The 117,284-nt window shown below is 42.7% G+C and overlaps 9 protein-coding genes and 3 long non-coding RNA genes across 18 annotated transcripts; 7 read left to right on the plus strand and 5 right to left on the minus strand.

Moving 5' to 3' along the window:
* Positions 1-3,139: 3,139 nt before the first annotated feature.
* On the plus strand, positions 3,140-5,235 carry rxfp3 (relaxin family peptide receptor 3). Its single transcript, XM_076158447.1, has one exon. It carries the CDS (start codon positions 3,747-3,749, stop codon positions 4,971-4,973), a length of 1,227 nt encoding a protein of 408 aa, XP_076014562.1. The 5' UTR covers positions 3,140-3,746; the 3' UTR covers positions 4,974-5,235.
* A 761-nt stretch (positions 5,236-5,996) lies between these two features.
* Positions 5,997-14,300, minus strand: slc45a2 (solute carrier family 45 member 2). The gene is made up of 7 exons (XM_076158468.1): positions 13,829-14,300; positions 12,666-12,842; positions 10,177-10,547; positions 8,962-9,105; positions 8,369-8,492; positions 7,279-7,484; positions 5,997-6,218 (listed from the first exon to the last, which is right to left on the minus strand). The coding sequence occupies exons 1-7, from the start codon at positions 14,298-14,300 to the stop codon at positions 5,997-5,999; spliced, it is 1,716 nt and encodes a 571-aa protein (XP_076014583.1).
* A 6,441-nt stretch (positions 14,301-20,741) lies between these two features.
* On the minus strand, positions 20,742-23,849 carry amacr (alpha-methylacyl-CoA racemase). The gene is made up of 6 exons (XM_076158470.1): positions 23,751-23,849; positions 23,193-23,465; positions 22,254-22,397; positions 21,957-22,117; positions 21,380-21,566; positions 20,742-21,282 (listed from the first exon to the last, which is right to left on the minus strand). Exons 2-6 carry the CDS (start codon positions 23,437-23,439, stop codon positions 20,873-20,875), a joined length of 1,149 nt encoding a protein of 382 aa, XP_076014585.1. The 5' UTR covers positions 23,440-23,465; positions 23,751-23,849; the 3' UTR covers positions 20,742-20,872.
* A 10,678-nt stretch (positions 23,850-34,527) lies between these two features.
* On the plus strand, positions 34,528-61,502 carry LOC143007069 (lysosome membrane protein 2-like). Of its 3 annotated transcripts, XM_076158457.1 has the most exons (13): positions 34,529-35,000; positions 44,004-44,161; positions 44,918-45,065; positions 45,156-45,347; positions 45,554-45,645; positions 46,198-46,317; positions 48,393-48,571; positions 50,749-50,867; positions 51,097-51,170; positions 51,272-51,323; positions 51,488-51,640; positions 51,962-52,003; positions 52,350-54,641. In XM_076158457.1, exons 1-13 carry the CDS (start codon positions 34,878-34,880, stop codon positions 52,449-52,451), a joined length of 1,554 nt encoding a protein of 517 aa, XP_076014572.1. In that variant the 5' UTR covers positions 34,529-34,877; the 3' UTR covers positions 52,452-54,641. The 3 variants fall into 3 exon arrangements, with proteins under 3 accessions (XP_076014574.1, XP_076014572.1, XP_076014573.1); XM_076158458.1 differs by lacking the exon at positions 51,962-52,003 and having other exon boundaries at positions 34,530-35,000; XM_076158459.1 differs by lacking the exons at positions 51,272-51,323; positions 51,488-51,640; positions 51,962-52,003; positions 52,350-54,641 and adding an exon at positions 61,430-61,502 and having other exon boundaries at positions 34,528-35,000.
* nup54 (nucleoporin 54) lies at positions 55,486-60,858 on the plus strand. 4 transcript variants are annotated; one of them, XM_076158453.1, is made up of 14 exons: positions 55,486-55,594; positions 55,902-56,009; positions 56,171-56,260; positions 57,198-57,284; positions 57,377-57,535; positions 57,956-58,182; positions 58,299-58,486; positions 58,573-58,769; positions 58,852-58,906; positions 59,004-59,097; positions 59,313-59,420; positions 59,536-59,655; positions 59,788-59,898; positions 60,415-60,858. In XM_076158453.1, the coding sequence occupies exons 1-14, from the start codon at positions 55,552-55,554 to the stop codon at positions 60,541-60,543; spliced, it is 1,716 nt and encodes a 571-aa protein (XP_076014568.1). In that variant the 5' UTR covers positions 55,486-55,551; the 3' UTR covers positions 60,544-60,858. The 4 variants fall into 4 exon arrangements, with proteins under 4 accessions (XP_076014568.1, XP_076014569.1, XP_076014570.1 ...); XM_076158454.1 differs by lacking the exon at positions 57,198-57,284; XM_076158455.1 differs by lacking the exon at positions 55,902-56,009 and having other exon boundaries at positions 55,537-55,594.
* Positions 61,503-61,505: 3 nt separating the features above from the next.
* LOC143007070 (uncharacterized) lies at positions 61,506-63,443 on the minus strand. The gene is made up of 2 exons (XR_012964351.1): positions 62,923-63,443; positions 61,506-62,761 (listed from the first exon to the last, which is right to left on the minus strand). It is a non-coding gene; the product is annotated as an uncharacterized LOC143007070 (long non-coding RNA).
* Positions 63,444-63,631: 188 nt separating this feature from the next.
* gsdf (gonadal somatic cell derived factor) lies at positions 63,632-66,088 on the minus strand. Its single transcript, XM_076158431.1, has 5 exons — positions 65,878-66,088; positions 65,521-65,678; positions 65,324-65,407; positions 65,096-65,223; positions 63,632-64,753 (listed from the first exon to the last, which is right to left on the minus strand). The coding sequence occupies exons 1-5, from the start codon at positions 65,991-65,993 to the stop codon at positions 64,610-64,612; spliced, it is 630 nt and encodes a 209-aa protein (XP_076014546.1). The 5' UTR covers positions 65,994-66,088; the 3' UTR covers positions 63,632-64,609.
* Positions 66,089-68,408: 2,320 nt separating this feature from the next.
* Positions 68,409-69,094, plus strand: LOC143007058 (uncharacterized). Its single transcript, XR_012964350.1, has 3 exons — positions 68,409-68,586; positions 68,768-68,841; positions 68,940-69,094. It is a non-coding gene; the product is annotated as an uncharacterized LOC143007058 (long non-coding RNA).
* A 1,048-nt stretch (positions 69,095-70,142) lies between these two features.
* On the plus strand, positions 70,143-74,721 carry ppef2b (protein phosphatase with EF-hand domain 2b). The gene is given in 16 exon segments (XM_076158423.1): positions 70,143-70,155; positions 70,345-70,472; positions 70,764-70,818; positions 70,935-71,110; positions 71,231-71,348; positions 71,439-71,485; positions 71,561-71,727; positions 71,812-71,848; positions 71,962-72,111; positions 72,204-72,536; positions 72,642-72,827; positions 72,921-73,063; positions 73,366-73,472; positions 73,728-73,891; positions 73,985-74,072; positions 74,233-74,721. Coding segments are annotated over 16 exon segments (2,097 nt in total). The 3' UTR covers positions 74,418-74,721.
* A 7,740-nt stretch (positions 74,722-82,461) lies between these two features.
* On the plus strand, positions 82,462-84,427 carry LOC143007036 (uncharacterized). Its single transcript, XR_012964347.1, has 2 exons — positions 82,462-82,955; positions 83,111-84,427. It is a non-coding gene; the product is annotated as an uncharacterized LOC143007036 (long non-coding RNA).
* A 1,499-nt stretch (positions 84,428-85,926) lies between these two features.
* aff1 (AF4/FMR2 family, member 1) lies at positions 85,927-98,540 on the plus strand. 2 transcript variants are annotated; one of them, XM_076158445.1, is made up of 20 exons: positions 85,927-86,391; positions 89,607-89,721; positions 90,127-90,978; positions 92,716-92,751; positions 93,521-93,607; positions 93,787-93,897; positions 94,163-94,187; positions 94,638-94,680; positions 94,901-95,042; positions 95,136-96,134; positions 96,221-96,315; positions 96,416-96,629; positions 96,745-96,830; positions 96,934-96,997; positions 97,099-97,235; positions 97,331-97,402; positions 97,494-97,599; positions 97,704-97,735; positions 97,858-98,048; positions 98,144-98,540. In XM_076158445.1, exons 1-20 carry the CDS (start codon positions 86,375-86,377, stop codon positions 98,266-98,268), a joined length of 3,549 nt encoding a protein of 1,182 aa, XP_076014560.1. In that variant the 5' UTR covers positions 85,927-86,374; the 3' UTR covers positions 98,269-98,540. The 2 variants fall into 2 exon arrangements, with proteins under 2 accessions (XP_076014560.1, XP_076014561.1); XM_076158446.1 differs by having other exon boundaries at positions 96,748-96,830.
* Positions 98,541-101,301: 2,761 nt separating this feature from the next.
* On the minus strand, positions 101,302-115,637 carry LOC143007034 (uncharacterized). The gene is made up of 49 exons (XM_076158403.1): positions 115,444-115,637; positions 115,229-115,341; positions 115,009-115,139; positions 114,226-114,449; positions 114,045-114,151; positions 113,851-113,969; positions 113,630-113,765; positions 113,416-113,498; positions 113,020-113,142; positions 112,825-112,926; positions 112,586-112,744; positions 112,420-112,505; positions 112,131-112,275; positions 111,993-112,037; positions 111,734-111,901; positions 110,603-110,722; positions 110,400-110,510; positions 110,287-110,319; positions 110,059-110,196; positions 109,538-109,684; positions 109,267-109,401; positions 108,986-109,140; positions 108,764-108,908; positions 108,612-108,666; positions 108,469-108,535; positions 108,236-108,369; positions 108,101-108,144; positions 107,827-108,000; positions 107,461-107,615; positions 107,122-107,235; positions 106,918-107,033; positions 106,660-106,817; positions 106,369-106,574; positions 106,093-106,270; positions 105,769-105,993; positions 105,510-105,679; positions 105,334-105,404; positions 105,136-105,236; positions 104,931-105,050; positions 104,628-104,765; positions 104,384-104,538; positions 104,197-104,296; positions 103,863-104,098; positions 103,382-103,565; positions 102,877-103,125; positions 102,171-102,353; positions 101,888-101,935; positions 101,626-101,777; positions 101,302-101,544 (listed from the first exon to the last, which is right to left on the minus strand). The coding sequence occupies exons 1-49, from the start codon at positions 115,612-115,614 to the stop codon at positions 101,500-101,502; spliced, it is 6,474 nt and encodes a 2,157-aa protein (XP_076014518.1). The 5' UTR covers positions 115,615-115,637; the 3' UTR covers positions 101,302-101,499.
* Between the last annotated feature and the right edge of the window lie 1,647 nt (positions 115,638-117,284).

A 117,284-nucleotide genomic window follows, 5' to 3' on the forward strand; every position in this document is an offset into this window, starting at 1 on the left:
AATTTCTTTTTTTCCTTACAAAGACGCAAGAATTACCACTTCAATTTGAACAAACATAGCGAAACATGATTGAATGTAAACATGTAGTAACACAGTCTAACATGAAAGTTACTGTAACTATTCTGTCCATCCAGCTGTAAACTCTTGCGTCATTTGTCAGTGTTTCAGTATTGAGTCATGCGTACTTGACAGTTTTTAAAGATGGAGTTTGCCATATTTGTCTTTTTGGTGTGTTGCTTGTGGTTATTTGCAAGTTTGTTACAAGAAGAAAACCTCTCGCGTTCCAGGCAGAACCATGCTGAAATGACAAATCACCTTTGGAATGAATGTTGTTGAATGTTTGGAGGTGCTGAGCGATTTTTACGAGTTGTATTATCTGATTTAACAAAGTACTTCATTTTAATGATTGATGCTAAACTAGACACCCAGAGCAATATGTAATTAGCAAATCTAACTTTACTCCCAAATCAATTATTTCACTGTGAATGTCTGTGTTGCCTTCTGGAGGCCGAGTATGCCAGGTTGCATCTTTGGTAAAACCTATTCTGTGCTGTGTTTACGGTGAAGGTGTTCAGCCCTGTGGCCTAATTCCAGGTGGCCTGCCTGTCTGGCTGACTTCAAAGGAGTGACAGCTGCGGAATGTCCGAGTTTCTGTATGAGGGGTGTGACTGCAGCTGATAAGAGAGACAGATACCGGCCAGACTGTTGTGACTGTTTGATTTGGAATGTCAGACGACAGGGAAATATCCTTCTTAAACCCAATAACACTTTTGAAGCGCCTGGAGCTGCATTGGGCAGTGGATCTTAAATCTTAGATAAGTGTGGACATGACCACAGGGCTTCATTTGATAGACTCACACTGCTCCATCTGTCCTCCTCTGGTATTTTTGTGGCTCCAGCAGCTGTCCAATGACCACCAAACTGTTTTACTCAAACATTTCACACCACAGTGTGTCAGATAGATCAGTGCTGGAAGGGAACGTTGAAATTGCTTGGGCAATGCTCAACTTGTACCACAGGGGGTCAGTATAACACCTACAGATGCTGGGCTTGTTTGAAAGGGCTCATTACATTCACAATATTATGATTCACAAAAGTTATTACTGTGGATCAATCTTGAAGTAGAAACCCTGTGGTGAGACACACACGCACGCACGCACGCGCGCACGCAAGCACACATAGACGCTGTTTGACATTTTAAGCTGTATGGCATAAGAGAAGAAATGTCAGTTGTGAATTTTGCAGCATCGGTCTCATTTTGCGGAGAAGCAGAAGCCACTTTGATCTTCCAGCATGAGTCATATAGTATGCTCATAAAGCATAGAGCGCACTGGTGGATGAAATATAGGATATTCCACTATAGAAGCTCCAGGTTGCTTTCAAATATGGATTATGTCCCTTTAGCAAAGAAAGTGCCTTGATGACTCTATATGACTCCATCGATATATTTTTTCCAGGAATTAATACGCGTTAAAATGAATTGACAGATCAGATTTTCCAAATGTGGTTGTACAAAGCAGCTAGGTTAAATTATTGATGTGCATTCGCCGTACAATAATGTCTGCTTTAAGACAAAACTCACAAACAATTGAGAGAATGTCATCAATCTCTATGGTCTGAAGAATTGGTCCCAGTACGGAGCCTTGCGGGACACCTTTTGTCATCGGTAAGAAGTCAGATAAAACACTTTACTGTTGATAGCAGAGTGGCTGACTTTATCAAAGGATCAACACACTAGAGCAGAAACAGCATTTAAAGTAAGTGATGTGGGTGGTATATTTAAAGTCTACAGCTTTGGGCCAAAATCAATGTGATAGATTTATTTCTGAACTCCTTTGTGAAAAATTTGAGCACTTTGGGGAATCATGCAACAAAGTGTATTTTATTTGCTCCAATGGCTTTTATTTTGTAATAGCATAGCAGAAAATCTATATCCAGTTTCATCAAATGTATTCAGGCAAGGGGAGCATTTCAGGGTAGCATTTAGAATGAAAGGCTGTGCAGATGGATGCGTGTGATATCCATCCTGCAGCTGTCATGGCACCATCCTATAGTGTACTGTTTAACTCTAATGTCCTCCAACGCTACAAGGAGGGGCACACCATTTCTGGAGTGGTAGAAAACTATGTGATTGGAACCGAGCTGGATGATTCTTGTCACAACCCGTTATCTTTTTCCCACAGGTGACATTCACAGAGCCGGACGTGGGGGGGAAACTCCTCTAATCTCACAACCTCACACAGGACAAAAGGTGAAAGCCGACGTTTCCAAGGCGCCACATATGACATCTGCACACCTAATGAGCAAAGCAGACTCAGATATTTTTGGGAGCTGTCAGACCAAAGTGAGGACAACAGTCATCAGGTGCCTGGAAAGAGGAATGTATGTCATCTTGGACATCTTATGTGTGGTTTTGAAGACCGTAGATAAGGTGTTAACATTTCATAACCACAGGATTGTTACTATGAGTCTTTTTGCCCTCTAGTGGCCAAACGGGTACAATGCAGCTTATATAATCTTAATGCTTCTTACGTATTGTTAACCTTTAAAAACATGTACACTTGTAGCAGTTTAAGAGGAAATTATCCTCAACTAAAACACAAAAACAATTATGCTATATGAGAACAGTATCCATGGAAAAATATGAACGATTTTCCTCATTTCAAGTCAAAATCTCCATTCACTGAAACCATTCCTACCTTTTTAATGTGAGCCGCTGTTGTAATGTTGACGTAATTTAACCCAACCAACATATTATTACCCGAGAACGCAAACGTGTGTTATTTAAATTTGACCGCTATAACAGCCAATACTTTAAAAAAACGTTCGACCAAACAAGACAGCAATGAATATAACATTTCATTGTACTTTACTTGTTTAAAATGCAGGTGAGCAATTTTCGTCAAAGATAATGTGTATTATCTGCCCTGCATGATTTGAATTGCCTTCCTCTGCATGAGATCCGTCCTCTTGTTCAACTCTTTTCCAATTTAATGCTTGTTAGTTTGTTTTGGTATGGAGAAAACAATGGAAACTCTCAGAAAGAAACTGAAAATAACTTAAGAATTCAAAACGAAGAATTCTGTCCAATTCTGAAGTGGAATTGGTGTGTCAGGGTCTTTTGCTTTATACAGTTTTGACTCAGTGGAACTTTTCTGTCCCCTTACATTTAGATCGTGCTTACTTTCTGATCCGTCCTAAAGTCAAGCAGTCAGCTTCTGGTTCTGAGGGAAGGAAACCTTGACAGTCAAGGTGAATCAGTCAACCGAATATAATTAAAATGAATGGGAGGGGGGCTATTTGTGTTTTTACCCTGGGCTCATTTGTCCCTGTCAACTCGTGAAATCATGTAACGTTTAGGAACCATGTCCTTAACCTTCATCGCATATGTATTACTTATGAAGTTTATGCTAATTTGCACATTCAGTGACTTGCCTGATGGATTTGCCCCCCAGTGTGACTCAAATCAGGACCAAGGACAGCACCAGATCGCGCCAGGACGTTGCGTCAGAGACGCTGTTTCTCATTCTGAAGGAGCTGAGACGATCAGAGGAAAAACCTCAGAGCATCATTACAGCTTGAGGACTTCAAGAGTCTCAGACATGTTACTTTCGACTCATTGTACATTTAAGTCAGTCTGTGAGAAAATCCTCAGATGTTGGAACATGCTCAGCCTCTCCACAGGCGAAGCTGTTTGCATGTGGACACTTCAGTGAGCAACATCGAGCTCCTGGACTGAAGTTGACATGTCTGGAGAAGTGACCGACACCTATGAAGGCTCGGGAGGAACCTTTTATGGGTCACCCTACAATTTAAGCTTTATTCTCAACGGAACCAACCGCACGTTCCTGTTACCAGACTTTGACAAGAATGATATCGGTTTGATTGGCGATGTCTCCGCCGTGTTGAGGATCATCATCTCCGTTGTATACTCTCTGGTTTGCGCGCTTGGACTGGTCGGAAACGTCCTAGTGTTGTACCTGATGAAATCAAAACACGCGTGGAAGAAATCCTCCATTAACCTGTTCGTCACTAGTTTGGCAGTGACCGACTTCCAGTTCGTCCTGACTCTGCCGTTCTGGGCTGTGGAGAACGCGTTGGACTTTACGTGGCTTTTCGGCAACGCCATGTGTAAGATCGTGTCTTATGTGACCGCTATGAACATGTACGCCAGTGTGTTCTTCCTCACGGCCATGAGCGTCACTCGGTACGGGTCCCTCGCCTCTGCGCTCAAGGGAAAGCGGCGTCGGGCGAGCTGTTGCTCCGCACGCTGCGCCAGCGGCTTCATCTGGTTCGCCGCCGTGTGCGCCGCTCTGCCGCACGCCGTCTTCTCCACTACCGCCACGGTTTCCGGCGAGGAGCTTTGCCTGGTGAAGTTCCCCGACACCCACAGGAAGGCGCAGTTCTGGCTGGGGTTGTATCACTCGCAGAAAGTGCTCTTGGGCTTCGTGGTGCCGCTGGGGATAATCTCCGCTTGTTATCTGCTCCTCTTGCGCTTCGTCGCCGCCAACAACAGCAACACCTCCAGCGCTAAAAGACGCTCTAAGGTCACCAAGTCGGTCACCATCGTGGTGCTGTCCTTCTTCCTCTGCTGGCTGCCCAACCAGGCACTGACCGCCTGGGGGATCCTCATCAAACTCAACGTGGTTCATTTTAGTTATGAATACTACACCACGCAGGTTTACGTTTTCCCGGTTTCCGTGTGTCTGGCGCACTCCAACAGCTGCCTCAACCCGATTCTGTACTGCCTGATGAGACGAGAGTTCAGGAAAGCGTTGAAAAAGCTCTTCTGGAGCATGACTCCGAGTGGAAACGCCATGAGGCCGATGACAGCCAGCACAAAGCCCGAGGGGGACGAGCAGGTCCGCGCCCTGGTCCCCATCTGCGCCCCCGGAGAGCCTGCGGTGGTGTTCCACCCGCCCGGGGCTGCAGTTTACAACGACTTGCATGAACTCCCACAAAACAGCGCCTAGTGACTTTATTCTTCATGAATTCATTGATTTAAATGGCGGATCGTGATAGTTGGAGTTCAGGCGAATTAATTCAGGCAGAACTGTCTTACCAATAGAGAGTTTGGACACTGGTGAATAAAGATCGAACTGCATATCGATTCTCTACACTGATCAGTGTGTGTCAGTGATCTGACATGACTGTACTTGTCTGGCTGACCTAGTAAATGATGTCAAATGCATGGATGAGTTTGACTGTGAACTGGCATCTGTGCTTTTGTGTTTTGTGGTTAGAAAATAAAAAATAAAAATGTGTTTGTGAAAATGTTTTCCAAAATGTTATTCCAATAATCTGCTCATATGCACTTTACAACTTTATTAATACTTGTTGCCAATGGTGTGAAGATGTAGCGTTGTAGACATCCAGGAGTTTGTCGGCACTAAACCACTATACTTGTACATAACACCTCAGATTATGATCATCAAATGATTTATCTATAAAAGTATGTGAATCATCAGTCTCGTAGAATCCATCATCCTTATTTATGCTTAACACATTGATGTTAATTCCCCTACATCATACATACTGTACAGACAAAGCAGAGACAAACAAACACAATCAGTATGTTTGTCTCTGCTTTGTCTCCTCTGGAGGGACAAATAGACAAGTGCACTTTAAATTAGCTTATTGGAATTGGACTGAATTTTAATCAAACATTACCAAGACTGTGTCTAAACAGTCTAAACTAGTATTGTGAGTTTGCTCAATTAGAAATAAAGGAAATTGGAGTATTCGGTGAATTTCTCATGGGAACTATTACCTTCATTGATCTCTCAGTGTGTTTAATCAAGAAACTCTGGTGTGTGTTCCAAGTCTGGTAAACATTTGGATTAGCAGATTTAAAATGTCAAACCCCACAAAGAGTTCGATATCTCAATTAAAAATCTCACAAATGTAGGTAGAATAATTACAAATACAAACATTAAAGGATATAATAAAGAGTCTGTTTAATAAAACAACATCAGTAAATAACATTATGGTCACACTCATTCCACATATCTGATACAGAAAGCGATGAAGATGCAGCCGAACAGGGCCATGGTAGAAGCCGAGAGCACCACTACGATCACACTCCCCACCATGTTGACCAGAGCACCCAGTCCTGCACCCACGATGATCTGAGCCAGCTGGACCATGCAGGTGAGGGCGGCACAGTCCAGCCCGATGCCACGCGGACTCCCGATGCTTCCACGCAGCTTTTGTTGTTCCTGGACGCACAACAGGTCAGTGTATAGAGGGGCAGAAGGAGAGGGAAGAAAGGGAGAAGGATATGATGTCATGGATTTCTGCAGGATCCAAAATGTCCACAGACATAATGGTGCTCCAAAAGGCAGTTTGACTTGCATTTTGACTTTGCTCATGTTTTTATGACTTTAAGTTGACCATTCCACTGATATCTGGGTAAATAGTTTTTAGGATCCAGCTGCAGAACTCCACAGCACTGGAAACTATGTCATTCCTTCCGGTATGGGTGCTTTTCCTCCTACACGTCGCCTTGAGCTATTCCTTTACACAGCAGATGAGGCCCTGATTGAGCTCAGGTATTGATTCATTGAGGTTCACAGTTTACATCTGTGGTTTCTAGCTTACAGGCATTATGTTATGTCCTTGTTGGTCGGTGCCGACGGCAATGAGCAAGCACATGTTGTGAATGCGATGATTGATTGAAATTCCAGAAACATTTTGTTGACGACTGTGAATAGTTAATTTGAATAATTTCAAAGCTTTCAAGGAGACAAATGCAACTATTCAGTCTCTCTCTTTCATTATTTTGGCCCGGTGCTGAAACATGTCATCATTCTAGCACTTTATAAAGTACAGTCTCCTAAATGCATGAAATGATAAATATGGAAAAAGCTTTTAGACAGACTGATTTGTCTATTTATATTGAAACCATAACTTGCGAGAGCTATAATTCTGGGACAAAGAACAGAAACGACCCTGCAGCCGAAGTGAGTGACACCCTGTTATCTTGTCGAGCCGCCAACAAGCTTGTTATCAGAAGCGGTAGCTACCGGATACAAAGAAGAGAAAGGTTAGTAGCGGAAGAACATGCACGTATGCGTTCAGCGGGCCAGAGTGAGTGGGTGGTTTGATTCACTCGGGCTCAGATTGCGCAATAGTCAAGTGACAGCTTAACAAACCTGCAGTTAACAAAGTATAATTGGCATTTGTAATTGTCAAACACAGCAGGAGCTTGTGTGTAGGCACGTGTGTGTGTGTGTGTGTGTGTGTGTGTGTGTGTGTGTGTGTGTGTGTGAGCGTTACCTCCTCCTCTCGCTGATACTCTGCGATCAGGTTGAAGGGGATGGTGTAGAGCGTGCTGGACATGACCCCGAACACAGTGCAGAGGATCAGAGTGGCGATGATGTTGGGGAAGAGGCCAATCAGGCTGGTGCCCATGCCGAACACAAAGTAGCCCATGAAGTATAAACCCTTCAGACCGATGTAAGGCAACAGGATTCGCTGCACATCTGAACACACACACACACACACACACACACACACACACACACACACACAAAATTCAGTTGAAAACACCACATTGATTTCAAACAGCTGAAATTTACTATCAGACTGAAGCAGATCTTTATTTTTGTGCTGCAGTAAAGCCACAGGAAACTCTGGAAGAGGCCAATAAAGGGCATTTATAAAAGAGGGAGCAAGGCCGCGTGAAGCTTTTGCTCTTAAATCTGTGTTGCATTTTGTTTCATCAATCTGGACAAAGGTCCACAGCTGTGCCCCATGAATAGATTCAAACATTCCATTTTGTTCCATTTTTCGCACAAAAACATAATTCTGGCTAAAAATGAGTTTGCTCAAAGCTCATCTCTTGTTTGTAAAAAGCCAGAGTCTGCATGCCTTTCAGGCTTTGTGTTCCTCCTTCTACATGCTGGGAGTTCTGGGACTTGTTATTGAAAGCTGGACCACTCTGGCTGCAGTTGATTGCTTCATTTGTGCGCTGAAAGAAGTGGGAGAAATGTTGTATTTCCTGGTAACAAATGGAGACAATTCTGCACACAGTGTGCACGTGGGCCGTGCGTGAAACCTATATTTACTTTCCATGCCATTTATTGTAATGACACTGCAAACACACTATTAGCAGTTTGCTGCGAATGTCTATTGAACCATTCTGAGCGTGGTCACTGAGGAGGGATTAGTGCTTTTCCTTCACGCGGAGCCCAGATGATGCACGACTGCCACAAGGGGACGCGTGTAATCCCATTCAGAGGAGAGCCCTGCCCTGCCAAGTTAGAGTGGCATTAAATGATGGGAACTGGCAATGCAGGGATGTGATAAAGATGCAGCATGAAGACACCGGCACTCTCACAAACACACGCTCGCCCGAGTTACTTACAGGAGTAGAGAGCGGAGGATACGGCGTTTATGCAGAGGCCCCAGCAGCCCACTTCCACTCCTCTCTCATATGTGACATAGGCTGTGGAGTTATGGTCTGCGTACGGGTTTCCTTTGTAAACAATCTGACACAGGAACAGAAGAGAAGAGAAAAGGGACTTATGTGAGGAAACGTCACAGAATTCACACCATGTCCTGTGGAAAAGCATTCATGTCAGTTTGTAATTTGTTAAGCCCACTTAGTCTGCACTTGTCAGCGAATCTATCAGATGACAGACTTCACGTTTCATTTCCGCTTTTGTGCTTTTCTCCCCCTTTAAAAATAGAATCTCCTGGAGGCACCACAGATCACAGCCTGCTGACATGTTTCAGCACGGATAAAAGCAGCTGTGATTTTTGGATGATGTCTCTCTCACCCCATGGAGCGCCATGGAGTGTGTGAGTTTGTCCTTTGATGGGGTTACAGGCACACACACGCACGCACGCACGCACGCACGCACGCACGCACGCACGCACGCACGCACGCACGCACGCACGCACGCACGCACGCACGCACGCACACACACACACACACACACACACACATGCTCATACCTGTCCCATAAAATCAGTGAAGAAGAGCATGTTGCAGAGGAAAGCTGTCCATCCTAGCAGGTGACTGATGCACAAACAGCGATAGTGGTTTGGCATGTGGATGAAAGCTTTCAGCAGCAGTCTCAGTGTCATCTTCTTCTGGGCCTGTGTATGCACACACACACACACACACACAATCAGAGAAACGCACAAGCTCAGCAGAGATGGCAGCCCTTTCCATTAATAGTGCTCATTAGTTTGCGATTCCTTCATCGCTCCCAGTGCAGAAGCCAGTGACTGCTGCAAGTTCAAAAGCTTCCACGACACAAACCCATCATCTACCCGCTCCATGCATGAATTTATTAGGACCACATGGGGGCTTTAACATTCTGAGCTCAACCAACATACACACGCCAGCAACTCTCATTATCAGGCAGGGACTGGAGATGAAAGCAGGGTGAAACTGTGAGGCTCTACAGTGAAAAAGATTCTGAACCTAATAACATAATAAACATAATAAAGGATCCAGTGGAGACAGTGGCAGTGTTCATCCATTCTCTCAATGTAATGTAAAGAATATAATGTAAGGCTATAGAAATGTAAGTATGATGTCCATGTAAACAATCTGCAGCATGACTGACTGATGCATAACGAGTGCTCATGTGTCAGAGGCTGATCGGGAGAGAGAAGGAGATGTTCTGTATTCTGTATTCTAGTTGGATTCAATTGATTTGTAATTGACTTCGGACAGGTTGATATGAATATGACTCTTGCTATTGAAGACCCAAGGCTCACTTTTAGTGTGTGATGACATGTAGCAGATAACATTACTGCATTACTACAGCACTGCTGCAGATATAGAGCGAATGTTAATGGGTTTCTCACACAAAGCCGCTTACTTCTTTACAGAACCAGAGACTGGAGATGATTAACCAAATGGAATCAAACATTTCATCAAGATCCAGATTGCTATACAACTTTGAATTGTGTTCTGCAGGCGTCATCTTAGCTTGGCACAGTGTCACTTTGCACTAGAACTTCACCTTGGGGACACTGCATAAAGAACACAGAAGAACACAGAAGACGAAGAGAAGGTCTCTGAATTGCCTCTCAAGCCTTGAAAAACCGATGCGACAATCTATTATAAATGTGGAAGAACAAAAACAAGAACAAGCCTCCGTTTCTTGATTCTGAGGCACATTTCAACAAAAGAGCTGAGTATCATATCAACCTCACCTCTTTGTTTGGCTGCTTGGCGCTGGAGGTGACTGAGTTGGCCTCGCTCAGAGCCGAGAACGACCTGGGCCTGAGGTCCGGAGCTGACATGAGGGCGGCGGGAGGGGCAGTTTCTTTAGGCAGAGCCCCGTAACCGTTGCTATGGCATGAGGTCAGCGGGCGGAGGGCGCTGGCAGGCGAGGGGTCGGAGGTCACCCCGTCCTTGGCCAGAGGTTGCTCGGGAATGCTGAAGAGGTGCACAGTGAGGAAGATACCCCAGGTCAGAGCTGAGAAGAAGTAGATGACTTGGTACTCGGAGCCCAGCAGCTGACCCATCACAGAGTGACCCCAGTCCATCGCTCCCACCAGGTAGCCGAACGCCCCGCCCAGACCTACAATTAAAAGAGCAAAGTTTATGAAAAAGGTAAATGTCTGTTTAAACTGCTTATTAGACTTCACAGATCAACATGAAAGCCTCTGGATGACAACTCCTGATCGAGACGGACATGGTTATTATTTTCATTCTGACCAGTCCGATCTAGTCAACCTAGTGTGAGGTTTCAAAGGAAAGTTTCTTTCTTTCTGCGCCTACAATGTCAAATATCAATCGCTTTATTAACAGAACACATAGCTCTGCTCCAAAGGAAAAGAATCAAGAAAAGAGAGACATTGATTTTTGAGTTCAAGCAAATGGAGTCTAACTGCACACATTCATTCTTAGAGGTTACCTTGGGTGACGACCACAGTGTTCTTCAGAAGTCACCACCTACGTCAGACGACGTATGTCTCCCTATACAACCAGTGGGAAGGAAATCGAACGCACCTCTGCACCACCTCTGCGCCACCTCGATCCTTTCGCCCACTCAAGATTCTATGTATCGCCGATATAAGCTTCTTAGTCTAAGTCTAACCTTCTGTCCCAAACGAAATGAGGAAGTTATTGGATGGAAGTGGAATATGGCTGCACAGATATCAGAGCAGCAGAGGCTCAGGGGTAGAGAGGGGGGAGAGGGGTAGGGTGGATAGGGGGAGAGGGGGAGAGGGGCTTTCATATCAAGGCCTTTATGCTAACCAGGGGCTTTGCAAATCACAAATGATTTTCTACTACGCCGCACAAAGTCACGGGTGGTTAGCGAGAGTGAGCCAAGAAAAATATCACGCTGTTAAAAATGCTTTCCTTGACGGCAGCCATGGCGATTACCTACTGTTTGTGTCTTATTTTGTGTGATTACAGTGAAGCACAAAGAGAAGAAGTGGAGAGAAAGTCAAAGTGAAATGGTCAGGTAACACAGTCTATGCACACACACACACACACACACACACACACACACACACACACACACAGAGTAATGGGTTATAATATATCATTGTTGTATGTGTAATGTACAGTTCTTGTTTGCCCTGTGCAGTTTTATTTTGTACATTAATGTCATAATTTCGGTTTCGCCATTTTCAGTGCTTTGCATCATCCAGAAATGCAACAAATAGCCTTAAAGAACGATCAAAAGGTTGTACCAAATCACACAACAAATCTGTACATTCTCCGTCTACTACACGTGCAAAGCTCCTCTAAGAAAGTCATGTGCCTGGCCTCGCTCTCTCTCAGCCCAGACCCATGACTGCAGCACATGACTAGCTCAGGGCTGGATTACTGCTCACACCAGCCTGTGCCTGCTGACAAGTCGGCACAGCGTGAACGATCACACTGAAAACATCATACTGCCCCACAAAACAAGGAATATTTGCCTCTGTTTGGGTTTAGTCACAAGGAATTTCCTCCGGTGTGGCCTGTGTAAGATCACCATGGATGTGATCTTGGTTGGTTTTATTTATCATGCATGCAATTTGGCCCAGAGTCTTTCACAACCCTGATTCATTCAAAGGAAAGTGAAATCATCCTCTCTCTATCAGCCTATAAAAGGTCCCAAACTACTGTATTTACAGTTTCTACCCCCAAAACATTTTTTTCTACCCCCAAACCTGTCTTGTCTTTGCTTGAATCTTGTTTTACCTGGTATTCAGTTAAAAGTTTGTATAGGAAGCTAAGTTTGGTCTGCTTAAGAAGTCTGTAATGTAAATTACAATCTGGAAGAAAAGTGCTTGGAAACTAGGGAAAATATTGGTGGCTTTACAAATAAACCATGAGATCTGATTTGTTTTGGCAAAATTAAGCGCACAAATTTAATTTAATATGAGGAGGAGAAAGAGACAGATGTGGGCGACGCTTTGCATTTATCCTACTTCATTAAATCCAAGACACACACGAGAGGTGTGTGGGGGGAAGAACAGCAGATATACTGCCTCTGACAGCAGAATCTCTACTGAGTGTGGATGAAATGATGAAAATTTTGATGGCTTAACCTGCTCATACTGTACATGGACAAAAATACATCTTGGCAAACAGGTTCGTCACAGCAATCCACTTGAAATGTAATTATTGTTATTTTATCCCATACAATGCAAGTATCAACAAATCATCAGGTAATAAAATGTTGAGTGGTATGAGGTACCTGTGAGCAAGGCATGGTAGTGCAGGCCTCTGTCCTTGTCTTGATGTGAGCACACGTCAAACAGATAAGCTTTGATGGGCCCGTCGATGAAGTCAGCGGCAAAGTCAAACAGCACAACTCCAACCATCACCACCACGATGGCCCATGTACTCTTCAATGACCTGTCAGTGATAAGTGCTGCAGAACAACAAACATCCATTCACTCACCGCTCCTGCTTTCTTTGTTCATTTCATCTAATTGCTTTGTAGAGAAACGCAGCATCTATTCATGGCTAGAGGAAGAAAAATACACAGTATGGAAATTCTAATAGGTTTTTTCACAGAATGGTGGAACGAATTCAACCTTTATGTCAGGAGATCCCTGTGGAATTTACTACAGCCCCTGAGAGACACAGAAAGATAATCAGCTTATCCGGCGTACATTATGAAGGCAGGAAAATGATGTAGTAATGATGATACCAAGCCGTGATCCCGCCTTGTAAATGGAAATCAACCAACATTTACTGCATTCAACATGGGAATTAACCAATTACTGATTGATAGAAGTTCTAAAACCCTAGAATTGGAATGCACAAAGCACTTTACAAGACTTTTACACTGGGGGTTTTGTAAGAGGAACTGGTATTAAAAAATGCTGAGAAAATAACTGGGAAAAAGCTAAAGATTAATAGATGCTGAGCAGATAATAATGCAACAGGGCTTCTCTCAGCTGTGTGTGAGTGCAGTTTTTTTTAACCTGAATATTGCTTAAACATACAGTAGGTATAAGTATACAGTCTCTTGTGGCTGCCTGGAGCCCCAAAATCTAAAGAAACCATCATCACGGCATATTTTTGTTTTGGTGTCCCTCCACAGTCGCAGCTCATCCTCCCTCTGTGCCAGTGGACATGTGTATCTGAGGCAACTCATTCAATTTGACAATGTGCAAATGTAATCTCTTGGAGGACAGACAGTAATGATGGTGATTAAAATACTTAAAGTTTGTGTTGCTTGCTGGATATGCCCCTAAAAACTTTAAAAGAGGTAACAGAGGTAACAGATCTAAAGTTCACGGTGAACATAATACACGATAAAGCGACATTCAGGGCTCAGGCAGATTGTATTGTTTGATGCCTGGGAAGAGCTAATCCTCTTCCCTCTATCAGTTCCTCGCCATGCCTCACCTGAGATGACAGCATCCCCATTAAGAAAGAGAGTGAGTCCCACCAGCATGAGGATGCCCAGGGCCAGAATGTAAGGCCTCCGTCTGCCCCAGGCGGAGCGGCAGTGGTCACTTGCCGAGCCGATGATGGGCTGCAGCAGAAAACCCAGCAGGGGGCTGATCAACCACACCAAGCTGTACAAGCTCTGCGGGAGGCCGACGCTCAGAAGCACTGGTGTGACAAACGCAGCCTCCACCGCGTAGCAGAATTCCCTTCCAAACATAACCAGGCCGTGGAGGATAAGTCTTCCCCGCGAACGCCTGGGAGGCTCCACCGCTTTGAACACGGGGCCGTCCACACTGTCCATATAGTCCTCTTTAGAGCCAGGATGGTCAGTGGAATACTGGTGCAAAGAAGTCCTGATGTGTTGGCCAGGCTCTGGTACCCGGCAAGGTTGGGGCCTCACAGACTGGTCCTCCGATAAGAGGGTCATGGTCGAGTTAGGAAAAAAGGGGTAGAGGGAGAGAATGAAAGACCGAGAGAGTAAGAGAGAGCGACTCGTGTATGGTAGCTTCTCTCTCTGTCCGGTGATGGATAGATGTCGAGGTCCCGCACCGGTGCTCAGCTCGGGCTAATTCGTCCCTCTAATGCATAGCTGAGCAATGAGTCCAACGAGCTGTGTGTGTGTGTGTGTGTGTGAGACTGCCTGTTCTGATGGAGGCGAGAGTGGGACACCAAGAAGAACTGAGTGAGAGGGGAGGAGAGAAGGAAGGGGCTGTATTCAAGTGATTCCCTTTCTTAGTTCATCAAGTAGTAGTAGTCAAGTCCTGAGGCAGTTCATAGAAGTATGTGTTGTGTGTGTGTGTGTGTGTGTGTGAGGGATTATAAGCATGTGAGTGAGTGTGTAAGGGGGTGGGCGGGGGTGTTGCTTTTGTTGCACTAGTCACTAAAAGTCAGACAGAGCCTCTTATTCTGGGGTGATAAGTTGCCTTTTTTCCAGTAAAGCTACTTTAATGCTCTGCAGTGATTAAGCCGTATATAATCATTATGGAACTCTTGTATTATTTGATCACGTTAATGATGGATGTAACAGTAATCTATTACTTTTTCTGTCTGGTACTTGTCAAAGGTGGACTGCTGATGTGTGATGTCATCTGCTGCTGTGATCTGCAGAGACATGTTGGTGGCTGGTGTTTTTTTTTTGCTATTTGTTTTTATTGAAGCAAACATTGTTCATGACATTGTGCATACAGTTGAAGGATATTTTGGAGATCATTTTTTATATAGAAAGAGGGGAAAGAGGAGAAAGAGAGGTAGGGAGAAGGAAGGAAGGTTGTATTATAACTACTATTGTTGTTAAACATTATACATAGACTCTGAGGTAGAGTACAAGTAGATTGGATTTGCAATGATGTTATAGGGTACATACAGTTCCTACAGGATGATCATGATGGTGGCTGGTGTTTACTGTGTAGGTGCCTGTGAAAGGTCAGACTGTGGCTGTCTCAGAATCACCAGACTGTGCCAGTGAATCACAAGAACATCATTAGGACTCCACCAAACACACAGCAACACCGTCTTCTTTGTGTCTCTGTCTCTAGAACTGAATAGACATTTTTTAAGTTTTTAATGCTACAGCAACTTATAATGACTTGACTTATAAGTGTGGCCATTTTAGAAAGGCCAGGTCCCACCGTAGAGGCCAAACACTAGTTCAAACTGAAATTGCATGTGTACGATCCATTGTGGCTTTGAAATTATGAAATCAATCACCCCCTCTCATTGGCTCACCTTGGGGTGCTATAGCTCCGTCTGGCCACACCAAAAGGATCAGCCAGGTGTCTTGTTTGGACTCACTTCTTCCCACACAAAAGGTACTCCTTCCCTCTTCACACACTGATAAAGACAAAGCTTTATTAAACACTACTAACTCACTAATGTAAACATACTGAGCGACATGAATACACCGGAGCTGCTCCATTGTCCCACCAAGGTCAAAGCAAATGAAATGCAAGCAGGGGAACCTCAGACTCAAATGCAAGCCTGATATCCCCTGTTCCAGTTTGATGTTCCACTGCATGTCCCAGATGTTACTGTTGGCTCTATATGATTGATCTCCAATAATTTTGCAACCCAAATTCTGTCCACCCATAAGTGCAACAGAGGCTGGTAATATTAAGCTTGCAGCAGAGATGTTTCACGCTCGCACAATCCTCAACCCCTTCATAAAGTAAAGCTTTGTGTGATGAATCTAATGTTTACAATATTAGAAAACACATAGACCCTCATCCACTGAAATGTCAATCTGTGAAACAACTGCTTTCTTGAAACCATGCAGTAGGTCTCAAGCTTTGTCATTTTCTGAAAACTATACAATCTTTCTTATGCAGAAGAACAATAGGCTTCTCCTCTCATCCGCTGATGAATGCTCTTGTATCATTTGCGTGATGCGATCTTCACAGGTGAATCACTTCAACTCTCTGTCCTCAATTAAAAGATGGAGACGTTGAAGCCTTTCAGTTGATGAGTCACTATTTAAATGAAGTTCTGATCTGATCTCACATATTAAACCTCACTTGTCTCAAACAAAGCGATTGATGTTTGAAATGCTCTTTAAATTACATTTAAATCACATCACAGTAGTCCCAATAGCATAAATACAATAATTGATAATTAGATTTACTTGTTATCCCCTTGCAAATGCAAATCTAAAGTAAAAAATGGTATGAACACTTTCAAATTAACCATTTATCTGTTTTTGTGGATAAAATCAAATCACTCATTGCCTTAAGTAGAACACTGGCTGTTCTGTAATTAATTGGTTAGACAGCCATCAACCCTCTTCTCCTTATGTCTGTGTGTGTGTGTGTGTGTGTGTGTGTGCTTGGTTATTGGTGATTGCTGCTGTTCGCCCTTGCCTGCTAGTCACATGACTCCCATCAGCCAGTCAGCTTCCTTACCCAGCTCCCAGCTCCACACACCTGATCCTAATTCCATTGTTAAGTCTCAATCGTCAGTGTCACAGTTACAATCGTCAGCTCGGATGGTATTCAACATTTGTGTTTATCACTAACTTCACTTCACGTAAATGTACATATGTTGAATTGTACACATTAGTATCCCTCCGCCCACAGTATTTTAATAGACAGACTTGCTATCAATAGTTTGTATCTATCAGCGAGTGCCCTGCCTCTTCTTCCACTAATGTCCGAGCCTCATCAGCCTCCAGATTGAGTCTGTCCAAAGCTGTAAGTACCTGTGTACTCTTGATCACCGTCCATGATTGAAATCCCACCTAAAGTGAAATGAGGTTTGTTATTTAGAAGCGATTCCTGTTTCTCTTTTAATGAAAGCAAACAATGTCTTGTCTTAACAATCGGTATCAGTGTAGCATGAGTTATGTGCCCTACATTTTTTATCAAAGGGTGTAATTATTCCACTCACTCACATGTTGTCTTTGCTGTGATTGCCTCATCAGTACAATACCAAGAACTTAACTCCCCCCAAACCGTTTATTACGATTTGCAAATTCTTCCCCCCAAAACCATGAAATCACATGGTTCTCTCTTGAGGTCTGCTGCAGCAGCACTTGAAGCCAATCCAGTGTTAATGCATGTGATCCCTAAGGTGGATTGTAATCAGACAGCCAGGAGAGGATGAGAGCGGAAGGAAAAGGTTACGATCTGTTCCCCAGATGACAGAATAGTAGTTTGTGAGCAATGCAAGCATGGTTTAATTACCATACAGATATTACACATGCACACAGCTACACACAGCTGCCCTCCTCCATGCTCATTCATAACAGCTAATCGAACAGAACAACCATGATCATGTTATTGGGCTTAAATAGTTTAATCAGTCAACTGAAGTAACCATGACGGTCTCTACATACAACTGATTATGGAAACTTGTGCTCCATACGTTGGATTCATTTGTTAACATTGAGTTTGTTGAAGGTTGAAGGCAGTGAATCACATTGCTGCTTAACTAGAAAGGCTATGCACCATTTTACACACGCCGAACACACACACACGCACGCACGCACGCACGCACGCACACACACACACACACACCACAGTGCTATGGTATGCTATTGAGAAATGTTATGTTAATGTTGGCATATCTTTAATTGTTCTAATTAAGACACAATATACTATGTGTATAGATGCAACATTCAAAATCCTCGTGCTCTCTCCTTACATTTTATTACACTGTGTTTGACCTGGGATGGTGAGAGTCAGATGTTTGGAGTCACACCACACACATTCCAAGCATATCTGGTGTTCCTGATGCTGGTGCTCTGTGGAAGTGCCTCCAGAAATGGAGAAATGGATGTCTGGCTGGAAAGAAAATGTGAAAGTAGGACATGGGGAGCACATTATTCATGATGTAACCTTTGTCAAAGAGTGTTACACGATGTTGTCAAGAGAATGATAGAGAACACTGTCACCATTTTTAGACTTGAAGCTCTTCACCACTATCTGTGATCACTGTAACTGGAAATGCTTGTGATTCTGGGTATATTCTTTAGAAATGTTACATATTCTGCTCATTTCAAACTGAAGAAAACTCCTGAAATTCCTGCCATGACCCCTTTACCCCATAATGTTTAGCCCAGTGTTCACGTCTTACACAGCTTATGAAACATTGACTCATGCACACCGGATTAACCTTTGAACTGCATCTCTCTTAACTTAAATCCATTTATGATCTGACTTCTACCAGAGTAGAATATGGATCACAAGACTGTCACTCAAAATCAGCCAAGTAAGAACTATTTTTTATTAGAAATATGAAACATAATGGACACATTTGTAGTGAAAGGTGCTACAATATGTGAGCTGTGCGCAACAATACTGTGAATCTGTCACCCCTGTCTGCTAGACAGTGTCTGTATAATTATGTTTGTTGCCGCGTTTCTTCCACACAGTGCTGCCTACAGTGTGCGTTTCCCATATCTCATGCATACTAAATTATATCTCAAGGTGCTGCACTCCTTTTGAAACCCAGCTCAAATTTTGAACACCTAATCTAAGGGCATGTTGATTCTAGGCTTATTCTGAAACAATACAAAGGCCATCTATCAAGGTTAACCACACAGATTTAAAGTTGGTGTTCTGGAGTGCTTTGTCGACTTTTCAAATACCTCTGGGTGTTGTTCAAGTGTGCGGCAGGTTTATGAAGTCAGCTGGAATCCAGAATCCCTCAAAATCAAGGTAAGGGCACACACACAACATGGTCTTTGTTAAACTAAATGTTCACAGCGCCTGATGTGCGTAAAGCAACTGCAGATGATCTGTCTCACTGAGTGCACAAGTTTCCCTTTTGGGCCTGGAAGCAAAGAACTCCATTTATCCATTGTGTGCAAGCACTTGACTAAATCCCTCACCAATATCCTCTAGTGTGCGATGCCCTGCGTACATTTAGAGGGACTCCTGACTCCTACACACACACACACACACACACACACACACACACACACACACACACACACACACACACACACACACACACACACACACACACACACACACACACACACACAGAGCTTCATTATGTGCAGGCCAAAAATCTTATTCCTATGCTGAGATTCAGAACTTGCTCTCTCTGCAAATTCTGATAAATGCGACCTGACACCGGGTCGGAGAATTTACCACATCTGGTCACATTAATGCATTTTAATGAGTGGAAGTCTCTCTTGGGTCATTTGCTGTATTTCCTTACACTCTTCAGCTCATCAGTAGAGATCATTTTCCTTTTGAGTCCATCTTCTTCTTAACTGACTGTCAATATGTATTAGTGCATCTATCATTATCGACAGTTTAATTAAAATGTAAATCAGGTGCTTAGGTATAAACACACTTACACACTCACTGTTTACCTTGCTCTTCGTGCCGTATTATTGTAAAAAAACAAAAACAAAACCTTTTTCCAATAAAGAGTTTAAGGAGAGGTTTTGGAGCTGCTGATATTAATACAAACTTAACTGAAAGGTTTGAAAGGGACAATCTGATTAAATGAGAGGATATAGTAAACATGGCCTGAGATAAGCCTGTTAATCTATCAAAATGACAATATCAGACTAATCTCAATTTAGGCAAAAAGCATACACGTTGGAATTTCCAATAATTAGTTTTCTGTAGATTCTTTCAAGGTTTGTGACCATGAAATGCTCTTTTCACTCTTTTCACCTGGATGCAGGGCATTAATTAGACAATTATAATGGAAAAAGAATTACCAGCGGCATTGAAAAGGGAGAGGTGTGTAAATTGGTGCATCGTAGCTATAATGTTGCACTCCTGCCATGACAAATATGTCACTTTCAGGCTGTTCTTACATGGACTTTCTGTCAGGGAAGCTGTCAGTACCTGTAGCAGCGCCTCAAGCTCGCCCGCACCATCTTTCATTTCTTAGCTTGTCCCTGGTTTTGCCTCTCCCGCCTGCCACTTGCTTCCCTGGGCTTCTGTTCTGCTTCTGGACACTGAGTTAAAGTGTTTTCCTATCTGCCTGGGTTCACAGTTCAATCTTCTCATCCATTGTGTGCCTCTTGTCTAAGCTCCATGGCAACACTTATTCATTTGAAGTATTGCGCTTGCTCCTACAGTGCCTTTTGTTCCAACTGATCATTATTCTGGCACACTCTGGACTCACTATCCCTCTCTGCTCTGTGTGACCTCAGGGCAGTTCCAATCACACACATGCTACTTTTCTTCTCCTGGCCGTGCAACAATGGCCATTCAAGTGTGTGACAGTGGTGCTGGGGAAGATGAGTTCCTGACAAGCCTGCTGATGCATTGATGGCTTTGGCACAAGGAATACAAGGTGTGTGAAGTTCTCCTGGCCTGGACGTATCACGGTTGTCGCTTGGTGTATTTGTCCTTTACTGCGGTCACTCTGCAATAGTCTCCAACTTTTTGCAGGAATAACAATTCAATCACAATATAATAATAATCTTTATTTATAGTTGTTGTAATGTTACTACATTGTATTTCCAATGTCACGTCCAAATTGTTTTGTTACAAAGAAAAGGTTGCCTCAACGCTTCAAAGCAGAGTCCATCGTCCTCTACAACTTTGCCTTGGCAGCGTTGCACTCTATGACTCCAGCTGCCACCATCTGGTCCAAGTCTGCTGGTGTGAAACCGTACTCCTCTAGGACAACACGGGTGTGTTCTCCAATATCGGGGTCCCTGGCGAGGCAAGGGTCTGCCGGGGTCCTGGACAGGACCGGAGCTGGCCGGGGGCTCTCCTCCCCGCGAGAGTCTTTGATGAACGATCCTCTTTCTCGGTTGTGTGGGTGGGAGCTCACCTGGTCGAAAGACAGCACTGGTGTGACGCAGGCGTCCGTCTCGTCAAAAACACGCTGCCACTCTGCCTGGGTCTTTGAGGCAAAACGCTCGGTGAAGATGCGTCTGAGCTCCGGCCAGTCGCTGGAATCCATCTGTGGCGGCAAATCTCCGGCATCCAATTCTAAACCTTGAGAGACAACAAAGAATCTTGTAATCCAATTGAGAAATCTGTGTGTGTGTGTGTGTGTGTGCGTGAGGGCCATCTGTTTTTGTGTACAACAAACCTTTGACTAACTGTGTGTAGAACTGTGGTTCTAAGGCTCCCACAGCCATGTATTTTCCATCAGATGTTTGGTACGTATCATAGAAAGGTGCTCCACCGTCCAACATGTTCTGCCCTCTGGGACGGTCCCACATGCCAGCGCTGCCAAACTTCCACACGAATGAACCCAGATATGCTGCTCCCTCCACCTAAAGAGAACCACATAAGAGGGAGAGAAACAAAGAAGGCCCCGGGAGAACGTCTTTATTGAGGTAATACTCTCAACAAATTCAGGTGTTTCTAGATATCTTAGTTTCTTGTAGCTGATTTATTGTTCTTATCTCCTTAGCAGAAGAAGAAAATCACAGGTGTGGCTGCACTTTGCACTTACAGACAATAAGAAAACTACCAGAGCAGAAAATGAAAACACCCCCAGCCTATAATAATGTCCTGCTTTTGTTTGTTGCTCACTGCACAAAAGTAACATGGTAAATACATCTTTGCATATTAATATTTCAAATCTTTCAAACGTCCAATTGCAGAGTTGCCATGATGGACCGGGTTAGATATGTTAAATGGAGTTTAATGATAAGCTTTACCATGCTGGCGTCGATGATCTGGCCTCTCCCTGACCTCGTCCTCTCCAGCAGCGCCAGAACGATCCCCAGGGCGCAGCTGAGACCGCCGCCTGCAAAGTCTGCCAACAGGTTCAGCGGTGCGTGCGGCTTCCCTTCACTGCGACCCAGCCGGGATAAAAGGCCTGCGAGAGGACGACATCAAAGCGGATCAAACAGAGACACGGCTTTATGCGACATCATGTGGCGTCGCAAGCCAGATAAGGTTGTGACTCGACTCCTAATCCAAAGCGAAACAGAAGAAAATGTGTGTGTTGTTACCTGATGTGGCGAGGTAGTTGATGTCATGCCCGGCTCTCGTGGCATAAGATCCTCTCTGTCCATAGCCGGTCAGCCGAGCGTAGATTAGACCAGGGTTTTCCTTTAAAAGCTCGTCTGGACCGAGACCCAGCTTCTCCATCACACCTGTGTGGGCAGAGGAGAGTTCATCCACGAGCTCGGTCCTAGCAGTTAATGAACATTTATCAGTGGGATGTTTAAATGGAACAGATTCATCATTTTGCTCTGCCCGTGATCAGTCAAGGAAACCACTATTTTGTTTAAAATGACGATTTGGTTCTATTTGCATGACTGATATCTGCCTATTTGACCCATATGAGCTAGTAACAGCCCCTCTCTAACACATTTATCTGTAAGTTGTTTCTTGTTCCAGTCTGCTAAACCTGATTCATCTATCTTTATCAAGGTCTCTACCTAAGTCCCTAATGGCTGTGTTCCTGAGTAAACATGTACCTGTATATAGGCCTAACATACACTTGTTTAAGTACCAAAATGCTTGCTGTCTACAGTAAAAGCATTTAATCTATATATGAATATCATTTTGGATCTTCTGGGATGTTAAAGCCCTGAGCACCTGCACAGCTATTTGCATCTGTTTGATCATGTTGGTTGAGTGCCTTAAGCTTGTCTGAGTGCTGAGGTTAGAAAGGTTCCAATCCCTTAAGAGTGTAAGTGGTCTCTTCCCAGTAGGTGCAGCAACAGGAAGGTCAGGGAGATGTCATCCATTTATCATCCACTTATCTTCCATTCATCATCTAGTGCTCCATTCAAACTTAACAATTGTCATTATTGCACAGATGGACTGCAGTACTTTGAAAGACATGTATACAATATTATAAATATGGATTGCAGTGCTTTGAAAGACATTTATACAGTATTATAGGTAAGACATGTCCGTGTACCCTGTTTCTTGTGACTGACCTTTGCGGTAAGGCTCCAGGAGCACATCTGACTGAGCGCAGAGCCTCCTGAGGACAGACACGCCTTCAGGGGTCTTCAGGTTGATGGCCACGGATCGTTTCCCCCGGGCCTGCGTGTCCACGGTCCCGGCGATCCGAGTCCGGTCCACGCGGATCACTTTAGCGCCGAAGTCTGCCAGAATCATCCCGCAGAACGGCGCCGGAGCCAGGCCGGCCAGCTCGACCACTCGCACCCCAGCCAGAGCCATGGAGGGACGGGAAGACGAGAGCCCACCTGAGGAGAGATGACGGAGCGTGTTTACACCTGCTGGAGCCGCGGAGCTCTGGACTGTGAGTCATCCCTGCCCTTGTACTTGGACTACAACAAAGTTCAACTATAAAGGTTAAGTACAGAGGTTAACTTTGCAATCTGGACGCGTGTAACTATTATTATATAATTTCATGTACCGCTCCACTGAGCGACAACACAACGCGACTGTTTCAACTTAGCACCATTGACTTAAGTTCAATTCCAATAGGAGTTGGTTGAATTGTACAACCACTTATAATGTTGACTTACAAATTACGAAGACAAGAATCGGGACATCGGGGTCTGTCTGTTTACAACGCCGCTTCCTGGTGACGTCACAGCTGTGAACAACACTTCTGGGTATTGTAGTTTTCTCCCCGAAACATGTTCCTATAGTTTACACACGTGTTTGTGCGAGTTGTTTAGTTGCTACATGTAAGATTCGAGAGTTATTTGACCTTTTATGATTAGCTCTGCTCTAGTGCAGCCTAAACGAAATACATGCTATATTCAGACAGGCATTCAGTCCAAACTCTTTGTCTAGTGGTATGTCCCTCCTATTTCACCTTTTACCTTGTACTTCAAGCTGCTCTGTCGGGGTCCAAAGTTCAAAACTATTTCTTGATGAAAACTTGGTGTCTCACAGCTCTTTGACAAGATTTTCAGACTTCTTCTAAAAATCACAGCATGACTCACAATCTTACATTATAGGCATCTTTCATCACATTGCTTACTTTTTTTAAATGTCATCACCGTTTGCACAATATTACAGATAACAACAGAGAACCATTTCCCCTCATGCCACCTTATGTGCTCCAGACATGGCTGATGTTTTTGTACTAGAGAGCATTTCTGAGGTGCAATACAGCACCACCTCCAAGGTGATAGCCCTTTTATACAGCCTTTATACAGCCTTTTATGTATCTGATGTGTGTGTGGCCTAGTGAGTTAATGTTGTGTCTTGTTTCTGATTGTCAGATAAAGCCATGTTGCTATTCACAGAGTAAAGCAATATAGTCAGACTTTATCCAACATCAAAGTCCACAGGGAAACTCTGTAGTCCATCTACATTTTGATAGAAAATGGACAATTCTAATGCTAATGTGGCATATTTGCTGCCAGTTCCGTGTTAAGCCACGTGGCTATTTAAACCTTAGAGTTTAAGTTTTAGGTCATCAACTTAATGTTATTGTTTATGAATAATGGGTGCTCCCTGCATTCCCCTGTGATTTGTTTTATAATAGATTACGTACAATGTATTGTATGAAGGACGCTATGTTCAGTTCAGGCAGAGATCTTTAATTTTTTGATTTGACACTTACTATACTGGTGAACTGAACCAATGTTCAATTTTCACCCTCCTACACTACGACTGCTTTAAAAATTAAATCTTCAAATATAGGCCAGTGTGACAGACACGCCATTTGTTATTTTCCCTATAGCTTGAAGCCTCTTCCAAATATGATTTACTGCCTTGACAGTTTTAAACCACACAAGAAAATAACGTCATTCAGACACACAGCTTCTACATGTTCCTTTCTGTAAAACAGAATGAGGCCCCACATGCCCAAAGCTATTACAGAAGCAAGGGAGAAGAGTAATTACCACTGAAACTCCTCCAGATGCTCCTAACGTGTCATGTTTGTTATTTTTCACACATTGAAAGGATGTTGTTGTCTCCTTATATAAAGTATTTGATTCTGTAAGATTGTGGAGTGGATGGAATCATAGAGAATAATCAAACTCCTCTTATCTTGACAGTTCCCTCCACCCGACAACAAGAGACGGTGACAACTGAGGAAACGAATGCCCTTGTGCTTTTACAGAGACAGATTTTTATTAGATGTTTCAAAGAGCACTCAAATGATGGATTTCTATCATAATAAATGGAGATTACAAGTGTAACTCTTGTAGCTTTAAAGAGAGATCCTGCTGATATTTTTCTGGTCAAATCCAAAGTAGGAGAGAAGCTTTACTTTGTAACTTGTATTCTAGATGCCAGTGCATCACTGGCAGCCACTAGAGCTATACAACATTGAAATAGATAAGAATCTAAATGCCAAATTACACTGAAGGTCAGAGATCATATGCAATAAGTCGTTATTACTAAGATTTAATTTTACAGCAACAAAAGAGAAAAAACGGCAATGCGAACACCACAGAAAATGGTTTTGTGTTGTCATGACCTAATGTCTTTAAAGGGGAAATTATTTCTTCGCTTATTCAGCAGCATGAACCTATAGCTAAATTCCCTCCCATGAGTCTCAGCTATGGCAAAAAGCTTTAAATCCCCTCGCTCTGCTCTGCGAGATAATAAGACTCATTTATGAACAAATGAACAAACCAAGACCAAGAGTTATGCTATATCATAGTAATAGCCTAGTATAGAAGCGATCCTATACACACACACACACAGCAGAGAGTCCATGAACAGTCCTTTGGGAGAGTTTGGGTCGACATGGGGATTGCATGGGTTTGGGGGGGGTTGCCATTCTTTGATATTTAATCAAATCCCCCCTCTCTGTGGTCAATTGCATTTTAATTGGCCACAGAGAGGGGGGAAAAGTAAAGAGTAGAGAGGACAGGAAGACTGTGGTCCATTCTTGATTGTGTTAGTTGAGTCATGTGTATTGCTTTGTGTCACTCCTTCCAATGCATCTGACCCTTTAGTTCAATTCTATCTGACCGTCTCCTTATTATTCAGCCAGCGCTTCTTGATGTGGTGCAAGGCCTTGAATGACAATGTAAGTGAGATTCGATCACTTGTTACTGCACTGCATGATAGTGTTCAACTGAAAACAGCCTCTTTATATTTACACAATAGATATGGTTGAACATGGTTGATAAAAATGAAGGGTCTCACAAAAAAGTAATTACAATGAAAGGCTCTGATCATAATTCCTCTCATTGCGGAAAGGTACCTTGTGCCTGTTATCAACTACAACATGGGGGATTTGTCCATGTGTACAGTGTGATTGCCATCGCCATCTGTGTGCTGCATTTACAGTCCATGTGCTAACGCCGTCTGTGTGCCATTTATCCCCTCCAATCCATATGTGTGTTGACAGATGTTTCATCTCAGAGTTTCACCCAGGAATTCCACCTATACCCCTGGCATCTCTTTGAACAGGTGACTGACAACAACACGTGTTGCAACTTTCACACCTGGGAACGCTACCAAGTCTATAGTGTGAAACATGCATGCAACCAGCTGGCAAGCACAGCAAGTGTGGCTTGAATGTTTGGGGGCAGCAACTCCCCATGTAATAACATTCATACCCCGAGAAGACCTTGTCAGACATTATTATACAGTTCCAACAAAGCTGTTTTCACTGGTTAGAGTATTCCAAATGAAAATACATTACCAGTGAACCAGTGAAATCCGCTGCTTAGATGAGAGAGGAGGGCGCGTTAGAGGAGATGAGCGATGCTGCGGATCTTTAGTGCCCCCTGTTGGCCATAACATGCTATGTTTTATGTCACATGAGCAAAAGTAAAGATACAGTATTACTTTTGGACACGTTGGATTAGGGCCCTATACCCTCTAATCCCAATATTTTGGATTCCATTTGTTACAACTACATAATATTACTGGAAGGGAGCTTTAGAGCTTTTAACCATCAAGGCTGAACAATCCTTGTCACCTAATAAAAGATTAAAGCAAAAGAAACAACTATTTAAAACATTAAACATTTCTAGTTCTTTCTCTGTAATGGTTTATGATCCTTTAAAACAGCTTGCCTTCTAATGAATCTGCAGCATCATTGCAGCTTTATTTTATTTTATTTTATTTTATTTTAATGCTTACAGAATGTTTCAGTGGGATTCAAAATGGCTGTAATAGATCTCACTCTTTCACAATAGATGTCTCTTCTATAATACACAAAAGAGATCACTGCTTTACTATCCTACCCGTCAACGTGGACTTTGGACAGAGAGGGCAGGAAATGAATCTTACACACACAATGAATCTTTGTTTGCTTGCAGTTCATGTGGCCGGGCATTTGATGGAATCGTGTACCAAATAACATTGACGGTTTGATTATCTCTTCATACAGTGACTCCATGGCAAACTTCAGGGAAATCTTGTTTGGTGCTGCAAGGGGAAACTTCAATTTGGAGAAAGCACTAAACACCAAAATAATTTGATATCCATGGACCTCCTAGCTTTTCCCCTTACAGAGGTAAATAATTTTTATTTAATTTTATATAACGCAGGTGGCCATATACCCCACAGCCTGTGTAAATACATCACACCCAATTAGACCACATAGGCTCACTACCAGCAAGGCTGTTTTTTTCCATTCAGCACAGTATTTTGGATTGTCAGCTGTGAGTAAAACCACTTCTTGTGCACAACGAAAGTGTCTACAAATGATGATCAGTGTAAACCTGTTGGTGATAATGAATCAGTAGGTTTAGAACAAAGCCCTGTATGCGGCCAAACCAGAATTGTAGTCTTCATTGGTCTGTGCACTTCCCTTGGTGATTGTCTTTACATGACCCCTCCTGTAACACCGGAGATTTAAAAGCAAACAACTAACCTGCATGTGTAAATGGTGTGATGTACCTTTAACACATAACCTCAGGTCAGAGTCTGGCTCCTCAACTCACAACATGGGCAGCACAAGTTCAGGGGAAAAGATCACACACAAATCAATTAGTTCAGCCAATAAGGTCAGCCAAGAAAATCATTTGCATTTTCAACACTAATGTAAAAACGAAGCAATTTCTTAACATACTATTTTATTTTAAACTCTATTCTAACCATCAAACCTTGTTTCTAAACGTGTCACTTGTTGCTCACTTGACAGCCAAGCAATCTGAGTGGATTATTTCACAAATATATTGTCAAATGAGGGTCATCCCATTGACTGACTACTTTGCAGTATTTCATACTTCTTCACCAGCTAAAGTTACATAAAAGCACAAACAATTGAGTCATATTAGGAAATGAGCATAGAATCAGGTGTGTTTGTGCCACCTGTGAGCCAAACAAATCATCCAACTACCCAGCAGTTAAGAAAGGAAACACCTGTAACTAAAACTTAAGCCACATGTTTTTTCTTTGCCCCAGGCTCCTCAACTACTGGGCGGGTTACTTCAACATACTGTCCACCATATTGGGAATACAAATTCCCCTTATATTGCCATCTTCGGTACTCTATATTACCTACACTGTTTTAACACCCCACAAAAGGAAACCATCATGTTCACCTCTTTGCTTGCCAGACGACGCCTGCTCTTACATTGAAAATCCCTCACCCCGCCTTCTATTTCGCAATGGCTTAAGGCAGTGTTTCTCAAATAGGGGGGCGATAGTAGGGATAACACAACTGTCCTCCATCTCTCTATCTCTCTCTCTCTCTCTCTCTCCTCTTTCCCCTCTTTCTATATAAAAAAATGTCTCCAAAATAGCTTTCACCTGTATGCACAATGTCATGTACAATGTCTGCTTCAATAAAAACAAATTGCAAGAAAGGAAACACCCGAAATCAATTTGGAATATTCTGACATTTCCCACAAACTAAATGAAACGAGATCAAGGATTACAACATTGAGTCAGAAGTTCTACACTATTCACCTCATGACTTCACTAACCACAGGCATTTCAGACATGTGCAGTTCAACCGTGTCAAGAGAATCCCACAGTCACTGCCAAACATTGGCATCCACAGTTTACAGGCTGCAGCAATAATGAATTAATGCATAATCCAGGTCATTAGTTTGCATGAGCGATTCCGCAATTCAAAATGAATAATTTGTAGCTGCAAGCACTTCTCTGTCTTCCTGTCACATTATTATTCTTTTTGTTCATATTGAGATATGTTGTTCTTCTCCACAAGATATATCTTATATCAAATAAATAAGATATAATCTAACGGTAACTATTGCTTTGTGCATTGGGTACACATACGGATTTTAAAGGTTTGCTCGATTTCACTCACATTTCACACAGTTTAATTAAAGTTGTGGTCCTCAAACTTTTTTAACGATTATATTGTGGAAATTTCCAGTGTTATATCATGTTCCACCAGGGAGCAGTAGTACGCATGCCACAATGAAGAGGCTAAGTAACATTCTTTCTGTCAGTGCTATTTGACTGACTGCATCATTCATCCTCATACTGGATCAGCACCCAGTCACTGTATTATACTGTATATTTTCCTGTATTGTTTCATCTCTGTTTTGGTCTTTTTGTATTTTTCCTGCTTCTTGCTGCACACCTGACCGTTGTGATGTGAGGAGATCTTGCTTTGAATTGCCTTTGCTGATGGTTTTTTCAAGAAAGTGGTTCTTTGTCTTCTTAGAGATCATGGGTTGGGCAGGAAATGTTAAAGTGTGGGCCTTTGCAGCCCGTTGAGACATTGTTTGTGATATTGTGCTATACAAATAAACTTGACCTGAACTGACATAGCTTGTGCATGTTGTGATAGAGTTTGCCGATTTATAAATGAGCAACGATATAAAAGCAAAAGGAAACAAAAACATCCGGGAAATGGTTCTTGTTAAAACAGAATGTTTATACAAACAATAGAATAGAATCTGGTGGTTTATTAATACGCCTGCTAGCTGTTTTCATGTATTTGTCGTTTTTGCAGAACATTCTTGCAGAAGTTCACCTGTGTGGCCCTGGCAGGGAGTGCAGGACGTGCTTCAAGTGCCATGCATCACTTACACAAACATTGGCTTTATACACCAAAAAGGAAAAATAATTGGCCCATCGCTATCTAAAGTTAGGACAATGGTTTGGGCCAGAAATATTTTTTTCCCTTTTATTCTGCTTGCTATTGATTTAAGACCTGTCAACACAAATCCTGAATTATACGTGGAGGTTTGAAAATCACTTTGTATGGGGCTTTGCCTTTGGCCCACATTGAATACTGTACAGTACATTCAGTTTTTATATTCACAACAAAATCTGTTGCATATACCAGTAACATTAGCATATTCAAATAGGCCTCCAACCATGTCACTGTACAATATATCTAACTGTTAAAACCCCTAAATCTTTAAATCACTAACTTTCTGTACTATGCATTGTGTCACATGACTTGTTGCTATTATTACAAGTAGTCATGTTGACATGCCATTGAGATGAGAACTTTGATAATCACATCCTTGTTCTGATAAGATGCAAACAATAGTTGTTGTCCAACCAATAAACACAACCATGAACACGGTAATTGGAAATACAGCCTGCTTCTTTCTAACAATGGTTACAACTGATTAGATGTGCTGGTATCTCCATTTCCAAGTCGATGGAAAGGTCACCGACAAGAAATCCTTTACATCCTCACTGCATTGGTGGCCTGAAATATAAATTGATTTCTATGAGAAAACAAGTCAAGGATAAGTGAACATAAACACGCAGATTTTTTTTGCCCAAATCTATATAAAGACAGCAGACGTGCCACCAGACAGTGTCAATCTGTTTAACAGCTGGGTCCTTTGTTTATAATGGGTGTGAGTATATTTCCTAAAGACATGGCCTGCCTGTGTATGTTTGAGTAAAGGCGGCTCATGATCACAAAACATCCTGTCACTGTTACGTTTGACAGATGTGATGTTGTGATGAAGATCATTAAAAATACAAAGAGTAAGAGGAACACATTTTCTGATCAAATGCAAATCACAGAATCAGGGTCTTCTCAGGGTCACGTCCACTGTTTTGATTACTGACCTTGTGTACTGCTACTAGTGCTATACACTGTAAGCGTCTTCCAAGTTGCCTGCAACCTCACTAATCTTGGATGCTGAGCCTGACTACATGTTTCATCCTCTTACTAGATCAGGGCTCAATAATTTGTATTCTACTCTATATTTTCCTGTATTGTTACATCTCTGTTTTTGTCTCTTTGTATTTTTCCTCCATCGCCTACACACCAGTAGTCCCAGGTCATATGAACTTTGCAGTTATGATATAAAGTTCTGATATAAAGCTCATGAATGTACAGATAATCATACATAGTCTCAATGTAAGAAGGGAGTACAAGTCCAGCTGGAGAAATTAATAATTTTAAATTAAAAATGTGTTAATTGTAGGTGATTGTAATGTACTGTATGTATGTAGAATGAAGATCACTGGTGTCAATAATGAGATTTCCAGACTTTCAATCTCTGAATAGCTTGTGGTTGTTAGTTGTATAATTCTGTAGAAATCTATTAAGCGGATTCTTGGCTTTATCTCAAAAGTGACTTCAGTTTGTGTAAGAGAGAAAAACAATCCTGCATTAAACCTTGGAAGGACACTCTCTCCCTTCGAGTACCTCACGCAACCTCCTCTGATTCATCTTGCTCAGGAAACATATGGTTGGTGCTCCCACAGCTTTCTGGGTTGATACGGACACATGATGGATTGACTAGTGTCTAATTCTACACTGATGGGAAGCGGGAACACTACATCCTCTCTGAAGGTAAATAACCGCTTTATTTCATGTTCATGCAGATTAAGCAGATGCTCACCACAGTCACAGTGGGGAGGCAGTAGCTCAGTGGGTAGAGCTTCAGCTTGGGAACCGGAGGGTCGCCGGTTTGAGTCCCTGCCGAGGTGCCCCTGAGCAATACACCGAACACTCAATTGCTCCCCCCTTTGCGAAGGGTGGTAATGTAAGTCGCTTTGGATAAAAGCGTCTGCCAAATGATCGTAATGTAACACAAGAAGAAGAGGGACTGGGCAGGATTCTAAGTATTCAGTATCCCTATATGAGAGTTCAACATGTGTTTCTTACATCAATTACAATTATACTTTAAAACAGTGGATAAGATAAGAGGAATGCACTGCACAGCACCACTCAGGAAATGCAGCATCAGTGCTATCTGAGCTTCTTCTGTTCTAATCTTTTAAGAAGGAAATAAAACAGAACAGAATCCAAGGTCAGGTTCAACAATTCATTCAGCGAAACAATATTATCTAACCCTTTGGATTAGTTTCTATTTTAAAATAGAAACTGTAAATACTGTGAATTTCATATAAATTGAAGGAAAACTGAGTGGGAAAGAGTCCTTCATAATATCAAACTCACAACTGACCCTGATTCATCACAACAGAAAATATGTATGTATCTTCATATGAGAGTTTAGATTACTACATACAACACTATTAACTACAGTTTCAGCTGGTATTGCCGATGCAACGTGTGAAAATGAATACTACAACTTTTTTGATAAGAGGACCGCTCAGCTTCTTATTCATTGTAAATATATTGGACCAAAATAAACACAAATATGTGCATAATAGCACGACAAGTTATTCTACATTTCTGCACCCATTGTTGTGCTGTCTAAGGTCAGATGAGGGCATCAGTTTTCCTGGAATGTTAATGTAAAACACTGAGTGCAGAGAGAGAGTGTGTGTGTGTGTGTGTGTGTGTGTGTGTGTGTGTGTGTGTGTGTGTGTGTGTAGCTATGTATAATTTGAAACTTCAAGGCATGTTTGACCTCCGGTGGTCTCAAAGCGGGACAGTCCTGTTGGGCTCTTTGATCTCTATATTTATCTATCTGGGGCCAAAACAAATTGATTAATTCATATCACTTGCCTCCAATCAATACATCAAGTTTTGTTATACGGTAAGACAAAACATCATCACACAGTGGCTATTGCATCATTTTATATATCCCAAGAAAATCAGCCATCATAAAGACAATGAAGGCCTACTGACCTAACTAATGCAGTGACTGCAGTCCAGGAGACGACCTGTACTCTGTATTTACACAGAATGAGTCTGTTGCCTCCATCATTGTTCCTCATACAATGACAAATCAAAGCAACAACAGCCCATTGAACCTGAACACACTATGGTGATTTCATCCTCCTTCCTGGTCTGTGCAACTCTAAGTTTGATGTTCACACTGTTTCTGGGCTACTGTTGCCTATACAATACAAACTATACTGGGTGCCCGAGACAATAGATATTTCCCATGCTACGTTTAGAAAAACAGGAACACGCCTCCTGATTTTCTTTGAGGTTACAGAATATTTAGTCTGTAACAGGTTGACATTTGCACCTGTTTGTCTGCTACAGTCTTTGTATTCTTACGTTAATGCCTCCAAACACTTTCTGAGTCCACAGGACATTCATAGCCTTAAGGTGAGAGAAAGTTTGTGTGACATTGTGTGGCTTTAGAAAGCAAAGAAGTAGCTCTCCAAGATGCCCCCTATTTTTCACATGTTTGACCCCCAAAACAAACAAGTAGTATTATCTTCTGTTACTTTATGCATATAGTAACTGTATCAATGTAAATGTGGGGCAGGTCAGCGTTGAAAAAGTATGTGTACTCAGCTGATGTTTTTCCCAAACCTATTGCCTCTGCATTCATCTCAATATATTTTCAGAAATTGTATTACATTTTATAGAGGGACAAGAAATTGAATATTTTTTTTAGTTTTTTGTGATGACGACCCTGAAGCCCAAAATGTCTTCAGTCAGAGAATGCCTCTATATACACAATATGCTCAGATTTTCTGTCTGTGCCATCGCCAAAAAGAGCAGTAAGACAATCACATGGGGAGAATTGACTCATAAGGAGTAGAACAGCAGATGAGATTACTGTCTTCTTTTTGAGAGAGAGAGAAAGAGAGAGAGAGGGAGAGAGAGAGAGAGAGAGACTGAGAGAGAGAGAGAGAGAGAGAGAGATCTGTATCCGTTGCGTGTGTGCCTCTGTGTACATGTGTCGAGTACTGTAATGTGTTAGATTTGGTGGAGCCCGTTACTCCTTGCTAAATTGTTAACAGTTCAGATAAATAAACACAAAAAACCTGCGACCAATATGACCTCCCAGCCATGCATGGGAGCAAATCAAAATTATACAGTGTTAACAACTTGTCTCTTGACGGTAAATATAAACCTCTGAGAAAAGGAAGTTGCAAGTTCTTTAAAAGTTGTGCGCGCACTCAGATCTATCCGGACGTCCTTGAAGTAAACCCCGGATGACGCGCACCCTCGTCTCACCCGTAAAGACTCGCAAACTGCCGCTACGTTTCGGACCAATCAGTGTCGGTCTGTCGAGGAAGGAGGGAGGGAGGGAGGGAGAGAGAGTGAGTCTACAGCCCGCTACAAAAGCCCCGTGGCTGTGTTTACTGCGGCTTTCACTTCTCTAAGTTACTCTACAGATCTACGAAAACCCTTCGTGGTTGTCAGAGAGAACCGCTTCGCTATTGCCCACCAAGCCGGGTTACACTTCACTTACTCTGCTTGGGTTTTGGTCACTCGGAGAGACCAAAACACAGATCTCCAAAAACTTTTCTTCAACTTTTCTTCCCCCACGCTAAAGAGGGGAAGCGGCAGAACGTGGGGACATCAGATCGGAACCCCTCAGTAGCGCTTTGGACAGACCCGCCCCATTCATTCTCTTCTCCAGGGTGCTGGGCGCTGTCTGCTCCGCCACGCCGTCAAAATGACACGAAGATCCTGCGCGATTTACGCGGTGGGGATCATCTGCGCACACCTGCTCGTCATCGGCATTGGCTTAGTTGTGGCTCAAGTTTTCCGCAATTTAATGCATAATCGACTGAAGAAGGTAAATATAATCATTTCTAACCCTCGCACAAAAACACATGCGTGGTATTTAAATGACCAATTTCTGAAATAACAGACCAAAGCTCACATTCTCTCTCTATTTGTTTTGAATGCTCACACTGTGCTCTGATAGTAAATGGACGCAGCCTTCATAATACAATGATGGGACTGTGCCTGTTTGTTTGTGCTTTGCTGGAGACACTGTACACACACACACAGCTCTGTGTAAAGCCCTGTTGATCAGATCGAGATAGTTTGTTTTGCAGATGGTCATTAACATTCATTAGATCTCGTGTCATAAATGATAAGGACGCATTCACAACAAACCCTGGGAAGGAAGCATGGATGGAAACACTCCCTCCCTTCATTTATCACCGTGAGATGTTCTGACATGGTTGTTATTATGACTATGTAACTGTTATGGCTCGTCAGTTGTTGAGGTGGACAATGATGGGCTGTGTGTAGCCCCCTCCCAAACACTGACAGCTTATGTATAATAAGCAGCAACACTCACTGAGGATGGGTTATTATAGGTTTATATGGGCCAATGCAACGCAAACAGCATTTGCAGTCTCCCACAGTTAGTTAGAGTCTGCTCGTATTAGTTTAGTCATACCAGTTCCACTTCTGACATCATAAACTTTTTCCTGAAAAAAGAAGAAGGTCTTTGGACACACAGCACAGGACCAAAGGGTTTAATATTTTAATTCTGAAGTTACATCTCACCTGACTTATCACTCCATAGTTGTTTACTCCATTAACTGACTTTTTGGATGAAATGGTCAGCAGACTACTCACCTAGTTGATGGTTCCCTCCACTTTGAACCTTCTTCAGGTCCAACAGTGAACATTTGTGTGGCCCCATTTAAGTCAGAAATCTAAATAGATAATTTTAATAAACTTAGAATAATATGAATCGTCACCACCTCTGTACTCTCCTAGCAAAGTAAGAAGTAATTGTTGTACCTTCTTTCCTCCCTCCATAGACTGTTATTGTTGTAATTCTGCAGTTATTACTGCAGAATGTTTATACTGCAGGATAAAGTCCAGCGTTCACCCAGATAACTGGTGACTGGCATAATCTACACTACATGTTTCTGGAAATGAAACTTTTTGGAAATGCTGACATCACATGACCACACAATTCACACCCTGGGTGTCACTCAATAACAATGCTGTCCCGTTAACCTGAATGCAAATTTGTGTTCCTTTAAGTTGGTCGCACAAATCCTAGGATGAAGATTGGTAACATGTGTACGACTCAAAACTGAGCTTCGTTTACGAGACTTCAGTTGGAGAGATTTCCATTCATGTTCTATTGTTTCTGGGAAAATAAGTGGGGGTTTAAGAGAAAATCCTCTTAAAAGAGTGGGAGGAGTGTCTTTGTAGGGTCTGTTAAGGAAATCAAATATTAAGTGACTGAAAGTTGATGAATTAGTTGAATTCAATTGTTTAAGGGTTGTGCCCCTGTTTGCATGATCTATCACTTAACATCCCCAATGAAGACAGTCCTTTGTCTTTTATTGTCAAGGAATAACAATGGTCAGTGATGATGATGAGGATGATGGTATGTGTGCTATTGGATCACAATGCATTCGTTAATGAGAAACAAAAGCATGAAGACAGTAAAAGAGTAGTGCTTTCTCAATGCTTCCTTGCTGCCAGGACATTCCTGGCAGATCCTTTAGCTTTACTGTGGTGCTTGGTCAGATTTAGGCTGATCTGTGGGAGTAAGAGGGTGGGAGCAGGAGCGTGGGGCTTTGTCAGTGACATTTAGCAGATGGGAACCTGTCATTCATCTTACATAGACATCAGTCATCTCATCATCTCATCTCATGTACTCCTGTCATTCAAGTCTCATTTAAGACTCATTCAGTTACCAAACTCTGAAACCTTTAATCTTGAATCCCACATCTGGAGTCGTTGGGCCACAAACACATTGATTGCAAAGTAATAAATACACATCTGTCGTGTTTTCAAATTCGTTGTTTTGCTCGTTTACAGGAGTCATTGCCTTTTTTGTGTTGTATATTTTTATCCAAGAAAGCATTTATTTATTTTTTTGCTATTTGTTTTTATTAAAGCAAACATTTTACATGACATTGCGCATACAATTGGAGACCATTTTTTATACAGAAAGAGGGGGAAGAGGAGAGAGAGAGATAGAGAGAAAGAAGGTAGGTTGTATTAATAATACTATTGTTGTTGTTAAACTTTATATGTAGACCCTGAGGTAGAATACAAGTAGATTGAAATTGTAATGATGTCATAGGGTAAATACAGTGTTTACAGGATGATGTCAAACAGCAATCTAGGGTAGTACAAATCGCATCATCGGCTGTGGTAAAGAGAAGGAGAGAAGAGAGAAACAAAAAAAAGAGGACATCCCACCCTGAAACCCATCCGAACCCCGCATCCATACAACCCCATCCTGGCCCGCCTGGGATGTAAAATAAAATGAAAAAATAAAAAGGAACATTTCGGTGTTCTGGTATTCAGTCACTGGTCTGGCATAGCCTGTAGATCTGTGAAGAAAGAAAGCATTTGACATGACAGTGAGCATACAGTTATGGGACATTTTGGAGATTGTTTTTGATGCAGAAAGAGGGGGGGAAAGAGAGAAATTCATCTTCCAATACATGCTTTTTACATTTCATGCAGTACATACATGCTACACATACATGTTTCGCACAATGCCAGTTACACAGATGCAAATCGCACATGGAAAGTTTTCGCCCCGCTCCGCCCCTACACACACATGCACCGGAGGGGGCACTGCAGGCAGCCAGCAGCCGGTGCCAGTGGAGCAGGTTGGGGTTCGGTGCCTTGCTCAAGGGCATAGAGGCAAACTGGCAACTCTTTGGCTTTTTGGCTGCCAGTCCACAGGGGACTTGAACCAGCCACCCTCCGCTTCCCCTATCAACACGATCCCCCTATCAACTGCGCCACTGCTAGGAAGATAGAGATGGTAAAAGGAGGGAGAGAGGAGATCAACAAAAATGGAAGATATCCCCGCCCTGGCCCGCCCAAGATAAGGAAACGGGTGTTCATGTATTCAGTCATTGGTACAGGAGTCATTGACACTTAAAGCACTCTGTAGCTTTAAGGTTAAAGCATGGATTCTTTTTATTTCCTCTTTTTTAGGGTTGAGGTTTTGTCTGTAAAGTTCAAAACGCTCCCAGAGAGTTCATTTTACTCTCATAACAGTGCAGGTGTGATAAGACAGTTGGATCTCAGTCATTGTTGGGATAGGACACACCTTCATTCTTAGTTTGAGATGGAGACTTCTGGGTGGTTTTTAGCAACATGAAACCAGGAAGCTCCATATTATTAGAGCTCATACAGCATACATTTTAATATTCCTCCAAGACATGTTAGCTCTCTCACTTGTGGATCACATATTTACAATGTGATTATGCAACTGACTCAAGGATCAAGGGAACTTTCAGGAGTTTCTGTGGCTTATTGCCTCGTAATCACCACTTGTATACAAAGTGGCAGCCACCAAGCAAAGGTTTCATAGGTTTTCATTTATTGGCCTATAAAATTAGGCTAATTTCTCTCAATTCTCTAGTGTTTAGTGTTTGAAGAGAGCGTGTTACCTAACAATGGGGTCACCTTGTCTCTGTGCGCCTGACAACTCTCTTAAATCAACAGGACTCTTTGTGAGGTGGTTTATCAGGGGAAAGTAACAAGCTCTTCTGAGAGTCATTTATTAAGACCCACCAGGAAAGGCCATGAGTTGAGCTGTCAGCCCTTTTAGCACAAAAGACATGTGACAGGAGATAAACAGGAAATAAAAGTATAATCATGGGATATGACCCTGGGATTCCAACTGACACGCCATAAAATGCTGTGCCTTGGTTATTGCAGTGTATAGGTTATTGCAGTGTATTGTGTTTGAGTAGTTTAGTTTTTTTTTGGTCTTTTTACATCTCTTTACTAAAGCATTCAAAAGTGATTATTATGAGAAATGTTGTTGATTAAATTCCTTCCAAGACAAAGGTTGGTAAGGCTATAAGCATGTTTTCACCACTGAAAATGTAACCCTGTCAAAAATATGTATGCGTAGCGTTGAATGCGTTCGATTTATGGTTACAACTCAGACAACAAGGTCACATGACGTCACAGCATCAGTATTTACACCTGTTTGCAATGAGGTCGGAGTAACTAACAAAGCACTTATTACACGAGCTGAGAGAAGACCAATATAATAAGATCATTCTGCTTAGATAACGCAAAGTTATTAAAAGAACTCATCTAGTTATCTCTGGACAATGATGTTATCTCGAGAAAACTTGTTATGATATTGCATGTCCTCTCTCAGCTTCAGTCCTTTACAATGCTGCTCAACACTGTTGGACATCATAGGTGTCCATTGTTTCCATTCTATCGTGGTTGTGATTTCTATTTACAGGTCAATGATGGTACGCAGGAGTTTGGTAGGACAAATACGCTGGCGTTATCCCAGACTTGTCATCGCAGAGACCAAAAATATCATGGCAATTTGGACGCGGCCATGTTTGACAGGCTCTTCTCCATATAAATGCAAAGGTTGCGTGTGACTAAAAGGTGTGTGGGTGTGTGAGCTAGGGCTCACCCACACATGCTGACACGCCTACTCTCCGCCTGGCTCTGGCGGTATGATTTATGTCAGCCAGATCAAGTTACTGTTTTACCCCAGTCGCACCAGTGTGGAATAAATCATTCCATGGATATTTTCCCAGCAGTAGTCCCTCTTTGTGTGCCAAGCTTCCTTCACACTGCTGGGTTTATTGGGAAATGGGGCAGGTCATGCTTGCATGTGAGTTATACAGCGATGAGGTGATGATGGAAAATGTAAAAATTCATCCCTGAATAAGAATAAGGGGTTTCGACATAGATTTCATGACTAGTTGCACCTTAATATACATACTTTCATGTTCTTACTTTCAATCTTAGGTTTATTTGACACATTGATCCATTCAACAGGCCATAATCCTTTTAGTCCTGATGGCTAAAAGGGTTATCCAAAGCGACTTACATTACATACCACCCATTACAGAGGGGGGAGCAATTGAGGGTTCGGTGCCTTGCTCAGGGTCACCTCGGCAGGGACTGAAACCGGCGACCCTCCGGTTCCCAAGCGGAAGCTCTACCCACTGAGCTACAGCCTCCCTATTTCTTGGGGGTACCTTCTTTCGTAAGCTACACTTCTCCGTCACTGAATCATTTGTGCAATTTGCTGACTTCAGGGCAGTTACGAGAAATCTCTTATCTCTCTTGCGAAAGCTTTATTTCTCAGTGATACCTTCTTTCGTAGGCTACACTTCTCTGTTATTCCTTCTTGTGTAAGCTACACTTCTCTGTTATTCCTTCTTGTGTAAGCTACACTTCTCTGTTATTCCTTCTTGTGTAAGCTACACTTCTTGGTTATTCTTTCCCTACATCCTCACACAGGATGCAGGTGTTATTACGTTTGAGTACATGCAATCATCAACATCAACACAATTGTCTTGCTTTTGGCCTTTTTACCACTATCTCTTTTCTCACGGTACACAGTCTTATCTGTGTTTGTGATTCTTATTGACATGTTTTTTACTTCTTATAAATGCTTTAGATTTCAAAAATACTTGACACCCCTCCATGAAATCTGAAGCTACTCATTAGTCCCCCAAGAGAACTTTGGCCAGATTATCTCCGTTGGATCTGGGGATGGGTGAATAGTTGAGGCCTTTCCGTCATTGTGGTCATCCGGCAGAGGCGTTGTGGGGGAGTAAACGTGTGCTGGGCTTCCACCCAGGGAGAGCTGAAGCATCTTAGCCAGGTCATCACTGATGATAGTGATGGCGGGAGAGAGTTGTAGCACATCCGGCTTGGCCTCACTGATGTCTGAGATGGCTGGTGGATGGTTCTGGTCTGTGGGCTGGGGAGTGGCTACCCTTGCAGCCTTGGAGCCAGGGAGTGGCAAAATGCCTGCCCTGCGCCAGTCTTCTGGCGTGATGGTGAATATGCCGGTTTTTGCCCTGCTGACTGCAGCTGCATCTCCCCATGCATCCAGGCCGGTGGTGGTGTACCACAGGCTGGTGTTGCGGCCCCCTTACCCCTTCGGTACCGGGGGAAGCACTTCCAGAGGGATGTTGGGGTCCCGAGCGACGCAGATAATCAGGTCCTTCCAAGTTGTCAGCCCCCATGGCCCACACCAGCCTTCGGCCTGGGCTTTCTCCCTCAGGTCGTCTGGCTGGTCGGGCAGGTAAGTAGAATAATTTGGATCCTCAGGGTCCCGGAAAACCCTGATCACTGTCCATGCACATGGTGAGCATAGGTGGAGGTCGGTGCCATCCCATTCACAGGAACAGTCACGGTTGTCTGACGGATCCCCCCGCAGATCCCATTGGGTGAGGATGCGGAGCCGCGGCAGATGGTCAGTCCGGCAAATCCCACAAATGAAACAGTCCATCACATTAACTGGGGTGTAGTACCGACCTTTGAATTCATGTCTGTTTCCCTCATGCTGAGCGGGCTTCTCAGCACCTGGGCCACTCCAGGTGACTGAGAGCGTGGTTGGTCTCAGGTACACCATGCAGCTGACCCCCGGCCGAATAACCCGTGTGGGCCGGTGACCGTAGCTGGTCGTGTTCGTTCACGGCAGCTCTCCTCTAAATGAATCGGTGGACTTGGTAAATTGCTAGGTTAGGTTTTAGTGACTCATGTCTGAGGGAACCCCAAGGGTCCGTTTAATTTCGCCTTTGGCTAGAGTTAACTGGTTAGAACCTATTCCTACCTCATTTCCTGTCAGCTCATCCTTGCGCCTTTACTGGTCGCAGAAGTGTGTATGTATGTAAACAATTTTGTAATTTGATTTGATTTGATCAGGTTTTTATTAGCAGGGGCAAAGCTCACAGCATTGTAGCCAATCACACATCACATATATCCCTATGCTAATCATAAACTATTAAGAGTACACAGACTATAATTAAAACTACAAGAAGACATTCCACTGCTAATTTAACTACCTGTTCTGATCTGATTTAAGTTGTTATTTAATCATCAATAACCTTTTATCAAGTTTCCTAATCTGATCTTAATGTAATTTAATTATTAAGATTCTTCCATTTAGCTTAAACCTCTGATTCTAGTATAAACTAGTTATTAATATACTTCTATTAAGTTCTCTAATCCCATTCTAGTGTGAACTAACCATTAACATTCAGTTATAGACATTTCTTTTTAAGACCCAACCCCTGATGCGCTCGCTCTGCTCTCATTGGCCAGCTGCCTCGGGCCTCTGTTGACAACACCCACAGACAATGAAACCCAGATGGTTGTGGCGTGGGTCAATTAAGGACTCATTGCACAGAGGCATTCAGGGCAGCTCAGGACCGCTGGGTTTGGCTCTCTGAATTTTCCTCTGTAGGCACAAATCTTACATTTGCAACACATTCAGCACTCTCAACTACTGCATATTACAGTGTAGGTATGTACAAATGTTATGAAAACAATGCCCCCAGCTGATCTTTGAGTGTGCACATGCAAATTACAATGAAATATATTTCTTGTTCAGCGTGCGTTTCTGAAATTCTGGTGCAATTTTCTTACTTTCATATCTGATTAACTGCACCAATATTTTTCAGTCATAGCAAACCTGGAATCTGCTACGCTGCTGCTTACGTGTTTGTAGGAATTATCATCCATGTAAAACCACTGAATGAAACCTTAATATGGCTTTGATGGTTTTCATTCATAATAAGGGTGAGCTAATGACAGAACTACTGTGTGCAAATCTATGCATAAAGACTTCTGTGAAAAGCCAGTTGACATGCCCAGTGTTACTCACTTCCATGTGTTTGCCTCTCAACATCAAAGCTCCCGCTGTATGTGTATTCACCTGCTCCTTGTGTTTTCGTATAGGGAGTGGTGTTAGGGTCATTGGGGTAAAAGCTGAGATAAGAGGGCTTCTCTGTTCATGTTTTCCATGCAGCATTTCATGTAACATGCTGGGAGGGTTACTATATTGATTGTTCGAAGCATGAAAGAAGGACACAGAAGGACCATGCGCTCCCTTCCTCAATCCAAGGTGACAGCTTTATTGTCCTTGGCTAGTCAGCTAAACTTTTGTCTCTGAGCAAGTAGAAGGTACCCCAGAGGAGGCGGGGGCCCGTCGGCCCCTGAAATAATGGAACACGCCTGCATGTTCTGCTTTTTTGTCTATGTAGTAAATAGAAGTCAAAGTTAAACACCAATTAGACATAATTAGGCCAAAGCCCAGTTTGCCTTAGATGTGTTATTGCATCAACTAGGATCATCTTCTAGCATATTGTGCATCTAAACAGGACGGTATATGTTGCTGTGCCGCATTACCGGGCCTCCTAGGGCCCAGTCCTGAGGAATGTGGATCAGATCATTAAGGTCGGAGTCCTGAGCAACCAGTGGGCATCCAGCTCCATGCATCACATGATCTGTCAGCGACTCTCCCAGAATGCTTGTTGTCATTGGTAACCATTGACAATGGAGCCATGGAAGGGTCTCCCCTAATACCATTCATGTGCAGAGGCAACGCTCTAGCCTGACGCGCAGACAACAGCTTCCCTCAACGACCCCCCGAGGATGTTTTGTTCTCGGGACTGTTTTTCTTGAGAGCAGCTTGTAGAAACATCAAGTTCAAAATATGGATTAGCTGTTGCAGATTCATCAGAAAGTGACAGACAGCAAAACATGCAACTGCTTGTCTGAAAATATGCTGTATTAAATGTGATTTTTATTCTGAATATATTAATATGTGTCATCTAGGTCACAGTCGATACATTTATAAGCCTGTTGATAATGTGTCTCCACTGTGATTGAGAGATTAAATCAATCTCATTGTGTAAAGACACAAATTAAATCGGAATAAATGACGGTTCATATTAGCAAGCAACGTGGTGTAAATTGAAAACTGAGTGAAGTCTGCATGTCAGAATGAATCAAATTAGTCTCAATCATTGTGGGCTTGTCACTGAGATGTGTGTGCCTGATGTCTCCACAGGAGATTGTTTTGAAAGAGGGCAGCCGAGTGTTTGAGTCATGGAAGAGCCCCCCTCCCCCCGTCTTCATGGAGTTCTTCTTCTTCAACGTGACCAATGCTGACGAGTTCCTGGCCGGGGCCAAGCCGGCGGTCACGCAGGTCGGACCCTACACATATAGGTATGGTGATAGTGCTTTGGAGTACTCACACACATGCTCTGAAGTTGCTTTATATGTGGCAGGAAGTTGCATTAGCAGCACTTCATTTTTCACCACCAACATAAACCCACAGAAGAGTAGCGGTTGATCCTGTACATGTTTCTGCTTTACAGAGTGTATTTCAAGTATAATGCAGACATTGTATAATTAAAAAAACAATAACGCTCAACCTCAGGCTGCAGAGTGAAGCTAGTTATTGGGTTTGTTTTGCTTTACGTTTTCTAATTCAGTATTATTGAACCGTTCCTTTTTTGCATAGCAAAGATAATAATCTGCATAAGCGAACCACAAAGACAAAAGAGGCTGCGTATGCAAACATAAATGTTAATGTAACTGGTGATGCCCAAAAGTTATTTATATATATATGCAGTATGTAGTCGGCTGCTCTCATTTTATTCACTTTGTTTGAATAATGCGGCTACTAAAACCCTTAAATAAATATCAAGGCTCTCTTGCAAACTACAAAAATGTTACAGCCGCCACAGTGTGTCACAGTATGTCGACACAGTCTGTTACCATGACCTAGTCCTAGCCTATATTTGTCTGTTTCATTGACCTCATCTCAACTGGATGTTTGTGGTTAGACGCCGCGTGTTGAAATTGTCTGGACCGTTTTCCCTCTGCAGTCGTTTCTTTGACTCCCACTATGACAAAAAGTTATATTCTGCATGAAATCATACAATGCAAACTGTCTATATATTGCCGTGTTTTGGACAGAGAGTACAGGAAAAAGACCAATGTGACCATGGTGAACAATGGCACACGGGTGTCAGCATACAACACAAAAAGCTTTGTGTTTCTGAGAAACAAATCAGTGGGAGACCCAGCTGTCGATGCCATCACCACTGTCAACATACCTGCCTGGGTGAGTGAAAGAAGAACAAAGTGGAAACAGGTTGTGTTTTTAACTGATTTTCTATGCTTCTTCTCACACATTTCCTCCTTGCTTGTCTAGGCTGTAATGAACAAAGCGAAAGGGAGTTTCTTGAGGTCGACCATGGCGGCTATCTGGATGAAGTCCATAGGTAGCGGCATGTTCACTACCCGCACTGTGGATGAACTGCTGTGGGGCTACGAAGACCCCTTGCTGGCCCGCATCGCCTCCACAAATCCTGACGTGGAGAAGGTTTTCGGCCTCATGTACAAGGCATGAAAATTACGCTTAATATGTTTCTCAACATATTAGGAGAACAAATGATCAATCAGTCGATCAATGGTTATTTTTCCCTGCTCCTGCAAAAGGATAATATTATATTAAGCAGGGATTAGGTGCAATGCTGATAAGAATGTTGGGTAGGTTTGGACACACACACACACAAACTTAATGCCGAAAAACATTCTGGATCCTTTTAGAAAAACGGGAGCAATGACGGCGAATTTATCTTCCACACCGGGGAGGAGAACTACCTGGATTATGGAAAGATCCAAACTTGGAAAGGTCAAAGGTCAGCATTCATCCTGTCACACACACAGTGATCGGCTTATTCCCTCGCTGGGTGATATAAGGCTAAAATGTGTCTCAAATCCACAACTTTTTGCCAGTAGTCGGCTGTATGTCTGTCAGTCTTCGGGGACAGGACATCCTGATATTGGGGGACATGGAATGTCTCGCAGTAATGGTGCCATTTAGTGGATTTCTTCGTCCCTTTTTCTCCTGCCAAGTGTCGCGTTAACGGCTACTCCCAGAGAAGTCCATTTCCCCCCCCATTAAGAGCTTGAGACAAGGAACAGCTTTGATTTTCAAAACATTTGACAGTCATTTACAGCTCTCTGATGGAGATGATAATGATGCTGATAGGACGCTTAGTGCATGTTTTGTTAAAAGACAAAAATCTAAGACAAAAACACAGATTGTTTTGGTCCTTGCTCAGTGAAATACATTACAGGCATGCAGCTTGTTATATCAATGGATTTACTCTCAACAATTTTAAATGATTGCAGAAAAACACAATTGTATGACTTCTTCCCTTTTAAACTATTTATTCACATTTAAACAGCCAGTTGACATTCTGGACATCTAACCAGAGCAACTGCATCAATGGATCGGATGGGAGCGCCTTCCACCCCCTGCTGTCCAAGGACGAGCGCATTTACGTCTTCACCCCAGACCTCTGCAGGTACTGTTCTATATATTCACCCTGAATATTGTTAACCAATGCTGGGATTGTAATTAGGTAAGGGGCTACCTTTACCACCTACAGAAATAGACACAACTTTCACCATCCATGTATCTATTGCAGCCACTCATGTATACGTCCTCTACCGATGTACCATGTTTTACCTGTTGCTTATGATATCTGAGCCAAAGTCTATTAGCGGCCCATGACCTGGACTGAACTCGCCGCACAGGCTGTTCGGGACTTTAAGGTCTGGTATGGAAGTAATGTTCACCAGCCTTGGATCCCACGAATTGTTAACATAACATCCTGATTACATACAAACAGCGCAGCAAGTGTTGTTTTTTTAAAGGGCTTTACTGCCTGTAATGCAAGAGCTTTTTTGGAAGACTAACATGCACGTTTCCAAGAAACACTATCTGGAAAGGCTTATTTGAAGAAGAATGTCTGACAAGAGTATAAAAGGGAGGAAAGGGGTTTGAGCTTGGAAGGGGAAGTGTAATGCTGAGAGGGAGACTACAGAGAGAGAGACTACAGAGAGAGAGAGCGAGAGAGAGAGAGAGAGAGAGAAAGAGGCACCGTTTACTTTTTGCGTTTTTTGGATTAATATTGATTCCTGTTCACGGCAGCTTGATATTGGGTGTTTGCAACGGTCTGGCTGTTTTGTTGTGATTTGTTAGGACTTCCACAATCATCAGCCAGACATGTCCACAACCGGCACTTAGGTCGACATGAGAATTCGGAAAATGCTCCCCAACAGGGTGACCTCAGTCAAACACTTTCTCCTGTGGCAGCTTATCGGCAGGGAAGTTCTTCAATCAGCTATGGAATTGTAGACTAGCTGTTCCAACGGGGGTCATTGTCCCTGCTGATGTTGGAGACCCTCCAATTTGGAGCATAACCTTGACCTGGAAAAGCACAATCTGCTGCATGCTTCTTCCACCTTTTGTTAGGCATTGAAAGTCGGAGTAGCGGGGGTTGGACCTGACACTGATTGGATGTGTATGAAACCCCTGTCTGTAATGTTTACACAACACTTTCACCTACTTACGCATTGTCAAGTAGCCACATCATGGCCGTCTGTGTTGTTGTGACATACAGGAGGCTGTTTTCATGTGCTATTTTGGATTAATTTAAAGAGGAAATGTTCCCGTATGACGTATTCACTAACCTTTCACACAATTCGGCTCACTTTTCTTGACACAACAGTAGTCACGCTCTACTTTATGACATCAGGGTTTGAGCAATAATGCCTGTCTGACATTGTCGCTCGTGACCCCCTTGAAACTGTAAAAGACAGCCGAGTTGCATGAAAAGGTAAAATTCAGGTCATCATCCTTCCTCTGACTACGATTTGTCTATTTTTTCCAGAGCTCTAGCTCTCTGTGAATAAACCATTTTAGGGTAGGAACACTTCAGGCGCTCTTTACTTGACTTCTTTGGTGGAGGTCAAGGGAGAGGTCAGCACAGTATTGTTGCACAGTTGGTGGGCTGTGTAGCAAAGGGCCACATCCTCCCGTCCAGCTGGCAGGCACTGTAAGCACTCCTTTGTTCTCAGAAAAGACCCATCAGGATTCCCTATGAAGGACATAACTGCAGACGCAAAGATCCGTGATGAGCCGCTGATAGACGTATGACTCTCCTGTCGGTTGTAAAATCTTGAGACATCCAAATCTAATTTAGGATGAACGGCGTATCTGCTATCTGGAAGGGAAGGTCGCAACAATGCAGCAATGTTTGCAGTGCATGTTTCAAATTAAAGACGTACTCCAGTGTGAATTGTTTTCTCAAATGTTCTTGTTACCTTTAACCGTCATGTTTTTGTTCGTCTTTTGGGCTCAATCACACAAGTCTTATTCCAAATGACGCAGAATCAATTTAGTTTTAAATTGGCCTCTAGTTAAGTTGACTTCATTTTAAAGTTTAAAGAAAATTACAGTTTGTATCGTGTCAGGTTAGCTTTAATAGGAAGTATATTAAGTTGGAATTGGGGTCATAAAGTCAAAGTTGCAGAATCGATATGACAGTTAGGCTGCATAAAAGGTGATGTAATAAATGGGCGTTTTACCCTCCAGGTCAATCTACATGGAGTTTGAGAAGGACGTGGATGTGAAAGGAATACCGGCGTACCGCTTCACACCGCCGCGCTCTGTTCTGGCCAGCAAAGAGGAGAACCCGGCCAACGAGGGCTTCTGCAACAGCCCACAAGAGTGCCTGGGAACGGGCGTTCTCAAAGTCAGCCCCTGTCGAAAAGGTAAATGTCAGCGCGTACCCGTACAGTATGCCAGTCATTCTCTCACCCACACTCTGAAACCTTTCTCAGCCTCTGGCCCGCACTGGGGAACACTTGAACTATTCTATTCTCTCTTTCTGTACTCCAGATCTCGCCTGCCTTGAATTTTGAGGAAAGGCTTAATAATGTTTGTATCAGCCATGTCCTACATTTCTGGCATTATTTACCCTCTTTGTATCATTAGCACTACTTAATACCCCTAAATACCCATGTGACACAGCCCCCTAACCCTCTCCACACATCAGGCGCCATCTGACCATGACTGGCCCAGTAGTGCAGTGAGCTGTAAGCTCTGTCACCTGACTGGCCTTGAACATGACCAGCTCTTATCTCGCTGCCTGTGTCAACAGCTCAAGTGTCTCTTGCTCCTGTTACTCCTGTAAAAGTTTATCATCCCCTGTTAAAGGATAATAATAATTATATTCCATTATTTTACCATTACATACTATTACTGTTAGTATTATCAACTATTTTGGCTGAGCACAAGCACTGGAGTTATTCTGTTAAACATACACACACAATCCGGGAACCTGCCCTGTTCAAATACTCTTATCTGCTGTACCAGTGAGTAGCTTCCCCAGAGTAGAGGTTGTTTAAATTTCTTATTCAAGGGCACCTCAGCAGTGGTGATGACTCAGCGGCAAGAACCTTTCCCTCAGTTCTGCTTGTCTGAGGCTAAATCTGGTGACTGTCTGATGGCGGGGTCACTTTTCGAACCCATATGTAGGTCACCAGTGCCCTCACATTTCTGGATAAAGTGATTAGAAAGGTGCCCACTGCATAAACACATAACAACAATGCAACTTTCACAAAAACAAAAGCAGGCGTAATGGTAACTAGGTTGGATTACTCTACTCTACAAAGTTTTGTGTCACTGCAAAAACATTTTGTCACTAAGAAATGAATAGAAAATGCCCTAAATATCAAAAAATTATGTTTGGAAAATTGTCAGAACTTCTGTTAAAATGTCTGATTTGGCTCTAACTTAAAAAAACACAGGTATGGTTGTTCAAGGTTTTCATATTAAAAGCATTGTCTGTCAAAATTCCTTGTTGTTCTCGGGTTAAGGATGAGAAGTATGTGAGTTCAAGTTTAGGTGTTGAGTCTTTGACGGGTATGACCACACCAGTACAAATCACACACAGTCACGTGTTTAAGTGACCTTGTGGGTCGTCACGGGAACAACCTCTCAGGTGACTGTGGGTCCAATGTTTTCGTCAAACGTCCGCTGCCAAACACAAGGGGAGGAAAACTCTCACCTCTGCTCCACTTCATCGGCACTTCATGTTCTGCCACTGTGCTGAATTTATAAACAACTCCTATATCTGACTTGTCACCACCTGCTGACTCACATTTGGTTAAAGTTGAGACCACATTTGCTGTATTGACCCAACATTTCTACATTCAATTTAATGTTGGACATTAAACAAGCCATGTTTACGTGACTACCCACCCCCCACCCCCCCACCCTTCCCACCCCATCACTTCCATATGGCTTACAGTGTAGGAGCACAAAGTCTCCTGTTGACAATGTGAGGAAGGAACTCAGCACGACTAAGGCAAATCTGTATGTGGATCTCAGTTCCACCCTGTGACTTGTTGTATAGATGAGGCTGTGATATATGTGTGCACATATTGTTTGTGTTTTGTGAGGCACAGACCAACATGCTGTGTGTCCTGTGGAGGTGATCAGATTACATCCTCCTCTATACATCATTATGAGACTCTGATTGCATCAAGTGTGATGCAAATTTGTCTATTTCCGTCCTTTTCCTCTTCTTCATTGGGACAAAATAAAGTCATACGAATACAAAGTTAGCTTTCAGTTCAACTCCTGCAGATCAATTTGTTGATACCCCATCTGTGCTGTGTGAAGAAATGCAAGCTGACTTAGAAATCACTTGTATTTAATGCATGGATTAGCAAAATTAATGAGTGTGGCTTGTATGGGACATGAGGCGACCCTGTTATGATTCTGTGTCAAGTCTCATGAAACCAAAATTAGATAGTTGTAAGGGTGAAACACTACCAGACTGATGTTGACATGTTTAATTAAGTGGGGGAAAAGAGTTCAGCCGTTTTTGAGTAGAGATAAAGGATACAGCTTGATGCTCCACTCCTCTCCTCTCCTCTCCTAGGGGCCCCTGTGGTGGCCTCCTTTCCTCATTTCTACCTAGGAGACTCTGAATATGTCAACGCTATTGAAGGACTGAACCCAAAGAGAGAGCATCACCAAACATTCCTCGACCTGAACCCGGTAGGCCACAGGACTTTTCCATCAGAATTGTGACTTTTTTACAATTTTACAATCAATCCTTCCTATGGCGCATCATCCATCACACACATATCGGAGCAGCTTAGCGTGCAAAGGAATGTCATGCTGTTTTAAGGGACGTACAGCTGCACCATCTAGTGGTACATACGAAGAAGTACAGGGGTTTGTCAGCCTCAGTTTTATTGCATTATGAGTGGATCTATGCTTTCAGACTGTTGGAGTGATTGTACGTGCCAGCAAAAGGGCTCAGGTCAACATCTTGATGAACAGAGTCACTGGATTCCCGTGAGTGTCTGCATCCAAACACACATTTAAACACTAAACGTCTAATTGATGTATTATTCTGAACTGAGTATGGCATGTGTCTGTCATTGTTTTAATAACAGGACGACTAGAGGCCTCAATGCCACAATCTTCCCTGTAATGTTTCTCAATGAGGTAGGAAACATGAAATTACATCCAGGTTAAAACAGCATAATGTGGTTGATGATAGTCAATTACCGGTACACTATTTTATGGGACAATACAGCATCACATGACAAAATGCTAACCATTTACTCCCCATATTGACCCTTTGTGATGCATTCTGCCCTAATACACAGACTGTGGTGATCGATGATGCATCTGCGGCCAGAGTGAAGAAGCTGCTGCTGATCACAACCCTGGTGTCCAACTTCCCGCTCATTATTGTGGGTCTGGGTGCTATTATGCTCATCGTCTTCATCCTCCTTCTGGTCCGTATGCGCCAAAAGAAGGTATGACATGAAATTTCACTGTTAAGAGTTCCTGGCAATTAGGGTCTTGATGAATTTTTGCCAATTGACAACAAACAAGTGTCTTCAGAAGGAGGAATGACCCCTTAGTCAGGAATCACTGTATTCTAAACTCACATTGACACGAGTAGCTTTCTATTTGCTTTCTATGTCGTTATTGGTGTGTGAATGTGTATATTTTGCCTAACATGTTCAGTTGTCTAACCGCACACTAATGGTGCTGTGCATGATTGCATTGCTACTACTGCATTACATCATCATATGTCTCTAAGCACGTATTAATCCCTGTGTGTCTCTATGCAGAATGAAGTTAAGCGTGTTGTATTTACCAAGGCGCTCTATGCTGTAAGTCTACGTGGTTCTTTTGCTGCTTTATTCACAACTGCTCTGTGGCCTCTTTGATTGACTATCTGAGCCTTACATAGAACCTACTGTGCATATTCTACATCTCCAATTCTTTATTTCAGTATGAAGTATGACTTTTACCTTTGCTAAAATAATCATGTTACATAAGGTTTAAAATAATGTCAGTTTTTTACACATTAACACTTTGTAACATCATAATAATGTTGACGATGGCAAAGTTAGGTAATATAAGATCCAAGTTTAAATAATTAAGAACTGTGCAGAATCAAAAGCAACCATGTCACATCCGTTCCAAATGAAAAGGTTTTGCTCTCTTGCACTACAGACGACTGCTGAGGAGGAAACTTCTTACAAGCCGGTCAGTGACAAGGAAAAGGAAGATGTCCAGAATGGAACCAACATCGGAATGACAGAGGCACAGTCCTGAGGATGAGTGCACCAAATAGATGGTGGGAGGTGTTTGGTGTGTCATTAAATGCAAGAGGGGATGGATGGGGCGGGGGGGGGGGGGCTATAAGACATTTTTTGTAGACTACAGCATTTTTACAGACTGAAGATCAGATCTCGACTAAATTGACGTGTCAGTCAAGGGCTCTGTTTGACATTGACCCTCATCAGTGGCTGATGGTGTGTGAAATGTAAAAAGTGCAGGCAGCAGCTCTCTGTGGGTAGGGAGGTAGAATGGAAGTCGTATTTCACTGTGCCAAAATAGATATTTAAGTCTTGACTCAAGACGTGGCGATGCAGGTTGTGTCAGTGTTCTTCGTGCAGGGCCACCATGGTGAACCTTTGGGTCTGTCTACCCCCTGCTACCTCCACCTGCCTGTAAGTGGTCCCAATGTCACCTGGCGGGTTGCGTCAGAGGAGGAGCCATGTGACATTTGGTCCAATCACAGCCAGGGGGACGCTACCAGAAGTAGAAAAGACAAAAGACAGTTCTGAAGGACTTGTACTGTGCACTGTGTTCACTGGCCTGTTATGTCGTCATTTCGTCTTAGGTATTGTAAAATATACAGGGGCCTATGGGAGTGATTTGGGACCGGGGTGATGAGTCTTTTAGCAATTCAGTATTACTACGATCTGGTTCAATTTCATCCTCAAATAATTGAAACAAAATCTTGTCCCGGCTCATTATCTTTTTTCTACTCATGCACTGTATTTTTAGGGATGTCTGTGCACGTCATGGTCACCATATTTTTGTACAAACAGTGCCAGATGTGTTGAACCGCTTACATTCCTCTCAGTGTATGACGGGGATGAATGTCACAGGAACGCTGTATATTTTGGATACTTTTAATTTTGTAACATAAGAGGTCATTTGCATTTTTTGTGTAAATGTAATGTAGATTTGTTATCACGATGGACATATGTAGTTTTTATTGCCATTGTCACTTTTATCGGTCACCTGAAGCCATGCAAATTGTAACTTTCTCAGATTGATTCATACAGGACTGAATGTAAACAGAATCAGTATTTTGCTCTAATGTTACTGACTTACATTTCTATGTCAAAAAAATGCCCAAGCATCGAATTAACTTTTGCTAATGTTTAAGGTTTATTGTGTTATTGTTAAAAGCCACGCCAGCATCAAAGGTGCTAACATTTATATTCAACAGGCTATTTTTCCTTTATTTGTGGGCTCAAAAATCAACATCATTACTTTGCAGTTTCGGAGTGTGAGAATTGGAACGGAGTAGAAATTTTAAAACACTGTAGTTGCGAGTTTAACGGAACTGCTGTTACTGGACTTTTTCTGTCATTTATAGTTTTCATAGTTTTTGTCATAGGGATCCATCATCAAATGATGATATTCCTCTGAAGTGTGAACAGTTTTCTTCCAGCTGCCAAACTGAAACAGAAAGTGTGCATTAGTTTTAACATAGCTGGCAGCATCCTAGTGTTCTCTTAAAGAGATCTGTGTCAGTCATTTATGTTCAGTTACATCTCATGTTACAGCAGCGTTTTCAACAGAACTAAACTCATTATACTGTTTAGAAAACGCTGCAGAATCACAAAATGTGTACTTGGCTGAGTCTAGCTCCCAATGTTAAGCCAGAGTGAGAGAATGGTGTCATTTCAACCTCTTCCTCACATGCACTATAATATCCAATACTGAATGTTTTTGGAAAATTGTACATTTTGAAGATATCACCAATCATTTCATTTGTGTTTGACATTTAACATTCAGTTGTGTGCATCAGTAGGATTGTAAAATGGTTATAGTTTATACCAAGGGCATCATTCAGTTGTTGAGTTGTTGACAAATGGGTTAGATAACGTGTATGGTAAAAACTACTCAAGTGTGAGAATATAATTGAATAGTGAAATGGCTAAATAAAACATTTTAATGCAAAAAACTGGCAACGCAGTATTGGATAAGATTAGCAACACGTTTCAGATAGAACCATAGAAAGATGGCTGTTCGGGTCATAAAACAAAAACAAAAAAATAGAATAGATTGTGTGATTTTGGCTACTTTGTGCCATACTTTGATTACAATTTGTACCTTTTGAAATATTCTGTATTGCTATAAGCTGTCTACATCCACCTCTGCTGTTTTGGAATGTTGACTGAAACTAGTTACTCTGTACACACAAATAAAAGCAGTTTAAATAAGGATGTATTTTCCTCATTTAAGTGTTTCCTGTAGTGGTAAAATAATGATTACACTTTATGTTGATGGACAGAAACATTCAGAAATACACAAGAGAGATAGCATGTCGGAGAAGAACATAAGTGCTGCGCTGCAATAATTAGGGGGATTATGGAGAGGATGTGAGGAGATTGCCTGGATGAAGGTGGAAAGATCTTAGACTAAAAACAACACAGGATGCATTGTTAATGGGTGAAGAGACAGGAAGCAGATGTTTTCAGTGTTCCTTTATAGTCTTTTCCATATATGTGTTGGGTGACAATATGTGTTGTTAGTGTAGGTTTACTTGTTATAAATCATAACGCATTTCGTTGTCAAGACTCACTGTTGTGTTTTTTGTGCAATGACAATAAAAGGAAGTCTAAGTCTAAGTCTAAGTCTATAAGTGGGCCATGACTTAACTACTGTGTTCTATAGCTTGTTGACTTAATACAAAAATAACCACAACACCTGTGATTGTTGTGATACAACATTAAGCAGAGGTCTGACCTTACCCACCAAGCAAATAAATGATTCAAGCAAAACACCCATTCACAAACATTTTGGGGCAAAACAATGATAGTTTTGCTGAATTATTGGCTGGTGCTTGTCCAGTCCGTATGCAGATCATAGATAATATGACCTGTTTGGAGCTCTTTTAGTGTGAAAAATCAATAAGCAAACCTCTATTAGCTCATGATGATCATTTCTAACCCAGATGACGGCAATTGAAGTAGTTACGTTTACTAATATTCACAGCAGCTGGCGTCTCGCCTTTTCCTTGTATCAATACGCTTCTGCAACACTAGATGGCAGTATGGCCTTGTTATGTTGGATACCAACTGCATGACCTACAGAAGAAGAAGAAGGAAAACTGTTTCTGGTGACAGTCAACATGGCGTTCAATTTTGGCGGCGCCACGGGTAACCCTGCGCCAGGTAGGAGCTTTATTAATATATTCAGATCAACTTCGACGGACGTATAAACGCAATATGTACATGCGGTGTAAAGTCGCGTCCTGTCGTTAGAACACACTGACAGGAAACGGACTCTATCAGCTGGTAGCCCGCAGCGAGCTAGTGTTCGTTAGCAAGCATGGCTAACCACTAGTCTCATGGATACTTGGAGTAACTTCTCTCGGTTTAACTCAACAGAACTAAACCCTTAAAACACGCGAATTAACCCTTACATTCTTAGTTGTGCACGTGACGTCATCCCACTTGTTTTTTATTGATCTTCCAAAAGGCACGTCTGGGTTTTCATTTGGTTCGTTTGGAGCCAAGACCACAGCTTCCACCGCTTTTGGCTTCGGGACCCCCGCCACGACCACCACCGCCTCCTCCGGCTTCGGCAGTATGTCCCCCTGACCTCTGACCCGTATCACCACTGTTGGGCTAAACGCTGTTCGCTAGACTAACTCCAGCAAGAGGCACATTTACGTTGGAGGGGAAACTACCAGATATGAATTCGCCTTGTGTTCGACTGTTTACATGCTGTCGTTTCTTGTGTCGTAGCTCTTACGGCGCCTGGTTTCGGGGCCGCCGCCACCACCACCGCTGCTGCAGCTGCGGCCCCCGGATTTGGTTTTGGCTCCACCACCACAGGTAAGATGGATCCCCCGGGAATGGAGGGCGCAAAGCTGGGATGCTGGATTCACACGATGATAGTTTGATGCCGGTGGTGCATTCAGGTTGGCTCGTTCACTTCCTACCGCAAGGTTCACCCAACCAAAACATGAAGGATTATCGTGACCTAACGGAAAGAAACAACAATTTTCCAGTATTGTACAAAATATTAGTTTGCATCTTCTGTCAGATTCCAGCCTAATGACCCGTAAGACTCATTCTTTCCCATGTGAATCCAGCAGAAGGTGGTGTAGTTTTGACTATTTGCAATTCCTGATCTTACTCTAGGCCTTTCTGTCATTTAACTCCTTCATGTCATTTTCTCCTCTTGCTGCCTGCCTCCGCTGGCTGCAGGATTTGGGGGGCTGGGAGCTGGAAACACCACTGCTGGTGGGTTTAATTTTGGAGGGTTTGGTTTAAATGCCAACCCAGCAGCAGTCAGCTTTAATGTGGGGTGCTTTGGTACAGCAACCACCACTGGCACAGTTTTCAATTTTGGTAATAGCCTGGCTAGCACAGGTAGAATACTCTTTTTGATTGATTAATCAAGTCTGTCTTTAAAAACATTCTCCATACATTTTCCCATGTGTGTGGTGCTGTGCTGTGTCATCCTACACACTGAAACGTCCATTGTTGTTTCCATTTGCATGACTCAGCGTTACCATGAATGGAGATCGCCTCATTTGATCCATGTACACGCTCCACACTTTCACTGTTTCTTGCAAGGCAGAACAACAATGCTAAATAGAAATACTATGTTTCAGGTTCTTTTAATGGTCTTAAGCTAAATCAACACATCTCTTTCTTCTGTATGTTAGGCAGTCAGCCACTTCACTCTTTCCTCCATATGTATTTCGGCAGCTCTAACCATAACTCCTCCCTGATCTTCTATGTCATGATATGCTACATTCTTCAGGGGCTTTCGGTGGCTTTGGTACAACTACAACATCAGCTGCTGCACCAGGGTCCACTTTTAGCTTTGCAACTCCTGCTAACACCACAGGTCAGCGCTGAAAGATTCTATCAAATCTAAAACACGTCCTGCACAGTGTAATTGATGTTTTCTCTGTGTGTCTGTTTGGCGTTTGGTGGCAGGAGGTCTATTTGGTAACACACAGAACAAAGGCTTCGGGTTCTCCTCCGGGCTCGGTGCTGTGACTGCTACTGGGGCGCCAGGATTTGGAACTGGATTAGGAGCTACAGGCCTGGGTGGATTTGGAGGCTTTAATATCCAGTCAACTCAGCAGCAGCAAGGTGAAGGAGCAGTGTGTGTGTGCCAAACATGTGTGCTCCAGTGAGAAGATGAGCTGCGGCAACCATCCAAGCAGAATACAGAAGCTGATATCAATAATATGTTTTCAATCTATCATTCATTTGTTCTCCTGTGTGATGGGTTCCAGTCTCTCTGATTGTAGAAAGTTGATTGATTTGTTTTCCTGTAAAGTTAGATTGAAATTGAATGCAGGCTTCCTCAAACCCTTCCACAACTGCCATCTGTCACCTGCAGAGGGCGACAGTGAGCAGAAAGTCACAGATATCAACTTCAACATCCTAACCACTCACAGCGTTTAGTTTTTAAAAATCAACCTGCCAATGTAGCGATGTGTCGTATACAAAATGTATAAAATAAGACTTGTTGGACGTCCCATCACTTCCTGTCCCTCCTGTCCCCAGGCGGCTTGTTCGGCCAGCAGGCCCAGCAGCAGGGCCAGGCTCAGCCCACGCAGCTGTACCAGCAGGTCACGGCTCTGTCGGCTCCTACGCTGTTAGGAGACGAGCGGGACTCCATTCTAGCCAAATGGAACCAGCTGCAGGCCTACTGGGGCACGGGCAAGGGTTACTACAGCAACAACGCCCCGCCTGTTGACTTTACCCAGGAAAACCCCTTCTGCAGGTTTAAGGTAACAGGTTGTAGTTCAGTAGAGAGGTTTGATGTTTTCCTTGGTGCAGTTGTCCTCAAGTATTGGTGTCAAACTCTGCATAGCTGTGACTGAGTGGCAGTGGTCTTGTTTTATAGGCGCTGGGCTACAGCTGCGTCCCCATCAGTAAGGATGAGGATGGTTTTGTGGTCCTGGTTCTTCATAAGAAAGAGGCCGAGGTCCGAGCTCAGCAGCAGCATCTGGTCGAGTCCCTTCACAAGGTCCTGGGTAGCAACCAGACACTCACCGTCAATGTGGACGGGGTCAAATCCCTGCCCAACGACCAGTAAGCATTTCTTTGAATGGCTTTCACAGAAATGTGTCGATACTTTGCGCCCTGGTAAAGACGCGTCGTTGTCTTCCTGCACTCAGGACGGAGGTGATAGTTTACGTGGTGGAGCGTTCACCTAACGGCACCTCCAAGCGGATCCCTGCCAGCACGCTGTACGGCTACATGGAGCAGGCCAACATCAAGGTTCAACTCTTGCAGCTGGGCGTGGCCATGTCCGTCACACGCACCGAGCTCTCGCCAACGCAGCTCAAACAGCTGCTGCAAAATGCTCCCGCAGGTAAACGACTACTGACAACGTGTGAATCATTCTCTCTCACATCTATTGTTTGAATATGAACCAGGGCGTTTTCTCTCCTTAGGCGTGGATGCTATCATTTGGGAGCAGGCCAAGGTGGACAACCCTGACCCTGAGAAGTAAGCTGGAGAACATATGTGTGGATCATTTGTGTATTGTTCAAACGTAGCAGATGCTGTTGCCGTGACAGTCCTTTCTTCTGTGTCTTTCCTCCAGATTGATTCCAGTGCCCATGGTGAGTTTTAAGGAGCTGCTTCGCAGATTGCAGATCCAGGAGCAGATGACGACACAGCATCAGACAAGAGTGGATGTGAGTCATATAACAGCTGTGCCACTGCTAGTCTTGGTCTGCTGAATGTAAAGGAAACGTGACCTCTTAAATTCAAGCACAATCCCTTCTAATTAACAATGGTGTTCTGGAGCAGATTTTTATGTATCCAGTTCTTGCACTTGCCTCCAGTAGGTTGCTCAAGATTGAAAAGAAATGGCTATTGACTTCTGGCACACTCTCGTTCACTCACACAGATTATCTCCAATGACATCAGCGAGCTGCAGAAGAACCAGGCGACCACCGTGGCCAAGATTGCTCAGTACAAGAGGAAGCTGATGGATCTCTCTCACAGAGTGCTGCAGGTACCCAGATCACTTCTGAAATACCATTTGCTCATTCCTACATAGAGTTTGAGGACAGTGTTTGGATCCAATGCCTCAGCCAGTATTCATGTTTAATGCTTTTATTCCCTGCCAGGTGTTGATTAAGCAAGAGATCCAAAGGAAAAGTGGTTATGCCATCCAGGTGGATGAGGAGCACCTCAGGGTGCAGCTGGATACTATTCAGTCTGAGCTCAATGCCCCCACACAGTTCAAGGTAAACTCTAAACTGATATTGTCAGATTGTGACTTAAATCTCTCTCTGCTGATGACGAGGATCCGGCCACTACTTGAGACCAAAGCTTTACTGGGAGTTTGAGACTATTTGTGGATTTGTCACGTTTAACAGGGTCGCTTGAATGAATTGATGTCCCAAATCCGGATGCAGAACCACTTTGGAGCCGTGAGGTCAGAGGAGCGTTACAGCGTTGATGCAGACCTTCTCAGAGAAGTCAGACAGGTGAGTGACAGGGCGTTTATCTTTTATCTGTGGCATTTCATTCATGCATGTCACTTTCCTAGAGCCTTTGGTTTCCCTGTTTTATTGCTGGGTTTTGGGGCTGCACCTAACGATTATCTTTTTATAGATTAATCTACAGATACATTTTTTGATTAGTCGATTAATCTATAGATTATATTTTATACGCAATATAGCAATTATTTCCCCCAAAATAAATATCAAACTTATGTCATTAATGTTTCAATAGTTTCTTCAATTATCTTCTCTTCTCTCCAACAAATGTAACAAAGATTTTGCAAGGCATTATTCCACAACTAGCCACCGTTTGACTGATGATCTCTGTTTTACAATCCAACATATTGCTTATTCAATTCAATTAAAAGTGATCGAGCGCAATCTGCATTCAACAACAAAAATACATGAGACGCAGGTCAGTTTGGGGTTTATATCCATTCTTTGCCTTTTTGCAAAACTGTAACATAGCTTTTTTTTTTTCCTGTGATCTCTCACCTTCAGCACTTGAAACAGCAGCAGGAGGGTATCAGTCAGTTAATCAGCGTCATCAAAGACGACCTGGAAGACATCAAACTGATCGAGCACGGGCTCACAGACAGCGGACACATGAGAGGAGGCATCCTTAGCTGAACCTGCTCGGCATACCAACACACTCGCACACACACATCCAGACTGTTATTGTCAGTGTCAGTCCTCTGAGAAGTGACACGCCCGAAGAGTCGGCACGCTGTTACTCCTGGCAAGTGAACTCGAGACGATCACTGTTCACCGAAATGTACTGAACTAATTTAATATTCAAAATGTTGTGTTATGAGACTACAAATGTGACTGGCATGAGTATACCATTTGTAGGATTGAATGTGTGATTTGATTGAAAATGTTGTAAATACATCTTTGTATTATTTTTTATGCCAATAGAAGATATTAAAATTCCATTCAATTTCACACCTTGCTGGCCACTGCATCTCTTCAGCTGCGACCACATATCCGTCCCATGGAACCCTTTTTTTTTTTTTAATCTCAACCAGGCAGGGTTTGCATAGATTTACCTTATTTTGGAAGCAATACAGTTTACCTGGTGCTCTGTTTACCTTGTCAGACTCAATAAAGCAGGACAGGAGTTGATAGGATTCACTTCCCCACATGGATTAAAGACTGATTGGCAGTTGAACTGATTAGGCAGCTTTGACCAGCTTATATCCATCCAGTACAGCCACATATCCACACTGGCTACAGGTAAAGCGCATTTACTGATGGAAATCCATACCAACATAAACTCCAGTTACCTATGAACTAATGTTATCTGGGAAGGCTTAACATCTGCACAGCAACAAACACGGCCTTCTCGTTTATAGGATTTAACATATTGCTTTTTATTAGTTAGACTCAAAGACTAGACTCAAAAGTATACTTCCCCTCCAACATCCTACGATCCACGTGACGCTATTTGAAGAATGCATCAACAAATACGTTGGTTACTTATACCAGTAGCCAATAAAGGTGTGCTCTCACAGTTGGCCACTAGAGGCTGCTGCAGCTCCTTCAGCGCCTCACCTCACCTCCCGAATAAACATTTTTATCAGTTGTAGCCAATAGGTGCCAGTATAATTTATTGTTAATATCACACGACTTGAATCTTTAATATGGACATGATGAGAAGAACATGATGCACTGTTATATTAAGATCATGATTGAACATTATTTAATTTTTCTCATTGAATATAACACTTGTGACTGAAGCAGCAAATCAAAGGCTTTCATAGTGCCATCACAATAACCAATAAAAACTCTTCATATTTATATCTTTCCAGAGAACTTTTCCATCGCTCTTTTGAATCAATACAGCTGTGCAGTAATTAAGTTTTACACATTGTCTACTTGGTGCACAGCAAAGATGGGTTTATGCATGCAAATGTATAATTGACCCACATCGGCCTTTATGTTCAGATACAAAATTTCATCAAAGGTAAAACAGCTTAAACTCACAATAAACAAATACAAGTATCTACTAAAAAAAAGAGAGGATTTGTCTTGACAATTTTCCTACAGCATTTACAGTATATGCTTACAGGATGGATGTATATGCTGTATATGGATTACTTTACAGCTCTGACTATAGTGATTATTATTAATAATAATAATAATATTAATACGTATTAAACAAGAGATGTTTGCAGTAAATGTGAACCTATGATGAGCCTAGATGAAAATAAAACAAACAAATATCTCACAATATTCCATGAATATAAAAATCTAGCTCACAAAAGTACATTTTCTATTAACTATGACACATTTGCAAATCTTTCATTGCCTAAACCCTCTTCTACTCTACCTCACTGCACTGGCATGTTTAGATTCCATTTCTTTTAAGGCTCCCTCATGATAGCTGACTCTTTTATAATTGGTTAGCAGCTTAAATAAACTATATAGAATCACGCTTATTCTGCCACATGGTATTTTGTATGGTCAGTCCTTATTTTCTACCCTCTGCCTTCTCGATTAGACTGATTTGGTGGTCTTTGCCAAAAAGTGACCAGATAGGGTGGACATTTAATCAATCTGTCTCCCAGGAGGCCTTGCTGGGTGACAATCTGTATGCAGAATACTGTCCCTGTGTCCGGTCTGTTGAAGTGGTGTGTGACATCATAACGGAGGCCACAGTTATCATCAATCACGGTGGGACTGCTGTGTACATCCAATGTGCCTGCAGTGGGGGCAGTGGATTTTAGCTCCAGCTGTTCTTGTCCTACGGCAGACATATCCACAGGCAAAACCACAAAAGCGTTCTGAAAGCTCTCTCCAATGGTGCACTTTAGCTCTGTAGGCCAGCAGTACTCCCCAAGATCAGCTGAGGAGAAAGAAGTTTAGAAAAGCAAATCATAAAACAGGTTTATATCTCTCAGGGAGCAATGCAGAAACATTCACTGCCGATAATACTTGTTCATCGTGTCTGCTTGAGAAATCAGGTCAATGAACACAATCCTGCATGAGTGTTAATGTCTTCCTTACCTTCTGTGGAACCTTTGAGGCGTATATTGTGATTATCCTGAAGTTGTATTTTTTTGATAAACACTAGTCCACTGCACTCCATCAAGCACTCACTTGGTAATTCATTCCTGTTGGGGAGCAAACTCAGCGTAGGTGCCCTCTCTGAACATTCAATAGCCCCCACGGCCAGGAGAAGTGTGGACAGAATGCCACACGTCACCCAGACTGTGAAATATCTGGACATCATCTCCAGAATGAAAAAACCTTTTAAAAATACTCCCAAAGATGAGTTGTAGTCCAGGTCTCACAATCTGGCAGTTGCAGTTGTCTTATGCTGTCGATATTTTGCTAGTTGACTAAATAAAGAGAATAGAGAGAATAAGTTGCAACAGGGGTCAGTATGATTTCCGTGTTAAATTGCATGCAGCACAAGTGAGAATGCTGAAGACCTCCTCTGAAGTGCGCAACAAGATACTCTTCCCCTGAGGTGTGTCAGGATTCCTGCCAACATTTCTCCCTGTGCTATTTTCCTCCCTGCAGAACTTTGTGGAACTGACTGACATGCAAACTATTGTTTGCTGGCATATGTGATGACTTTGATAAGAAACACAACACATTAATGACTGTAAACAGCGTGATCTTAATCCATTTATTCAGTCACAAAATCCATACAAATGATCAAGATGCAACATCACAACTACAATAAAAACTTTAAAAAATGTGGTGCTGATTCATTCATGATGAGTTATAGTGTATAACATATCACATTATGAAAAAGAATGATCAAAAATACATGCAAAAGTGAGTGGTGAGATTGCATTAGTAAAAAAAAGAACTTAGTAATATATCAACCAAAACATGCTTTATGTATATAATATGTGAGTGTGTCAGCTGTCAAGGGAATTAAAATGAGATGACTGAACAAAAAAATCAAATGTTTCTTTATCACAATGTTAATGATAAACTCAATGTAGAATTTCCTTTATTTGCTTGCTTTTTTTGCTTTTAACATTCTGCTTTCCACAAAACTGGACATGACTTCTGAGTAACTCACTCTCATTGCATTTACAGAAAAGAGTTTATGTTTGGGTTTACAATTAGCACATTGGGCTTTCCCTATATTAAAGACAATATCTATTGTGATTCTGTTTAAGATGAGATAAACAGTCAGGCAGCAATTCTACCACAAATGAGAAGAAAGCCAACTGGCCTGGAGAGAATTTGGCTCTGGTCAAACATTTTTGGAGGGAACACTCAGTAGTGGTTGGTCACTTTAAATAGCTCAGTACGCCCATTAGATTTGTTTAAAGCTAAACTGACCTCATGTATCAACTGCTGTGTCAACTCCTCTTTACCCAACTGTTTCCAGATCTTTGTACATGCAGATACCTGGATTACAGGAATTAACATGTCAAAGGTTGTTCATTTCCTCAATAACAAAATACACAGGAGATGGACAGATTTCTTGGATAATAACAGGAATTACAAACCGAATTGTTAGGGAGAGACTGATGTAGGTCGTTGAATACACACTGAAATTACACCAGTTTGCAAAAGCATTTATGTTATGCAGAGATGCGTGTGCTTGTGTTTATCTGTGTTTCACATTGCTCATTAACATGGAACCTTCTGGAACATATTTTGTGTCTGCTCATCAATGTGTGTGCCAAGTGCCTCGAAAAGTTACGCAAGACTACAAACCAAAACTTTACTCCTCACTGGGCAGCTGGTGGTTGCCAAGCCCACAGCCGCAGCTACTGCTCAGCTGCACAGAGGAGATGACGAGGGCACTGAGTTCGTCCATGTAGAGGATGGGCACCATTTTCTGGGAGGTGGGCTGACAACATGGCATCTGGACCCAGAATGAGACAGAGAGAAGAAGCAGAGTGATAAGAAAACAGCAACATTATCAGTCAATAAAACAAATCCATGTGAGTGTTGTTACCCAAAAAGTCGAGGATAGACTGCAGAATATTACATTTCTAATTTCTGACAAAGAAAACTGTTCAGATAGAGCATGCTTCATATTTAGGAGCATATTTCTGCTGCCGCTAGCTAAAATGGGGAGTGCCTTCGATAATTCATGTTGGCAGCACAACAGTGGGAACAGGTATGTGTATTGGTAACCAAGTCAGCCTCCTGGCACACAAAGAAAACTGTGTACTGGTCTTATTGTTGAGGAATGTGTATGCACCTGATCATGGGCCTCCTGGGTGTCTGTGTGAGAGGCTGGGCAGCGCAGAGTGTGGTCAGGGTTGCAAGCTGTACACTTGACAATGGTGAGGCTCTCAGGATAGATGACCCAGTTGTCCCAGCCCAGGTCTGTCAAATGTAAAAAGGGATGCAACAGGAGAGATTATGGCTTTGTTACATCACAGCCTGGATAAATATGAATGCAGACACACAAACAAACACTTTGCACCTCTCATGACGATCTCAGAGGCTATGGTGCAACATTGCAGGCTTGCATTGTTTCCAGCAGCAGGTGCCACAGAGAGAGCTGGAACTGGAGCAACATTAGAGATTCAGTCACATAAGTGGCTGAAGTTACAGATGAAGATGAAACAAAAGCATTGTGTGTGCACTATTAGAAGCTGATTGTAAAATATCTGTTTGTACCTGGATTGCCTTTGGCTTTGTGAGCGATGGTACTGAATGTGCTCTTCCACTGCTCCCTGATGCCGTCCAGGCCGCCCGCAGGTAGCTGAGGCTCAGTCTGCAGGTTGAGTTCCCTCAGGAGCCCCTTCCTGATGGAATGCACCGACTCAACATGGCACCTGCACGTAGACATGACTCCGGTGATTATGCACACATGCTATCTGACCTCCCCGAAAGAAACCTTGGAAGCAGCTATGTAGACCTTTGCCTGCTCCAAGAAGAAGCAATGTTGTTTTAAAAGATAATTAGTTATGCTGCTGAAGCTCGAAAACAACATAATGTAAATCATTGTGTTGCATAAGGAAGTTTGATACTGACCTGTTGTGCCTTGGGGTCGCTGGTTCTTCTCCAGATGGATGCAAGACAAATGCAATCACCATTGAGTAAACCAGAAACATCGTCATGCTGAAGAGCGCAAAGGACATGGTGGACATGCTGTCGAACCGTAATAAAACTAATTTCAAATCAGGCTTTGGTAGGATGAAGGCTGAGGTGGATTGAGGTTCTATGCATCCGTTGGAGGGCGAAATAGTAGTGACCGATGCAGGATGCTGCAAGAGATTTTGTTTGCCACAGCCTGGGAACCTTTTTTTTTATCTTCCTGTACCCCAGCTTGACCTTGAGATACTTAACATTGTTGTCTTGTGCCGTGTTCTGTGTGAAACAGAACAAGGAGGATGATCCAACAGAGAAAGACAGAGCGACACAAGACACTGGGGGGAGGCATGCATACACAATAATGTGGTATGTATATGAACATACCACGGTCACAGTGTGCATGACTGAATTACTATAAGTGACAGAAACACAAATACAAGGAGAATCACCGATAAATAACAATAATGATTAATAATTTGTGCACCTGACCTGTTGATTTGCTTTCTCTCAACCAAACGTAACACAGACTATTACATAACTACTGTCACACCATTAATATACAGTATCATTATCATTATTTACACAAATATACATACGTATAAACATTAACCTAAAGTTAAGATAGACTGAATTCCTGTAGCTGAAGCTATAACACACCAGGTGGCCATTCACTGATGAATGGTTATCTCTCAAGTTTTTTTTTTAGAGCTCAGGCAAATTTTTGAACTGACATGAAAGGCAGAAATCTCCACTGATAAACATAATAACAACATTGTTTTCTGTGCAGTTGTGGTTCAAGGCCAGAATTTGGGAGGGCAGAAATGTTAACACAAAGCAATTATGCTCCTGCAGGTGATGTTAATATCTCAAATTGCTTGTAAGCCAGAAGTATCAGAGACACCGATGAACGGTGTCCTCATGTCCTCGCATGGCCTCTCCCTACTCAGGCCTAAACTGGGTCAGAATGCAGGGGAAACTTTCCCATGAGGCCTCAAATGCTAACTTCCATGCTCCAGTGAAGAGAGAATAACTTTCAAAGCATAATTCTTCAACACGATGCAGGAATGTTTGGTACAAGATCATACAAGACTGGCAAAGTAGTAGACATAATAGACATAGGGTTCTCAACATGACATAACTGAGGTATCATCATCAACATATTTTCAAACCTGTAGAAAGTTGTATTTACAGACAATATGACAATATTTAATATTAGTGTCATGTTTTTTCATTGTAACTTTGTAGACAGGAATCATTCAAAGCCTCAACAATATTAGCAGTAAAATATACAAGTATTGTAATACAATGGCCCATTGTGAAAAGTTGTTCTTATGAGTGTTAAAATGTTGATGCCATCATGATCACCTCATTCACTGAATTGAATGGAAATTTGGGAAAACTGTGAAGCAATTCCACGTTGAGTAAAATTACTAGAACTATTTAGATCAGGGGTTCTCAAACTGTGGTACATGTGCCACCAGTGGTAGTTTAAGTTACCTGCAGAAATTACTGCATTATTTGTTATTGTCGGTGCTGCTGTTTAGTCTCCATAAACTTTTTTATTTAAACTAAAGTTGCCACGGAGATGCACGCTGTTAAAACTCTTATCACAGATCTATGTGTGTTAACCAAGTCACTTAACCTGGTTATGGAAATCCGGTTTCCAGAAACGTGGGGGTTAATCAGGTTACTGAAGTGCGTGTAAACACTGCATGACAACACAAATGATCTTATGTAAGGGATCCAACAAGTCTTAACAACAGTGTGAAGATGTTAATCTCAGGCCTCACAGTCACGTCTCAACGTCTCAGAGCAGGAAAAGTTCCAGGGGGAAAAAACTGCAGCCTCATCCTTTTTGTTTTTGTTTTTTTAAGCAAACACTGCCTATGGTTTGATTCATTCAGCAGTATCAATCAATCACTCGCCTTCATTCAAAATTCAACACCTTCAGTGTGATGTTTTACCCAGCTGGGCGATGTCAACCATTCAATGGCAATGTTTGATATTTGTACAAAATGATTTAATGTTGTTTAAAAATGTTATCAGTGCGAAGGCCATGTGGACCTAGAAAAGGAAGCTACTCTCAGCCTTTGCTACTAAAAGATCACTGATACAACTAAAGAAACATTGTGTCTATGATGTGTTCACAGTAGAAACCACAGTAGAATTGATTTAATACATTTATAAATAAGCAGCTTCTACTATTATGCGTTGCTACATAATACATAGTATTCTAATGCTATAATAATAATAATACTATACTGTATATAGGTATACATCATTTTATACTTCTGTATGTCACACCTGAGGTCAGTGTGGGATAAAGGAGCTTTATACACATGAATGAGTGAAGTCCTTGAGTATCAGACACCTCCCACCACTTCCTTGTTGTAGTGCTGTGGGAAGTTACACCATTGGCAGCTGCTGCCGGCTGTCAGCACAAAGGGCCTTTATACACAAACAGCCCATCGGGGAGGATTCATATTGCAGATGTTCCTCAAATAAACAAAGGACATTGCTGAAATTTGTTTCAAGATACAGAGACAGGGGAAGGTGGACAAGATGATATTTTGTTTCAGTGTTTGTTTCAGTTCATTTATTGTAGTGTTGCAGATTTCACAGCATAACATTGGGGACAAGGTCATTATTGTAAGTTCAGTACCAGAAAATCAGTAAATAAGTTTGTAAATAGTTTGAGAAATAAGTATTTTGCATTTGCATACATAGAATATGAAAAATCTTGTATTGAATATCTTGTTAAAATTGTTAGTAGCAGTTAACAATTGTAAACAGTTACATTTTGTTTGCTTCCATATTTTGTGTATTTAAGCATCATCAACAACAGTATATGAAGCATACTGATGATGCATCCTCTCTGAATCATCAGGCCAACTATCTAAACAGGTGCTGCCCTTTATAAGAGCCTTTATCTGTTTATTCTGCATAGATGCCAGCCATAGTAAAATGTAATCCTAATCTACTTACATCTTGTTTTGTTCAAGTGGTCACGAGGTTTGAGACAAGACAATTACCAATACTGCTCATCACCAGCCTTGGCCAGTGTGTTTGCAGGCACAGATGGTGCGTCTGAGGCCTCACCGATCCAAGAACAACACAACCACCACAAGAACGATGGAATTCCTATCTGTATTTTGTATGCAGAGATGACGAAGAAGTGAGCCAGGGGAATGAAAGAAAGCTAACCTCTCCAGGTAAGGCTGTGCCATTCTGGTGAGTTTCTATTTAATTCATGTGTTAATAATTTCATTTCATTTTATAGCTGTCATTTAAGATGGTTACATCTGGGTCCTGTATGAGGGTAGTTTGGCTGAAGAAGTGAAGGAGATTGTCCACTCACACACGGTCAGAAAAACTGAGAAACAAAATACCTTCAGAGATAAAAGCTGGCAAGCCAAACAATATCAAAAACATTCAAGATAGATAACCAATAATACTTCTGCTCATAGTTATCCTCATTACCATACAGGTACTTTACCCAAAAACAGATCATTTCAACTAACAAATCAAATTGGATACACCTGTGTGCCACACGGGCATATCAAAGACAGCCTATGGTTGGCTCAGGTCCTTTTTACCAAACAAGGAACTGCTGCTGGCGGTGAGAACAGAGGCTCTTTAGTCAGATAATAAAGATACTTTGGTGTAAACGCTTTGTTTTACTGGTGGTGGTGGTGGAGTGACGGGCACAGTCTGTCACAAAGATTTAAGAGGGAAATCTTATAGATTCAGGTTATATTCAGATTTTCTACTGCACTAAATGATGTCATAGTGAAATGACTGAGCAGCCAAATAAAGGCCTTGTAGTATTTTAGGGTTTTTGGGGGTGAAAGGGGACAAACATTTCCTTCTATTACATTTTTTTATTGCAAACATTCTGAAATACCGTCCCACCCAAACATGTGCAGTGTGAATGTGACTGTTTGACAGTGAGGAGAGCAAAGGGTCATGGGATGTGGCATGGTTAAACCAGTGTTCCAGCGGAGGAAGCAAGAAAGAGGTCCAACTTGCACCAGCAATCAAACAGTGACCAGTCGAGGTTTGCACGTTAAAAACTTTACATACATGTACATTTATACACTGACTGTATTAATGGACTCATTTTTATTGTATTAACTGTCATTTATGTCATCTTAGCAAGCTTCTCATGTCCAGGTAAATATGTTTCTGATACCATTAACTTCAAAATGCATTTCCAATGTATAGAAATGGGTTTCCATTAGCAATATTGAGTAAATCTTACTTTCTCTCCTAAATGTTAATGCAATCCTTGAAGCTGCCACTGGTGAGTTTTACCAAAAAAAATGGAACACAGTATTGTTAAACATCAATATCTCTAAATGTTTGAAAGTGACAAAAAGTAAATATTTTCCTGGTCTACTCCATTAGCCATCAGAGCTGCTTTGTTGATCCAGCGCTGGTACCGTCAGTATGTAGCACGGCTGGAGATCAGGCGCAGATGCACGTGGAACATCTTCCAGTCTATAGAATACGCAGGGCAGCAGGACCAGATTAAGGTCAGCCAGTTTGCAGCAGTATGAATTTCAATGTGTGTATAAAGCAGAATGTTTTCAGACAGACACTGTACGATTCTAACCCCAGTTTTTTCGTACCTGACGGTTTGTAGAGTTGAATTTCAGCCTAATCGGACATCGTTTCTGCAGTCTGATTTCCCCACATTTCAGGGAAAGATGCTGTGTTTATGCAAGCTGGCCATAGTGCTGACAGGCGGCTTTGCACTGATTTGAAAATATGAACATGGAGATCTGTCTATTAGCACCCTTTAATAAAAAACTCTGTCCATGCAGCTCCACAGCTTTTTCAGCTACTTGATGGACCACTTCACCCCGGCCAACAATCAAAGTAAGACGATGCCTGAAATTCACTGAGCTGTCATCATTTAATTCCAGTTTCTCCTCCCTGCTGGCATGATTCCTGAGCTCCCTTTCTCTCTTTTTTCCCTTTGCCTCCCATGTTAGGGAATCTTATATCTCACATCTACCTTGAGCATGGAATTTGTCAAGCCACAGATTGGGAGATATACATTTCCTACCACAGCATTGAGGTTTCTGATTGCTACACTGGCCCTCATCTCAACTTTCCCATGACTTTTTGTGGGGTATCGAAGCTGGTAGAAACGTTCAAGCACAAACAAGTAGGTACACAGGCATGTGATGTACACAGAGGGTAGAAATATTCAGGCACACACATGTACAGGCAATAATTAAAAACCACAAGTGGCAGAGCACATTCCATTCTATTTGTTTTTCCCCAGTAGCAGCTTCATTCGCGATACGTTCTGCAGCTTCTTGGAGAAACTTGGAGACTTCTGCGAGTTCTGCCCAACATCAATCATGTCTCGACCTGCCACACCAAGGAGATCACCATATGCGGTACACAAGTGATACTCACTCCTACATTTTCATGCATTCTGTATTTTAATATTGCCTCTCGCCCTTTATACTATAATTGTTTCTTCCCAGGTGATTTACATGGACACCTTGAAGATCTCCTATTGGTATTCTATAAGGTACATCACTACACTAATACACCAGGCAACCAGCTTATAATTCAATTTCAGTTAACTGTAACTTAACCTGTCCAGAATGGATTGCCCTCCTCGGAGAAACCTTATGTTTTCAATGGCGACTATGTGGATCGTGGTAAAAACTCTTTGGAGATCCTGCTTATCCTGTTTGCCTTCCTGCTGCTTTATCCCAATGATGTCCATCTGAACAGAGGGAACCATGAGGATCACATGGTTAACCTCAGGTATTTTTTGAGAATAAATGTAGATTTACTAGTATTACCCATAGGTGGTTAGTTGTTTTCTAATTTATTGTGAATTTATTCCAGATACGGTTTTACAAAAGAGGTTCTGGGAAAATACAAGGTAGGGGTTGTTCATTTTGCTTTCACCTGGACGTTATGTCATACCTGAATGAGAATGTCATAGTCCTTTAACCACGTGTGTGTGAGTCTCAGTAACCTTCTCTTGGTCTACAGGTTCATGGCAAGAAGATCCTGAATCTGTTCCAGAAGATCTTCAGCTGGCTGCCTGTGGCCACTGTGATTGATCAGAAGGTGCTGGTTGTGCACGGAGGGATCTCTGCCACTACAGACCTTAAGCTCATATCCAGAATTGAGCGACACAAAGTAAGATTGCTCTAGCAATATCCTTCTCCTTAAAGATCCAGTCACGTGTCTGTGTGTTAAATGTCTACTCATCTGTTTGCGAATGTGTGCAGTACGCATCAGTTCTCAGACCACCCCAGCAGAGCCAGCAGGCAGTCGCTGGTAGTAAGTCTCTGAAGATGGACAAGAATGGTGAAAAGGTCTGTGGACCAGCAGAGAATCGCCGTCGAGTTTGCTCTATGAGTCACCAGAGCTCCGGTCCAGGTCAAAGACTTGACCTCCCAACTCGTTCGGCGTCCTTGAGCGGTTGTCTTACCTGGTCGGTGGAGGAGGAGCTCCAGAGGAGACGCAGAAAGGCTGGTTTTGAGCAGATCTATCGAGGCCAATCGAAGTCAGACTCCTCACACTCAGAGTCTGGAGACACGGAAGAGGATGAGTGGAAACAAGTAAAAGATGGGAACAATAGTGAATTTCAGTGTTTTTTTCTGGTTTTGAGTGATCGCATTCTTTATTTGGAGATTAATTGGAGTCGATCTCCATTCGCCAAACAGATGGTGGATTTATTATGGAGTGACCCCATGACCCAAAATGGCTGCATTCCCAATGAGGTGCGCGGAGGAGGATGCTATTGGGGTCCGGATGTCACCGAAGATGTGCTAAGAAGACATAACCTCCAACTCCTCATCCGGTCCCACGAGTGCAAGCAGGACGGCTATGAGTTCTGCCACGACCGCAAGGTAATGTTGAGATGTGAGGGAGAGATTTTGGACGGAAAGCCTGAAGTTCACTGCTGAATCAAGCATTTCTTTCTTACTGTCCCTTGTGTCCAGGTGCTGACTATCTTTTCAGCGTCTAACTACTATGAGGTGGGCAGTAACCGAGGAGCCTACATCAGAATGGGCCATGATCTGGTGCCCCATTGCATTCAGTACCAGGCTAGCCGAACATCCCGAGAGCTCACGCTAAGACAAAGGCAAGATGATATAGTTTGTAGTTTTAGGTTTTAGGTTAAAATACAAAAAGGTAATGGTAAATGATGGGGGAAATGTATGCATTGTTTTAGGTCAAGGCCCTTTAAGATCAGTGGGAGGTCAGCAGAAGTGTGAACTCCAATCATGCGAGCAATCCAATTTATCAGATAGCTTTGACACATCAAGACAAACAAATACACTGTGTACAATGATGCATGAGGGAGCGCGTCCAGATTAGCCAGTATGTGTTTACCGATAAAGATTTATTCAGTAAAATAAAGACTTTTTCCACTTGTTTTTTCAGTATTGGGTGGACGGAGAGATCGGCTCTACAAGCTCTGAGGGAACAACTGTTTATGCATAAGTCTGATCTGATCAGTGCATGCCAGGAATTTGACTGCGATAACACAGGTATTGGAAAACAGCTGCTAAAACTCAAAAGCTATTTTATGATAGTTTGTAAAGAAACTAAAATATAAGCATACTATATACTGCCCACTTTTTCTAAATACATCGAGGACTCTAGCTTCAGTTTGGGGACATGATTTAAACCTCCTCCGCCTCCAGAACTGTGTAAAGTAGGAGTTTACCGCCATCTAGTGGCAGTATATCAGAATGTAAATCATGGCTCTAAACTCCAAACATTTTGCCCCCTGTGTGTCCCAGGGATGATTTCTCTGAAACACTGGGCCAGTGCCACGGAAAAAGTACTGAAGCTGGGTCTGCCCTGGAGGGTTCTGCGGCCACAGCTCGTCAGCAGCACCCAGGATGGTGCAGTGGACTACCAGCAATGGATAAGGGAACTGTCCATCACTGAGCCCAAGCTAGAGGTCTGCATCATCCAACCAGTATCCAGAACAAGAAATTAATCTGTGATATTATCCATGCACATTCAGAAACATCATTCATCTCTTCCATGACAGATCTCTGATACCAGTATCTTGGAGACCATGTACAAAAACCATTCCAACCTGGAAACCATTTTCCGAATCATAGATACAGATCATTCAGGTCAGTAAGCACCTTAGCCTGGATCTAACCCACTCTCCAAGCCTGTTAGTTGATGGGAATATAGTACCCCTCTTCTAAAGGGGGCTTGCTGTCAGTCCTCTATAAATGGCTGACATACATTTAAAATACACAAATGTCCTCTTCTTCTGTCTCCTTCAAGGTCTAATCTCATTTGAGGAGTTCCGTCAGACCTGGAAACTCCTGAGCTCCCATCTAAAGACTGAGATCAGTGATGAAGCCATAGCAGACCTCGCTCAGAGCATTGACTTTAACAAGGACGGGAGCATCGATATCAATGAGTTTATGGAGGCCTTTCGGCTAGTAGACCTCTCTGCTCAAACATAGAGCTGATGGATAGATGTGCAGAAAATAGGCCTTGATTTGTTTACCCGCATCACAAACCTGTGGAAATTCCATTGGACCTGGATTATTAAGGTCATTATAGATTTGTTTTCTACCTCTTAGCCATCTTTACCTCCATGGACAACTTAATGAACACATTTAGTTACAGATAAAAGATACAAAACACATGATGTATTTGCCGTTCCTGTATTTGCTGTTCCTGTATAATGAGCTGTTGCAAATGCCTGACCCAAAGAATAAATCAAGATAATTTAGGGACGTTGAAGAGACAGCAGTGCTTCAACCAATTGTAAAATTACTCAAATTTGCATTAAAAAAAACATGAAAAGACGCTTTTACAAATATGAAATGCTTTATCAAAACTAATTATACATATTATTTACACTTAAGTCACCTTACATCACAATTTGACAAAAGGCAAAACATACAGTATTAAAATATAACTTAAAAGCTCAAAGAACAGTGTAGGCCAATTCAGATGAATTTTGATTGGTGTGATTTGAAGGTGGAAGTCCAGCTGAAGGATGCATTTAGGGAGAAATGTTCATAGCCTAGGAGCACTGCAGCTGAAAGCAAGGCTTCCTCTCGACTCCAGAGAGGAAGGCAGAGGAGTCCAGCAGAGGAGGAAGGTGGGGATTGTGAAGGTGATTGTACAGTTCTCGCGAACTGTACAATCACATAAGTTCAGAGATGGGAGGGGGCAAGCCTGTGGAGGGCTTTGAAGGTGAGCTAGAGGATGTTGTTGTCGATCCAGTATTGGACATGGAGCCAGTCTAGTTAAATAAGGATGGGGGTGATGCGATCGGTGAATGGGTTACAAGTGACAATACAGACAGACACACACTAAAAATAAATAAAATGTAACAAGTGACATTACAGGGCAGTTCTGAATTATTTGGAGCCTACCAAGGCGTTTATTCGAGATCTGTGATGTCACCAGTGCATGCATAGATAGAAATGTAGAACTGGGTATCATTAGCATAGCAGTGGAATTGGACAGCGTAATGATGGAGGATATTGTCAAGTGGTTGAAGGTCAATAATGACTAGCAGGGGTCATAGAACTGATCCCTGAGGAACCCCATGTGTTACAGTGGAATATGCTGACCTATGTTTTTTTTTTTTTTGGCAAATACTTTTATATTGTCAAGCTAAGAGATGATCCAGGAGAGCACAACAACAGCAAATGGCTTCACAATAGCTTCAAATGACAAGCCTGTGAGTGGCAGGGGTCGAGACCAGAGCAGCACAACAGGTCCAAGATCTGATCCGTGGCTAGGGAAAGAGACAACTTTTTTTAAACCGAGGCAATCGAGACAGTAAAATATAAGTCTTTAGTGAGTGCGTTGGATGGAAACGGTTTGAAACACCACATTCCAGAAAGAAGTATGGTCTTGTGCTTATTCTCTTACATTCTCTTGCCAGGTCAGTATTCATCCCATCTGTTTAAGGACAGTGATCATTTGGCACTGTTCTTATGGAGCCACAGAAATATGTGTATAATTATACAAGATTAAGATGTGTACAATGTGTTGATTTTGAATAAAACCCCAAATCAACATTTTAGCGATCAACAATTTTGAACAAAACATTTATTAAAGACACGTGGAGGGAAAAACCGGAGTCGACAGGCAAAACTACTCACTGTGATCGTATCTAGAGTTGCTAGTTTGATACGATTAAGATTTTTTGCCCTGTCCAGCATGCCTCTTCCGATGGTGCCTCCTGGAGTGCTGCTCCATGCTGCCAAAAGGGACTTGCCTTACCATGGACTTTAATGTTTCTGTCCATCACCATCTTGCTGCGGCTCCTGGTTAGCAGAGCGTCTCGGACTGGCATGTGGGGCAAAACATCTTGCAGAATCCAGATGTGGTGTTTCAGTCTCTGACATATTTCTGGGCTGTATACTACTAGCCATGCTCCCAGATGGGCATACACTAGAGGAAAAACTGACTCGGGAAGTGCATGATGGTAGATCACAAATGTCTGATTCCTGCTGTCGAAAAGCATTGCCCTCCCTTGAGCTGGATGAGCGGAAATTGAAAGCACCGCAACGCGAAGGCCTGGATGTTGCAAACGGAGAACTTATCTCTGATCTCACAGAACCTGTGAACTCTGAGTCGTCCCTTAAGTTAGTAGTTGCTAAATTAGCGTAATAACCGAAAGCGGAAAACCTTGATGGTGGGGGTGGAATACCGTTGCCAAACTTCACAGCAGCAGTACATTCCATATCCAGCTGATTCAATTCAGTGACAGTGAAAACATGGTCACGGGAGGACTGTGATGGTCCTGGTAGTAGAGGCAAGGATGACTCCACAGAAGTCATGATTTCATTGTCCTGCTGATGAATAGGCCTGCCCTCCATTAAGCAAGATGGGCGTAAATTGGAGTAAATACCAAAACGGGAAGCCCTTGATGGTGCCGGTGGAATACCTACGTCTGACATCTCCTGCTGATCAAAAAGCCTGCTCTCCATAACATTGCTACAGAAAGACGTTGATGGTGTTGGTGGAATATCTGTGACTGAGGCTGCAATAGTGACTTTAGCAGTGACTTTCTTCTTCTGCCGAGATTGTTTGATAGAGGAAACACTGCCACGAGGAGTCTTGGATCCTTTTCGTTTTGAGACACATTTGTCTGACTTCACATCAGTTGTGGCTTCCTTCTCCTGCTGACCGGGTTCAGGGACAGGAGAAATACTGTGGTGGGAAGACTTGGATGCTCGTCGTGATGAAACCTGCATGTCTGACTCCACATCAGCTGTACCTTCCTCCCCCTGCTGACCCAGTTCAGTGACAGAACTAACACTATGGTGGGAAGCACTCGATGCTCGCCGTGATGAAGCACGCATGGCTGACTCCACATCAGTTAGACCTTCCTCCTCCAGCTGACCCAGCTCAGTGACAGAGGAATCACTGTGGCGGGAAGTCTTGGATGCTTGTCGTGAAGAGCCATGCATGTCTGAGTCCTCATCAGTTGTACCTTCCACCTCCTGTTGACCCAGTTCAGTGACAGAAGAATCACTGTGGCGTGAAGTCTTGGATGCTCGTCGTGATGAAGCATGCATGTCTTCCGCCTCCTGCTGATTCTGTTCAGTCACAGAGGAGACACCGTCAACGGAAGTCTCCGATGGTGGTGGTGAAACACTCACGTCTGACTCCCCTTCTGTTGTAACTTCCTTCCCATGTTCACACGGTTCAGTGACAGAGGAAACACCATCACGGGAAGTCTTGGATGCTGGTCGTGATGCATCCACAGCAGAGGAATCACCATCACGGGAAGTCTTGGATGCTGGTCGTGATGCATCCACAGCAGAGGAATCACCATCGCAGGAAATCCCAGATGCTCCGCTAGTAACACCCATTTCTGCTTCCAGAGCAGTTGTGTCGCCTTCCTCCTGCTGACGCTGATCAGTGACAGAGACAACACTGCCAGTGGACGACTCCGATGCTGGTGGTGAACAACTCATGTCTGACTCCCTATCAGTTATCACTTCCTCCTCCTGCCACTCTTCAGAGACATGATCAGAGGCCATCTCCAATGGTGGTGGTGAAGCACTCACGTCTGACTCAATATCAGTTAGAAAGTCCTCCTCCTGCTGACACAATTCAGCGGGGGAACCATCAGGGCCAGTCTCCAATGGTGGTTGTGCTGAGCCATGCACGTCTGACTCCACATCATTCTCTTCATCCTCATGTGAACACATTTCAGAAAGAAAACAAACGCCGTCGCAGGTTGAAACCTCCGATGGTGCTGGTGAAACACTCACGTCCCCCTCCTGCTGATGTAGTTCAGTGACAGAGGAAACACCGTCACCGGAAGTGTGTGATGGTGATGGTGAAACTTGTTTGTCTGACTCAACAGCAGTTGTGGCTTCCTCTTCCTGCGGACACAGTTCAGTGTCAGAGGAAACACCATCACCAGAAGTCTCCAAAGGTGGTGAAACACACGTGTCTGACTCCACACCAATAACGGCCTCAGTCTCCTGCTGACTAATATCTCCTTCGTCCAAAACTGATGGTGAAACATGTGAGTCTGACTCTGCATAAGCTTCTGAATCACTTTTGTCTTGAGCGGCCAAGGCGCGTTGGGCATCTCCTTCAGATGAAAGCAGTGCAAGTGTAGCCACCATCTCTGGGAAGCAATCGCTGTAGAAGAGGGCGAGGATTTCCTCAGCATCTTTCTCTATGTGAAGATTCCAGAAATCTGTAAGTTCAGCCGCAAAGTTGGTCAGAAACTCGCAGAGGTTAACTGGCTGTAGTAGGAGCGCCGCCCTCGTTATACATTTTAATAAACTTTGCACACCTGCAGGTAATACAGTCTCCATTCCAACAATCTCTGTAAAGTAACAAAGGTAATATCCTCCTGGCATTTATCAACATGTCATCTTGTAAGACGCTCGCTTTGCATCATGAGGGCGCATGATGTCGTGGGCCGACTCACATTATGACATAAATGTCAAATTGAAGAAACCACTGGTTGAATAGCAATAGCTTACATTAGACAACCTAAAGCTATAAAGACAGTGTGACAGAATATGTTTTCACTTATGATCAAATGAGGTGGATTATGGAGTCACTAAAGTGATGTTGGCCCTATTGGACACTGGGACCGCTCATGAAATGGAGAGAAAACTAATAATTCAGTAGGCTAATCTAACATAGTCTGTGTTCAATATGGTGGGATTAAAGTCAATCAACTATTACAGGTGCACACATTATTGTTCGTGTTATTTATTGATTCTCCTCTTCCTAGATCTGTCACTTCTGGAAATGCTTACTGCAATTGTGGTATGTCCATATACTTTTGTCTCGGCCGCCCTCCCGGAGCTCATTCCTGTCTGTCTTTTCATCTCTCTGTTGGATCATCCTGCTGTTTCACACAGGACAGAGCACAAGGCAACAACGTCAAGTATCTCAAGGCCAAGCTGGAGTACAGGAAGATAACAAAAACAGGTTCCCAGGCCCTGACAAACAATACCTGCTATAGCATCCTTCTCTGGTCACCACTATCTCCTCCTCACACTGATACATAGAACCAATCTGTCTTCATCCTACGCAAGTCTGATTTAAAATTAGTTGTATTGCAGCTTGACTATACCGTACATCCACCATGTCCTTTATATTATGTGTCATCATGATGTTTCTGGGCACCTTAGGGATGATGGCATTTGTCTTGCATCCATCTGGGGAAGATCCTGCAACCTCTGCAAACTCAGGCACAGGCACATCAGGTCAGTGATAAACTTCTTTGCAACTCACAGCGGACTTTACCTTCTGCCATAGTTATTAATAAATGTTTGTTGTGTACGTTGTGGAGGCTAGTGGAGGCAGTAGCTCAGTGGGTAGAGCTTACGCTTGGGAACCAGAGCGTCGCCGGTTGGAGTCCCTGCCGAGGTGCCCCCGAGGTGCCCCTGAGCAAGGCACCGAACCCTCAATTGCTCCCCCCTCTGTAATGGGTGGTAATGTAATGTAAGTTGCTTTGGATAAAAGCGTCTGTTAAATGCTCGTATTGTAATGCTGGGAGCATTTGAGGGTTGAGTGTGATAGTATAGCAATATGTTTGCACTCATTATTGTTGTTGCACATTTTTGTCCTTCAATCTGTAGATACTTCAACCAAATGTCAAAATGTTTTTATTGTCAGACATGTTGGAGCTTATTTTGTGATGTCACTGGTAGTTCCTCATGCAAATCTAGCCGTCCGTGGAGGGGGAATGTCTTGGAATTGCCTATCCCGAGGTTTTAAGCCAGGTTTCATGCAACTTTTTGCTGGTCTTCCTAGAGAGCTTTGGGCGGGGTCAGGAATTGTCCTGATGTTGTGGGCCTGGAAAGCCCTTTACGATGTTATAGATTTATACATAGATTTTCAGACAACATGATTTTAAATATATTCAACTTTACATATCTTTTATAATTATTTGTACCATTAAAAATCGTATTACACACACACACACATATTTATATATATTGTTTTTTTGGCCTTCAACCTCGACACCTAGCCTAGCCCTCACCCCACACACCAAATCAACCACCCAGAACACATTGTTGTAACACATCAGTAGACCTGTGTTGATGAGTGTGTGCTGAGAGCTTTTCACAAGGTTTGGGGAAATATTGGAGTCTAGGGTTGATCAATATGCTGAGCCAAGGCTTTCTATGAATTATATCCAGTGACAAAATATTCTGTTCTTTTCAAGCTTCAGCAGTATAACTAATCCCCTTTCAAAACAACATTGCTTCCACTTCTATCACACACAGTTTATTTCAAGGAGCTCAGATAGCATGGGTACAGCTTTCCAGAATTGTTTACCATAAATAGATAACTGAAGTCATGTGTATTCCCCATTCAATTAATTGATCCAATTTTGTTAATGACATAATTGGCACACACACTACTTTGAGAATCATGAATGATGTCACAGTTGACACGCACACTATTTTGAGAACATGTTGGATCAGGGGGAGATGTTAGTATTTGATAGTTTGAGAACCGCACAGAATTCTTCTGTTTCATGTCCATGTCTGTAACTCATGATCAGGTGCAGTAAGAACAGCACAGTTTTCTTTCTGTGCTCTGAGGCTGATTCGGCAGGCAATAAACATGCCTGTTCCCATTGTTTTGATTCCAACATAAATGTAGCAAACAAAGGCACTCCCCATTTTAACCAGCGGCCACAGAAATATGCTCCTTAATATGAAACACGTTCCTAAACACAAGAAAAGTATGTTGTTACATCATCTCCTCTGTGCAGCTGAGCTGTAGCTGCGCCTGTGGACTTGGCAACCACCAGCTGCCCAGAGAAGAGTAAAGTTTTGGTTTGCAGTCTTGAGTAACTTCTCAAGGCACTTGGCACACACATTGATGAGCAGTTTTATCATATGACACAAAATATGTTCCAGAAGGTTCCATGTTAATGAGCAATGTGAAACACAGATAAATACATGCAGGCGCATCTTCTCTCTGCATAAACTGGTGTCTCTTTAGTTTCCATTTTAGTGTGTATTCAACAAAAATTGTGAATTTCCCTTTTGTGGGACGAATAAAGGATTATCTTATTTTAATACTAAAAATGGGACCTACATCAGTCTCTCCCAAACAATGCAGTATGCAATTCCTGTTTCTATCTAAGAAAACATCTCCTGTGTATTTTGTTATTGAGGAAATGAACAATCTTTGACAGGTTAATTCCTGTAATCCAGGTATCTGCATGTACAAAGATCTGGAAACTGGAGTAAAGAGGAGATGACACAGCAGTTGATACATGAGGTCAGTTTAGCTTTAAACAAATCTAATGGGCGTACTGAGCTATTTAAAGTGACCAACCACTACTGCGTATTCCCTCCAAAAAGCCAAAGACAAGAGCCAAATTCTCTCCAGGCCAGTTGGCTTTCTTCTCATTTGTGATAGAGTTGCTGCCTAACTGTTAATCTCATTTTAAAAAGAATCACCATCGATATTGTCTTTAATTAAGGGAAAAGCCCAATATGCTTATTGTGTACAAGGTTTTCTTTTAGTTTTGCTGGGTCATTCTCACTCTGTGCTTTGCTTTTTCACCATCTGCTCACTTTTCTTGTTTCAACCGGTGCAAAAGGCAGAGGAGACAACCAGGCACTGAGTTACCCAGAGGGCACGTCCAGTTCTGTGGAAAACAGAATGATAAAGAAGAAAAACCAAGCAAATAAAGCAAATTCTACATTGAGTTAATCATTAACATTGTGATAAAGACACATTTTTGGTCAGTTGTCACATTTTAATCCCCTTGACAGCTGACACACTCACATATTAATACATAAAGCATGTTTTGGTTGATATATTATCATTTTCAAGTATTTTTCATCATTCGTTTTAATAATGTGATATGTTCAACACATTATTATGATAAATAGATTAAGATCATGCTGTTCTCAGTTGTTTTTGCAGCTCCATTATTTTTGTGTTGTGTTTCTTATCAAAGTCATCACATATGCCAGCAAACATTAGTTTGCATGTCAGTCAGTTCCACAAAGTTCTGCAGGGAGGAAAATAGCACAGGGAGAAATGTTGGCAGGAATCCTGACACACCTCAGGGGAAGAGTATCTTGTTGCGCACTTCAGAGGAGGTCTTCAGCATTCTCACTTGTGCTGCATGCAATTTTACACAGAAATCATACTGACCCCTGTTGCAACTTATTCTCTCTATTCTATTTATTTAGTCAGCCAGCAAAATATCGAATACGACAACTGCAACGGCCAAACTGTGAGACCTGGACTACAACTCATCTTTGGGAGTATTTTTTTTTAAATTTCCATTCTGGACATGTCAAGATATTTCACAGTCTGGGTGACGTGTGGCATTCTGTCCACACTTCTCCTGGCCATGGGGGCTATTGAATGTTCAGAGAGGGCACCTACGCTGAGTTTGCTCCCCAACAGGAATGAATTACCAAGTGAGTGCTTGGTGGAGTGCAGTGGACTAGTGTTTATCAAAAAAATACAGCTTCAGGATAATCACAATATACGCCTCAAAGGTTCCACAGAAGGTAAGAGAGACATTAACACTCATGCAGGATTGTGTTCATTGACCTGATTTCTCAAGCAGACACGATGAACAAGTATTATCAGCAGTGAATGTTTCTGCATTGCTCCCTGAGAGATATAAACCTGTTTTATGATTTGATTTCTTCTTTCTCCTCAGCTGATCTTGGGGAGTACTGCTGGCCTACAGAGCTAAAGTGCACCATTGGAGAGAGCTTTCAGAACGCTTTTGTGGTTTTGCCTGTGGATATGTCTGCCGTAGGACAAGAACAGCTGGAGCTAAAATTCACTGGCCCCACTGCAGGCACATTGGATGTACACAGCAGTCCCACCGTGATTGATGATAACTGTGGCCTCCGTTATGATGTCACACACCACTTCAACAGACAGGACACAGGGACAGTATTCTGCATACAGATTGTCACCCAGCAAGGCCTCCTGGGAGACAGATTGTTGAAATGTTCACCCTATCTGGTCACTTTTTGGCAAAGACCACCAAATCAGTCCAATCGAGAGGGGGGAAGGTAGAAAATAAGGACAAAGACTGACCATAAAAATAAGGGTGATTTAATACAGCTCATTTAAGCTGTTAAAAGTAAGCTATCATGAGGGAGCCTTAAAAGAAATGGAATCTAAACATCCCAGTGCAGTGAGGTACAGTAGAAGAAGGTTTAGGCAATGAAAAATTTGCAAATGTTTCGTAGTTGTCAAAACATAGAAAATATATATGTATTTTTTTGAGCAATTTTTTTATATACATGGAACATTTTCAAGATACTTATTTTTGTCTTGGCTCATCATAGGTTCACATTCACACTTTCCTTTTAGTCCCACACAGACCCTGCACCCCATCCAGCCCAAACTCAAACTTGAACATAAAAAAAATCACATGCAAATAAGATATATATATATAGGGATTAACTGAATATCCATGAGTAACACAAATATAAATGACATGATTGAATCTAAATGGTAGATAAGTAATTACAATGAACAGGCTATAGATCATATTCAGAGTCAGGAGTAATTTTCATACAGCCATGACACAGTGAGTATTCTTTATGGCATGTACGTATTGACACGTGTACACTGCATACACGTTGTCTGGTCACTCTGCTCTATTATATTCTGTTCTATGCACAAACAATGATTGTGCCACCTACTGGTTTAACCTGATGCTGATGGTGGTACCCCGTGTATCATCTAGATGTCACCCTTGGTACCGGGTAGTCTTAGAAATCCACACCACATACAGTTATAAACCTATATATTTGTAATGTTGGTTTAAACTTTTTTTTCTTTGTGTTTCACTACCATGATGGCAATGCTCAATAAGCTCAATTTCTCCAAACTGGCGAGGCAATTTAGTTTACCTAAACATTTTTTATATCGTCCACCAAATATATTGATATATAATGGAATGGATGGACATGTTTTGAATTTTAAAAATACATTCATTAAACATTGTATGACTTGATTCTGTCTTAAGATTCCACAATTATCATCATTTTGGTCTCGGTGCTGCATTCTTATCGTGTCAGGGTCATGCAGCTGTCGTGAGCCTCCATCTTGCTTTAAAAAAAGGACGGTGGTGTTGGTGTGCTCCGTTGGCAGCCAGCCACTAGCAGCATAACACAACAACTCAGGATGAGTGTCCAATAACGGATCTCCCTCTGCACAGCTGAATCGCAGCCTGAGCTCATGCATGCCCATGTGCCTCTGCTCAAAGCACAGCAACACAGTCATATTGACTCTGCTCAGGCATCATGTCTGTCACTCAGAGGGTAAAGTGCATGATCCCTTTTATCTCACGCTTGCAAACACACTCCCTGTCACTGCCATGCTGAATTTGACTAGAAAAAGCAAGCTACCATTTCCTTCCTGCTCAACAAATCGATCAAATGACATCACCACTTCAGGATATCTTCATCACTTAGCTCCAGCAAACGTCACTGAAGCATTGTGTTTCATAGCAGTTCTTAAAGCAGCCAGATTCAAATTCCAAACAAGTGGCAATCATTAAATCTTAAAGTAGGTTTTGACTGGGCCGTGATCATGAATGGACACTGAATAATATGACCCCACACTGCCTCTCTGTGGCAAACTGTAAAAACGACATAGTGGGTGTTAAAAAAAACAAAAAACTATAGCACAACAAATCAACAACACATATTCATGTCGCACAAATGGCTTAAATCTGGCAATTGACCTGCTGTGTTTGCTCCATATGACAAACTTACTGTCACATGGAGTGACACTTGACTGTTAGGCCAGCACACTCCTGCTGTTGTTGGTCTTTGTCATTTCTCAGTAGACAAGGGGGGTTAGTGCCTCCACCATGGGGAGCAGAGAGACACCTGGCTTAAGAGCTTTTAACGGAAGAGCCAGGCTGCAGTATCACATGGCCAAAACAACAAATTCTGTGCGTTACTTAACATGTATTGCACCCTACTGTATATAAATGTATATCAAGATTATGTTACATACATGGTGTGTGTGGTGCCAGAAATGGAGATTTAATGCTCAGTTGAAAGAGAAGAAATGAATGTTACACTTAATCATGTTAAGGCTGTTCAAGGCAGAACAGCACCAGTGTGATGTGGATATTTAGAAATTGACAAGCAACGTGGCCTTTACTAATTCACACCACCAAAAATAGAACTTTATGTTCCTTGCACGTTTGTAGTAACCAAAGACATTTTGTAAATAATAAAGTTGCATGATAAAGCAGTATGTTTGCAGCCATTTAGAAGACTAGTAAGATGCAATAATGATAATAATTGATATTGTCCAATGCTAGTGTATCTAGTCAAAGTTTTGTGGATCCAAATCTATATTGAGACAGATGCATCATTTGCCTTTAAATATATATTTTTAACTAACGTTTTGCAAAAAGACGTTGCATAACTCAACGTGTCTGGCCTGCATTAAACAGATTAAACTTTTCATCGGGACACACACGCTTTGTGCTAAAACACATAACCAAAATAGAACACACACATGGCTGTACCATGTCACGCAGGGGTACCGCTGTAAAGTTTTTGTAAACAGCTGTAACCTAGCGAAGGCAAAAGCGCAAATATACTTCCCTCAGTAGCCCCGTTTACTCTATTTCCCTTACATTTACACACTCTGCTCTAACATAAATGCTTTATGAATCTTTGCCGATATGTTTGTGGTGCTGTAGGTGTATAAAACTGAGCTTGGTCCCCGGGTGGCAGAATGGAGTAGAACAATCCAGCAGGCACAGGCAGGAGACCTCAAACGCAGCATTAGCACCTAACTAAACGCGTCTTGACAGTGACAGCCATTAAATTTGACAAAATTATTTTCACCGGTAAACAATGTGACCAAGCGGGAAACTACACCTTGGTGAGGACTGTCAGAAACATTGACGACCACCTTGGGTTGTTTGAGGCGCACCATGACATCTCAGCCAAGGTAGGCAGACACGGACTGCTGCTAGCTGCTAGCATCTCTGCGCTAGCTCCGTACTTTGACTGGGTAATAACGTCGAACTATCGGGATACGCTGTTCAACCAAGCGGGACAGATCGCGTTCTGGGAAAATGGATTTTGGTCGGAAACTTTGAAAGTTTCGGGTGAATGGTAGTCAAGATTTAACACTTTTCCGCTGTTGATTTAAAAGTCCATAAAGTGTGACAGAGGTGCTGGGATTTAGCTTTGATAAGCAGTTCGAGGGAGCGGTGGAATCAGCTGGAATGAACCGTGACGGTGTGAGGGGTTTTAAACCAGCTGCTTCGGCATCGACAACACAATGCAGTGATTTTGTTCGCGAACTCGTGTGAATAACTTTTCGTATTTCATCCAAGCTAGTTTCCCTGCTGGACTAACTATCTTATAAAGTTAAATCACAGCCAAACTCGGACTGACCATTCGCCGTCGCTAAAGTATTCAATTGAGGTTAAACAAAGAGTCCTATGTGATTCTTGTGAAGTTTTACTTGTTTATAGTGTTTGTGATCGTGATATACTGTTAGTTTAGAGACACGGTTCTCAAACTGTGGTGCGTGTGTTCACTACTGGTATTCCAGATGACTTGAAATGTTGTGCAGCAGTCCAAACATTTGTTTTTTTTCCCCCATCTGCACACCTCAATGACATGTATTTGTGAACAAGCTGATTTTAAATAATGCTGTCCTGAGCTGTCTTTCATGTGCCTGCCTTATATTCTAAAAATAACAAGATTTGAAGATAAATGTAGAGCATGGACATACCGTTTATGTTTATTTTAAGGTGCTTGATACAGAATTGCCACTTAGTGTATTGTTTTTATTGAATATTTTTAGGTTATCATTTATTCAATTTTTCATTTAAACTTGTTGCTCAAAAGTGAGAAAAAAAAGAAGCAACAACAAGACAACTGAATATCAAAATAGAGTAGCAATGGGTCTTTCAATCGACATGATCATACCACCCAAACCTAAATATCTCTGCACTCTACTATCACCAGCACTCATGCCACTTTATATGTATTTATTTGTAATAGTTTATATTTTTTAATCTGTTGTTATTCAGTCTGGTCTGCACTTTAATTCCATTTTCTTTGCTGCTGAGTGCTTTGCACAAATTTCAATATGCTGTTGTTGTTGCCACGTCACAAGGAATTTCAATACAGAATGACCCTGTGTTTTACCGTGCAAATGACAAATAAACTTGAACTTTAAATATCTATGTACACTGGCCAAATATATGTGGACACCCCTCCTTATTATTAAGTGAAGGTGTTTCAGCCACACCCGTTGCTAACAGGTGCATAAAATCAACCGCATATCCTTGCAATCTCCATAGACAAACATTGGCAGCAGAATTAGTCATACTGAAGAGCTCAGTGATACTTTAACAAGATGCTATCTTTGCCACAAGTCAGTTTGTGAAACTTCTTCCCTGCTATATCTGCCATTATTGGGCACAGCTCAGCCATGAAGCAGTAGACCATGCAAACTCAGAGCAGGTTTGCAGAGTACCGAAGCGTATAAAGATCACCTATTCTCTGTCGCATCCCCCAGTACGGATTTCCAAACTGCCTCAAGCAATATCAGCACAAGAGTTGTGCTTCAGGAAGTGAGCTTTCATGGAGGCTGGAGTGGTGTAAAGCAGGCCGCAGTGGAAACGTTTTCTCTGGGGTGATTAATCACACACCACTATTTGGCCGTCTGATGGATGAGATTAAAAAAAACCTGAGATGAGATGTTGTATACAGTACCTGACAAGTGCCTCGATGACAGGCGGTTGGCACGTTGGGGTAACCGGCTTTTCCTTGGACACCATGTCATCTCAAGAGGGCTCAACAGTGAATTCTGTCTCCCTTTCTGATGGTCTTCTTTAGACTTTATTGGCGGTTGGCAAACCTTCATAGTAGTGCATAACTTACTTGTATAGATGACCGTAGCATCATCAAACTTGGCAAAGCCACAACAATGCAGTCACCAAGTTGACTAGAGTTGCAACTATGATGTCATGACATCAACAGTGAATTCTGCTCGTGCAGGGCCCTGACCATACTTGTATAAGTGTGATGGTCAGGTGTCCACATAACTTTGGCTATGTATCTTGAGTCCAATATCAACATTAAAATGTTGCATCTAAACAGTTTTCAAGGGGTGTTAAGAGGACAATATCAAAAATATTAATATGACTTATTATGATTAGACTTCTGTATTGTTGTTCCTCAAGCTATAGTGAAATTTCTGCCTATTTTAGAGTGCTTGTGGCTTACTTTTATGAGGAAATCCCAATAGCCAACGTACAATCTTAGCCTTTGCTTTCTGTGTTTGTATTAGAAGTCTTTTGTAAGTTTCCTTAACAGTTTGTGTTGTTTTACCACCAAATATTATAGACACAGGGCCTATGACTGGCTGGTGAATCTGTGACTAATGAGTGCTCATCTGTTTGGCATAGACCCAGATCTAGGCTGCTCTACTTGTTGCCATGGAAGCCGCCCATAGGGGCTGCTGTCAGTGAAGGTGATGGACTCTACATTTTGGGAAGACTTTTCTTTTCTCTAAAATGTAGCTGTCACACAGGTTCACCTGAGCATATTTAAACTATTGTGGTCTGCCACAGTGCATTGTGCTGTTCCTCCTTATTGTCATTTTCAATACTAAACAGCCCTTTTTATCCAATATTTGTAACATAAGGTAATCATAATCATTGTTTCATGGTTTTCACACCGTCTGTGGGGACTAGAAAGAACAGATGTAAATGTTGTGATGTAATCCCCATGGAGTCTGCCAGTCTAATTACACGTGTGGCACTGTCTTCTCCCATTAGACCCGTCTGCCCTCCCCCCCTGGGGTAAATATTTTTGTGAGTTAAGGTGCCATAAATCTGAGTTAAACTTTAATTTCCTGGTGTCTTAAACCAGAAACGTTCACCCTAAAGGTCAGTCGCTTTCATTGTTCCTATCGTTAATCTGGGGTTACAATATATGGCCACAACCATGTAAAATCTCAACAGGAGTTCAAACAGATTGCGGTGTCGCTCCAGTCATTGTGACGGTAAAGTAGATTGCACGTAACTGTTGTTTTCTTGTATCTAGCTGTGCAATCGAGCTTGGTTTAATAATTTGCTGTTGTGGTTTATTGTCACATGCAGTGTTTCCTTTACTAAGCTACATCTTGGTGATATTCCACAGCAATGAAGAAAGGAACCTTCTTCGCCTCCGAGCCTGGGAACAGAGGACCCAAGAGACGAGCCGAGCCAAAGAACTAAACCCTGAGAATGTGCCACTCTTTGGGGAACCCTACAAGGTGAGGAGTCACTCGAGCCTCGAAGGTCAATAATAGATCCTCATCTGGAAAAGCGGGTAGTCTGAATGATTATCTTCCGTGAATATGTCTGTCAATCAGTGAAAAGGATCCCCGCAATATCGATGGTTAATCTCTCACAACTTTCCAACAATGGAAAACTTGTAGAGGAAGAAAGCGGCAGTGAGGCATTGCTTCTTGTGTGTCCACGGGCTGTCTTAAAGGGAAACGTAGGGGAGGTAATTACAAGCTGCAATGTGCTCTTTTGTGTATGAAACGTGAGAAAGGGGATATGTGTTGGGGATCGGTCTGATCAACCATTATGTTTGAAAGAAACATTCCCACGCTGAACCACCTACCTGTCTCCATAACCACTTAGAATTGTGTTATTTATCTCCTCTTTTTTAGACACACAAAGGGGATGAGCTTTCCACACGAGTCCAAAGAATGCTGGGCAGTTTCGAAGATGTGAGCGGTGCCGTAGAGACCGTGTCGATTTCCACTTGTGCAGCCTACTCGCAGTCTGATCAGGGCCCGCCGAATCTAGACAAATCAACCAAGCCTGCATTCCATAGCCATGTCCACCACACATCTACCCAGAGTCCAAAAGCTCCACCGAGTAACGGTCACTTCGCTCAGTCCACAAGAAAGTCCACTGTCTCTGCTTCCCCTAACCACCAAGGACCTTCATCCACTTATCCAACGGCTTTCCTGAACCACAATCAGGGCTGCCAGCTCAGCCACTCGGTACATCAGCAGATTAAAACTGAAGCCTTTCCAGATCTTGGGGAGTGTGTCGGCCTTGCCCATGATACCAAATCTCCTGATGCTCAGCCCCTAACCCCCCTACATTCCAACGACCACAGTTACACTGAACCCAAAGACATGGACACTAAGGACACATTAGAAAGGCGCTGGCATCAGGTGTCCTCAGATCATCCCTCTGAGTATGCCAACACCATGGATGTTCCCTCATTGGACCTCAAGCAGTCACCTAAAGATGCGTCTCTGCCCCAAGCCAACAAGGGCAACAATGCACTCCCCTCTCAGACTTTCCCTCCTCTCCTGTCCTCCAAGGCACCGAACACAGTAATGACCCAGAAGCCCACAGCCTACGTGCGACCCATGGACGGTCAGGACCAGGTGGTCAAAGAGTCTCCTGATCTAAAGCCTTCACCAGAGCCTTACGAACCTCTGCCAGAGTTGATAACCAGCAAACCTAACTTGTCCAAAATGAAGACACTGCCACAATTCTTGGAGGTAAGCATATTATCTTCAAATCCGTGTGGCAATATAATGTGTAGTGTAAAATGAGAAGAGGGCAGCAGCAAATAATAATCAGATGCAGATGATGAAAAGAAGATAAAAAACAGATGGTTTCATGGTGGTCTTGATTGAACATTTAACAGCTTCCTCCTATTGTTCTGTAAACTTAATTTAGGCCAGCATAAAGGAACAGAAGGAGCAGAAAATTTGATTATGATTATTGAACACGTCTGACACACTTGCATTACTTTACTTTAATTTATAACTTGCGCATTAATAAACATTTGGGAGTGACATAAACAAACGACAGACACGCACTCTCTAATGTTTCTTGCTCAGCTTCCTGTATCACCCTGATATTTCACCCCATTCACTGCAGCCTCCCATGACCCTCCTGCCCTAGTCCTTGCCGACCCTCCTGCAACATCCTCCTCCTGATTTGGCTGAACTTTCCTACAACCCCATCACATAAATGATACACATAACCATTGCACCTGCTGCAACCTCCAACTCCCCTCTTGCAGCATCACAGCACGGCTGAATAGGCTCGTCTCCTCCCCTGTCCTTACCAAGCCTCCTCTTGCCCTCCAAGCAAAATGTCTGCATTAAGCCATATGTGCTGTGTTAAGAGGTTGCACAATAGCTCTCTTCAGCCACTGTTATTAATTTAAGCCATGTCTGTCGAGAAGCACAGCCTGAACTGTTTGACAGCTAAATAAATGTCTTGTTTAATTTGATGCTATCTGTCAATGGCTAGCATATGGCTGCATATGTGTAAGGGTTTCATGATTGGAGTGTAAACTTGGACCACGTTTCTGTCTAGAGTGTAAGAATCCAGATGTTTGCAGTTCCATGAAATTAAGCCACATTTAGAAATCCAAACTCTTTGCAAGTGGAATATTGGACCTCATTCATCAACCATGCATGCAAACAGATTTCTTCTGACCCAGTGTGAGAGGTTGAGAGGAATAAGTTTTATTAATATGGGGTGGATCAGATGAGCGGTTGGCACGACTTGGCACCCTGTGTGTTTGAGCAGGTAGTGTTTCACTAATGTACACATGGCAAAGAGATCAAGGTCTTTCCACAGATTGAAGGCCCAAGTGCTCCTTACTTAAGTAAGGTGTGTGGGGGTGTGAACGACCACAGCTGCCTCTGACAATTTGAAGAGGACAATAAATGAGCTTTGTCACCAACTTGCATAACTTGCTCTTGGGGCCCTTATCTCAAACACCATCGATGCAGAAAGAAAAACAGCTTGTAAAAGAGGAAGGAGTGCAGCTGTTTCTCATTTAAACGTTCTTATGTCACGATTCAGGCCTAATGGGCTCTCTGAACACAGCAGGTTAGCCCCAGAAATTGAAAAAGTGAGACACTAAAGCTACTGCATAAATGAAAGTATTGCATAATTGCAGACAACATGAAATTTCAATTTAGCGTTTTTGCTTCATCAACATCTCAGATAAGGTTTGTGGTTATTCAAGTAGAAGTTAAATCACTGAATGCAATTGCCAAAAATACAAACATTTCATGTGTCTATTAATGGACATTACATTAAACAGTTGTCAGGTTGTCAGGTAGTAAATGTAGCTATTTATCAAGTAAGCTTGATAAATTAATCCAGAATCCAGATTTGACATTCCTTTTACATTTTATCCTCCCATATACCATAAGAGAGGTGTCAAACTATACACTTTTTTCTTTTCGATATCTATCATTTCCATTCTACAGACGAATGAAGCCCAGGGTGTGGAAGACATCTTGAGGGTAAGTCCTGCTAAATACTGGAAATTCTGTATTCATTTAATAAGATATATTCAATTATTGAAAGAAAAAAGAAAATATATATATATATATATGTTTATTTAATTTATTAAAAACTGGTTGGACTGTGCACCGCATGTTCTCATTATACAAGATGAGCACAGGTAAACATTTCTTGTTTTGGCTGCATAAATGTAGGAAACTGAGCAAATTGTCTTTAAATGCCTGAACACTACATCATGCCTGGTTAGATGTGTTGCAGTCATTTTATCTGAGAGGTCCTTACAAACGTCAAACTGACGTTGCCTGACCTCCTTGTGAACGCTCACTTATCTCGTGTAACAAAAGTTTTTTTTCTAATCCTAACTTTTCTATTGCAGAAAAGCAAACTTGCGTTGCTAGTTGCACAACAATTGTATAAACTTTGGCATCAGCTGATAAACTTAATTTCAAGTTCCGTGTTCAGCAGCTAACACTCTATTTGCCTTGATGACTGGTCTGTTCAGTGGTGGTCATCATTAAGTGAATAACTGACTTCAGAATGCAGCAGTTGACCCATCAGAATTGTGCACCACAGAGAACAGAATAAGACTTGATACCCACACTATTACAATGCTTGCAACACTAAACAGGAAAGCATGGGTACTTGTGAATGCAATATTATATTTCCTATACCCTGTTGATTGATCTCTTGTTCCAATGAATGCATCATAAGCTCTTAATTTATCTAGAGCTGTTTGTTGAACATATGAGTGATAACATGTCTTCATAGGAGATGTCCCACCCGTGGCCCCCTCTTCTGACGGCTATTCACACACCAAACACAGGCGAAACCTCCAAGTCACCTCTCCTGGCCAAGGTAAGGTCTAATGCAGGACGGTGCTTTATTGTTTAGATGTGTTGTAGATGTTCTCCCTTGTTCCAGAACCTGCATCAACAAGAGTACTCGCATATACTGTGTTGGTACCACTGAGTTCTTCTGAATCACCATTATTCGCTCATGATGATGATGCAGTAACCTTGTTTATCTATGTACAGATGTCTGAGCTGCTTGGTTATACGCCCAATAATACAGCACCAACGTGTTCTAATGTTGTGACACCGCCGCCAACTAAATGTTCTCTGTTTGCTCCAGTGGCCATCAGTAAGGTAATTCATATTCTTCATTCCTAATAATACACTTTGTAATGAAAATGCAGCTTTCGGACATGGAGATGGGGAAACATTTGGCTTGGATTACTTTTTGGTTTGGTACCACACTGAGGCCAGCTCGGTAAAGTAACCAGGATCTATTTTGGACTTTTGGGTCAGACACACCAGGGTTTGATTCAACCGTACCCAATGGGGTTAGTGTGCATGCCGAGTGTTTGAAAGGTTAACTATTTTAATCTTGTTGTGTTTTCTGTCTTCATAGGAAACAGAGAAATGCCCAGGACAAAGTGAGTAATGAGGCTCAATCATTTCCAATCCCCAGCCCTTCTGTGACATTCTTAGAACATCAGAGCAGACTGGAAAAATGGCTCCAATACCACTGGTTTAACTTGTAACAGAGGGGTGAACCGCCATGTCACCTTGAATTATCCTCAGTCCAACAGAATAAACATGAGAACAGGATAAGGAACTCTAACTCTTTTCTCGAAGCTCAAGCTTTTCCACTGAAGGCAGCCATTCTTTCCCGTCTGTATCCCCATACATGTAAATGGAACCTTTCAGCTTCAGGCTAGTGTATAATGACATTCAGACAGTAAACATGGCAATATAGCAGTTCAGTATATTAAGTCAATTGTGATATCCGGACATTTCTATTTGTTTCCTTTAACAGCAACAGTGATATTATTTTATCAGAAGTATGAGGTTTCATATTTGTACTATACTAAATCTTTTCCCAGAAAATCCCAAGTCCTCCCCTACAGATGTATCAAATAACAAGCAGTAAGTGATTTGTCTCTTAAGATTTATTTTATTTTAATTTACCCCTCAAATTGAATGTATGACCATTACCTCTAAATCTGCAAGTGTGCATCATTAAGTGTTGATGTCATCAAATAGATAAAATACAGAATTGTGTGTTTATTACAAACAATGGCAGCATGTTTGTCGCTATATATCATCATTTAATGGTATACTGGTGTAATACTCTGGTGTTTTGTAGTTCAGCTGAAGTAGCACATTCCAGTGGGGTCGAGTCCGCAAACTCCAGTGACTCTGAAAGTAGCTCAAGGTCGGACTCGGACAGCGAGAACGGCATGGAAGAACCGGCTCAACCGCTTGAGAGAAACTCGGCAAAGACCAAGGTTATATAAACACCATGGTCTCATCCTTCTGTTGATAGTTTTCCTTTGTCGTTCCTTGTGCTGATGAATGGAATTGTTTCTCTTTATTTTTAGCCTGATGTTCCAGCTGTGACCCATGCCGATTGGCAGTTGGGGAACTGGATCAGGTCCAGCCAACAGAACAGTGAAGTTCAGGGGGGGTCGCAGGCGTCCGAAAGCCCCGCTCACAAACGGCTGCCAGCCACTCTGAGCGCCAAGTGCTCCAGTGTGGAGGCGTTGAACCCCACAAGTGAGCCCATGTGTTCCCATCAAAAACAGCTTGGCGCAAACCTCTCAAAGCCACAGCCATGCAACGAAAGCCTGCAGAACAATCACAGTCAGCAAATTACCCACAAGTCCCCAGATACCAGATGCAGGCGGCTTTCAGGTAACGACCCCTCAAAACCAGCCAAGCCATCGTGCCCAGAGGATTCTCAAGTAGCTGTCAAAGTGAAGCCTGTGGAAGTTGTAGCCACACAAGACAAAGATCAAGGTTTTACTCACAGACCCAAGGTGAAGACAAAAACAGGACATTGTATGACTAGCAAAGACAGAAGAGACTGTAAGACAGACGCTAAAAAGAATAAGCACGGCTTGCGTGAAAAGCAGAAGGCAAAATCGGAGCCTGGGCATGAAACCACACATACTCTTCATGGTCATTGTCCATCTTGTGGTGTGAGGTCATTTGGCCCCTGCTCCTGCCCGACCCCAAATTCCGCTCAGCTGGACCAACTGTCCCCCGCGGCACCGGTCGCAGTCAGCAGTAGGAAACACAAAACTGAGCCGGCTCACCGCAAGGGCACCAAAAAGCCCCACAATGGTTTGTGCCCAGCAGCCCGCCATCCAGAGAAGCTGGGGAAAACGCCCAAGGTCTCCCGGGATCCCAAAAAGCCCCCCGTGACCCTGCTGGTGAAGATCGATCTAAGCCTGCTTTCGAGGATCCCCCTTACCACAAACAGGCCACCAAACAGTGTGAAGAGACCAGCAGTGGCCCCGGAGCAGGACAAAGGGAGCAGTGGCGCTCTTTCTACATTCGACCTGACTAAAACCAGCAAGAAGGGCTTACCTCCAAATGTGAGGAATGCTCCCAGTCTGAGGCTGTTTTTGTTTACGTTGCATGCACAAGGGCAAAAGCTTGAATTTGATGTACTGTGTTCCAGGTGGATGGAGAACATAAAAGTCTTCCCAGGAAGAAACAGAAGCTAGAGAAAACATCCAAGAATACTCCACTAAGTCATGCTTCTGCCAAACCAGAGTAGGTCCCCTCCCATCCCATGGGCGTAATGCTTATGGTGTCTACTGTTGTGCAGTACAATCTCACTCCCGTCTCTCTCTCTGATCTGTTCTACCTGCAGAAGTTCCAGCGCTGCAGCAGAGGAGCACAAAGGAAAGAAAGCCAAGAAAAATGTTCACCCTGGGTCCAAGGATGCTGCTCACGGGTCAAAGGTACACAAACGTGGTCCCGGGGAGAGCCAGAAATCCAGCAAGGATACTTTAAAGTGCAGAGACGCCACAGTGAAACGCAAGAAGAGCCATGGGAAGCCCACAGAGCATCCAAATCTAGAAAAGGTAACTCCCAGAGTATTGACAGTAATCCTTCAAATGGGGGGAATGGAAACACACATGTGCTTCTAACAGTGTTAACCGGCAAATGACAGGTAACCAAATGTCTTCCAAATACTAGCAGAAGCCCCCAAAGAGTGCTTCTTTGTCCACTCAACCCACCAGGGAGGCCTCGACCAACAGGCCCCTACTCAGACTAGAGGACAGGTAAGATTCCTCTGCACCATCAGTATGACACAATTGATAAAGATGCTTTAGTTGTGCTAATAAATAGCTAGTTGCATATCATTTTGTCATGCATCATCTGTAGGCAGTATCCAGTGAAGCATTACATAAAGGAAGCCAAAAGATTGAAGCACAAAGCAGATGCAGAGGTAGCTTTCTCCTTTTGTTTTGCTTTTTTTTCATTTGGATCAGATTCAGTTCAAATTATGACTTCATACACATAATGAACTCTCTCTTGCTCTATTTTTAGTCGGATAAATTCGGTAAAGCTTTTAACTACCTAGAAGCGGCTATGTACTTTGTGGAAAGCGGCATCACCATGGAAAAGGATCCACAGATCTCGGTGTCCTCCTACACCATGTTCTCGGAGACAGTAGAGCTGCTCAAGTAAGCCACGCCACTGCCGAACCTGCACAGCACAAACTCTTCAGCCCTGGATTGCACACCTGGAAATGTTGTCTCCCTCTTCGCTCTCCTCACAGGTTCGTCCTGAAACTGAAAAACCCAGTGGACCCCTCGGCCTCGCCCTCAGAACAGGACTTTGTGTCTCTATGGTGAGATGCACACAACGCTTCATGTTCTGTTTCCTGTCCTGTGTTCTGATGAATGACCCATGCGGCAGAAATAACGTTTTGTGTCTTGTAGTTTGAAGTGCCAGTCGCTCCTGCAGATGGCCATGTTTCGCTCCAAACGCAAAACGGCACTCAAGTATTCAAAGACCCTCAATGATCACTTCAATGTAGGCGTCAAGGTAAATGTTACTGTTTCTTGGTGGGCAGGGGAATCTTGATGAACTTTGCATGGGTTTACACGCGGTACAGATGGATGATGCTTTATGTTTTGTACATTTTCTAGAATTCTTCTCAGGCAGCACAGGATCCATCGAAGTAAGTGCTGATATCTTCTCTCCATGTTTTCATAAAACCAGACGAATTTAGTTAGTTAGTAAATAGTGAAGTTAGAACACGCACTTCCTCAGTGACCCTCACCTTTTCTGCCATCTCCTCAGAAGTGCCGACACCCCGTCCCATGCGTCTTACATGCCCTCACCAGCCGCCACCTCAGGTACCGTCAGTGGCACCGTGACTGTTCCCCAAGCCATTGAGCAAGTGGCATTCTCCTATGTCAGCATCACTTCGTTGTTCTTGAATGCTCACGAACTCTGGGAGCAGGGGGTGGAGCTGGCACACAAAGGCAACGGTAAGAATGGAAGGAAACGACAAACGAAATGTGAAATTGGGGAGCACATTCTGTTTGGTCTCGGCTGTCTGATCACCTTGCGTGCGTTTCCTCAGGCATGGCGACAGAGCTGGACACGCTTCTGGGCCCGCTGAGCCTGGCTTCAGACCTGAGCTCCATGGTGCACTACATGAGGCAGGGGGTCCACTGGCTCAGGGTGGACGCTCGAAGGGCCAAGTGACCAACTGCCTTGCAGCGAGGCGATTGCAAACCCTTCCAGGAACTTCTCGCTGACTTCACCTTAGTGTGTTCACTGCAGCCGGATATCTCCCTCAGGCTGCATTTTGATGCCAAACTGTGAGTGCCAGTTGTCTCTGCTTATTTTACATGGATATGATCTGATCAGTGGGCGGAAAAAGGTGTGTGTGTGTGTGTGTGTGTGTGTGTGTGTGTGTGTGTGTGTGTGTGTGTGTGTGTGTGTGTGTGTGTGTGTGTGTGTGTGTGTGTGTGTGTGTGTGTGTGTGTGTGTGTGTGTGTGTGTGTGTGTGTGTGTGTGTGTGTGTGTGTGTGTGTGTGTGTGTGTGTGTGTGTGTGTGTGTGTGTGTGTGTGTGTGTGTGTGTGTGTGTGTGTGTGTGTGTGTGTGTGTGTGTGTGTGTGTGTGTGTGTGTGTGTGTTCTTGCCATCACCTGTGAATATGAGATTTCTCATCAATAGGAAATGTCCACTTTGGTCTCTCTCACACTACATAACCTTCATCACGTGCACAGCTGGTGTAGTGTCGGGAGGTTTTAACGTGCCTTGCTTGTTCTCTACTGAGTGACATCGTAGAGCGATATCAGCTGATCGGAGCTTTGTTTAGGAGCGACCTTGACTAAATTCACACGGGAGCACATCCAGTAGAACCAGTGCGGTGCTCGTGTGTGCGACTCACTTGTGGGTCTCAGTCTTAATGCGTTTTCTTTTGCCTTTTCTTGCTATTATACCTGGCAATATTGTGTTGTTAATTAATTTTCCATATGAAGTGTTTACTTGGGCGTGAAATTAAACAAAACTGTAAAATCACTTAAAGCGCCACATTTAGACTCATCAACTGGGTCTCCTAAATATTTAAATTGTAAAATAGCAAATTCTTTATTCCAAAAATGATGTGGATTTCAGTTTTTGCCAATTGGTTTGTGTTGTTCCTTGTAACAAAAGAGATGTTAAATTGACCCGCTGAGTTCATTCAGTCTAGAAGATGAGTTTGCTTTGGATTCAGGGATTCTGTTTCCCACAGTGTTTGTTTTAAAGTAGTTTTTTCAATTTAGAACCAGGATCTCAGAGTCATTCTGCTGTACTGGTTACATCAACATTCACCTGATAAAGCTGTGCCATACTATAAATGTTTGAGATCAAAAGAGCCGCTGAATGTAGATTGTTTGGTTACATAGTGTCTCCAGTAGCAACAGTATTAGTATAGAATTAGTATTGAATTTCTACCTTCTTTCATATCAGGCTGTGGCCTAGTTGGATTTCTTTTTTGTAATCTGAAAGACGGATGAGGAGGCGGGAAACACTTAATGAAGCCACGGGATGTGAAATGTTTGCAGACAGCAAGGGAACATGCAGCATTTCATTACATACTTACTGTAGCATTTTTAGGGAAAAGCCATTTCTAAACCTTTCCATCTCAAGTACGATCCTCCAAAAAATCAGATTGCTCCTCCCGTCATTTCTCTTCTTCATTGGATCATAATAGAATCATAGATATTTTGTTTCTGTTTGGGGCAGTAGTGCATTTTCTGGTCTTTGCTATTCATTGCACTTGTGCACTCTTTTCCTGTTTTTAAGCATCAAACGGAGGTGAGGTGATGAGGTTTACGAGTGAAGAGGGATTCACATTTGACATCCTAAGCTTCTATGCAAAGACACGTTAAGATTTCTTAAGAAAACTGAACATCGTGGTTCATGTTGGCCATATTTGTCACTTTGAGTTATTAAGTATAGGGGGAATCCCACATCATGTAAAATATATTATATTAAAAGTTCCCTAGTTTGTGTTTGCACCAGTAAGCTTTTCTTGGTCTTGTTTAGTTGCCAAAAGTCCACTGAAATGGTAGTAAAATAAATGGCCAAAAGTATAGTTTACTAAGAATGCACTTTTTGCGTTATTTATAGTTAGTTTCAGTGTTCTGAATCATGATGGCATGAACTTTGTAGTCGTCTCGACTATCTGTTTATCATAGCTTTGACTCCAAGCAATAAAGTCTTGTGATTAGTTCTCTTGCAGTGCTGACATACATTAAATGATGAATCCTCATCCACCGTCTAAACGTCACAGACATGGACTAATGCATTGTTTGGAAGAATGCAATGACAAAATGATGTGGTAAAGGGAGATTCCACACCCATTAAAATGAGAACATGTTCCCCGTCGAATATTTGAAGTTTGTGCTCAGAATTCAGCTGCACACGGCTGATGGGTTTGTTTCTTTACGTGCGTTAAAGGGCTACATGGAATCTCAGTATTCCTATGTTTATTTTCTCACTTATAAATGAAGTGTTATTTTTAAAGAAAGAAGTGTGTACACTGCTCTCATGGCATCTGGGGTTGTTGTTTTGTGTACAGATCATCATTAGGCTGCTTTGTGACATCTTAGGCTCTGCCCATGAGGTGAAAGGGCAAACTTAGCGTTTGATAATCATGCCTAGTTCATCTTCATCTGTTGTGTTTTGTCTGTTTCATTTCCACAAATGCTTGTTCTTGGTTTACACCTTAGTCCTAATAAGCATTTACTGGGGTAAAATGTGCTGAAAGTTTTTTGAAGGAAACTTTTTCTTTAGTGAAATGATGTACATAATTTGTGTTGCAATGTACAGAAATGAATAAACACTGGAAATGTATTTATCATCCTTTTCCTCTTGACAATTCTTTCCACAATAAAAACTCCATACAATTTCATATTTGACTGGCAAACTATGCACTTAAAATTTGCAGGGTTCATCCAGGTGCTGGAAACGCTTTAAAGTGCTTGAATTCTCAATAACTCAGCATCTATATGGCACTGGGATCCATTGGTGTAAGTTTTGGGCAAATGTAACTTTGGTCATTCTGGGAAAAATGTCAGAAAGATGAGACAAAGAAATAAGTAAGAAAGACAGACTTATCAGCTGAAATGGCTCAGTTGGGAGAGACTGATGATCTGAAGTGTGTGTGAAAAGTGTGACTTAGCAACAACAACAAACATTTCATTTTAACTCAATTTTAATTCAATCTCATTAAATTCTCCCTCTTACAGTAAGAAACAAGTATCATCATACACCAGGTAGACAGAAACACAGCCAGATCTGATGTTTTAGAAAAAGGTGTATGAACCCTGCAATGAACATATACAACATCGTTTTATTAGTGCACTACAATATTTAAATATACAACAGAAATGGGGTTTAATCTCGTACAATCTTGAAGACAAACTTCACCGGTGGTGAGGTTTAAGATTCTGATTCATCTGCAAAGTTGGGGTTGTTAAAAGCCGGCTGCAGAAAGGAGAAACGCACAATGTAAAAGCCCATCAATCTCTTATAATCAAACTGTCAGAGGCTAATCGAATCACTTACCACGTCAATCCGATCGGTCGTTCTGTTCTTGGTCGGCAGTTTTATTGAGCTCAATTTATACCCTCGCACGCTGAAGACGTAGTACAGCAATCCGACCATCAGGGTGACGATCACCATGGTTCCGATGATGCCACCGACTATCACCCCCACATCTATACGGAGGGATGCAACAGGTGTGTGAGGACTGTTTGTGTGTGTGTGTGTAGAGCCGATGGACAGATTTCCAAATATATGGAAAAAATCATGCGAGGACTTCACTCACCGCCAGGACCCACAGTGGGAGAAATCGTATTACCGTCGGTTCCAAAAACTAATAAAACAAATAATAGGAAAGGAAAGCATACAGGGATTAAGGCACCTGCGTGCCAACGTCAACATCACATAAGATAGGTCACATACTCGGAGTAAGCATACTTCAATTTGTGCTGATTTCAATTTCATTATGGAAATCAAAAGTCATTTTCAAAGGTGTTTTGGTCGTAATGGTGGAATCAGTATTTAAGACTCAGCCTACAATGGTGTACATTTCACTAAAGCATCCTTACACTGGAGATGGCGACATGCATATCCTCTCTTCTGCATGCAGTTGTTGTCATTCCAGCGTCCGTCAAGATACATCTCCACACAGTTCTCCTCAGCTATGTCGCCGGGGTGAAAGGCTTCGTTTGGTTCATTAGCAGCCCAGTTTAGGAAGCCCACAGAAGACTTGTCTGTCCAGCCCCAACCGACTGGACAAAACACAAATACAAGCTTTGATATTTAACAGATAATGTCAAAATTTTGCAAACCATTATGTGCTAAATCCTAAATGTGGGGTCGAATATGGAGATTTCGTGTTACGGTAGCAAGAAAATAATCCACCTCTTAAATTCGCCAAGATGTGGGCTTTTTAGAAAAACAAACAATTTGGTCCATGTATACACTGTCGTTTTGGGAAATTGGACAAAAATGTACTTTGCCCCAAACTAACAGAAAACAATACTGGCGTCCTGTAGATGCTGTGTTTTTAAATTTTAGAGCTCTAAATCTTAAATTCGCCAAGATATGGGCTTTTAAGAAAATCAAACGATTTGGTCAAACGAAAATCAAACGATCAGCCCAGTGTAGGGAGCCGAACCGACTGGACAAAAACACAAATACAAGCTTAGATATTTAACAGATAATAACCATAATGTGCTAAATCCTAAATCTTCCCTTAATCCCTCCATTGTCAGACTGGAGCCTTGTTTCCTCTTTTATGTCTGAACTCACAGTTTTGGTCCCTGGTGAGGCCGATCCAGATGTTGTGATACAGGGTGTAGTTCAGGGTCCGGATGAACTCGAGCTCGGCTCTGCTGTGGATGGACACCAGATCTCCGAAGTACTTCTTGCAGTGATATTGGGCAGCTGGCCAGGAAAAGCCCGCCTTACCATTGTAAACATAGTAACAATACTGGCCAAAAGGCTTGAACCTTGGCAGACACTGCCCAGTGCCAGGGGCGGGGGTTGGAGGGGGGATCTCTGAGAGAGGATATGAGCATAAACATGGACATCATTAATCATGATGTCAAAATTTGGGTTATGCTTTAAGTTTTTATGTTAATGAATTGCTTGTATTAAGTCTAAAACAGAAAACAAAACGGAAGGTGTAACGCAATACAAAATAAAAAAGTGTCCCTCTGACAGCAGAAAGGCGAAGTGAACTACCAGTACCTCAACATTTAAGTACTTACATGCTCTTGGTTACGTTCAGTGTACAGCACAGTTTCATTCTTACCTGTGGAGATCTTGCAGACGTAGGGTTTAGCTTGGTTACAGTCTGTGTCGTTCCAGGTCCCGTGGAAATAGGGCCAGGCGTGCATGCTCACACAGCCCTCGTCCTTGATGTTGGTGGGCTCCCCTGGACCCCACTGAGTGAACAGAACTGGCCAACTGTCTGACCACTTGTAAGATCCATCATCCTGTCAAAACAAAAACAAGCAGTCTGTGTTTGTGAATTTGAAAAATCTCCTTTCCAAGTTATTTAAATCCGAAAAGTTTGTTTTTCACATGAAGAAAATGAATCTATCAGCACAGTAAAATTATTATTACCTGTTTTCAACATTATAACCATTATTTTGGTCCTTTTTTAATATACAATTAAGAAATATGTTGCTTGAATCTCGAAAACTCTTGAAAAAAGCTAATTTATATTGCAAAAAGCCCTTAAACCCTCAGATAAAATAATTTTTTTTAGGATCTTTGCCCCTTGGCGGTACCTGCCGCCTGAGGCCGATCCAGGCGTCGGCTTTGCCCTGCAGCACCACTCCGGAGACGAAGGCCTGGTCGTAGCTCATGTCGATGCTGGCCAGGTTGCCGCCCGTCTTGGCGCAGGCTTTCTGGGCAGAATCCCAGTCCGCCGCCTCCTCCACCAGCATGTAGCAGTTCTTGTACCAGGAAATGTAACCTTCTGGACAGGGGTTCTTGGTCGGGGGCGGAGACGGGATGCTGCTCGCTGATGGTGTGACGGAGAATAAGCAGAAACGGTAAATTGTCTAAAATAAAGCCTGAAGGTGGATTTTGTAGTCTGGAAATGTGAGTGTGCATACTGACATTTTGTCATGGAGCAGACAAAACTGTACTGCCTGTGACAGGCGTCGTCGTTCCACTTTCCGCTTGACAGGGCGCTGTGAGTTATCGCCACGCAGTCTTCCTGATAAAGACAAACGTGTGTATGCATTTGTTTCGGCTCAGCACATTCAGCGAAAGTGTAACATCTTGTGAGAGCTGATATACTCACGGCTCCTCCTCCATTGTTGGGCTCGTTGGTGTTCCAGTTGGTGTACAGCACCGGGCTGAATCCATCACTCCAGGTATACTCATTCTCCACCAACCGATCTGAGAGGCCGATCCATGTGGGGAACTCCAGGTCCCTCAGGTAACTGGACACAAAGTCTGAAGGAGAGAGGATTCAAGTATGAGAGAGAGACATCTCTTTGGCCCGGTAACACCAAACTGGTTGATGTGTTTTAGTGTATGCTTACCATTCTCATACTGGTCATCGATAACTGCCAGATCTCCTTCCTTGTCTCTGCACCATTGGCGAGCTTGTGTCCAGTTAGCTTTGATATCGTCTTTCTTGCCTTTGAAAATGAAGCACTTGTCCTTGAAAAGCATCCACCCTGCAGGGATAGAGAGGAGGAGGAAAAGAAGGAAGGATACTGAAGCATATTGATCTGTAGTAGGAATCTGTAACTCTGGTTCATGTGAGCTCCTTCAACGCATTTAGTAGCTTCCATCGCTACTGCTTCCATGTGTACGTTCTCGCGCGTGTGTGTGTGTGTTACCTTCTGGACAGTTGCCATCCCAGGGCTTTGTGGGTGGAGGAGATGTGATGTCATTTCCAGGGAACTTCTTACACACATAACCTGCTCCGGTGCGCCCGCAGTTGGCATCATTCCATCCGCCTTAAAACAAAACCGAGGTAAACCTTTGTAAATATCTTCATTCAATAAAAAATGCAAATCAATGTGAATCATGGGATTTTGGTACCTTTGTCTCTGTTCATTTGTACACACTGTTCTTCCCCATTGGCGTTGTTGGGCTCACCTGGATCCCAGTGAGTGTATGTGACAGGGGAGGAGTCAATCCACCTGATCACAACAGAATAAGACATATTTTGGTAAATTTAGCATGGCAAAACAACAATCGGTTGGAGGACGAGTAGAAATGAGTCAGAAATGGACGCACATGTATTGTCCCCCTGTCAGACCAAACACCATCATTCCAATCCAGGCTGCACCAACCTCCCCTGTCCCCACCTAGAAGAGAAACAACACCCACACTGAAAATCAGAACACTTTCTACAAGTTCAACAGCACAGTGGCGTATAGCGAAGGAAAGAAGCGCCAGAGAAACCTACGCACCATGGTGTTAACGTACGCCTGTTCGTCTCTGCTCAAGATGGAGACCAGGTGGGCATGCTCGGCGTAGCACCGCCTCATAGCGGTATGGAAGTCCACGACATCGGTGTCGTTGTAGTAGTAGCATGTGTCGTTGTACTTCCTCCAGCCTGGGTTGGTGCCGCAGTCAGGAGCTGAGGATTTGACACGAGAGAAAAATGATACATCTGTCATCTCTAACCTCTGGAAAGCCGTTGTGGGACATATTGGATTTGCATTTTACCTGGGACAGGCGGTGGGGGTACAGGGGGCAGGATGGGAGTCTTATCCTTGGCGATCATGCATACCCAGTCCATGTGAGCGTCACAGTTGAGGTCATTCCACCAGGAGTGGGTCCCGTTCGCATTGCTCATCATCTCCACGCAGTCCTCGCGGTTATCGTGGTTGTTCGGCTCTCCTGGACCCCAGTTAGTGTAGGACACGGGTGTGCCGTCGCTCCAAGAATAACCTACCACCAGGATTCATGTTTATCTCTGAAACAGCCAGGCATACAGAAGAATGCAACAGGACATGAAAATATGCTCACACACACACACACAATTCTAACCTCCCTCTGCAGGGTTGTGTTTGAGGCCGATCCACTTTCTGGCGTTCCTGGTGTAGTTAGTGATGAACTCTTCCTCAACATGATTATGGATGCTGACCAGATTGGCTCCTCTGGCCAGGCAGTCTTCGTGCGCCGCCCCCCAGCTCTTCCTCTGGGACCAGGCCATGTTGTGGAAGAGCTGCAATCAAGTCAGACACCAAGTAAGCAAGGAATGTCATTTTTTTGTCTTATGAATGTGTCAGCGTGAGTTTCTGTGACAGAGCTGCAGCTTTGTACCCTGTAACAGTTCCTGAAGTAGGGCAAGGCTGTCCACCCATCAGTGCAGCCCATTACTGTAGGCGGAGGCGGGGCTGTGGTAGGCGGGGTGATGTCGGGCCTCGGCTTCTCACAGACAAATTTGAATTTCTCCGAACACAGCTTGTCGTCCCAGAAACCTCCAACGGCACCCGACGTCATGGCCACGCAGGTTCCATCTCCATTATCTACGGACAAACGGCATGAGTGTTTCATTGTTGCGTTCAGCGTCCATAATCTATCTATCCTGACTCTCAGCTCGTAGGTTGGTACCTGGCTGTTCTCTGTCCCAGTGAGTGAAGGTGAGAGGTAAGCCGTTGTCCCACGTGTAGTCCACCCCTTCGCCAATCCGTTGGGCGCGAAGACCAATCCACCACAGGCCGGTCTTGTCTTGTCCTGACAGCGCTGCGGTGAAATGGGACTGCTCATATCTGCAGTGAAACAGATAAGTAGATGCAGAAATATCACTTTAAATCTGCCAGGAGATACAAAACAATAGCAGATAGATACTTGATTAGTATTAGAACTCACATATCTCCAATGTGCAGAATAAAGCCTTCCTCTCCCTCACAGAAGGCTTTGGCCTCTGACCAGGTCCTCGCCGTCTCCTCCATCCAGTAGCATGCATAAGCGTACGCGTCCCAGCCCTGGGACATGAGACATCATCAGAGGTTAAGCTACGTCACTGCACTTGACATTATTCAGTCATAAACAGAAATAAGCTGTTGGACGTACCTGAGGACATCCATAGACAGTGGGCTTTACAGGGGGCACTGGATAATGTGCTTTGGGTTTTTTGCACATGTAGGTATTGAGTTCGGAACAGGACACATCGTTCCAGCGACCAGTCTGGAAGGAAAAGGACATTAGTATGAAAATTACTACAATGCAGTCTAAATAGATAGCTAAATGACTGTAATGTAATGTAGATAGATAGATAGATAGATAGATAGATAGATAGATAGATAGATAGATAGATAGATAGATAGATAGATAGATAGATAGATAGATAGATAGATAGATAGATAGATAGATAGATAGATAGATAGATAGATAGATAGATAGACTCCTCACTTCCAGCAACATCTTCACACAGTCTTCTTTGAAGTCCTCATGGTTGTTGGGTTCTCCTGGCGCCCAGTAGGTCAATGTGACTGGGTGACCATCAGACCAGACGTACAAACCGCTTATCAGCTGGTCATTCAGGCCCGTCCATACGTCACTGGTGGCTGTGAGGGACAATAAATGAATTGTTTAATATAGTCACCAAGTGAATATATTGCGTGGAAAAAGCCATGTTCCAAAATCCAAAAGGGTTTATCCTCTGGGGATCAAGAGAGCATTCAGACTTGTGTGTAAGTGTTATTTGACGTTGTCCAACCCTTTAGGTGCTTTGTGCTTTCAGACCCCCTTGGGTTTTGTGTCTTACTGTTTCCGTACCCATGTACAAGTAGCTCTCCAGCCAGCTCTGCTCCTTCATGGAGGCGATGGACATAAGTTCAGCACCTAAAGTCCTGCAGGCGGCCTGAGCATCTCCCCATGTTTTTTTGACCTCAAATGGCCTGTAGCAGAAGTCTCCAAACTCATACCAGTCAGGCCCTGAACATCTCAGCTCTGTGTGGAAACAGGGCCAATGAAGACATTACACAGGATTGGGAAAACAAAAGTCACAATTCATTTAAAGCACTTTAATTTAAACACATAGTTGAATTACCTCCATCTGCAAAAGTGTAGGACATGGAATAGCTTTGATCGGATCTGTGGAAATAAGATGTTATTGAGTTAAACAAACAACTAAAGGCATAAAAAGTACAAGCATAGAAGGCACTCATGCAACTTGGCTACATACTGTCTAGATGTTATGCCGTTCCTGGAGGAGCCTGTGTAGAAGTTCTCTCCTGGAGCTTTCAACAAAGTGCAGTCTCCGCCGATCTCATCTGAGACAACTCCAGCATGGATGGCTGCAGCACAGATGTTTGAGTCCTGGTGTAAGAAACGCCAGAAAAGAAAGCAGAGAGAGACATTTATGACTACCGGATGTCTTTCTGTCTGTCAGGTGATACAGATGGGACATTCACATACCCCACGGTACACTACAGTGCCAAACACACTGTATCTGGCTCTGGCGCAGCCTGCTGGACAGTGGACGCTGAAACACACACGGACATCAACAGGATCAGAGTGTGTAAAACAAAATACAAAATATATTATTCAAGCGGACTCACGTCATGCGATCGCTGTCAGATTTGAAGTCGGGCGTGTCAGAACAGGTGATGGCATCTGTTGAACCAGAGTTTATATCATGAATTTATGAATCATCAGCCGGTTATCACAACAGAATGTCCTACAATAAAAATGCTACTAATAAGGTTATTACAGTCGGGGGTGCATCCCAAGACGTCGAACCGAAGGCCAGGTTGAACATTGTATTCCAGTGGGATGATGCGGACAAAGTGGGCTGACATCGGAGTGCCAAGCAGCTGAGTGTCAATGGTGTTCCTGTCTGTTGCACCTGGGAAAAACTGGAAATCAAGAAAACTTGAAGTGAAACAGCAGTTGCCGTGCATTTCCTACATTTTTGCCATCTCCGCTTACTCACCTCCACGTCTGTAGTGTCAAACCATTGAATTCCATTCATACTGTGCTGGATTTTAAATTTGGTCACCCAGTGGTCATTCTGCGGACAACCCTGGATTACGATCCCGGTCACTTTCCTGGCCTGGCCCAAGTTTACCTGGATCCACTGTGAGGTTGCTGGAGGATTGACAAATGGACAGAGGAGAGGGAACTTAGAAGAGACATGCTCGACTGATGTTTATGTTTATTTGCAATAAAAAGTATCTAAGCTCTGTGGTTTGCAGGTGGCAGGTTGGTACATACCGCTGGTGGAGGGCATCCAGCAGGAGTTTCCTTTCAGACGAGCTTTGCTGGGAGTGAAACTACCCAGAGAGGAAGAAGCCGAGAGCTGGGAGTCTGTGATGTTCCCATCCTCCACTCCAAGGCCATGCAGACACACTGTGAGCAGCAAAATCATCAGCAAAACAGAGCGTACATGTCAGAGGATATGGTTGGGTACTGTGGTGAGAATTAGCCATTTGCATGTGTTTGGATTGGAAGTATTACACGTGTAGCTTGTGAATACTTCCACCACCTTTTTGTTCACAGCTGTAGGTCATCTGGAGGTATTTGGACACTTTGGGACAGGGGTCCTCGTCCATGTGGGCATACACAAAGCAGAAGGGACTGTTGTCACATAACTTTCTGAAGGCAGGTAGTACACCAGGCACCGTGCAGCTCCCTGCAGGACACAGGTCAAGTAGTCATAAAAGGATGTTAATGATCCAAATTGACCCACTAATACTTACACTAGTATTTGATTTACATTTGGTGTGACAGATGTGATATATAATGACAATCAGCAATGGCAGACGGGCCACACAGTATGTATGTACACAAAGTATGTAGTAATTATGTATACTGTATGTCATAAACAGTAGTGAATTGTATGATACTACTTATTTTCACATATTCACATGTTTGTCATATGTAGACTACAACTACGTAAACATACAGTATATCCACAGGCGGTTCACTTTACTGTATACCTTGATTTATATTATTTTCAGTCTGGCACTTAGTGATCACACCCAATGACACGTGGCTGTGCAGTACCTTCTGCCGATCCATCCAAGTATGGACAGATATCAGCGCTGTTCCGACCGTAGAAAGCAGACTGGATGTTTATGACACTTTCCTCTGGACAGTGAAGGACAGCGGAGGAGCCCTGGCACACCAGCACATTCTCAAACCCTACGGAGCAAAGTAAGAACACAGTAAGGATCCATGTCCTGATAACCAGAACCAGCCATCAAGGGAAACATGCTGCTTCAAAATAATTACCATCGTGAGGTGGAGCAGGCGTTGGGGTATTTCCTGAAAGAGGCCATACCATTCATTGTTGCACACATCGGTCTGAAATATGATCAATAATGACAACACAAGCGCTGTCTTACCTCTCCGCTTGCAGATGTATCCTCTCTTGGCTTCACATTTATCGTCATTCCATTGGCCGCCATTTATAAGTATGGACAGGCAGTCTTCTCCATCATAATTATCCGGGTTACCTGGGAGGACAAACAAGGCAATAAATGTTAAACGGCTTTCCTCAGCAGTCCCCTGGTTATAGAGGAATCATGCAGTGTGTCTGACTTTGTACCTGGACTCCAGTTGATGTATCTAAAAGGCTTTCCGTCCATCCACTCCCAGCCCCCCTCAGTGATGGAGTCATGACCCCCCATCCACAGTGAGATCCCTGTTGGAATCTGCTGGGTGATGGCTATGGTGGACACAACAAAAAAGTTAATTAAAATAAAACAATCTGTTAAATCTGCCAATGCAAATCGTGTCTATTTCAATTTAGATGGTATGCCTAGTTTTTTATGGAGGACTAAAAGTGCCAAAATTAAATAAATAAATACGCCATTAAATAATTAATTAAAAGTGTCATTAATTAATTAAATGTGTCATTAAATGTGAAATAATTGATTAAATAAAACAAGTCATACAATTTAAAAAATACATTTAATTATTTCAGTGCACATTTAATTATTTCATTCGTTACAGCGAACCATGAATTCATTTTATCCGTCAACCTCGCCCATCAAAGTCGGTGGGCGGGGCTAACGCGAATCTAGTCTAATCCACTGCTTTGGTCTGCCTTGAAACAGAAAGTAGAAGAAGTTTTTCTAAACATGGCGGCTGTGTTGATGGAGGATCTCCGTGAACTTTCTAGAGAGTTGGTGAGAGATATTTTAGACCTTGCACAGTATGTGGAAGCAGGACCTGCTGACCCCGAGCATGTAGCGTGTAAAGCATTTATTAAAGCTTTGCATCAATCCATTATCTGGAATCGATTTGCCTTGACTTGATGTGCAGGGTAACCAATCAGGTGTAAGAACCCGCCCACTTTGACGGGTAAATTTGACAGATAAAATTAATTCATGATTAGCTGTAACACCGAACTATGAAATAATTAAATGTGCACTGAAATAATTGAATGTTTTTTTTAAATTGTATGACTTGTTTCATTTAATCAATTATTTCACATTTAATGACACATTTAATTAATTATTGACACATTTAATTAATTAATGACACTTTTAATTAATTATTTAATGGCGTATTTATTTATTTAATTTTGGCACTTTTAGTCCTCGATAGTTTTTGACCAGCATATTGTGGTCTAACACTGAAGTGGTGTCAAATGTAATGAATCCAGAAAAATACAATCACAACATCTGAACAGCTCAGGTACTTGAAATACAAAGTAAACATGTACTGATCATACCGTGTAAGAAAGCCTGTTCAAAAGGATCAGTGACACTGACGAGGTCTCCTCCCTGGTTGACACAGTCGGCCCGAGCTTCCGCCCACGTCCGCACAGACAGGTAGTTCACCAGGTAGCAGTAGTCATTAAATGCGTCGGACATCCAATAACCACATTTGTCATTCCATCCTAGAACAAATACAAACACAAACATTCATTCGTTGATGCATGTTTTTCAACACACCCAGATTGAAATGTGGAAATCAGCCTCAGCAGTTACCAGGCCCAGAGGTTGGCGGCTGTGGTGGAGGTCCTTGTCCTTTGGCTGTGGTGATTCAAAGACAAAATCAACAATCAAACAATTTAAATATTTGTATAAACTGAAGAGGAATATGTCCATACATTTCAAGTGTCAGACCTTTTTTGCATATGTATTCCTTGTTGGAGGTGCACAAATCATCATTGAGTTTCCCGGGCTGGGGGTGATTCATCCCTCTGAGCTGCACACAGTCCTCATTCCTGTTCCAGTTATCCGGCTGGTTAGGCGCCCATGGAAGCACATCCTGAGATGCACAGAAATGAAACGTTGCATCAGCAGCAGCAGCTTTCCAGTCATATTGCATGTTTGCTTCAAAACATGTTGGAAAGAACTCGAGAAGTCAAAAGTGATGCATACCGTACAGTGTTTTCATGGCATTTTGACTTACAGGGGTAGGGGTTCCATCGTTGAACACATATGAGCCCTCTGTCGCTTTGTCATTCAAACCCAGCCAGGCTTCTCCTGGCATGTGAGCTGCAGATACCAGTTGACATTACTATCTCATACCTCCTAAAAAGCTGGATGAATTAAAGACAGTTTCCTTTCCTGCTTACCTGAAAGAAAACTAAGCTCCTCCTCAGAGTGAAAGCTGACCAGGTTAGCCTGTTGGCTAAAACAGTCAGCCTGAGCATCATCCCAGTTTTTCACCATCTCAGTCTCAAACCTATAGCAGAAATCTCCATACAGCAAATACCCAGGGTCACATTGTGAATCTGGAGAAAAAAAAGGTTACGCTTATATTTCTGTGAAAGCATAATGGTGATTACAGTGTATGTGAAGAGGGACAACAGACCAGGAGCTGCGGTAGGCTTCAGGTTTTGTCCACCTGTCATCTCACAAATGTAACCCAGGCTTTTGTAGCAGTTGGTCGTCTCCCATTTTCCTGCATAGTTCCCTAGGGAGAGAAAAGTTTATAAAGTCAAATACACAGCACTACAATGCCATTTGGGTTGTCAGAGCTATGAATAGCGCAGGAAGTGGTGCCTACCTGAGAAGATCTGTCCACAATCCCAGATTCCTGGAGTGTTTTTGGGCCAACCGGGACCGTAGTTGGAAAATGCAGCCGTTGAGCTCTTATCCACCCATCTGAACTCTCCATCCATGTCCTTATCTGGCAACAACACAGACCATAACAGGCAATCCAATCGGTCATTCACAAAATATCCCCTGCTGGGTGCTCCACATAAAACCACCTGAACACTAGGACAGACCCACAAATCAATGACCATCAGAAATGGGTAAAAATACGCCCTAATTTAGGAGAATCATCAACAACAACAAAAAATCAGTAGGATCAGGATATGAAATACAGAGATTGTTCACATTCCTTTTTACTTAATCTCTGTGGAAATTCAAAACATACAACATGGAGTCTATAAGATACCTGATAGACCAATCCAGATGTCAGGAATGTCCACTTGGTAAAAGTCTGGAAGCATTCCATTTATGTAGAACTGTTCCTCCTTACTGCACACATGGAAATGGAGCAAATGCGACAGAGCATATATGAATCTACACTTATTGAATCATCAGAAGCAGTTCAGACTACGCGACTGTAAACTTTGGACCCACTGATGCAAAATGTTCTCAGTCCCTACCTGTTTATGATCACCAGGTGAGCCCCAAAGTCTGAACACTTGATCTGGGCCTCATGCCACGTGGTCAACAGGTCGGTGTTACTGACCGTCCAGTAACAGCTGCCGTTAAAGCTCATCCAGCCAGCAGGACAGAGAGCTGCGGGGAGAAGCAAAGCATTCTTGTGATCATGCTGAAACAGAGTCAAAACAGTTGAACTGCAGCAAGAAGTGTGTATACTCACTATTCAGGGGTCGTTCGCACATGTAAGGACGCTCAAATCTGCAAACATGGGCTCTCCACTTGGCAAAATCGGCTCCCGCATCTTTGATGATTGCAGAACACGTCCCTGCCTGCTCACCTCTGTTGGAAAACACACATATTTTCTTTTTGCACATGTAAAATGACCGCAAATGTCCATTTCTTTGACTCTCTTACATTGCAGGTTCGTCTTCTGCCCAGTTTGTGTAGTTCACACTGCTGGCATCAGACCAGGTAAACACAGTGTTCCCCTCTTCAACTTGACATGATATCTTGTTGCATTTCTGGAAAAACAAAGCTCGTTATCACATTATTCACACCCTAAAGTCACACGATACGCTCGTCTTTAGGCTCTCACCAGTGTGGACAATCCGATCCAGAGGTCTATGCGAGATGGATCCATGGTTCCTGTGACGTACTGCTCTTCTGCTGCTGAGGTGACGGACACCAGGTCTCCTCCTTGCATCACACAGTCAGATCTGGCCGCCCCCCAACTCTTCCTGGTGTCTGCTTTCAGCTTGTAGCAGTTGGAGCCGTATTCCATCCAGCCGCTCGCTAAGTCGCAGTGTGGGGTTGGGTTGGCTGAGCAACAGGGATGAGATTGAAGTGTTCATTCTCAGATCAATTTCTGGGGTCTAAGTCATTGACACTGGGACAATGTAAACTTGATTCACACTGGGACAATGTAAACTTGATTCAGTTTAACATTTCATTATTTTATCCTTCCATCTATGGATGTGGAGTTGGGGGAGATTCATAATGAATACTGATGTTGTTATAGCATCAAAGTCTTATGCCATGTATGCTGTTTGCAAATTGTCCTTGTGATTCATTATGGCACCGTAGCTTTAACTAATCCACACAACTTTGCTGATGTTGATGATGATACTTGCCAAGTTATAAACCTGTAGTAATTTTTTTTGTCTGGTAGTTGCTGAGATTGTAAACCTTTGCAGTAAATTTGGTGGCCGAGATTCAGATTGTTTTATGACAGAAAAAACAGAAAGAAGAGGAGGAAGAATCTTTACAGTCCTACAGTGACAACGCCACATCTTCTTGGTTGATGTGCAGTGTTTTCAGATTAAAATGTTATTTGAGTCCAATGAAAGCCTATAAAAGGCAGAGTGGTTGGTGAACCTACTGTTGATGTATTTGCAGATGTATTTCCTCTTCACGTCGCAGTTCTCATCATTCCACTGGCCGAAGTGTGTTCCTAATACTTGGCCACAGTCCTCGTTGTTGTAATTGTCTGGCTGACCTTGCAGCCAGTAACTGAAGAAAAAGGAAATCCATCACTCTATACTTTTTGTTCTTGTAGTGCGTTAAACTGGTAACATGTCTACAGTAATCAGATTGCATACGATATGAGTTCTATAAAAGGTGTCCCATCAGTCCACTCCCAGACGTCTTCTGTGATTCGGTCATTCAGGCCGATCCAAAAGACTTCTTCGCCAATTTGTGTCCTCAACCACCCCTTTAAAAACACAATAGATAAATGTGTGAAATTAGCGTGTGGACCTTTATCAAATCCAGTTGGAATCATGTTGGAAGTGTGTGTGTTTTCCTTTTGTCTCACCCTCTCATGAATGTCTTGAATACTCATCAGGTTGCTCTGCTGGCTAAGACAGAACGCATTAGCCTCCATCCAGGACTTTATATCAGATGAAAACAAGTAACATTTATCGTCGTTCAGCCTCCAGCCTGGCTTACACTGGCAATGGGCTGAAAACGCAACATAACATAACATTACTGCATTGTATATGACCAAGAAATAAGGATAAAGTACACACACAAAAAATAGTTTAGACACTGATGAGAACGTGGTTGAAGTATTCTGGGTACTTGAGGTGGATTGGTATAAAATGTTGCCAGTTAAAATTTGGTAAATCCTTTGAATTGACATCCATCATAAAAGTCCCACGACAGGTCCATAGACCAGCCAATGTTCAAGCAGCTCATCTCCAGGTAATGTTTGACTTTTACACAACAGCATCACATGTTTTTTACACGTCCATAATGTGGAAAGGCTGCAGGAGGATGATCAAAGTAAATCTTCTGTAAATCAAGCAAATATTCACCTCATATCTGCTTCCCTAAAGAATCTGACGTGTTGCGTGAAGCATCAGAAGCGTTAAAGTCATCTGATATTGGAGCTTGAATGAGGCGCAGCAGTTACATTTTATACATTCTATACCATAAGCTGATTGATTTATAAGGACTAGTGCAAACATGAGTACAGATTTCCAACTACTCCGTTTCACAACCTACATATGTTCCCTCTTTCCCGGTGCATTCTGTCATTTTTGGAATTAAAGTCACATTTTGCACTACAGGCCAAAGATGGAAATCAATGCCCACCCCCTTTGCATCACATAGACTTTCTTTGAATTGCTTACCACAAGCAAGAAGAGCGCCGAGGCTGAGCAGCTGCAGAAACATTCTATATCCTGGATCCATCAGGCGGGTCTTTGGTCTTTTCTGTTTTTCACCTCTCAAAGTGATTCGCTTAACATCCTAATAGCCGAGAGTTGTTTTCCAAACTGCAAAGCCAGACCCAAGTGTGTGATCTCTGCTGGTTCCCAAGACCACTGAGCGTCTTCTCATTGGCAAACGTCTTTTCAGCATCCGTCCACGGTCCAAAGTCTGAGAGCAGTAAAACAAAAGATGACAAACTTATTGGTGTGTCCCCACATTGGGTATCTTCTTGATTGATTTTCTAGGCAATATCCTAGTTTACCACAATGACTGGAAGAATGTAAGAACTCATCAAGATTTTAATTCCACACCATCAGATATGACAAGTGGCAGAAGAGGTGAGGAAAAGTTTGAAGTCCTGATCAACACAGTAACATGCTACAGATATACATTACGATCATTTGGCAGACGCTTTTATCCAAAGCGACTTACATTACATTACCACCCTTCGCAGAGGGGGGAGCAATTGAGGGTTCGGTGCCTTGCTCAGGGGCACCTCGGCAGGGGCTCAAACCGGCGACCCTCCGGTTCGCAAGCAGAAGCACTACCCACTGAGCCACTGCCTCCCTATGCAATGCAATGCTACTTTCTGTTTGGATTTAACAAAACTTATTTAAATTGTATAGATGAAAAAACAGACTTTTCACCGAATCAACACTCAAGATGCTGAATATAACTCCTGCAGCCATGGAGTTTTAGGTCTATTAGTTTGACTTAATGATGCATCGTTACGAATGTGCGTATTCCGTCTGATACAGTAAGAACACAAAGTCCAAAAGACGGTTTACAACAAGCGCATGTCAACGCATCTATAAACTTTATACTGTCAAAGCTCTGCCATGAATTGTTACTTTTTAACTCGGTTTATGCGTTGCAAGTTACAAAACAATTGAAGCAGATTAAGGCAATATTACAATATCACTCAGAGATACAAGGATCGGA

The sequence above is a fragment of the Genypterus blacodes genome, unplaced genomic scaffold (assembly GCF_046128005.1).
Source record: "Genypterus blacodes isolate CSIRO-AG114 ecotype Tasmania unplaced genomic scaffold, CSIRO-AGI_Gbla_v1 ptg000077l_1, whole genome shotgun sequence".
In the NCBI taxonomy this organism is placed as follows: Eukaryota; Metazoa; Chordata; class Actinopteri; order Ophidiiformes; family Ophidiidae; genus Genypterus; species Genypterus blacodes.

Bases quoted from the DNA above. Each gene is read 5' to 3' on its own strand.
- slc45a2 (XM_076158468.1), bottom strand. From the start codon at position 14,300: ATGACCCTCTTATCGGAGGACCAGTCTGTGAGGCCCCAACCTTGCCGG. The intron at 7,485-8,368 runs GTAAGTAACTCG...GTGTGTGTTCAG, and splicing joins ATCCTCCGCTCTCTACTCCT to ATGTGCAGCGAATCCTGTTG. The intron at 6,219-7,278 runs GTAACGCTCACA...TTGTGCGTCCAG, and splicing joins AGTATCAGCGAGAGGAGGAG to GAACAACAAAAGCTGCGTGG.
- amacr (XM_076158470.1), bottom strand. From the start codon at position 23,439: ATGGCTCTGGCTGGGGTGCGAGTGGTCGAGCTGGCCGGCCTGGCTCCG. The intron at 22,118-22,253 runs GTAACAACACAC...GTCCTCTCGCAG, and splicing joins CAACTACCTCGCCACATCAG to GCCTTTTATCCCGGCTGGGT. The intron at 21,567-21,956 runs GTAAAGCTTATC...GGTTCTCTTTAG, and splicing joins AGATCATCGACGCCAGCATG to GTGGAGGGAGCAGCATATCT.
- rxfp3 (XM_076158447.1), top strand. From the start codon at position 3,747: ATGTCTGGAGAAGTGACCGACACCTATGAAGGCTCGGGAGGAACCTTT.
- gsdf (XM_076158431.1), bottom strand. From the start codon at position 65,993: ATGTCCACCATGTCCTTTGCGCTCTTCAGCATGACGATGTTTCTGGTT. The intron at 65,408-65,520 runs GTACAAACAGAT...ATGTTGCTCCAG, and splicing joins CAAAGCCAAAGGCAATCCAG to TTCCAGCTCTCTCTGTGGCA. The intron at 65,224-65,323 runs GTGCAAAGTGTT...TACATTTGACAG, and splicing joins CTCTGAGATCGTCATGAGAG to ACCTGGGCTGGGACAACTGG.
- nup54 (XM_076158453.1), top strand. From the start codon at position 55,552: ATGGCGTTCAATTTTGGCGGCGCCACGGGTAACCCTGCGCCAG. The intron at 58,183-58,298 runs GTAACAGGTTGT...CTTGTTTTATAG, and splicing joins ACCCCTTCTGCAGGTTTAAG to GCGCTGGGCTACAGCTGCGT. The intron at 59,899-60,414 runs GTGAGTGACAGG...TCTCACCTTCAG, and splicing joins TTCTCAGAGAAGTCAGACAG to CACTTGAAACAGCAGCAGGA.
- aff1 (XM_076158445.1), top strand. The intron at 95,043-95,135 runs GTTATATAAACA...CTTTATTTTTAG, and splicing joins GAAACTCGGCAAAGACCAAG to CCTGATGTTCCAGCTGTGAC. The intron at 96,831-96,933 runs GTAAGATTCCTC...CATCATCTGTAG, and splicing joins CTACTCAGACTAGAGGACAG to GCAGTATCCAGTGAAGCATT.
- LOC143007069 (XM_076158457.1), top strand. From the start codon at position 34,878: ATGACACGAAGATCCTGCGCGATTTACGCGGTGGGGATCATCTGCGCA. The intron at 45,646-46,197 runs GTCAGCATTCAT...ACATTTAAACAG, and splicing joins CAAACTTGGAAAGGTCAAAG to CCAGTTGACATTCTGGACAT. The intron at 51,641-51,961 runs GTATGACATGAA...GTCTCTATGCAG, and splicing joins TCCGTATGCGCCAAAAGAAG to AATGAAGTTAAGCGTGTTGT.
- LOC143007034 (XM_076158403.1), bottom strand. From the start codon at position 115,614: ATGTTATGTTATGTTGCGTTTTCAGCCCATTGCCAGTGTAAGCCAGGC. The intron at 108,909-108,985 runs GTGAGTAAGCGG...CTTGATTTCCAG, and splicing joins TTGACACTACAGACGTGGAG to TTTTTCCCAGGTGCAACAGA. The intron at 108,536-108,611 runs GTGAGTCCGCTT...TGTGTGTTTCAG, and splicing joins TCTGACAGCGATCGCATGAC to CGTCCACTGTCCAGCAGGCT.